We start from the raw sequence: 144179 nt of genomic DNA, 5'->3' as shown, positions 1-144179 counted from the left end.
AAGGCTGATTGCAGTTTGTATTTGGGTAGATCTGGTGAGTGTTGAATCTGTGTAATCTTGATTGTTCTTGATAATAGAAAGTGCAGCGAGCTCATACCGTTCTTGAGCTCAACGTGGATGTAGCTTATCCATAAAAGGATAAGTAAACCACGGTAAATCGTGGCTTGTTTGTGTGTCAGTCTGTTTTATTCTTGATTCATGGTGTGATTGATTTGTGTTGGTGTATAGATCAGTATTAGGCTTGTGTTCTAACAGTGGTATCAGAGCCATTTCTTGAAGTTGAAGTTTTTACGAAATTAGGGTTTTGCGAATTTGGGATTTTTTGCAAAATTAGGCTTTCGTAAAATTAGGGTTTTGAGAAATTGGGGGTTTTCGAATCAATAATTTTCTTTGAGTCTCCAATTGAGTCTAGTGAGTCAAATCTTGATCAAGTGTAAGGGTATCTCGGCTGGAAAACCAGTAACCGCCTTAAAAACTGCATAGCAGTAATTGGCAACCTCTGGTGTAACAACGTCACGTACACCTTAGACTTACCTTCTCTGACGTTGTTTCGATAGAAGAAGTTTTTACAAAATTAGGGTTTTGCGAATTTGGGTTTTTTTTTTTTGAAAAATTAGGGTTTCGGGAAATTGGGGTTTTTCGAATTAGTGATTCTTTTGAGTCTAGAATTGGTTCTAGGGAGTCAAATCTTGATAAAGTGTAAGGGTATCTCGGCTGGAAAACCAGTAAACGCCTTAAAAACTGCCTGGCAGTACTTGGCAACCTCTGGTGTAACAACGCCACGTACACCTCATACTTTCCTTCCCTGCCATTACAAGTAAAATGAGCACTACTCGTATGGAGATCTCCCAATACGATGGGAAGATCGATTTCGGGAGCTGGAAGAAGAAGATGAAGGCTCTTCTCTCACACAACAAGGTTGCAATCACACTGGAAAAGGATCTCAAGAAATGGTCAGAGGAGAAACTGGAGAAGAAGGAAGAAGTTGACGAAGAAGCTTATAATCTGATCGTGATGAATCTTTCNGAATTTATTGATGGTACGCTTCTGAATTGCTGCTTCGTAATAAAATATTGACGCATCATATGGATGGAATTCAATAATTGCAGAGATTTTATCTGAATGTTCGCCCAAAAAAGTGAATTTATATTGATATATTCTACCACAGTTACGGATGCTGATAAAACATTATTTAATTCATTTATGGGCGTTTAGATCATATAATGTTTTATTATAAAAGTATATTATATTAACGGAAAGAAAGATCATCTTGAAGATTATTAGAAATGTTTAGAAAATATGTTTGGTTGGTTCGAATAAATTGGTAAATAATATGTTTGGTTGGGAGGATAAATGGATGAGTATGTTATATAGATTACTAAATTACCCTCTTTTTTAAATATTAATATAATAATATTTATTATTATTATTTTTTGAATCATTCTTTTAACCCTCTACATTTGAAATTTTGCTAAAATACCCCAACCATATAAAACTTTAATTTGTAGCAAAATCACCCCCACCCACCTCAAGCCACTGCCGGCAGCCAGCCACTATCGCCGGCTACGGCTAACAGTCGACGGAATGGTGCATGATTGGCTGTATATGGCTTGTCGTGCACCTGCAAAGTCGGAAATGGCCATGGATAAAAAATCCATGGCCTTTTCACAGCCAAATCTATGATTATTTCATGGCCAAAGATGTGGTTATGAAACGGCCACAGATCTGGCAAATGAAAAGGCCGGATCGTTGGCCGTGAAATGTTATAGCCAAAGATCTAGCCTTTTCACGACCACATCTTTGGCTATGAAACGGCCATAGAAACGTTAGATTTGGTCAGAAAATGCCTTACCGTTGCACGATCAGCCAGATCTCGCCAGTCGTGCACCATTACGGTGACTGACGTCGGTGACTGACGGTGGTGAGTCACGGCCGGCGGTGGTCTTGGATGGTTGGGGGTATTTTGTTAATTTTTAAACTTTTTTTGTGGCTGGGGTGTTTTAGCTAATTTCTCAAATGTTGGGGGGGCTGGGTAATTGTTATTTGGTAGACATTTGAGGGCAATTGTGTCCAAAATGATTTTTAATTAAGGACAAAATGGAAAGAAAAATCATATTACCCCGATAATATTTTAATAACAGCCTCTAGTAAGGTAATAAAATTACCCTTCACATTACTAACAATAACCACTATTTGTAATAAAAGATTACCGTAATATTTTATTACTTGCAAACCAAACACAGGAATCTTGCAAAATAAACGAATATTACCCCCGATCCAAATGGCCACTTAATATAAAATTTGGATAATGTTTACATATTTAAATGTTATTGTAATTTTCTTTTTCCAAGTGACCAGAGATACTTTTATGTGGTGATGAGTTGTTGCACGAGATAAAAATTACATCATTAAGTATTGCTAATTAAAACAAAGTTTTGAGCTTAATACAAATCCCAGTTTAATGAAATTTTTATATCTAAATGTATATGCTATTACTAAGTACATTTCTTACTAAGAAAATGATATAATTTGAAAATTAACTGCAGTTATAGTAAGATTAGATCTATAATATATATGATAATAAGTGAATTGATTATGGAATCTTCTTAATAAGGTTAAAATAAGGAATATGATACATGTTATGTTTATACTATGATAAAGTTTTTTGTAGAACAAACACGTTATTTCACTTGTATATATATCTAATAAAATTAGATGCAAAAAGGAAGAGAATATAAATATATATGAAATTAATTTTTTTTGTTAGCATAAGATATTTAGATGCCGGTAAAACAGTAAAGAAATTCTCATAGCTTAGCATAACCCATCTATAAGAAATTATTTAAATACAATTACACATCGTTCGAATAAACTGGTGCTTGTTGTCAGTACCATATTTCTAAATATTATATGGCCTTAGACAGTGGTTCAAAGATAAATTAAAATATAAGAATAGACATAAAGAAAAATGTATGTTTAATTAAATATTATTTTTTTATTACATTGAATAAGCTGTGCGTTCAATTCCATTTTGAATGTATAAGTGCAGTGTGCATGATCTATCCATGGCTCTGCCTAAATTCATTCTCCTATGTTGATCTATTTAGATTCCTCTGTAGTTCTGGCAGAATTCTAAAATCATTTATATATAAAAAATATTTTAAACACATAAAGTTCTAGCTTGGAAACTTCCACAAATCTTTACAATAGAAAAAGNTAGAATGTATAAGAAAGTGTTTAGTCTAAGATAACCTAATCTACAAAGATATAAGCAAATGGTGCGGCAATGGGTATGAGCTAAAATATGAAAATTGCAAGTGAAACCTCTAAAAGATTATTTGAATGCTTTTTGCTTGGAAAGATATGAAATTTCAGAGTGTACTGTTTCATATTGTGCTTGGTTGAGTCTATATAGTAAAGTTTGAAAACATAGGTGTGTTTGTTTCTCTATTTTGAGTAGGATTTTTGAAATCCTACCCAAAATACATATTTGTTTCCCTATTCTGAAAATCCAATCCTATTCTATTCAACTATTTCAAACCCCCTAGGTTTATTAATTTAACTAAACACCCCTGACAAAAAAAAAGTTTAGAAATTGACAAAAACACCCCCACTCATCCACATTTGTCAGATTTCGACCACCACTACTGGAAGAAGGCCGAAATCTGACGTAATAGTGCACTACCAACTGGATCTGGTCGGTAGTGTACCGATCTAGCATTTTCCAGAAAAGGCCAGATCTACGGCCAAAGATCTGGCCGTTGACCATCTTTGACTAGATCTGGTCATCAACGATGACCAAGATATAGCCATCTTTGACAATCAACGATGACCATATCTTTGGCCGTCGTTGACTACTAGATTTGGCTAGAAAAGGGCATATTGGCTGACGACTGGTCAGATCTAGTCGGTCGTGTGCCATTATGCCAAATTTCGGCCACTTTTCGATGGTGGTGGCCAAAATCTAGGAAATGTAGGTGGGTGTGAGTGTTTTTGTCAATTTTTAAAATTTTTATTATAGGAGGTGTTTAGCTAAATGAACAAATTTAGAGGGTATTTTTGTTAATTTTCAAATCATACCTCGTAATAACAACTCAACTCAACTTTTTCAAAAATCCTACTCAAAATAATATAACAAACACACCCATAATTGTTGTGCAAAAAAAACGCACTTTAAAATCATAGAATTCGGTTGACTAGCTAACATTGCCATTAAAGAGGTACGTCAAATTTAGTCATTAGGAAATTTTGTATAAGAAAAGAAATTAAATGGTATCTAGAAAAATTGTTATAGGAAAATGATTTAATTAGTGGTTAGGACAATTATTATAGCAAAAACTAAAAAGATGTAAGGTGACATTAATTCACCACAGTAAATCATTTCAGTACATTCCGATTACATTGAAACCTATGCAATTATCAATCATTTACATAACTCAATCCCTTCATGAGAAAATAAAAAATTTTACAAGTAAAATACAAGAGAGAAGATAATATAAGAAGAATTATAAATTACAAAATCATCGATTAACAATATTATAATAAAAAAATGCACATCAAATTTAATCATTAAGACATATAATATAGACAAAGAAATTAATGGTATTTATGAAAATTTTATAGATAAATAATTTAGATGGTGGTTAGGTTAATTAATATGGAAAAAAAATAAAAAAATGTGAGGTAGGATCTATTCAATTTAATATATAAATGAAAGAAATAGACTAAAATACAGTGTAAAAACAAAAAAAAAATTATAATTAATATTAAAAAATGTAAATGCAACACAATTTAATAATTAAAGGCGAGGGTGTGATTCAAAACATAATAATTGATTGAAGTATAGTTGTCAAATGGGTTGTTTTGTCACATTTTCTATGGTCAATAGAAACTTAATTTATGTTGTGCATATTTTGTGCGTACGTTGTACTATTGTTGTGTTACTTTGAAAAATAATATTATTTAATATATGATATATTCAACCATATAATTTGATACTATATTGTTAATGTGGAAGCCTGAAATAGCATCAATTTGAGTAAAAGAATACGACGTCGTTTTAGGCATAATAACCAGGACAAATTTAGACCATAGGATGCACTCCAGAACTAATGGCCAGGATCAATCACTCAGTCAAACCATATATAAACTCACTTTCGTTCAGAATAGAGAGAGACACACATTTTAGGGTCTTCTGGGTTTGCATTTTTCTGTGTTAGGGTTGAGATTATTATTCCAGATTGTGGTGTAATAAGTTCGAGTGGTTAGGGAGATTAATCATTCAGGTGAGAGTGTTGTTCTCTCGGGTTAGGGATATTCAGAGGGTATCTTGTAAGGCTGATTGCAGTTTGTATTTGGGTAGATCTGGTGAGTGTTGAATCTGTGTAATCTTGATTGTTCTTGATAATAGAAAGTGCAGCGAGCTCATACCGTTCTTGAGCTCAACGTGGATGTAGCTTATCCATAAAAGGATAAGTAAACCACGGTAAATCGTGGCTTGTTTGTGTGTCAGTCTGTTTTATTCTTGATTCATGGTGTGATTGATTTGTGTTGGTGTATAGATCAGTATTAGGCTTGTGTTCTAACAGTGGTATCAGAGCCATTTCTTGAAGTTGAAGTTTTTACGAAATTAGGGTTTTGCGAATTTGGGATTTTTTGCAAAATTAGGCTTTCGTAAAATTAGGGTTTTGAGAAATTGGGGGTTTTCGAATCAATAATTTTCTTTGAGTCTCCAATTGAGTCTAGTGAGTCAAATCTTGATCAAGTGTAAGGGTATCTCGGCTGGAAAACCAGTAACCGCCTTAAAAACTGCATAGCAGTAATTGGCAACCTCTGGTGTAACAACGTCACGTACACCTTAGACTTACCTTCTCTGACGTTGTTTCGATAGAAGAAGTTTTTACAAAATTAGGGTTTTGCGAATTTGGGTTTTTTTTTTTTGAAAAATTAGGGTTTCGGGAAATTGGGGTTTTTCGAATTAGTGATTCTTTTGAGTCTAGAATTGGTTCTAGGGAGTCAAATCTTGATAAAGTGTAAGGGTATCTCGGCTGGAAAACCAGTAAACGCCTTAAAAACTGCCTGGCAGTACTTGGCAACCTCTGGTGTAACAACGCCACGTACACCTCATACTTTCCTTCCCTGCCATTACAAGTAAAATGAGCACTACTCGTATGGAGATCTCCCAATACGATGGGAAGATCGATTTCGGGAGCTGGAAGAAGAAGATGAAGGCTCTTCTCTCACACAACAAGGTTGCAATCACACTGGAAAAGGATCTCAAGAAATGGTCAGAGGAGAAACTGGAGAAGAAGGAAGAAGTTGACGAAGAAGCTTATAATCTGATCGTGATGAATCTTTCGGACAGTGTCCTTCGGAAGGTAGATGGATTCGAAACTCCTCTTAGTTTATGGGGTAAATTAGAATCTTTATATGCCTTACAGTCTGCACCGAATTTGGCTTTCTTAAAGGGAGCCTTATTCTCTTATAAGATGGATAATTCGAAATCCATTGAGGAAAATTTAGATGAATTTCTTAAGATGAATCTAATTTTGAAAGGCACAGACCAAGAACTAGGACAGACAATTGCCATGATATTATTAAATTCTTTAACTGAAGACTACCAAGTAGTCAAGAATGCCCTTCAATACTCCGGTACTGTACCCAATGTTGATTTGATAGTTGCTGGTCTTAAGGCTAGAGAATTAGAGCTTAAAACCCTTAAGAGGAACAATAGCACTCTGTTTGTGAAGGGTAGATTAGAACCTGGTCAGTCTAGTAAAGGATTTCAGCCAAATCAGAGGGGTAAGAACAAGAAGAAATGGAAGGGAAACAACAAAACCAAAACAAAAACCAGGAAATGTTACTACTGTAATAAGACAGGCCATCTAAAGAAAAACTGTTTTGACTGGAAGAAGAAACAGAAACTAGGTAATACAGAGAGCAACCTAGCCACCACTAGTAACCAAATGGATGAACCAGAAGTCCTAACAGTGTCAATAACTGACACTACAAAAGAATGGGTTTTAGATTCAGGTTGTACTTTCCATATGAGCCCTAATAGGAGTTGGTTCCAAGACTTCAAGGATTCTGATCATGAGACTGTGTACATGGGGAACAACCAAGCATGTAGGGTTAAGGGGATTGGCTGCATAACCCTTAGGTTAAGTGGGGGAAAACTAATAAGGTTGACCAAAGTCAGATATATACCTGACTTAAAAAGAAACCTCATATCATTAGGCACCCTAGATGAAACAGGCTGCTGCTATAAGGCAAACAGTGGGTGGTTGAATGTCTATAAAAATGAGAATCTTGTGTTGATAGGAGAAAAGAAAAATGGTCTCTATGTACTTTGTGGTAGTTTTTATTCTGATTGTAACAGCACAACTCTTGGGTCTCCGAATTTATTAGTAACTGAAAGCTGGCACTTAGGGGGCGTTTGGTTCAGGAATGTTAGATTACTGGGAATGTTAGATTACTGGGAAGATAGATTACTGGGAATCTTTAAAAAAATGTGTTTGGTTAGTTGGTGGGTATGTTATATGAATATGTTTGGTTATGAGGAATAAATTGGTGGGTATGTTATTTAAATTACTAAATTGTCTCCCTTTTAAATATTAATATATAAGATTATTTTTATTATTAATTTTTGAATAATTTCTTTTAACCCCCAATATTTCAGATTTAGCTAAAACACCCCCGCTTATATAAAACTTTAATTTATGACGAAATCACCCCCACCTCCTGCCGCCACCGCAAACCACCGTCGAAAATCTCCGAAAGCACCCGTGAGTACCTCACCGTGACAAATAGGCTCCGATATGGCCGTTTTTGGCCATATTGATGGCCGAAAACGGCCATATCAGGCCACATCTGGCCGTTAACGGCCAATTCCATCGATTTGGCCGAAAATGGCCAGAATAGATCTGGCCATTTCCGGCCAGATCTGGCCTGATATGGCCATTTTCGGCCATCAATATGGACGAAAACGGCCATAGCGAAGCCTCCCAGGGAATTTCGTTCCTTTTCAGGGACTCCGACGATTTTTCGGCGGCGGTCCGTGGTGGTTGGCCGCTGCCGACGGTGGTGGCTGGGTGGCAGTGGCGGTGGTGGCTAGGTGAGTGGTGGTCTGTAAATTATTTTAAATATAAGGGTATTATTGTCCAAAATTTTAATTAAACAAGGGTAAAATTGAAATAGGATATTAATGTAAATTTGTTTTAAAGTAGGGGTATTATTGTCCAAAATTTTTATTAATAAGGGATAAAATTGTAACAAAAAAAGATAACCTTGGTAATCTCAGAATACCTAAGAAAATGGAGGTAATCAGATTACCTCTGATATTACCAATAGTAACCACTATTGGTATTTAAAGATTACCGGTATCTTGTATTACTTGACAACTAAACATGGTAATCAAGTAATATAAGATGATATAACCCCAGTAATCCCACTTAACCCCCAACCAAACGCGCCCTTAAGGTTAGGCCATATGAGTCAGAAGGGGATGGATGTACTAAATAGGCTAGGACAGTTTGGGAAAGATACTGTCACTAGTTTAGAATTCTGTGAAAATTGTGTACTTGGTAAACATCACAGGAACATTTTTTCTAAGGGAGTTCACTTAGCAAACAACTGTTTGGATTATGTACATTCTGATTTATGGGGGCCAGAAAAGGTTAAATCTCATGGTGGAAACAGTTATTTCCTCTCAATAGTAGATGACTATAGCAGGAAGGTCTGGGTATTCTTACTTAGGTCAAAAGATCAAGCCCTAGAAAAGTTTAGAGACTAGAAAACCCTTGTTGAAAACCAGTCTGGCAGAAAGGTAAAAGCCCTTAGGACTGACAATGGGTTTGAGTTCTGTAATCTGGAGTTTGACAAGTTTTGTAGTGAATAGGGGATCTTGAGGCATAGGACAGTGAGAAATACCCCTCAGCAAAATGGGGTGGCTGAGAGGATGAATAGAACATTTCTAGACAAAGTCAGGTGCCTCTTGATCACTTCAAACCTTCCAAAAACATTCTGGGGAGAAGCACTCTCCACAGTTGCCTATTTAGTGAATAGGAGTCCCTCCACAGCAATAAGTCTAATCAGTCCAGAAGAAAGGTGGTCTCGAAGAAGACCAGAACTGGGGCATCTAAGAGTGTTTGGTTGTGCTGCATATGTTCACACAGTGGGGGGAAAACTGGAACTAAGATCAACTAGGTGTGTGTTCCTTGGATATCCTGAGGGCACAAAAGGATACAGGTTGTGGGACAGAGAGTCACCAGGGGTCAGGATCATAGTGAGCAGGGATGTTGTGTTTAATGAGGGAGTATTCCCATGTAAAGGCACTAACCCTGATAAAGGTACAACCGAAAGCACAAAAGAAGTTACCAGACAGACCAATACCACTCAGATTGAGGTGGAGCCCACAACCCATCAATTAAATCCACCTCAAACACAAGCACAAACTATCCAGTAGCCTGAAACTGAAATTGCATATGAGGAACCTGACCAAGCTGAAGATGAAGAAGCAGAAGAGTTCCTAGAACCACAACAAAATGAACTGACAAATTATCAACTGGCCAGAGACAGAACAAGAAGAGAGGTAAAACCACCCTCAAGGTACTCATACGCAGAACTAATTTACACTGCTCTGCTTGCAGGTTCTGAGGTGCTTAGGTCTGAACCTGATACATATCAAGAGGCCATGGAATCCAAGGATAGGGACAAATGGAGAACAACTATGGAAGAGGAAATGCAATCTTTAAAGGGAATGAAACTTGGACATTGGTTCCAAAACAGGTAATCAGAAGCTGACCCAATGTAAGTGGTTATTCAAACTTAAAGAGGGCATTTTCATAGCGACCACCTAGGTATAAAGCCAGACTGTGGCTAAGGGCTACACCCAAAGGGAGGGGATAGACTTCAATGAAGTTCTTCCCCTGTGGTAAAATACAAAAAAATTAGGTTGATGCTGTCTGTAGTTGCTTATCAAGACTTGGAACAAGAGCAATTGGATGTCACCACTGCATTCCTTCATGGAACACTAGAAGAAAAATCTATATGAGCCAACCTATGGGGTTTACTGACCCTAAGTTCCCTGAACATGCGTGCCTCCAAAAAGTCCCTATATGGGTTAAAACAGTCCATACGCAATGGTACAAAAGGTTTGACACATTTTATAATAGGTATAGGATTCAAAAGAAGTCAATATGACAGTTGTTTCTATTTTAAAATGGACAATAATCTGCCTATTTACTTACTATTATATGTTAATGATATGCTGTTGATCAGTAAGTCAAAACCCTGATTAGTGAATTGAGAAGAAGAAACTAAACACTGAATTTGGCATGAAAAACCTAGGAAATGCAAAGAAAATTCTAGGCATGGAAATAAATAGGGATAGAAAGAGATGTGAACTTAGACTACAACAACAATCTTACTTACTGACTAGTCACAAAGGTTGGCATGGCTGGTGCCAAACTTGTCTCAATGCCCTTAACCAGTCAGTTTATTCTCAGTAAGTCTAATGCCCCAAAACTGAGTCAGAACTGTGAAAATGGAGTCTGTTCTTATGCTATGTTGTGAGGTCACTGATGTATGCCATGATTAGTATTAGGCCAGACTTAGCCTTTGCCATTTCCATGTTAAGCAGGTATATGCCAACCCTGGTATGGAACATTGGACTACTTAAAAATGGATGCTAAATATAAACAGTATTGTTTGTGTTAGGCTTTAATGTAAAAGAAACACTGCACTTGATCTGGTTGGGTTGTAGATGCTGATTTTGTAGGTGATAAGAATACAGAAAATTCAACTACTCCATATTTTTTAACGGGTGGAAATTGATAAGTTGGAAATCACAGTTACAGCCTATTAGCACTGTCTTCAACAGAATCAGAGTACATTGCGAGTAACTGATGCGAGTAAAGAAGCCTTATGGCTAAAAGGAATTCTGACAGAAGTAAAACTAAGGTGGAAAGGTGACAGTGTGATTATAGTCAAGAGTGCGATCCACCTAAGCAAAAATCCAGTGTATCACGAAAGAATACACGTGATGTCCACTATCACTTCGTGAGGGATCAAGTTGCAAGTGGAATCATTGAACTTAAGAAGGTACCCACAAGAAGAGATCCAGAGATATGGGCACCAAGATTATCACTCCAGCCAAGTTCAAGCACTGCTTGAACTTGCTGTATATCAAGTAGTTGGAGTGATAAGAGCTATGACATAATGGTACCAGGCAAGCTGCACAAAAAGACTGTTTCCAGGGCTTCAAGGTGGAGATTGTATGTGGAAGCCTGAAACAGCGTCGTTTTGAGTAAAGGAATACGATGTCGTTTTAGGCATAATAACCGGGACAAATAGAGCGCAGGATGCACTCCAGAACTAACGGCCAGGATCAATCACTCAGTCAAACCATATATAAACTCACTTTCGTTCAGAATAGAGAGAGACACACATTTAGGGTTTTCTGGGTTTGCATTTTTTTGTGTTAGGGTTGAGATTATTATTCCAGATGTGGTGTAATCAGTTCGAGTGTGTTAGGGAGATTAATCATCAGGTGAGAGTGTTGTTCTCTCGGGTTAGGGATATTCAGAGGGTATCTTGTAAGGCTGATTGCAGTTTGTATTGGGTAGATCTGGTGGTGTGAATCTGTGTAATCTTGATTGTTCTTGATATAGAAAGTGCAGCAAGCTCATACCGTTTTGAGCTCAAGTGGATGTAGCTTATCCATAAAAGGATAAGTGAAACACGGTAAATTGTGCTGGTGGTGTTGTTTTATTCTTGATTCTTGGTGTGATTGATTTGTGTGGTGTATAGATCAGTATTAGGTTGCGTTCTAACATATATCAACTAACTTGATCTATTTGACACCACTAGATATATGTGATGGCGTAACAATGGTCTTTGTTGAAGTTTGTTGAACTTTATGAGACAAGAAGGTTCGATAGATTATGATTTTACCTTTTTATTACATATGTTGGTAACTATGTTGAAGAAGGCCTGTGTGATATGTGTCATTTGCTTATTCATGTTCAGCACCATTTCATTTGAATCATTAGATATTTGGTCTCTAAGCACAGTCAATGTTATAGAGTATGACTATGTATATGATAGCTAACCTATTTTTAAATTATTTTTAGAGAAACGGTGGTGTCATGAACAAATGGACTAGCCACCATGCAAGTTATAGGACCTAAGCACTGGTAGGCTAAGAAGAAGAGGAGATGATGATGATAATAACCCATGGCGCCAGAAAGACAAACTCCATTATGATATTCAAATCGTTAACCATTTTGCGGCTATACTTGCATAAATACTACTGATGTATGTATTGCGAGCTATAGGTTTATTGACTTGGTGACCTGTATCTGTTGCTGTGAGTACTACTATGTTCTGCTGGCAAAGGATCATGTTCACATGTATTGGTTTTTTTTTTTTAAAAAAAAAAAAAAACTAAATAATGGATGATGATGGTTTTGGAAACTTGATTCAAGGATTAGTTTGTAAAACTTGATTCAAAAGTGTATATACATAAGAAATATATTGTTGTTTGAATGCCTCCAAAGTTTTCACTTCTACTTTCTACTGTATATTTGATTGTTGAGAAAATGTTAGAAAAAATAAAATGATTTTGGTTGAGTGTATTGTGAATGATTGTTTCTTTGGTTTCTTCTATAGTCGGTAAAAGATGCAGATTATATGATTTTTTTTTCATTTCTACATGCATGCCTTACTTATAAGGTTTTACCAAAAGCTTTAATATGGTTAGTGTTATTTTTCATATTCATTTGTTGAGTGTGGAAGTGAAACTCTGATATCCCTGTTAGAGGAAGCGTATGTCTACTAACATACTGTCTTGATTAACCATGATTCAACCACATAAATAAGCAATAATCAGCACAATAAAGAACAAGAAAGATTTAACCGTGGTGTCGGGTGTTAACTAACCATTCGTCCCCGTGAACTTTCCACACAAGCTCAGCTCTGCACTATTAAGGAGATTGTACAACCATCAAGACATAATACACACACCTCACAATACATACAATAGAGTGAGATTAAAGAAATCTAACCCTAAGAGTATTTGACATGGTTAACATGATTTCACACATCTCTGTCATATGATGAAGTACTCTTTAATCTCTCCTAGGTCATAATCCCCATGACTAGATCCTAGAACCTAATCCCCATGATTAAATCTTGTGGTTGTGTGCTAACAAACTCACCTCTAGAGCTTCCGTCTTCCTCAGCTTGCCTCGAAGCTGGAGTTGGTATGTCTCATGAACTCCCTAAGCTGCTATCGTAACTCTGATGGGAATGCAAAATGTCTATTTACCCCCTTATGTTTAGTCTTTATACATATTTGTGCCTAATTGTACTGATTATTACTTTATTTTGATTAGGAAGCAAATGGAGGTGTTAATTGCAAAATGGAACTAAAGGTGAATTCGACAGTTTCGACACTGCTTCGTAATCTGGGTATAACTCTCTCTCCGAGCTCCGATTTAGATGATTCAAATGCTGGGAACCCTAAGAAATATACTCACAACTTTCATGTTTCGAGTTTGGAGAGATACTCGATTCATCAAGTGTAATCGGGCTTGAGTTGACGACACTGCACTGCCGACGTCTTGAGCAATTGCCTTGTCATGCAAATAATTGGGCAGTTTTTATTGGAAGGTTTGAAGACATGTGGCACGCAGTTACAGCTCTGATCACCACTTCCTATTTTATTTTAGGACTTTATCTTATTTTCAATTATTAGAATCAGATTAGGATTAATGTTATTTTAGGATATTAGAATATTTTTTTTAGGAGATTGAGTGGGATCAAATACTGAACTGGATTTTTGTTAAGAGATCAGATTAGGGTTTTTGAGGGGGACCACGCCTCTCTTTCTCTCTCTTGGGTGGATTTCTTTTTTCTTTGATATTCGTGATGGCCATGAGGGCTAAAAATTTTATAACTTGGTCGAAGGAAACGGAGGCCTTGGAATCAATAACGTGTGAGATCTAACCCGTTTATTTCAGTGTTCAATTTTATGCTTTGAGTATTGGAGTTCTATGCTTATTTTAATGATTGTTTCATTTAATTTCTAGGAGGCCTACTAGGTTATTTTTGTTGCAATCTACTGCTAAGTTAGATATCAAATCCGTATGTTTGATCCTCAACTTGTGAAGCAATTAGGGTTATTAATTTGCTGCGTCGGGAATTAGTAATCTAGAGGAACACTCGACTAAATTAAATACAACCGCTTGAGTTGTATTGTTTAGCTTCATCGATCTCTCTAATCTTAAGTCTGCCATTAGATTAAATCTATAGCGCTTGTCTAGGGTTGTTTAATGGTAAGATTAATTAAGATCGCTTGTTTCCTAATTTACAATTAAGGAGAGAAGGAAAATAGTTCCAACGGTGAATATTCAAAGTAAGAATTGATTACTTTTGCATCAATAATCAGTTGTAAGATCCGATGGTGGATGTTGACGGGACCAAGTTTGTTATATTAATTGATTTCGAATTGAATTGTTTTTGTTTTGTTTTTGGCTAAGATTGTTTTCTGGTTACTCAAAACCCCCAGCCTTATTCACATCATTGAATTCGGCTAGACACTCTTCGTGGGATCGACCCTTGCTACCCTATTTACAGTTAGTTAGGTTAGGAAGGTTTTTAATCTTGGTTGCCTACGATAGCACACCAAACTCCCCAGAGTTACATCTCAAAATTGCCTCTCAACTAGCCTACCTTTTAAACTTTGCTACCAATGAGCCTCCTTTGAAACTTCCTCCCACAAAGCTTGTTGGAAACTCTCTCTACATCGAGAGCTAGAATCTTCACTCATATGAAAACTCTTTTCTATAGGTTCTGAGTAGTAGCTTTCCTACTATAACTACCTTCTTATTGCACATAAAAGTATAAATACTTCCCTTCTTATCATTTTATTCCTATTCTATCACAACTTGATTGGAAATACAATCTTAATCAAATTAGAATGTAAATAGGAAATATTACACCAAATCTTCAACTCCTTAGGATTAGGATTTTGAGGAAACACTAATTCCTAACCCTATTCTTCAAGTATTTATGTTATGGTTTTGTTGTGCATCAATCATGGAGCACAGATATGCCATGTGTCAAGCTATTTAGTGTTGTGCGAAAAATCCAAAGAGGACAAATCCCAGTTTGGCATAAAGATATCTTTCTAGATTCAAGGCAAAGATCACGCCGCCTTCCTGATTTATTGAGTTTAATTATTTCAATTCATTGTGCAACAATCAAGGAAGGTAATTTCCCATTTTGGTAAAGAGATATCTGACGATATGGACTCCCGAATCAAAGTCAAAGATCAAGTTGTTTTCCTATTTTAAGGACTCATTGTTTATTTCCAATTCAAACATGTAATTGACCCTATATAAACCCTATTATAATCAGTTTTGGGGGACAACAAAACTAGGTGACAAAATACTCACTAGCATAACATTGTAAGCAAATCACTACTTAGCAAAAACAATGGAGGTAAGGTTTGCATTCAAGCATCCAAACCACTTTAAAAGCTATTTGGCTTGTGTTATCACTTTGTTTTCGTTACATTTGTTGATCCATCATCAAACCGTCGGGTTTAGTACAAACCCAACCCTACATAGATTCACCTCGAATGTTACATACTTCTCTTCGGTGCATGAAAGTAATTTCGAGAAAATCAAGAAAATAGAATGCTTGAAGAGGAGAAAGAAGAAATGTAGAAAATTTGGGTATTTTATTAACTGATTTTGAAGAGAATACAATTACAACTATATAGTTTCTTAAAATACAAAATGGTGTGCTTTACACAACTTTTTATTCTTTACAATTTAACCCAAACTAGGTTAACACAAACAGTCCTATAACTTTCTAATCTTGCAAATGTACCCCAAGATCCAGGTTAAATCATAGTCCAATATTCCCGCTTAAACTAAACATTTCTTCGGATCAGCAATTCCTGCTCTGACCAATATTCCCCTTTAAGCTAAACATCTCTATAGATCAGCATTTGGTGTTAAAATAATCACCAGAATGTCACTTCTTTAGACCCACATTATTACCACTTCTGCTGTAAGCAATAAATTATGCTCAACTCCACAATACTCAAACACCTTAATATATCAATACTACATCATTACCACTGCTGCTCCAAGTGTAATAAGAGACAAACACCTCTTTCAGACTTACACCAACATTACATTAATCAGTATTTAGTAATCCTACTACTAGCCATAAAGTTTGCATAACAATTCAAAAAATTGAACAACTTCACAACACTTCAAGATTTGCACAACTCCACAACACATTCACAATACATAACACTTAAAAATGGCAAACACATTTGCAATTATCACAAAAGCACAAACATACTCTCATTATACTCAGTTCAGTACCATACCAACATTCCTCCTACTATAGCCACACTAACAACATGTAATTGTCTTTAATTTCCTACACACAATACTTACAAACAACATGATCTATGATCAGATCAGATTACCATATCAGCATGCCATTACTCAGGAAGAACAGAAACAACATTTAACTTGTCCCTTAACATGACAAATCTATTTCCAGGAAGTGCCTTGGTGAGAATATCAACTGTTTGATACTCAAAAGCCACATATTGAAACACTTAAAGTCTTCCTGGTAACCAATTCTCTAACATAATGGACATCAATTTCTATATGCTTAGTTCTAGCATGGAATATAGGATTGGATGATAAGGCTCCAACACTCATGTTATCACACCAAATCATAGGGGTGTTATTCATCTCAATCCCAAGTTCTTCAAATAGATGTTGAATCCACACAAGTTCAGTGGCAGCTTGACTCAAGGATTTGTATTCTACTTCTATAGATGATAGAGAAACCACCTTCTGCTTCTTTGAACTCCATTGAACTAGATTTCTTCCAAGACAAACATAATACCCACTGGTTGACTTCCTATCATTCACATCACCTGCCCAATCTGAATCAGCATAGGCTTCAATAGAAAAATGTTCTTTTGTAAACAAGATCCCATGTTTAAGAGTCCCGTTAACATATCTTAGAACCCTTTTACATGCAGTCCAATGAGCTACAGTAGGAACTTGAAGAAATTGACTTAACTGTTTCACAGCAAAACTTAAATCTGGTTTGGACAGAGTGAGATACTCCAAACCTCCAATGATACTCCTATATAAAATTGGCTGATCAAACAAATCATCATTTTCTTTCCTTAGTTTAGCTCTAGTAGCCATAGGTGTTGTACAAGGATTGCAATCTGCCATATTGGCTTTTTATAGTAAGTCTTGAGCATATTTGGTTTGAGGCAATAACAAACTTGAGGAGTTCCTAGTCACCTCAAAACCAAGGAAGTATTGAACTTCTCCTAAGGTTTTTAGAGCAAATTGCCTGTTAAGATCTTTTACTACTTGTGATATAATCTGAGGACTATTTCCTATTAACAAGATATCATCTACATATACTAAAAGATACACCACTTGAGATCCTTGTTTGTAAAAAAACAAACTAACATCAGAAGTTNAAACTTAAAGAGGGCATTTTCATAGCTGACCCACCTAGGTATAAAGCCAGACTTGTGGCTAAGGGCTACACCCAAAGGGAGGGGATAGACTTCAATGAAGTCTTCTCCCCTGTGGTAAAATACAAAACAATTAGGTTGATGCTGTCTGTAGTTGCTTATCAAGACTTGGAACTAGAGCAATTGGATGTCACCACTGCATTCCTTCATGGAACACTAGAAGAAAAAATCTATATGAGCCAACCTATGGGGTTTACTGACCCTAAGTTCCCTGAACATGCGTGCCTCCCAAAAAAGTCCCTATATGGGTTAAAACAGTCCCATAGGCAATGGTACAAAAGGTTTGACACTTTTATAATAGGTATAGGATTCAAAAGAAGTCAATATGACAGTTGTTTCTATTTTAAAATGGACAATAATCTGCCTATTTACTTACTATTATATGTTAATGATATGCTGTTGATCAGTAAGTCAAAAACCCTGATTAGTGAATTGAAGAAGAAACTAAACACTGAATTTGGCATGAAAAACCTAGGAAATGCAAAGAAAATTCTAGGCATGGAAATAAATAGGGATAGAAAGAGATGTGAACTTAGACTACAACAACAATCTTACTTACTGAAGCTAGTCACAAAGTTTGGCATGGCTGGTGCCAAACTTGTCTCAATGCCCTTAACCAGTCAGTTTATTCTCAGTAAGTCCTAATGCCCCAAAACTGAGTCAGAACTGTTGAAAATGGAGTCTGTTCCTTATGCTAATGTTGTGAGGTCACTGATGTATGCCATGATTAGTATTAGGCCAGACTTAGCCTTTGCCATTTCCATGTTAAGCAGGTATATGTCCAACCCTGGTATGGAACATTGGACTACTCTAAAATGGATGCTAAAATATATAAACAGTATTGTTTGTGTTAGGCTTTAATACTGTAAAAGAAACACTGCACTTGATCTGGTTGGGTTTGTAGATGCTGATTTTGTAGGTGATAAGAATACCAGAAATTCAACTACTCCATATTTCTTTACACTGGGTGGAAATTGTATAAGTTGGAAATCACAGTTACAGCCTATTGTAGCACTGTCTTCAACAGAATCAGAGTACATTGCAGTAACTGATGCAGTTAAAGAAGCCTTATGGCTAAAAGGAATTCTGACAGAAGTAAAACTAATTGGTGGAAAGGTGACAGTGTATTCATATAGTCAGAGTGCGATCCACCTAAGCAAAAATCCAGTGTATCACGAAAGAACTAAACACGTGGATGTCCACTATCACTTCGTGAGGGATCAAGTTGCAAGTGGAATCATTGAACTTAAGAAGGTACCCACAGAAGAGAATCCAGCAGATATGGGCACCAAGATTATCACTCCAGCCAAGTTCAAGCACTGCTTGAACTTGCTGTATATCAAGTAGTCTGGAGTGATAAAGAGCTATGACATAATGGTACCAGGCAAGCTGCACAAAAAGACTGTTTCCAGTGCTTCCAAGGTGGAGATTGTTAATGTGGAAGCCTGAAACAGCGTCGTTTTGAGTAAAGGAATACGATGTCGTTTTAGGCATAATAACCGGGACAAATTTAGAGCGCAGGATGCACTCCAGAACTAACGGCCAGGATCAATCACTCAGTCAAACCATATATAAACTCACTTTCGTTCAGAATAGAGAGAGACACACATTTTAGGGTTTTCTGGGTTTGCATTTTTTTGTGTTAGGGTTGAGATTATTATTCCAGATTGTGGTGTAATCAGTTCGAGTGGTTAGGGAGATTAATCATTCAGGTGAGAGTGTTGTTCTCTCGGGTTAGGGATATTCAGAGGGTATCTTGTAAGGCTGATTGCAGTTTGTATTTGGGTAGATCTGGTGAGTGTTGAATCTGTGTAATCTTGATTGTTCTTGATAATAGAAAGTGCAGCAAGCTCATACCGTTCTTGAGCTCAACGTGGATGTAGCTTATCCATAAAAGGATAAGTGAACCACGGTAAATTGTGGCTTTTTGTGTGTCTGTTTATTCTTGATTTTGTGTGATTGATTTGTGTTGTGTAAGATCAGTATTAGGCTTGCGTTCTAACATATATCAACTAACTTGATCTATTTACACACTAGATTATGGATGGCGTAACTAATGGTCTTTGTTGAAGTTTGTTGAACAATTTAGAGACAAGAAGGTTCTTGATAGATTATGATTTTACTTTTTATATACATATGTTGGTAACTATGTTGAAGAAGGCCTTGTTGATATGTGTCATTTGCTTATTCATGTTCAGCACCCTATTTCATTTGAATCATTAGATATTTGGTCTCTAAGCACAGTAACATGTTATAGAGTATGACTATGTATATGATAGCTAACCTATTTTTAAATTATTTTTAGAGAAACGGTGGTTACATGAACAAATGGACTAGCCACCATGCAAGTTATAGGACCATAACACTGGTAGGCTAAGAAGAAGAGGAGATGATGATGATAATAACCCATGGCGCCAGAAAGACAACTCCATTATTATATTCAAATCGTCTAACCTATTTTGCGGCTATACTGCATACATACTACTGATGTATGTATTGCGAGCTATAGGTTTATTGACTTGGTGCCTGTATCTTGTTTGCTGAGTACTACTATGTTCTGCTGGCAAAGGATCATGTTCAACTGATATTGGTTTTTTTTTTTAAAAAAAAAAAAAACTAATAATGGTGATGATTGTTGTGAAACTTGATTCAAGGATTAGTTTGTAAAACTTGATTCAAAATGTATATACATAAGAAATATATTTGTTTTTGAATGCATCCAAAGTTTTCACTTCTACTTTTCTACTGTATATTTGATTGTTGAGAAAATGTTAGAAAAATAAAAATATTTGGTTTGAGTGTATTGTGAATGATTGTTTTCTTTGGTTTCTTCATATAGTCGGTAAAAGATGCAGATTATATGATTTTTTCTTCATTTCTACATGCATGCCTTACTTATAAGGTTTTACCAAAAGCTTTAAATGAGTTTATGTTGTTATTTTCATATATCATTTTGTTGAGTGGGAAGTGATAACTCTGATATCCCTGTTATGAGGAAGCGTATGTCTACTAACATACTTGCTTGATTAACCTGATTCAACACATACATAAAGCAATAAATCAGCACAATAAAGAACAAGAAAGATTTAACCGTGGTTCGGGTGTTAACTAACCATTCGTCCACGTGAACTTTCCACAAATGCTCAGCTCTGCACTATTAAGGAGATTGTACAACCACTCAAGAACATAATACACACATCCTCACAATACATACAATAGAGATGAGATTAAAGAAATCTAACCCTAAGAGTATTGACATGGTTATACATGATTTCCCTTACACTCTCTGTCATATGATAAGATACTCTTTAATCTCTCCTAGGTCATAATCCCCATGACTAGATCCTAGAACCTAATCCCCATGATTAAATCCCTTGTGTTTGTGTGCTAACAAATCACCTCTAGAGCTTCGTCTTCCGCATCTTGCCTTCGAAGCTGAGCTTGGTATGTCTCATGAACTCCCTAAGCTGCTATCGTAACTCTGATGGGAATGCAAAATGTCATATTTACCCCCTTAATGTTTAGTCTTTATACATATTTGTTGCCTAATTGTACTGTTATTACTTTATTTGATTAGGAAGCAAATGGAGGTGTTAATTGCAAAATGGAACTAATTAGGTGAATTCGGACAGTTTCGACACTGCTTCGTAATCTGGGTATAACTCTCTCATCCGAGCTCCGATTTAGATGATTCAAAATGCTGTGGAACCATAAGAAATTATCTACAACTTTCATGTTTCGAGTTTGGAGAGATACTCGTTCATCAGGTTGAATCGGGCTTGAAGTTGACGCACCTGCACTGCCGACGTCCTGGAGCATTCTGCCTTGTCATGCAAATCAATTGGGCAGTTTATTATTGGAAGGTTTGAAGACATGTGGCACGCAAGTTACAGCTCTGAATCACCACTTTCCTATTTATTTTAGGACTTTACTTATTTTCAATTAATTAGAATCAGATTAGGATTAATGTTATTTTAGGATATTAGAATATTTTTTTAGGAGATTGTGGATCAAATACTTGAACGGATTTTTGTTAAGAGGATCAGATTAGGGTTTTTGAGGGGGACCACGCCTCTCTTTCTCTCTCTTGGGTGGATTTTCTTTTTCCTTGAATATTCGTGATGGCCATGAGCGGCTAAACTTTATAACTTGGTCGAAGGAAACGGAGGCCTTGGAATCAATCTGTGAGATCTAACCCGTTTATTTCAGTGTTCAATTTTATGCTTTGAGTATTGGATGTTCTTCTATGCTTATTTTAATGATTGTTTCATTTATTTCTAGGAGGCCTACTAGTTATTATTTGTTGCAATCTACTGCTAAGTTAGATATCAAATCCTAATTGTTTGATCCCTCTAACTTGTGAAGCAATTGGGTTATTAATTTGCTGCGTCGGGAATTAGTAATCTTAAGAGGAACACTCGACTAAATTAAATACAACCGCTTGAGTTTGTATTGTTTAGCTTCATCGACTCTCTAATTCTTAAGTCTGCCATTAGATTAAATCTAGCGCTTGTCTAGGTTGTTTAATGGTAAGATTAATTAAGATCGCTTGTTTCCTAATTAATTACAATTAAGGAGAGATAGGAAAATAGTTCCAACGGTGAATATTCAAAGTAGAATTGATTTACTTTTGCATCAATAATCAGTTGTAAGATTCCGATGGTGGATGTTACGGAGACCAATTTTCGTTATATTAATTGATTTCGAATTGAATTGTTTTTGTTTTTGTTTTTGGCTAAGATTGTTTTCTGTTTTACTCAAAACCCCCCAGCCTTATTCACATCATTGAAAATTCGGCTAGACACCTCTTCGTGGGATCGACCCCTTGCTTACCCTATTTACAGTTAGTATTTAGGTTAGGAAGGTTTTTAATCTTGGTGCCTACGATAGCACACCAAACTCCCCAGAGTTACATCTCAAAATTGCCTCTCAACTAGCTCACCTTTTAAACTTTGCTACCAATGACCTCCTTTGAAACTTCCTCCCACAAAGCTTGTTGAAACTCTCTCTCACATCGAGAGCTAGAATCTTCACTCATATGAAAACTCTTTTCTATAGGTTCTTGAGTAGTAGCTTTCCTACTATAACATACCTTCTTATTGCACTAAAAGTATAAATTCACTTCCCTTCTTATCATTTATTCCTATTCTATCACAACTTGATATGGAAATACAATCTTAATCAAATTAGAAATGTAAAATAGGAAATATTACACCAATCTTCAACTCCTTAGGATTAGGATTTTGAGGCAAACCCTAATTCCTAACCCTATTTCTCAAGTATTTATGTTATGGTTTTGTTGTCTCAATCATGGAGCACAGATATGTGCCATGTGTCAAGCTATTAGTGTTGTGCGAAAAATCCAAAGAGACAAATCCCAGTTTGGCATAAGATATCTTTCTAGATTCAAGGCCAAAGATCACGCCGCCTTCCTGATTTATTGAGTTTAATTTATTTCCAATTCATTGTGCAACAAATCAAGGAAGGATAATTCCCATTTGGGTAAAGAGATATCTGACGATATGGACTCCGCTCAAAGTCAAAGATCAAGTTGTTTTCCTATTTTAAGGACTCATGTTTATTTCCAATTCAAACATGTAATTGACCCTATATAAACCCTATTATTCAGTTTTGGGGGACACAAACAGGTGACAAAATACTCACTAGCATAACATTGTAAGCAAATCCCTACTTAGCAAAAACAATGGAGGTAAGTTGCATTCAAGCATCCAAACCACTTTAAAAGCTATTTGGCTGTGTTTTATCACTTTGTTTTCGTTACATTTGTTGTCCATCATCAAACCGTCGGGTTTAGTACAAACCCAACCCTACATAGATTCACCTCGAATGTTACATACTTCTCTTCGGTGCATGAAATAATTTCGAGAAAATCAAGAAAATAGAATGCTTGAAGAGGAGAAAAAGAAATGTAGAAATTTGGGTATTTTATTAACTGATTTTGAAGGATACAATTACACTATTAGTTCTTAAAATACAAAATGGTGTGCTTTACACAACTTTTTATTCTTATCAATTACCCAAACTAGGTTAACACAAACAGTCCTATAACTTCAATCTTGCAATGTACCCCAAGATCCAGGTTAAATCATAGTCCAATATTCCCGCTTAAACTAAACATTTCTTCGGATCAGCAATTCCTGCTCTGACCAATATTCCCCTTTAAGCTAAACATCTCTATAGATCAGCATTTGTGTTAAAATAATCACCAGAATGTCACTTCTTTAGACCCACATTATTACCACTTCTGCTGTAAGCAATAAATTATGCTCAACTCCACAATACTCAAACACCTTAATATATCAATACTACATCATTACCACTGCTGCCAAGTGTAATAAGAGACAAACACCTCTTCAGACTTACACCACCATCTTAATCAGTATTTAGTAATCCTACTACTAGCCATAAAGTTTGCATAACATTCAAAAAATTGAACAACTTCACAACACTTCAGATGTTGCACACACCACAACACATTCACAATACATAACCCTTAAAAATGGCAAACACATTTGCAATTATCACAAAGCCAACATACTCTCATTATACTCAGTTCAGTACCATACCAACATTCCTCCTACTATAGCCACACTAACAACATGTAATTGTCTTTAATTTCCTACACACATACTTACAAACAACATGATCTATGATCAGATCAGATTACCATATCAGCATGCCATTACTCAGGAAGAACAGAAACAACATTTAACTTTCCCTTAACATGACAAATCTATTTCCAGGAAGTGCCTTGGTGAGAATATCAACTGTTTGATACTCAAAACCACATATGAAACACTTAAAGTCTTCCTGGTAACCAATTCTCTAACATAATGGACATCAATTTCTATATGCTAGTTCTAGCATGGAATATAGGATTGGATGATAAGGCTCCAACACTCATGTTATCACACCAAATCATAGGGTGTTATCATCCAATCCCAAGTTCTTCAAATAGATGTTGAATCCACACAAGTTCAGTGGCAGCTTGACTCAGATTTGTATTCTACTTCTATAGATGATAGAGAAACCACCTTCTGCTTCTTTACTCCATTGAACTAGATTTCTTCCAAGACAAACATAATACCCACTGGTTGACTTCCTATCATTCCCTCACCTGCCCAATCTGATCAGCATAGCTTCAATAGAAAAATGTTCTTTTGTAAACAAGACCCATGTTTAAGAGTCCCGTTAACATATCTTAGAACCCTTACATGCAGTCCAATGACTACAGTAGGAACTTGAAGAAATTGACTTAACTGTTTCACAGCAAAACTTAAATCTGGTTTGGACAGATGAGATACTCCAAACCTCCAATGATACTCCTATATAAAATTGGCTGATCAAACAAATCATCATTTCTTTCCTTAGTTTAGCTCTAGTAGCCATGGTGTTGTACAGGATTGCAATCTGCCATATTGGCTTTTATAGTAAGTCTTGAGCATATTTGGTTTGAGGCAATAACAACTGAGGAGTTCCTAGTCACCTCAAAACCAAGGAAGTATTGAACTTCTCCTAAGGTTTTTAGAGCAATTGCCTGTTAAGATCTTTCTACTTGTGATAATCTAGGACTATTTCCTATTAACAAGATATCATCTACATATACTAAAAATACACCACTTGAGATCCTTGTTTGTAAAAAACAAACTAACCCAGAAGTTGAATTCACAAACCCCAATTTAATAAAGCATTCTTCAGCTTATCAAACCAAGCTCTTGGAGTTTGTTTAAGACCATACAAGGCCTTATGCAGTTTACACAACGTTGTTTTGTTTTGGTTGAGAATATACTGAAAATCCTTCAGGAGATAGCATAAATACTTGTTCTGATAACTTTCCATTCAAGAAAGCATTAAAAACATCAATTTGTTGGATTTTCCAATTATGATGGACATCTAGAGATAACATGATTCTAATGGTTGTTGCCTTAATGATTGGTGAGAAAGTGTCAAAGTAATCTAGTCCTAGGGTCTGCTGAAACCCTTTTGCGACTAACCTAGCCTTATGCTTGAAAAGGGAACCATTTGAGTTTAACTTAGTTTTGGAAACCCATTTACTACCCATTACATTCATACCATCTTCATAAGGTACTAATTCCCAGGTGTTAGTATTCACTGAAGCTTGATATTCTGCTGTCATAGAAGCCTTCCATTCAGGTATATTCAAAGCTTTTGTAATAGTTTTGGGTTCTTGTAAAATCAACTGAGCAGACAAAAGTGCTTGTATTCTACAGTTAGAGAAAGCATGTTTTGATTTGGTAATCATAGGATGCACATTTGTAGCTGAGGTAGGAGCTAAAGATAAGCTAGAAGATTGTACCAAGGGAAGTACTACCTTCGACTGAATGCCAACAAAATCTTTTGTGCTATTTGATAACATAGATGATTCTGTAGTAGGTGAAGTATCATTATCAGAGGTAGGTTGTGTGGATGAATTGGGCAATTTGGCTTCAAAGAAGGATGAGTCTGATGAAGCTGAATTTGACGAATAGTGATGTGTTTTAGTAGCTGTGTATGAACCAGAACCTGAACTAGTAGAACTAGAGACTGAAGGATACTTTGGAATTTTCCAAGACTTATTTATTTCAGGAACCATAGAACTATCAGTTGTGACAGATCTGGAGAGGTTAAAGTAGAAAATCCAGACTTGAAAGGAAAGTCTTTCTCATTACACTTCACTTGTTTGACAATGTATAGCTTTCTAGAGGGTAACATACATTTATAACCTTTATGCACAAGACTGTGCCTAAGAAAAACACATTTCTCTATGTGATATGACAATTTGTGCTTTTGATAGGGTCTTATGTAGGGATAACAACTACATCCAAAAATTCTCAACTTAGAATAGTTTGGTTCTTGGTAAAACAATATGTGAAATGAAGAATCAAAGTCTACAGGTACTAAGTGTAGTCTCTTTAGCAGGTATGTGGCTGTACTAAAGGCTGCCCACCAAAATTTTAAAGGCATTCTAGCATAGGCTAAGAGAGATAATCCAAATTCTGTTATGGTTTTATGTTTCCTTTCTACCCTACCATTTTGTTGATGAAGATAAGGACAAGAGTGCCTAAATAGAATTTCATTATGCTAGAGATAAATGGTAAAGGACCAAAATTCTTCTCCCCAATTAGTTTGCAAACATTTAATTTTTGCTCCTACCTGTTTTTCTAAAAAGCAATGGAACTATGTAAAGGCACTATAAGCCTCAGATTTACGCTTTAGAGGGTATATCCAAGTGTATCTACTAAAGTCATCCATAAAGATAATATAATATCTATACCCTTCAGTTGATAAAAGAGGCGCTGGACCCCAAAGATCAGAGTGCACTAACTCAAGAGGAGCTTTAACTCTAGAATGAGAAGCAGAAAAACTACACTACTGCATCTTACCAAACTAACTCCAAATCAGCCTTATATTTGTTAACATTTACAAAACACCCAATTCACTCATGCATAAACTTTTTTCCTCGCTTTTTAAATTTTTCGGATGACATTGCCCTTGTTATTGTCATTATTTACAGAAATTTCATTATACCCAAAACTAGCCACCACCTTCGACTGCCGTTGTAGGCTGCCAAAAGTCGCCATAATGGCGTACGACCAAGGCCGTGCGCCGATGAGGCTTTTTCTGACCGTGGATTATAGATCTATGGTTAGAAAAGGCAAGATTTGGCTGTGAAACGGCCATGTCATTGGCTATGAAATGACTAGATCTGTGGCACTGCCGGCATCACAAACAGATCTGTGCCACTGCCGGCGTCACGACCAGATCTGTGACACTACCAGCGGTGGTGGCTGGTTGGCTACCAGTAGTGGCTTGGGGTGGGTAGGGGTATTTTTGTTAAGTTTAAAACGTTTTTGGTTGCTAGGGTGTTTTTGCTAAATCTGAAAAGTAGGGGGTTAAAAGAATTATTCAAAAAAATAATAATAAAAAATACTGTTATATTAATATTTAAAAAGGAAGGCAATTTAGTAATCTATATAACATACACACCTATTTATCCCCTCAACCAAACATATTAATTATTCACCAATTTATTCGAACCAACTAAACACATTTTCTAATTATTCCCAATAATCTTCAAAGTCATCTTTTATTATGTTAATATAATATCCCCTGTAATAAAACATTATATGATCTAAACGCTTAGGAGTTAACAATAACTTTCCCAATTGATTATTCTTTTGTTATAAATTTATAAAAGTAAATTGATATTTCAATGATCAACTTAGAATTTAAATGGACAGAGACTAACGTTAGGGGTGACGTTTTGTGTTTCCATAACCATTGGGGAGGTTTTCTTTCCTATAGATGGGGATCAAAAGAGAATTCGGCTATTAAATAAACTACCATATAAATGAGTATCAGCATGACATTATCTTAATTTTTCATTTATTGTCGATTCTTTCGAAAATAAATTTCATTATTCTTTGATTTGGTCCCTAATGAAATTCTTTGACTAGGTCCATGTTCATACTATAGTATATACAAAGTAAATTCAATCTAAAAAAAAAATTTCAATTGAACTGGATTTCCAATAGTCTGAAAAGTGAAGTTATTTAAAAGAAAAGAAATTTTTTTTTTTTTAGAAAGAAAATATATTATTTATAATAAAAAATAGTTAATATATTTGGATGAGTTCAATTTTATTGAATAATTTGTCGAAATATTTTGAATATATACATTGTATTATTCTTAGTGTAATATAATACTTCTCCCTTATATGTCCGGCGCAAATTAACTTGATAGATTTAAAGCATTAATTGATTCAGTTCTTTCCAATTTCAGATTATTCAAATCATGAACAAAACCAATTGGCACCACCTACATAATAACTAAAAAAAAAAAAAAAAAAAAAACATGGTTGAGATAAAATTTTCTAAATGGCTACTGATCTTATTTTCAATAATAAGCCTGCTTCTAGTTTGTGCTTATGACAAAGGTACTGCCCGTTACATATTTGATTATTATTCAAAAGGTTGCAAATCGTTTTCTAAATGGCTTCCACCAGTTGGTGAACCTTCGAGGATTTATATAGATGAAGTATTGGTTTCTCGTGTTGTGAATACGATTATTTTGAATGCCCCTCCTGTTCAATCCAACAACTCGAAAAGTGCATTTTTGTTCTTGACTCCTGGTCCATTGCCTTTTCAATTGCTTTGGGATAAGTTTTTCCACGTACGTACGTTTAGGGTTTTCTTTTTAAATGTTTTGTATACTAAATGAATTATACATTGCAGAAGTCTGCATTACGTCTATACATTCTTTTAAAATGTGGACATCATTTTTTAGCAGTACTAGATGATTTGCCACCGTTTTTAAATATTGAAAGACAAAAATTCAATCAAAATTTTTTATACCAAAAATTGTATATAATTGTCTCAATGTTTGTTTTCATCAATTTTCGCATGAAAATCCTGAGAGTACTCAATATCAGGATTATTCACTTTTCCTTTAAAACAAGTATAGATTTAGAAATGCTCACATGTTATCATATTCCTTGTTCCTATTGCTTCATCAAATTTATGATCATCTTGAGTTTATAATTTTATTAATTGGCAGGGTCACGACGGAATGTTCTCTGTTTATGTCCTTGCATCAAATGAAAGACCAGTGCCTGTGAGTCGTCGCTTTGTTAATCGGGAAATAAGGAGTGCCAAGGTATTTACGTTCTTCAACTCATTGTGGATTTAATACTCTTGTTTTTTTGTTATTCCTCTAATCCTTCTAACATGTTATCTTCGTCAAATTTATGATTCACTGATGTCGAAGAATAAGTAATATATATGTACTTTGTTTTAGGTTTTTATACTTAGAAGAGAAATTTAATAGAACCAATAAACTATTGATAAAGTATAATTTATATTTGATTTACTCATTTCGTTTTGTTTTGCTTTACCGTCTTATTATGGGCTTTTCAAATTTAATCTTTTCTACTTTGTATTTGTTTGAATAAAAGTTGAGTAATGCTACAGCCATCGAAGGTTGCACACCGAATTTGTGCACCAAATAACGTGACAAAATCCTGACCGTTGATTCATTATCAGTTAATATTAATCAACGGTTAGGATTTTGTCACGTCATTCGATGCGCAACCTTCGGTGGCTCTATCATTTTCGATAAAAGTTACCTCTACATTGAATAAAAAAAGCGATTGAAAAATTGTGCTTTCAAATTCAAGTTTTCGTGTGTTTAAACACTTCCATAAAAAAATCTTTAAGGTTAGATTTTTACGTAGATATGTGATGTTATTGTTCTAAATTAGTTTGCTCTCTCAAATGTGACAAATTTTGCCAACAAACTAACATGTCATTGAGTGCGTAATATTATGTGCAGGTGGTTTGGGAAGGAATTTCAATGGTTGATGCAGAGAGACGATTATTGGCAAATGCACTTCAAGACCCTCAAAACCAGAACTTTGTGTTACTCTCTGATAGTTGAGATAATATTTATTCATATTATTTATCTTTCTTCATTTTGACTTCATTTTCTCAATCATTTATTTTCATACTTGTGGGATTGCAGCTCTGTACCATTGCATAGTTTTGACCAATGTTCCGAAAACCGGACCGGACTATAACCCGTTCAAGGGTACGGTTTTTGGTTTGACCGGTTGGATCGATCAATTGAATCATTTTTTGTAAAAATTTTTTAGTCCTTGAATGTTTGAAATTCATCAAAAACACCCCTATAATACTCCCTTAAGGTTTGAAATCTGTCCAAAACATCCCTACCGTGTGGAGGGACTCGTGATGGTGGCGGCAGCGATGATCAACGGCCAATCGAGGTTTGGAATCATGGGGCTTTTGATGTATAGGTGTCGGCGAATCTGATGGTGGTGCTAGGGAGTTCCATCAGCGCCGGAACTCATCGGAATCAACAAAAGAAGTCCGACGGTTGTTGAACTTTAGGTGGATGGTGAGCGACGAAGGCTGGACGACAGCGACTGAAAATGGCTCGGTTTTGTCTTGGAGATGCCGTCAAGTCTAATGGTGGTGTTTTCTCCGTCAAATGATGCCGGAATCCGACAAATTTGAGCTATGATTGGATCGCGATTGGACCGCAATTCAGCACTATTCCGGCGGTCCAACCACGGTCCAATCCAGTTTGAATGCAATTAATGGTTTTTAAAGGATTCCGGATCGGATATGCCGCCGGTTACCAGTCGAACCGGTCCAACCGGACGGTTCGGTCCGGTTTTCAGAACATCGGACGCGTCAACTTTAGGTGGACGGCGAGCGACGAAGGCTGGACGACGGCGACTGAAAATGGCTTGATTTTGTCGTGGAGATGCCGTCAAGTCTAATCATGGTGTTTTCTCCGTCGAACGATGCCGGAATCCGACGGATTTGAGTTGCGATTGGATCGCGATTGGACCGCGATTCGGCACTATTCCGATGGTCCAACTGGGGTCCAATCCGATTTGAATGCAATTAACGGTTTTTAAAGGATTCCGGACCAACTATGCTGCCAGTTACCGGTCGAACCGATCCGACCAGACGGTCCGGTCCCATTTTCAAAACATTGGTTTTGACTATATTTACAATTACTTGATGTATGCAAATACTAGCTTCGTTGAAAGGTAAGTATAATTATATATATGCTACAAATATGTCCTTATATACGATCATGTTAATTAATTACTTTACTGAGTTTATTTTGCCTTTATGAAATGCATGGTCCTTCAGCTTTGAGGAGCCTGGTAGGTTTGGAAATGGAAGGTATTCACCACGCTTATTACCTGAAATTCAGAAGAAATATTTCAGAAAGGGATCACAGGTATGTATCTTGCAACTTGAGAGAATTGTGTATTCTTCTCTTGAATCATTTTCAAACTTGAATTTATATTAATTAGTATATAGTTTTAATATTAGTAATATTTAAATTCATGTATTTTAAATTACTATATTATATTTTCACTCTTTTCCCTCTTCATGCATCGCCTATGGTGAATTACAATCTTTACTATTCAAAATTCAGATATCATTGCAAGGTGATCATTTTATTTTAAATATATGGTCCGTTTCATGCAATTATTTGTTAATCTCTAAAGTAAGCCATAGACTGAATTAATTGTTTGACAAGAATGTTGTTGATTGTTAAAGCTAACTTCGGAGGCGAAATATTGCGTCTCTGATGAACAGTTCTTGCCAACTTTCCTCCATGTAAGCATTTTAATTTCTTCAATACTTTAATTTAATTAGTACCACAGCATTGATTTATGATAATTTCTATACCTTTTCGGATGGTTGATCCTGGTGGAATTGCAAATCGTTCCGTTACATATGTAGATTGGTCTGAGAATAAATGGCATCCCAAAACATACAAGTCTCAGGATGTTACTTACGAGCTTATTAAGAATACTACGGTATAAACTTTGGATGTTTGATTTCTTTCTTCTATTAATTATTATTATTATTATTTGATGTTGTTATTTTTAAATGCAGTTAATTAATCGAAGTGGGCACTTTAACAGTGATAAACAGGTAAACATTTTAAACAATCTGGTATTTAGTGACGGATGTAGGATTTTGTTTAAGTGGGGGTAAAAAAATAAAAATAAAACAAATTGTAGATTAGAAATAAAAAAATCGACCCCATATATATCAAAAACATGAGACATAGGTTAATATTACTATTTTAAATAGACGAAGATAATTTGGTCAAAGAGGAAAAAAAAAAAAAGTTATTTTGGTTTGGAATTATAAGTATATTGGTTATTTTGCTTATGTACACTATAGTCTGTATTCAATTATAAGGAAAAAAAAGAAAAAGTAAGTTTAAAATATTGTGAAGGTTTGAGAGAAAAAAGAAAAGTGGTGGTTATATGCATTGAGACTACTTCATGAAATAAAATAAAGGGTTTTTATTGTTAAGAATACAATTAGAAGGATATTAACAAAATTTTCTAGGGTCAGTGGGGGCATGAGCCCCTGCTGAGCTCTTAGTGCCTCCGTCCATGCTAGTGTTTTGAGTTAATAATTCAAGATTGAGACTGATTATTGGTTAATTTGCGAAGATAATTAATTAATCAATTTTCTTTTAACTATTTAAAAAGGAAGTGCAACTTCAACCTTGTCTATGGAATGGAAAGAGACGAGGATGTTACTTATTTGCAAGGAAGAACTCGTCCTCGAGTGCGGGTTTTCGGTGGATAAACCATTATGTCCTCCAAAGTAGCGAACACGTAACCCTTATCATCAATCTTGCTTGAAACTCGAAAATATCCATTCTTCTTTATCTTTCTTCCACCATTAGCTAAAAACATTGCCTTGTAAAATACGAACTAAGATAGTAAATACTGTAACGTTTTTGCCTTCGATAGTTGCTTCTTGCTTCATTTCAATTTCAACATACTCGACCTCTTGAACAAAAACTTCTTCTTCAACAATTTGCTTTGTTTTAGCTCCTAATTGTACCTTCTCGTTCAAATATTCGACTTTAACATGTTTGTCTTCAACTTGAATTTCTTGTTCTTCAACCATGGTTTCCACTTTGTTGATGTGAATTTTCATAACCGTTAAATCGCCGAGACATCAACACACGCCAACCAAAGATACTCGGTTGACTTCTAGGAGAACTGAGTAAGATAGATGCATGATTCTTGGGAACCAGCGTTAGCGACCCATGTTGCATGCGGTGGAGCTCAAACTAGTGATGAGCCTCCTAGTAGATGAGAGATAAACTAGACATTTTTAAAGTGGTTCGGCCGTGAGAACAAATAAAGCCTACATCCACTATTATTTTATTGTTTTGTGTGGTGTTGGTAACTTTTAACTTTTAGAATTTAAGCATAAGATACAAATAATTCTGTGAACCATTTGAGTGAAGTATGAGTGAGAGGGATAAATTTACCGTATAATAATTATGAATTCTTTTAGGAGGCGCTTGATTTCGACAATGTTTTATTACAAAAAAAATAGAATTACTAATGAAATAGATAACCTTGAAGATTAATAGGTATAAATTATTATAATGTTCGGTTCGTGTGGGTTGTATAATTAATTAATTAATAATTATATATATAATGTGTATGATTTAATAAATATGAAAAATACAAAATGAAGATGTAAGAAATGAAAATATTGAATGATAACTTATAGGAAGAAACGTGATTTTATTACAACTTCACAAATTAACATCCATTAATGTAGTTACTGTAGCAAAACACTGTTCATCACAGTTTGCTGTTACTATTTACACCTTGCAGCAGCCTACAGTTCATCTGTAGCCCTGTTCATTTCTTATTTAAATTAGGGGTTAGATAAATCTAGAAGGCTTTAATCTTGAAGAACTCTAGAATTGATTCTAGGTCGCGCTTGGTCAGCCTAGAGGGTGCACTTGGTCAACCGTGTTTGGTGGTCCCATGATCTAAGAGAGAAACTGGAACTTTTAGGTTATAATTATTTTAGAGATGTCTAATTTCTTAAGGAGATTAGGAAGTAGCAGTAGACGAGATGATAATAGTAGCAGTAACGCTATTAGAATTAATAGTCAACACCAACACATAAACAATAACCAAGAATTAATGAAATCTATTAATACTCAAGAGATTAATATAGCAAAAATCGATCAATACTTACATAACTGGAACATACCACCAATTAAGAAAGACACAGTATATAAAAAAGGTAGTTTTGAATTTTGTCAGATTACTCTATTAAAACAACAGAAGACACAATAATGATAACCGAAGAAAAGGTTGAAGAAATTCAACTTTTCTCCGAAGAAGCAATATATAAACACAGACAAAACAATTATAAATTTTTACACATAGGATTAGTACAAATAGCAGTAAAACCATTATTTAGATTAGGACAAAACATTCCAATAATAGTAATGTTAAGAGATGCAAAAAATTTAAACTTTAATAACTCTTTATTAGCAGTATTAAAGTCTAATTTAGAAAGTGGTCCAGTATATTTTGAGTGTTATCCAACCTTTACGGTAGGATTATATGATCCAACAATACTGTCTGCATTAACTATTAACTTAAAAGCTTCTAATCTTACTTATCAAGATAAAGCCCAACCAGTAGCATTAATATATAGGATTTATTACACAGTTATGAATACCACAATTAGTCCAAGAGCCATTAGAATGTCCCCACTAGGACACAATTATTATGAAAGCTGATAGAACAAAACATAAAACTTTTACACCGAAAAGATTAGCTTGGGATGAAATTATTAAACAAACAGATTGGAAATTAGAAAAATTATGCCCTCCAAAACCTTTACATGATCAAAATGAATATGAAATACAACAAATAATATAAGAACCAGATGGTACAATAAGATTAAAATTTAGAGAAACTCCTTTAGAATAAAATCAACCCATAATTACTAATAAAAATCATCACAACCCTAGGATTGAAGAAATTACTACACCTAGGCCCTCATCAGCACGTTCAACAAGTAAATTAGTAGGAGTAAATTACTCCCCTCCTATACCAAAACCAGCATATGAAAACACATAAAGTCCACCTAGTTCACCAACACAATCAGAAGTATTAGGAAATTATAGTCAAATTAACACAATAACTAAACCGTTTGAAATTAAAAAAGAATTATTAAAACAGGAATTCCTACAAAACTATAATAAAGAAAAAAGACAAATTTTCTTTACAACATTTAAACCAGAAGAACAAAATACCCTTAGATCTGAATTGTACAATACACAAGAAAAATTAAAACAAAATCTTTATTTCTTTAATTGGTTAGAAAATAGAAAATATTATCAAAATTTAAGTGAAAAGAAAACTATTTTTGTAACTACTAATACAACAAAAAATTGGCAAACATCAACAAATAAAACTATTAGATCTGTACATCCACCTTTAGAAGAAATTAAAATAGAACATCAACAAGCAGAAATAATAGCATCACCCTTTAAAAAAATTAATAAAATTGATGATAACAAAAAACAACCAACTTTAAGAGACATTAAAAATATTCAACATCAAAACAATTATTCTAATCAAATTCTCCACACTATTAGTCAACAAATGAATAGGATAGAAGATAATACTACACACGTAATCACAAAATTTTCAAAAACCCCCAGGAAGGAGATAATAGATATAGAAAATTCAACACCTCTTTATGTAAAAAAATATGTTAAACTATTTTTTGAACCCTTTGATATACCAAAAGAAGAAATAATAAAATTCAATAATCACAATACTATTCTAGAAAAAATTCGCAAAAAACTTAATGAATTAGCACCTTCAAAATCAAACATTAATGTTCTTGCAGAATCCGACTCTATAGAAGAATTAAATCAAAACTTTCAAAACTTATCTATTAATAAAATGAGAACTAATATGAAATATCCTAAAACTCAAAATTATTACCGAAGACCTTCCTTTCCCGATATACAATTCGAAGATGTAACTCAATTATCAAGATCTACCTATAATGGAACATGAATAGATGAATGGAATATAGATGGATTAGCTGAACACCAAATATTAAATGTGTTACAAGAAATGACAATGGTAGTATTAGCCCATAAAGTCCACGAAAACATTGATCACCAAATAGCAAAAATATTAGTTTCAGGATTCATAAGAATGCTAAAAATTTGGTGGGATAGTGATTTAATAAAAGCTCATCGAAAATTAATATTACATGTAGCAAAAAAATTAGAAAAATTAAAACATAAGGTACTAGTCAAATGGAGTGTGAACAAGAGAAGAAGATGCAGTCTCTACATTAATCTATGCAATAACTAAAAGGTTTGTAGGAGACCCAACAAGTTTTCAAAAGAGATCACAAGAAATATTATCAAGCTTAAGATGTCCAACCATGGTAGATTTCAGATGGTATAAGGATATGTTTTTACAAAAAGTATTCACAAGAACAGACTGTAGGAAACCCTATTAGAAAGAAAGGTTCCTAGACAGTCTACCTAGATTATCTAGTCAAACTGTTAAAAATGCATTATATAGAAAATATGATGGAAATATACCTTATGAAAAATTAACATATGGAGATTTAATTAGTTTTATTGACAATGAAGCTTTAATAATTTGCATTGATTTAAAATTAAAAGCTAAATTAAAAAATGAATTAAAACATAAGAAGACAGAATTAAGTAGATTTTGTAGTCAATATGGTTATGAAAAAATATTACCTCTCTATGTTAAGTACAAAAAAGATAAAAAAACAAAAACAATATAGAAAACCTTATTACAAAAAAGATTATAAATATGAACAAAAATCTTACGAAAAGCCTTATAAAAAGAAAAAATCTTCTAAAATATCTAAAAAACCTACCACATGTTGGAAATGTAAACAACAAGGTCATTATGCAACTAAGTGTCCTATGAAAAATCAAATTAAAAAAATTAGAAATAGATTCAGAATTAAAACAACAATTATTAAATATTATTCAAACAGACTTTGAAGAAGAATCTAGTTATAATACAGATATTGAAGATATGATTGATCCAATTCAAGAAAACTCTTCTGAAACAATGAGTGAGTCTTCACAAGATTCTGATGATTGTAATTGCATGAGGCCTTGCTATTGTGCAATGAAATCAATAAATATGATATCGACTTCTAGACCTAAGTCAATAAACGTTATCACTAAATCAAAAGAATTTTTATTAGATATTATTGAGAAAATTCAGGATGAAGATATTAAAAGAGAATATTTATCAAAACTTAAAGAATTAATTTTATCTAAAGAAAAACAAAAGGATGTAGATTCTTAAAATTTAAAAGACATACTAAAAAAATTTGACAAACCCACACAAGTTACTCTAAGTGACTTGCAAGAAGAAATCAATATTCTAAAAGATCAAGTTAAGGAATTACAAAAAGATAATTTTGAAATTAAGACAGATTTATTATGCTTAAAAGCCTCTAAAGAAACTATAGGACAACCATCAATCTCAAAATCAGAATTAAAAATTGCTGAAGAAACTGAAGAATCTTTTATTAATGAAATCTCTAGAATTCAATTTCAAAAACATCATGTTTATATTAGGATTAATATTAATCATGAATTAGATATTATTACACAAGCCTTAGTAGACACAGGAGCAGATCAAAATTGTATGAGAGAATGATTAATTCCAACAAAATATTATGAAAAAACAAAAGAAAGATTACATCGAGCTAATGGTCAATAATTAAACATTAATTATAAATTATCTACTGCTCATGTATGTATACAAAATTTTTGTATTAAAAATACTTTTATTCTATCAAAAGATTTAGATCAAGATGTTTGATAATCCTAGGATTATACTATTTTATTTATGCTTTTTAGCTGGATTTTGGATACTTCTTCTTAAATTTGTGCATGAATTGCAACTTAATTTCATATATTTTAAGTTTCAGGCCAAAATGTGCAGTTAGAGCAAATCTGAGCGAAATTGAGTTTCTAGACCCAGAATCAAGGGAATTTCAGGAATCGGGAAAATTCTGATTTGAATTGGAAGCACTATGAAGCTTGTTCCTATTGGGGATCATTAAGATTGAAGATTCAAGCAAAGAAGCAAGTGGAGGGCAGTTTTGTAATTTCAGAAAAGTTTGCCGCGGTGAAGTGTATTCTTTGCCACGACGAGAAAGTCTCAGGTCAGATAGTTCAATAAAATCCAACTCGATGTCGCGGCGAAGTTTATTCTTCGTCGTGACGAAAACTGGAATTTTTTAGTGTGTTAAAACTGTGCGTTTTAATTGTATTGGATGAGTCTGAGGGTTTTGGGGTCGACTATTTAAGAGCGACTTGTTCATTTTAAAGGGGGTTCGACACTGTTTGGAGGGGAGAAGAGAGAAATTGGAGATTTGAAGCCTTTGGGTTCATCAAATAGGGAAGATTTTATTCTTTTTCCGTTTTTCCAGCATGTTGAACTCTGTTTTTACAGTTTTTCTTATGATTTGCTTTATTTTGAGTATGAACTAACTCACTTTTGGGTTAAGGTTTTGATGTAATTGGGATTTTAATGTCTAATCTATAAATTGATGTTGCTTTCACATTATATTGCTTGGATTATGTATTTATTCTTGTTCTAATTGCAATTAATTATTGAGCATGATGAGATTGAGAAGTGATTCATGTATTGGCCTCTTAGAGTAAATACCATTGATTGATTGAACGCTAGAGATAGGTTCGGAGATCCATGAAATCAATTTCGGATTCCACTTAGCTTAATGGACTTGGAACTATTAACCTTCAATTTGTAGGGTGCGGAAGCTTAGTAGGGATAAGTAGCAGAATATAGCCTGAGAAGGTATACTCTGTAGATTAGGGTGTCTCCGATTTATAATCCTTGTATATGAACTTAGAAGCAACAAAAATTGTAGACTAAACCAGCAAATCCTAGTGAAGTCAAAACCCTAACCACTTTGTCTTGAATTGATATTTTCTTGAATCGATATTGCCTTCATTAGTTAGATTTTAAATTACGTTGCTGATTTTGTTTTAACTTTAGCTTAATTGTCTCCCGCAAATCCAACCATTTTACGTTTACTCTAACTTGATACAAATTAGGAAAATTAGTACTTGACACGCAATCCTCTTGGGAACGATACTTTACTCATCATTCTATTACTTGTTGCGACTAGTGCGCTTGCTACACATTTGCATGTTTACGAAAACAAGCATCAAGTTTTTGGCGCCGTTGTCAAGGATTGATTTTGTGTTAGTATTGAATTTTTCTGGTTTTAGCTAGATTGGAGTTTAATTTTAGATTTAATTGTTTTCTAGTTTAATTTTGTTGTTTCTTTTCTGTTCGCTTGTGATCTCACGCTTTCTTTCTGTCTGTGTAGTTTATGCGAAGAGCTAGACGTTATCTAGTGGTTCCTATTGATCTAAAGATTGAAAGAACCGCAAGAAGACTTAACAGAGAGAGAAGAGAACGAGAGGCGATAGTCATTGGGATGGCTTAAAACAGAACGTTGAGGGAATTCTCTATGCCCTTGGTTGATGGTAGTGATCCAAGTATAACTAGGCCACCGGTGCAAGCCAACAACTTTGAAATAAAGCCAGCAATCATCCAAATGATCCAACAGTTAGTACAATTTGGGGGAGATCCAAAGGAAGACCCAAATTCACACATTGCGAACTTCTTATAGATTTGCGACACATTTAAGGCAAATGGAGTGTCAGATGATGCATCAAGTTAAGACTGTTTCCATTCTCATTAAGAGATAAAGCAAAGGGATGGTTAATGGCACTGCCAGCAAGAACAATCACCACCTGAAATGAATGGGCACAAAGGTTCCTGACTAAATATTTCCCACCAACGAAATCTGCGAGGATAAGAAACGACATCACATCATTTCTGCAGGAAGAGAATGAGTCACTTTATGAAGCTTGGGAAAGATATAAGGAACTGCTAAGAAAGTGTCCACACCATGGTTTGCCGGTTTGGATGCAAGTCCAAACTTTCTATAATGGGTTGATGATAGATGTGCAAACAATGGTGGATGCAGCATCTGGAGGAGCATTGCAAAACAAGACACCTGAAGAAGCTTATGAGTTACTTGAAGTCCTGGCAAGTAACAACTATCAGAGACCCAATGAGAGAATGCATCCGAATAAGTCTATGGGTATTCATGAAGTTGATGCTTACATGGCCATTTTAGCCTAACTTACAGCACTTCAAAAGCAATTAGGAGGTATGTAGGTAAATTCTATTAAACACTTCAAATGACATGTGATTTTTGTGCAGGTAACCATGCGAGCAATGAATGCCAAGTGAGGAACACCTTTGCTTCAACTTCATCATCATTAGAACAAGTCAACTATTTGGCAGGGAATCATAGACAACAGAACAATCCTTTCTCCAACACATACAATCCTGGTTGGAGAAATCATCCAAATCTATCTTGGGGCAATCAGAATAATCAATGGAACCAAAGAAATGCGCCAAACAATCAAGTTGGGGTGAATCATCAACTAGTGGATCAAAGATTGTCGAAATTGGAGGATATGTTTAGGAAGTTCATGCAAGAGACCACAGGTTTCATGAGTGAGACGAGGGCAAATTTTAGAAACCAAGAGGCGTCCATTCAAAATTGGAAGTACAGATGGGTCAAATAGCCGAAAAGTTGAATGAGCGACCTCAAGGTTCTCTACCAAGTAACACGGTGACAAATCCACGTGAACAAGTAAATGCAATAACTTTAAGAAGTGGAACAGTCTTGGAAGAGGTTGAACAAAAAAGGAAGGATGAGAACCCACGAAGTAAAGCGAAGGAAGAATCCGATGAAGAAATCAAGGAAGAAGTCATGGTTGAAGAGAAGCCAACGAGTCCTAGAGAAGAAGAACCGAAGAGGGAAGAGAGGCCAAAGCAAAAGAAGGAAAAATTGCCATTTCTTGAGATACCACCAGAGTTGGCACATCATACCCGTCCTGTGCCTTTTCCTCAAAGGCTCAGAAAGCAAAATCAGGATAAGCAGTTCACAAAATTCCTTGATGTATTTAAAAAACTGCACATTAACATTCCTTTTGCAGATGTTGAGCTATGCCAAGTTCCTCAAGAAAATTATGGCAAACAAAAGAAAGTTGGAAGAGGAGGAAACAGTGATGCTTACAGAGGAGTGCAGTGCCATTCTGCAGAAGAAGCTACCACCAAAACTCAAAGATCCAGGGAGTTTCACTATCCCTTGTGTCATAGGAGATATTACATTTAATAAAATTTTGTGTGATCTGGGTGCAAGTATAAATCTAATGCCTTTTTCCATTTTTAGGAAACTAGGGATTGGTGAAGTGAAGCCTACAACCATATCCTTACAGCTTGCAAATAGATCCATCAAGCATCCAAAGGGCATTATTGAAGATGTACTGGTTAAGGTGGATAAATTCATTTTTCTAGCAGACTTTTTTGTGTTGGATATGGAAGAAGACAAGGAGATTCCTTTCATCTTGGGACGACCATTTCTTGCTACCAGAAGAGCCTTAATTGATGTACAAGAGGGGAAGTTGATCATGAGGGTACAAGAGGAAGAAGTGACATTCAATGTCCTTGAGACTATAAAAATTCCATTGAAGCAAGATTCATGTTTCAAAATTGACTCGGTGGATCAGTCGGCAATTAAAACTTCCAAGATTGATGATCCTAAATTGCCAATTAAGGGATGCATGGTCAAGTCAAGGCAAATCGAAGATGAAGGCCATAAACCAGAAGTTTACACAACATACCTAGATGGGCCACAATCGAGCAAATGTCTTCACAAGGGATGAACTTCTCAGTTCAAGAATGCTGATGGAAAGTTAAAAAATTGGAAAGTTGTCGATGAGAACGCTCGAACCCTAAAAGCAATGACCAAGGGATGGAAATGGCTGGTTAAGCTCTCAACAAAGACCTGATGTGACAAGAATCATCAACAATTGAAGCCTCAGTCCAGAGAAAATGTTTGGGAAGAGATGCATATGGATAGTTCGGATTGACGAAGGACTTGAGAAAGTCGAGCTTCCGATTATAAACAAGCGCTTCTTGGGAGGCAACACAAGCATTATGATTTTTAGTGTTTTTCATTTGTTTTTATGTTTAATTGACTTAGGAAATAGCTTAATTTCATTTTCCTTTTGTGTTTCAGGTGTCTGATCAAAAATTGGTGTAAAGCAAAATCTTCCCAAATTTCGCTACGGCGAGAAAAACACTTCGCCATGGCAATAAACTCATTGCCAGATTTGTATTTTGAGTTGTCAAACTTTCGTCGCGGCAATAAATTCTCAGTGATCAAAGTTCTAAAATTTTCTAGATTTCACCGCGGTGAGAAAAAACTTTGCCGCAGCATCGAGCAAAATCAAGAACTTCGTCGTGGCGAAGTCCAAATTCCATATAAACTCGCATCACTCTCCCATTTTTTTTTTTCACAAGCAAGCAAAAAGACTCCAAGAACTAAATACTTCCACCTTCAATCTGGATCGTTTCCAGTAAAAATTCTTCCCACTACTCCACTCCTTAACCCTCATAAACACTAAATCATCTCAATTTTTCAAGGATTGTGCAAGAATTTGTGGAAACCCTAGGTTGACTAAAATTTGGGGATCTTTCAATTTGGGCAAAAATTGGTGAATTCGAAGGTGAATCTGAGGTGGGCAAGGTACGAATTGGTGTATCTAGCTTTGATATTCAATCAATTTTAGTTTGCACTTGCTTTATATTTAAGAATTGATTGAAGTGCTTGAGTTTGAATTGGTGCGAATTGTGAGGTGAATTTGGGTTGAAAATTATGGAGTTTGAGTTGTGTGTGTTGAGGAAGTGTAGGTTTGGAATTTTGAAGTTGGTGGATTGCGTTTGGAAGATTGGTGATTTTGGGGTGTAAATGTCAATTTTGAAAACTTAGGGTGAAGTAAGGAAGTGATTTTGGGTTGTAGAAATTGTGCATTAGTGTTGAATTTTCGAATTGAATCGTTGAGTTTAGGGGTAGATTTTAGTGAACATGATTGAAAAATGAAATGCCACTCAAAGCTGTTCCTAAGGGTAAGGGCAAATAGGTCAATAATAGATTTGTGAATGAGAAGGCTAGGCAGCGTTACGAAGTAGCAATTCAAAGAAAAGACAAAGGTTTTATTGCCGAGACAAGATTGACCCCTGTCAATGCAAACCGTGGAGCGAAGGGAGAGGTTGGGACATCTTTCTGCGTGAACCGAAACATTTAGCCATAGAGGCAATTGTAAGAGAGTTTTATGCAAACTTCTCTGAGTGTGAGCCTGGGCATGTATATGTGAGGGGTATTAAGGTGCCGTTTAGTGCAAAAAACATTAATGAATTCTACCAAATTGATCCAATTGACCGTGATGAGTATGTAGAATTCAAGGCTAAGGAGATTAACTATGATGAGATTCTTAAGGTTATTGCAAAGCCGGACACCTCTTGGGAAATTTCGAAGAAGGGAAGAAGAAGCATAAAAGGGACTAATTTGATCCCTATGGCTAGAATTTGGCAATACTTTGTCTGTGCGAGGATGGTTCCAGAAACACACTACGGTTTAGTGGCTTTTGAGCGAGCACTCTTACTTTATGCCATTGCCACTGAAAAGAAGATGGATGTGGGGAATATCATAATAGAGAATATAAGGCATGTAGCCAAACAGGGAGAGCAAGCTTTGCCTTCTCACATCTCATCACTAAGATTTGCATTAAAGCTGGAGTCAAGAAGGCAGATGATAAACCACTTCTTGATCCTGCTCCAGTCCTAGACCAAGCCTATTATTTCAAGCTCCTAGAGCGTCCTACCAGTGGAGGAACCAGCTCTAGCTCGAAAAGACCAAGAACCACAACAACTGCCACAACACCTGTTTCAACATCCACGACAAGAAAGCCATTGCAACAAATCTTTGAAAAAGTGAACAGAATGGAACGACGTTAAGATTGGATGACAGGTCAAAGCCGAATCCTGTATGACATGCAATACAGCTGCTACACCAATCTAGGCATTGATGTATCAAATTTCCAATGGCAAGATTGGCAAGAGGAGGGAGAAGACGATGCCATGGAAGAAGATGATGATGTCGAAGAGGAAGAGGAAGATGACGAATGAAGCCTGAAACACTTTTATTTGTAGTTTCTGTTTTCATTTCTTTTTGTTTTGTAAATTGGAATCGAGTTTCTTTGTTAGATCGTTAATTGTTGTTGTTTGGATTTTCTGGTTTAGTTTGATAAGGTTAAGATTAGGTTGTAATTTTTTCGTATTAATCAGTGAAGATATCTAACATAGTGGGCACCATAGATTTTCATTTGTTTTACAGATGATGATGATGTGGAAGCCAAGGAACGGATGTCAAGATGTTGAACAAAAATCAGCCTTCACGGATTAATCAAAGGAGTATCTCGTACCCTTTACTTTTGTTTTTCTATTCCTGAGATGTGCATGATGTGACATTGGGGATAATGTCATTTTAAGTTTGTGGGCATGAAAATTTGAAAATTTTTGTGTTTAGTTTGTTTATGTGTTTCTTCTTATTTTAAGTTCTTTGATTGTTATTTGTTTAGTATGTGGTGTGTATTGTATTGTTGTTGCCAATGATGAATTGCATAAGTCTATGATGAGAATAGGATTGTTGAGATTTTATTTATGGAAAATGTTAAGTATTGCTTCAAGTTTAGGTTGGTTGATTAACTTTTCTTTTCTAGAGGTTTGTTGAGTGGTTCAACCACCATTTTCATTCTTTCAGCATGCTTAGAAACATTTTATGTGGTTAGGTGAAGTCTTGATAATGTTGGTGGACTCTAGAACCTAGTTGAGAAGTGCTTGAGGCGAAATTCAAGGAATAGACATTATTTAGGAAATGATTTAGGCATTTTTCGGAACGTTTGAGCCTTTCCAGCCGACCATGAATAAATTTTTTCCTAGTCACCCATTTGAGCCTTATGAGATTATCACTGCCTTTTTCTTCTTGTGCAACCAAAAATGTCCAAACCTTTCACCTAAACACGTTTCATACCCTTTAGGAGAATTCTGAACTTCGTGTATAACATAAAAGAGTTGAGAGGCGTGTGAAAAAGTGTTGAATTAAAAGGTTCATAAAAAAAATAAAAAAATAAAAAAAAACTATTTATATAATTGTCATTAAAATTGTTGATTTCCTTCTGCATTTCTAGCACAAAAATAAGAAATGCATAAGTTTGGGGGTTGTCAAAAAAAAAAAAAAAAAAAAAAAAAAGTACTGTTGAAGTTTATTTGGATAATGAAATGAATGGGGTGTGGATTTTGCTCTTTGTGTTTACATGAGAAAACGAAGCTCTTTTACTTTGTTTTTCCTATCCTTTCTTTCTTGCCACTCACCCAAGCCTAATGTTACAAGCCAACAAAGACCTTTTGATCTTTAGTGATGTCTAGTCCTCATTAGTGGAGAGTAGTTTGATACTTAGGCTTATGGAGTCTACCATTATTTGATAAACTTCACATTTCTACATAAAATAATTCGGGAAGTCGAAAAGTGGATTGAAGTGGGGATCACCTACTTAGGGGGCCGATAGAGAAAGATAGTCAATCAACTTATAACTTCTTGGAGTGTTAAGCATTTTCTCGTAATAATGTTTCAACAATTTTTGAGACTTGCATCAACTCTAGGCATATCTTTGTGTTTGATTTTGATTCTAATTTTTCCTTTATCATTTTCAATTTGTTGTTTTTTTTTTTCTGTTTGTTAGTTGTTCTTCTTTAGTCGAATCTTATGTCTGATGCTTGAGGACGAGCATACCTTAAGTTTGGGGGTATTTGATAATCCTAGGATTATACTGTTTTATCTATGTTTTTTAGCTGGATTATGGATACTTCTTCTTAAATTTGTGCTTGAATTGCAACTTAATTTCATATATTTTACGTTTCAGGCCAAAACATGCAGTCAGAACAAAACCGAGCAGAATTGAGTTTCTAGACCCAGAATCAAGCAAATTTCAAGAATCAGGAAAATTTTGATTTGAATTGGAAGCACTATGAAGCTTGTTCCTATTGGGGATCACTAAGATTGAAGATTCAAGCAAAGAAGCAAGTGGAGGGCAGTTTCATAATTTTAAAAAAGTTCAGAAAAGTTCGCCGCGGCGAGAAAGTCTCAGGTTAGATAGTTCAATAAAATCCAACTCGATGCCGCAGCGAAGTTTATTCTTCATTGCAGCGAAAACTGTAATTTTTCAGTTTGTTAAAACTGTGCATTTTAATTGTATTGGATGAGTCTGAGGGTTTTGGGGTCGACTATTTAAGAGCGACTTGTTCATTTTAAAAGGGGTTCGACACTATTTGGAGGGGAGAAGAGAGAAATTGGAGATTGGAAACCTTTGGGTTCATCAAATAGGGAAGATTTTATTCTTTTTCCGTTTTTCCAGCATGTTGAACTCTATTTTTACAGTTTTTCTTATGATTTGCGTTATTTTGAGTATGAACTAACTCACTTTTGGGTTAGGGTTTTGATGTAATTGGGATTTTAATGTCTAATCTATAAATTGATGTTGCTTTCACAGTATATTGCTTGGATTATGTATTTATTCTTGTTCTAATTGCAATTAATTGTTGAGCATGATGAGACTGAGAAATGATTCATGTATTAGCCTCTTAGAGTAAATACCATTGATTGATTAAACGCTAGAGATAGGTTCGGAGATCCATGAAATCAATTTAGGATTCCACTTAGCTTAATGGACTTGGAACTATTAACCTTCAATTTGTAGGGTGTGGAAGCTTAGTAGGGATAAGTAGCAGAATATAGCCTGAGAAGGTATACTCTGTAGATTAGGGTGTCTCCGATTTATAATCCTTGCATGTGAACTTAGAAGCAACAAAAATCGTAGACTAAACCAGCAAATCCTAGTGAAGTCAAAACCCTAATCGCTTTGTCTTGAATTGATATTTTCTTGAATTGATATTGCCTTCATTAGTTAGATTTTAAATTACGTTGTTGATTTTGTTTTAACTTCAGCTTTATTGTCTCCCGCAAATCCAACCATTTCACGTTTACTCCAACTTGATACAAATTAGGAAAATTAGTACTTGACACGCAATCCTTGTGGGAATGATACTTTACTCATCATTCTATTACTTGTTGCGACTAGTACACTTGCTACACATTTGCATGTTTACGAAAACAAGCATCAATGTTATATTAGGTACCCCCTTTATTACTCAAATTTACCCTTTTACAGTAAACAATAAAGGAATTACAAATAATATTTTAGGACAAGATGTAACATTTGAATTTGTTAATCCGCCATTATTAAAAGACATTAGTAATTTAAAAAATATTTCAATATCTAGGATAAATGCTATTACTAAACTAGAGAGTCTAGAAATTGTTCCTACAAGAGAATGGCTTGATACTAGAAAAATCTTGAATGCTTGCATTACAAAAACGTGTTTTAAACTTTTTGCATTAAAATTTAAAACTTTTCAAAATCATTTTTTCAATGAAATGCAAGAGTCAATTTTTTTTTACTATAATAGTCACTCTCATAATAACTTTCAGGACATAATTTTTTGAGAGAAAGTTAGGAAAATATGGGCACTCCCATCAAACCCCAAAATATTCCAAAATCAAAAGCATCATGTGCAATGCTACCACCTCAACAACCTATTACCCCGTAATCAAAGCCTTCAAAACCCAGTAAACAGAAAATCATTATTACCCAACCAAATCGGTTCACTCTTCTAGATGAAGAATCTGTTTCTTCATCACCGCCAAAAAATTACCAACAAGCCCTTACAATACCAACATCTTATTCACTTTCTCCATCAAAACCTATTAGCATTAATCCAACCTTTCAATACATTGAAAAAGAAACAACCCAATCAATTTGTATTATTGAACCCAAATTCTGGGGATAAACTTTTCAAGAAACCTTATCAAAAAGTTTCCCTCAAGATTTTTATTTTATTCCTGATGATCTATTAAAAACAAGAACCTTCTATGAATTTATTTTAGTTGATACTGATTCAATGGAAATTACCCATAATCCAGATAAAAATGATCCAAATAAAATTACTTTTTCAAAATGCAAAATCAAAAAAGTCTTGAGACCATAAGATTAGCGTATTGGCATTTATAGAAAACGCCCATTTTCTCAAACCTTTATTCCTCAAGAATTTTCATATAAAGATTATCAAAAAGTCTGGTTTCATGCTTTCTGTTTATCACATACAACACATTCTTGGTTTTTTATATTTGACAAAACTTGTCCCAAAACTTTTCCAAAACGATTTCAACAATGGTTCAATTTTTTCGGTTAAAATGAAAAAATTCTCCCACCTTCGATTTCGGAAGGATATCAATTATTCACCAAAGATTTCAATAATAGTGAAGAACCATTGCTAGCATTTTCCAACAATTTCTTAATTGCTTGGATAATGAGTTGGCAATTTTATATCACTGCACCTCCTCTTCCAAAATTCAGAGAGTTACAAAGAAAATTCTTTATTAAATGGTAGCCTAGCTTTTCCATCCAAAATGTTAGCCCACCATTTAATAAAGAATTTTCCACCCTCATTTATGTCAACCTCAACAACAATCAACATTTCTGACGTAAAATTCAAAACTTCTGGCTGAGTTGGCTTAATGCCAAACCCATCAAGATATGGACAAAATAATTATGGCATTGGATCTTCCTCATCTCAAAAAGTAGATTCGAACAATACCAAGTCACCAGTGATCAAGACGAAGATGACTAATTTGCGATGTTCCAAAATCAAATCAATTATGATTTCAATAAAGGACAATGACTTAGCACCAACTTTACCAGATGTTCAAAACTTTTGGCAGAATTCAAGATTTTCAAGATTCCTTTTATTTACTTTATCACATACCTTTTGCAGAAATCAAGACTTTCAAGATTCATTTATCAACAAAATCATTTTGTCAGTCAATATCAAGATAAGTCCTCAACAATTCAAGACATGTATCTAAGACAACTCATCAACTTATCAACTACTTTATCTTTGATTGTATATTGTAATAATGAAGACGGATTCAAATGTATTTGAAGGCCGCTCTTTTCTAGAATAAATATGTATCACTTAGAATGAAAAATAGAATGCAAAAATAGAGAGAAAACAAGAGTTCAAAAGTGAGAGAGCAAAATTTTAGTGTCCTTTGAAATTACTTTGTACAAAAGTCATCAAGCAATAACACATTTATTTCTTTATCAAATTTCTTCCTGTAAGTTATCATTCATTATTTGATTTCTTTTCAGTCTTTTACATTATTACAAATCTTTTACATTATTACATTTCTGTTCACATTTATTATTTCAAAAATCATTTACTATTCATTGTCAATATATATCTTTCATTGACTTTAAAAATACTTGATTTATATTACATCCCTCAAGATTTTAACAATCCTGCTTCATATGGTATCAGAGCTAACAAGAGTCATTAGAAGAGAGGAATTAGGAACTAAAAACTGCACAAATTAACATCCATTACCATAGTACTGTTCAAAATTACTGTTCACAGTCACTATTCATCACTGTTTACTGTTACTGTAGCATTTTACTGTTCATCCGTAGCCCTGTTTATTTCTTGATTGAATTAAGGGTTAGATAAATCTGGAAAGTTTTAATCTAGAAGAACTCAAGAATTGATTCTAGGTTGGGCTTGGTTAGCTTAGAGGCTGTGCTTGGTCAGTCTATAACCGTTGGTCAACCGTGTTAGGTGGTTCCAGAGGTGGTCCCGTATCTTAGAGGTCTCGTGATCTAGGAGAGAAACTGGAACTTTTAGGCTAGAATTATTTTAGAAATGTCTAATTTCTTAAGGAGATTAGGAAGTAGCAGTAGGCGAGATGATAGTAGTAGCAGTAACGCTATTAGAATTAACAATCAACACTAAAATATAAACAATAATCAAGAATTAATGAAATCTATTAACACTCAAGAAATTAATATGGCAAAAATCGATCAACACTTACATAACTAGAACATGCCACCAGTTAAAAAAGACACAATATATCAAATACGTAGTTTTGAATTTATGTCAGATTACTCTATTAAAACAACAGAAGACACAATAATGATAACCGAAGAAAGGGTTGAAGAAATTCAACTTCTTTTTGAAGAAGCAATACATAAACACAAACAAAACAATTATAAATTTTTACACATAGGATTAGTACAAGTAGCAGTAAAACCATTATTTAGATTATGACAAAACATTCCAATATTAGTAATGTTAAGAGATGCAAGAAATTTAAACTTCAATAACTCTTTATTAGCAGTATTAAATTCTAATTTAGAAAGTGGTCCAATTTATTTTGATTGTTATCCAAACTTCACCGTAAGATTATATGATCCAACAATACTGTCTGCATTAACAATTAACTTAAAAGCTTATGGGTGCGTTTGGTTCAATATTTCTACGCATATTCCCAATCCTTTCTCCAAATATTGTTTGGCACATTATTTGAGAGAAATATTAGTGTATTTTTTAATTACTTTTAGACCCCTTAAGTTTATTAATTTCATTAAATACCCCCAGAAAAAAATTTAAAAATTAGCAAAAACACCCCCACCCACCTATACTTGCCAGATTCCAGCAACCACCATCGGTGGTAGTCAGAATCTGTCACAACGGCTTACACCACGACCGAAAATGGTTGGTTATTCACCGATTTGGCCGTTAGCGACGACCAAAGAAATGGCCGTCGTTGACGGTCAATGATAGCCAAATCTTGGCTATCGCTTACCGACAACGACGGCCATATCTTTGGCCATTGCTAACGGCTAAAGATGGACCTTTGCGGCAGTTGACGGCCACATCTGGCCGTAGATCTAGTCTTTTCCGATCAGATCCGTGGTGGATCTGACCGAAAAAGGCCATATTGACGCGTTACGATACAAATCCGTCCGGTCTGTGTCGTAACGTAATTTTTCAGCCAGATTTCGACAGTGGTGGCTGCAATCTGGCACTGCGGGTGGTGGGGGTGTTTTTGTCATTTTACACAATTTTTATATACTGGGGTGTTTAATTAAATTAGCAAACCTAGGGGGTTTTTTAAAAATTTTTAAATTTTACCTCGTAATACTTCCCTATTCAACTACCCAGTATTATTCCTAAAATCCTATCCAAAATAATAAACCATTAAAAGCTTCTAATCTTACTTATCAAGATAAAGCTCAACTAGTAGCATTAATATATAGGATTTATTACAAAGTTATGAATACCACAATTAGTCCAAGAGCTATTAGGATGTCCCCACCAGGACATACAGTTATTATGAAAGTTGATAAAATAAAACATGAAACTTTTACACCGAAAAGATTAGCTTGGGATGAAATTATTAAACAAACAAATTGGAAATTAGAAAAATTATGCCCTCCAAAACCTTTACATGATCAGAATGAATCTGAAATACAACAAATAATACAAGCATTAGATGGTATAATAAGATTAAAATTTAAAGAAACTCCCTTAGAACATAATCAACCCATAATTACTAACAAAAATCATCACAACCCTAGGATTGAAGAAATTACTACACCTAGGCCTTCATCAGCAAGTTCAACAAGTAAATTAGTAGGAGTAAATTACTCTCCTCCTGTACCAAAACCTGCATATGAAAACACATCAAGTCCCTTTGAAATTAACAAAGAATTATTAAAACAAGAATTCCTACAAAACTATAATAAAGAAAAAAGACAAATTTTCTTTACAACATTTAAACCAGAAGAACAAAATACCCTTATATCTGAATGGTACAATACACAAGAAAAATTAAAACAAAATATTTATTTCTTTAATTGGTTAGAATATAGAAAATATTATCAAAATTTAAGTGAGAAGAAAACTATTTTTGTAACAACTAATATAACAATAATTTGGTAGACATCAACAAATAAAACTATTACATCTGTACATCCACGTTTAGAAGAAATTAAAATAGAACATCAACAAGCAGAAATAATAGCATCACCCTTTAAAAAAATTAATAAAATTGATGATGATAAAAAACAACCCACTTTAAGAAACATTAAAAATATTCAACATCAAAACAATTACTCCAATCAAATTCTCCACACTATTAGTCAACAAATAAATATGATAGAAGATAATACTACACACATAATCACAAAAATTTCAAAAGTCCTCGGGAAGGAGATAGTAGAAATATGAAATTCAACATCTAATTCAACACCTCTTTATTCACAAAAATATGTAAAACCATTTTTTGAACCCTTTGATATACCAAAAGAAGAAATTGTAAAATTTAATAATCACAGTACTATTTTAGACACTATTAGTAAAAAACTTAACGAATTAGCACCTTCAAAATCAAACATTAATGTCCTTACAAAACTAACCCCAAATAAAGAACAAAATTATAGGAAAAGAAAACGTTCTTATTACAATAATAAAAATAAACGAACAAAATGCTGGAAATGCAAAAAAGAAGGACATAATGCTCTCATATGTCCAACTAAAAAACAAAAACAACCTATTACCCCTCAATCATTAAGCATAATTCAAGGTAATTTTGATAAGGAATTCAATAATTCATTCGTCGAAAACTTTCTAGCTATTAAGAGTAAATCTCTACAAAATTGTGATAGTAGTGATCTGTGTAGGCCTTGCTATTGTGAAATGAAATCAATAAATATGATATCAACCTCTAGACCTAAGTCAATAAATGTTATCACTAAATCAAAAGAAATTCTATTAGATATAATTCAGGATGAAGATATTAAAAGAGAATATTTATTAAAACTTAAGGAATTAATTTTATCTGAAGAAAAAAAAAAAAAAAGATATAGATTCTTATAATTTAAAAGACATATTAAAAAGATTTGACAAACCCATACAAGTTACTCTAAGTGACTTGCAAGAAGAAATCAATATTCTAAAAAATCAAGTTAAAGAATTGCAAAAAGATAATTTTGAAATTAAGACAGATTTATTATGTTTAAAAACCTCTAAAGAAACTATAGGACAACCATCAACCTCAAAATTAGAATTACAAATTATTGAAGAAACCGAAGAATCATTTATTAATAAAATCTCTAGAATTCAATTTAAAAAATGGAATACATACACAATTTACATCACAACAGAAATTATAGAACAACAGACTTGTGTGTGTGTATGTATATATATGTATGTATGTATGTATGTATGTATGTATTCTAAAGAAACTATAGGACAACCATCAACCTCAAAATTAGAATTACAAATTATTGAAGAAACCGAAGAATCATTTATTAATAAAATCTCTAGAATTCAATTTAAAAAATGGAATACATACACAATTTACATCACAACAGAAATTAAGGACAACAGACTTGTGTGTGTGTATGTATATATATGTAGTATGATGTAGTATGTATGTATGTGTGTGGGTGTGTGTGTGTGTGTGTGTATCATACATAACATATATATATATATATATATATATATATTAACATATATATATCATATATATACTATAATTATATATTACATACATATATAGATATATATATATTATATATATATATGTATGTATAATATGTTATATATATGTATATATGTAGAATATATGTATACATAATACATATATATGTTACATATATACAATATATGTATATATAGTATATATATATATATATATAATATATTAAATTAATATTATATATTATATATATGTTATAATATATAGTATACAATATATGTATATATATGTATATATATATATATATATTTAATATATATATAGATATTATGATATATATGTATAATATGTATATATTATATAATATATATAATATACACACACAATATGTGATGTATATATATACACACCACACCACACACACACACACATATATATATATCTCTGTCATTACAATTTTACCCCTATTTAATTTAATTTTTGGACAATAATGTCCTTATATTTAAAACAAATTGCAGGCCACCTAGAATCACTGTCGCTCGTCAACCACCTTTACTAGCCATCATCGAAAGTCATCGGAAGTCGCCATCGTGTGCCAATATGGCCGTAGATCTAGCCATTAACAGCCAGATCCATGGCCGTGGATGTCGGAATATATCTGGCTGTTTTTGGCCAGATCCACGACCATATGGCCGTTTCTGGCCATTGATATGGTCGGAAACGTTCATATCGGCGCACGACCTTCCATATCCGGTTGGTCATGTGCCATTTTGGCAACTGTCGGATATGGCCAGTGGTGGTGGCTGGCAGTCGACAGTGGCTTGGGATTTTGTTACAATATAAAGTTTTATATAAGCTGGGGTGTTTTAGCAAAATTTCAAATGTAGGGAGTTAAATAAAATGATTCAAAATATAATAATAAAAACAATATATTTATTAATATTTAAAAAGGGGACAATTTACTAATTTATATAACATACCCACCAATTTATTCCTTCCAATCAAACACATTTTCCTAAACATTCCCAATAATCCATCTTTCCATTAATATAACATTCACAATAATACAACATTCCATAACCAAACACACCTTATGTCACCTTTCATATTACCTGAGTAATAAAATATTACCAGAATGTTTTATTACCTACTAAATCAAACAAGGTAATGATCGGATTAAAGATAAATTACCGAAGTAATCTTCTCAGGGCCTTAACCATATGCAGTCTAGAGTGATAGGTCTTCCCAAAAAACCAATGTTTTTAAACCCGACCCGAGCGTAACTCGGTTAAGGGGCCAGTTCCTCGGTTGGGCGGTTTGACCAGCGTGTTGGATTGATGATGTCAACATAAAACCCTAGTATGAAACTTAACAAATGTACCCCTAGGAAATTTCATCAGCCCCTACAGGTTTAAAATCCAGCAAACACAACCCTTACGTGTGACATTAAACTCCACTTCATAATCAAAATAGATCCATGATCAATCAATTAGCCAATCAATAAAATACATAACCAAATGCAATCATCATCAACTTGGGAACAATAGTGTGGCGAGATGATGGCTCGGGGAAGATGAAAAGGCATGTTCGTGCGCATTTGAGGAGGAACAAAGTGTCACGTAGTCGATCGGTGCAATAAGCAATTGAAGGTGGTCAGCAAGCAAACTCAAGCCGTGATGAAAGGGGTTTTGTGTGGAGAAGGAGGTGGTGCTGATGGTAGTGTCAGGAGGAGTGATTGTAGAAAGCAGCGGTCAAAAATAGGATTGAAGACAAGCAATCGTGAGAACCAGCAGGTGGACAACAATCGATGATCAACAATCTGTGGGTGTACTTGGCCTGACATGGTATGGGTTTTGTCGTGGAGGTGAAGATGATGCCAATGGTAGTGTTAAGTGGGTGCAAACAACAATGGAATCAACAAAAATGGCAAACAGAGACACCGACATAGTAGTAGGGATTTTAATTTTAGGGATGTTAGTAACCCGATTTAGCCACCAGGTCGATTGAACCGAAAGTTTGACATTGTTCTACTTGTTCAAATGCTGGTCAATACGTGATAATGGCTGAAACTGGGTTTAGTGTGTCCCCAGACTGGAGAAGGGCATGATCAACGATCAGACTGGTCGAATCGGTCGATCTAGTCCGGTCCGGTCTAGGTTTCAAAATATTGCAAAAAACTCCCTAAGGTATAAAAAATCCCCCTAAACCTCCCTTGAGGTATCAATTAATCTCAACTACCTCGCTTCCATTCCGTTTTCTAACGAGAAAATTGGACAGAAGAGGGCAAAATGTCTCTGATGCCCAAAGTAAACCAATAGTCATGTCACTTTTTTTAACTTTTAAAAAGAATTTGATTTTTGACCGTTGGAAGCTAACAGTCTTAAGAAAGATTGCAAGCTTTTCAAATTACTATATAAACAGCCAGTTATACAGAATTCATGCCAAAAATTTACACTACTTGCAGTCTATTTCTTCGTACAATTTTGTTTTCCCTATTATTGAAGAAGTGAAAAACTATCATTTCCAATAGTCCCTAAATAAGCAATGTCTACTTTAGAATTTCTTGTTAATGGTGGAGTTATAAAGTTTCGAAACAGAGTTTATAGGTGCGGAAGGAAGGCAAAAGTGTAACAAGACCTCTAATGATAACCCATTCAAGTTTTCTATTTTCTAACACCATAATCGAGTGTGCATGTACTGTTCATTTTGAATGCCAACTGAAGATGAAATATGTGGAGCGAATGTCCTAAATACAATTCAATCCGAGTTTGACATGCTGAAAGAAAATGTCAATGAGTTGGCGACATGTACTTTAAATTCACTGAGGAAAACATCCAAGAGTATTATACTTCTAAATATTATCTTCTGTTTAGAATTGAACATGTCATCCCAGTACAGTACGTAACTATATGTACTGTGAATTTATGTAACAAGTCGTCTATAGACAATTTATAGTTGTTGTAACAAGACCTCTAATGAGTCACACCAACTGCAATGCTAAACATTATTCATGCCAGTTAAGTGATAATCCTATTTTCCATTATGTTTTAGAGTAATACTAGCTTTACAAAGAGGCATATAAAAAGTCAAATCCAACCCTTGAAAGAAGGGAAAAAGAGAAAAAGAAAGAGGTAATCATGAATTTTAAGGGTTAGATTTGACTTTTTGTATACCTCTTTGTAAGGCTAATATTACTCTATGTTTTAACTAGATCTCTATACCCACAAGTAGACCCGTATCCGTCCAAAAGAATATTTGATGGATTGGCCACAAGGTTGGACCCGTTTTAATTTTATTCGTACCCAGCCTCACCCGTTTATTTTATGGGTGGGCCAAGATACCCGCAGATACCCGTAGCAATAAAAAAAAAAAAAAAAAAAATTACCGTAATTCTTAAATCTTATCACCATTTCTAATCCCCATCACCAGCCGCCAGCCACTTCTCACCCGACCATCAATCTTAATCTCCATCTTCTTTTTCAGTCTCATTCTCAACCTCCTCTTCCTTATCCTTTCTTAACTCTCTGTCAACATCCCAACTCTCTCTTTCTTCTCCACTATAAATAATTCTTTCACTTCTCCATCTGCTTGAAATAATCATCACCCGCCGCCAGCCATTGCCTGCCATTTTGGTTGATTTCTTGACGGACTTTTGCAAATCTTGACATGAAATTCTTCCTTTGCTTGCTGTAATCCTTTGTTCAGCACCAATCAACGAAATTTCTGTCTTAATCCGCCGTTTTCCTCCGCCTTGCAACCGCTAGCGCCACCGTCGTTTCTGGCCAAATTGGCCCAATTTCGGCAACGTTGGAGGACAGCACATTTGGGTGATAATTGTCATTAACTCCTTTAAATCTTCGTCAACTAATCTGCCTAGCAAACCTCTAACATTTATTTTGATTTTAGTATTTTCTTCGTTTTGTTTTGGAAGTTATAAATGTTTACTAAGTTTTTGTGTGTTTTAACTTTAATGAGAACTTTATAGCAATAAAATGGCGTTAAGTCTGGGCTGACCTCCAATTCATTGTAGGGAGTGAATGTCTACAGCTTTAATTTCTCAGGTTTCAACCTGAATCCAGCCTTGTTTTTGTGGCGTTTGTTCTTGTTTACTAACAAATGTTTACGTCATTTGACCACCGAAAAACAAATAACACAATCAATATGTCAATTCAAATGGTTCAAGATTCTATCCTGATCTGGAATTTTTATTTCAGTTTATATAAGCATGTCCGATAGTTAATGAAAAGAAAAATGATAGACATTTGAGTTTTTTTTTCCAAAGCTTATATTATCCACTTTCTCTTTGAGGGTAGGTAAGTCTTTTAGGGTAGGTAAGTGAACTGTTCCATTATTCAACTCAAATGTCAAATCTGGCTTTGTACTGTACTTTGCTATTCAAGTTTGTTGACTATTTCACACCCAGAGAAAAGATAATGGTTGATTCAGAAATCTGCTGGGCCTTCATTTGCTAATCCGTCTTTATATTTATTGAAATTAAAAAAATATATGTACATACATACCGAATAATAAATAATTCCAGGCTGGTTTTTTAAGTATGTATTTTACCTAACTCAACAATAACACGGTGAGGAAAGGCAGGTGTTCCAATCATGATGTTCAATTTTATTCTTGGGTTATTTATAAATTATGCATTTAATTTTTTTACATTATAGTATAAATGCAATGAATAAATTAATCTATCCCTTAAATTATAAAGATTGAATTAGAATTGGGTAGTAGTTTAAATTGATGAGAAATTGAGTTGGTTGTGAACTTTTGTGGTGAATTTAATTGAATTTTGAGTATTTGATTGGGGATGTAATTGTAAAATTGCAAAATTGCAAAATTTTTGGGGGTGTAATTGCAAGAATTGAAAACTAGAATGAAAAATGCAGGTACCTGCGAGTCCACCCCCACCCATACCCGCATAGGATAGGGTGTAGGTCCAATATTTTAGACCCATTTAGATTGACTTGTTTTGGATCTGTACCCGTTTGGACCCGACCCACCTGAGCGTTTTGATAGGTCTAGTTTTTACATGGATTTTTATAGGATTTAGGATACTTTTCATTCATTTTGGTTCAGATATGCTATCTTATGGATTGATTTTGTTTTGTAGATTTAAATAGCTGTTTTGAGCGTAAATAGCATAACTTGATCTGGACAACTCAGAGTGACTTGAATTTGGAAGCTACAAAAAGCTAAGAACTAGAGCTACAACTTTAGTCTTGAGGACTTGGTTTTATTATGCTGGGAAGATGGTGAAAAGGTAGCTAGGTGTTTCATGAAGAAGAAGAAGAGTTGACTGAAGGCAACGAGTCTTTTCCACGGCAAAGAAGAAACTCTGCCATGGCAAAGTGCTCTCTGAAATTTTGGGCACTTGAGCTTCGCCGACAGCACGGTTATGGCAAAATATAAAGTTGCATAAATTTTTGTTGACTTGGCATTTATTTGGCTAGGGCTTCGTGATTGTAAAAAAGGGAGTTCTTAGGGTTTTGAAAACCATCTTGGAAGCCATTACTGGAGAGCAAATCAACCAATTCGACTAGAGAAGATTTTTTGCTTCCTTTTTTGTTTTTGTTCAAGATTTTTCAGATTCTTTTATGTTTGTTAAATTATCTATCATGAAGTAATTTACTTTGCTAGCTACGACGTAGCCTATGTTATGAAGATACTTTTGTTTAAATTGAGTTATTTTGTGTTATTTTTCTTGACTGAGTATTTATTATTGTGCATAATGCTATTGAATGTTTGATGACCATTTGTGACATGTTGTTTATAGTGAGGCTGAGAAGTAATTATGAATTACGCCTCTTTGGATAAATATCATAGATTGAGCGAAAACTAGAGATAGAAAACGCAATTTATATGATCTAGGAAAGAATTGCATGAGCTTAATAGACCTAGACTCATAAAACTCAATTTCTTGGTTCGAAAGTTAATAGGAAAGGGTGGAGCAATATAACCTGAGAAGGAGTTCGAACAATTTAGGAGTTCGGTTGTCAATCAAGGTAATAGAATTAGAGTAAATAAGCTCATAAGTTGTATTGAAATAACTAGGTGAAATCGGATGCTCTAGTGTTGTTCTTTTGATTAATTCAATTCAAATTCTCAGTTTTTTTTAAGTTATTAGTTCCTTAAGGTTTGTTGTATTTAATTTATATTTTTAGCATTCAACCATTCAATATTTGTCCTTCAATTAATGTTAAACTAGACAATTCAGTGCTTAATAGGCACTTTCCTCGTGGGAGAGATACTTTATTTATCATTATATTTATTTCGCGATTAGGTGCGCTTGCTAAGTTTTTACGCAAAGTTAATGCTAGTTCAGCTGGTTTAGCCCCTATTGGCTCGACCCCTACTCATCATTGCACACCTCCGCACATCCTTCACAGCAAAATCAACAATTTGCTCTTGCTACATCATTGATTCTTATTGATCCAGTGTGGTATATGGACTTTGAAGCTACAGATCATGTCACTATAGACTTGCATCATCTGAATATCAGTAAGAAGTATAATGGAGTGGTTCAACTTCAGGTTGGAAGTGGTGAGTATCTCAATATCTCATATACTGCCATACTTTTATTCCTACCAACTTACACTCTAATGTTTTGCATCTCAAAACATTCTCTGTTTTTCCTAAAATCACAAAAAAATTACTAAGTATTTCTAAGTTTACCAAGATAACAGTTTATAGTAGAATTTGATGCTCACCACTATGTTGTCAAGGACAAGTCCACAGGAGCAAGTTACTGCAAGGGGATCTTAAATATGGCTTATATCAGCTGAATCTTTATCCATTTTGACCTCATCCATTCTTCACATGTCTTCCACTAGTGAAATGTCCTCTCAAATTGCTTGTGTCAACTCTGTCAACAATTCTGAACCAACTTTACTTGATCTGCAAAATAAGTCCAATTCTTGTAATGAGGTGGATTGTTTAGTTGAGTTAATAATTGCATCAAGCCTTTGTCTGTTAGTAATTCTGATGTTTTGAATAATGTAAGTCAATGTACCTCTTTTGTTAGAACCAATGTCAGTGGACCAACTGACTTACAATGTACTCCTTGCATGGCAATAAAACTAATGTTGTACATAACTTTGTTTGTTATAATTCTGATTTTTTGGGCAATGAAGTTAATGTACTTCTTTTGTTCGAAACAATATATTGAACCAATTGTTGATAATGACTTACAATGTCTCCTTGATAGAGACAATAAAATTGAAGTTGTTTCCAATCCTTTTCTGCTACTCCTGTTGTATCATTCACCACTAATCACTCACACACCATTGGTTTGCATTGTTTGACTACTATGCACATGCTACTGATTTTATATTTGGCACAACGATTAGGACATCCACACTCCAAAGTACACAATCAAATCTTAAAAATTTTATAGATTAAGTTTCCATCAAACTTAATACTTCTCTTACTCTAAGTTTACATTTTGTGATCTTGTCAATTAGGCAAATTACATCAAAACAACTTTCCAATTTCACATTCACATTCACATGCTAATGCTCCATTAGATTTATTTCATAGTGATGTTTGGGGTCCTACACCTTACACTTCTATTGAAGGTTTAAAATACTATGTTCAATTCTTAGTTGATTATGTAGTTTACATGGTTGTTTCCTCTCAAAAACCAGCTGAAGTAAGGTCATTTTTATTAATTTTCACCACCTTGCTGAAAGGCAATTCGGATGCAAGGTTAAGTGCTTGCAATCTGACCAAGGTGGGGAATACAAAGCCCTTCTTCCATATCTAGTTGAGCAAGGCATTCAAGTTAATACTCATGTTCTTATGGCATCAACAAAATGGTAGGAGTGATGGAGAACATAGACTATTGTAGAATCAGGACTTACATTGCTTGCTCATGCATCTATGCCTTTATCATATTGGTGGCTTGCTTTTGAAATAGTTGTTTATCTAATAAATAGAATGCCTAATGTCACACTTCATAATATCTCTCCCTATCAAACATTGTTCAATCAGACATTGTTCAATCAGGTTCCTGTCTATGAAGTTTGAAAGTCTTTGGCTGCTCTTGTTTTCCTTATCTTAGGAGTTTCAATAAACACAAGTTTGATTTCCATGCAACCAAGTGTACCTTTGTAGGTTATAGTTTAGTTCCAGAGATAAAAGTGTTTAACCTTATGGAAAAGTTGTAATCACTCCCAATGTTCAGTTCAATGAGTGTGAGCTTCCCTTGGCCACTGCAATTCAATCTCTTCCTCTCAACCTTAGCCTTCTACTCTAGACTCTTCCTTTTGTATTTGTCCACAATAATTTCTTGCCTTTAGCTACCACTAATTCTTCAGTTGCCACTAATCCCTTTACAATATCTTGCTCCATGGACAATTCCTCTTCGATAATGCAACTGATGGTAAGGTTCTCATAATCTTGTTTCTTCCATAATGTTTTCTCTTATGATACTAGTTTTCAAAGGCTTCTCCTACTTCAAACACTACACCTAAACCTTATTCTGGAAACATTTCTCCAAATATAAACCTTTCACCTAGTTTTTTGCCAGACCCTTCCAAACACCTACGTTTTTCTAAACTACCTGCCATAGTTACAACCACCACATTCCTCTATTCCACCTTGTCAACTTGTTGTTGATCTTACTTTTTCATAGTTCCTTGATAGTTCAGATGGTTCAAATCTTGACAAAACACATGCTACTGATGCTTCTTACATTGTTACAACACTAGTAAATGCTCATTCTATGGTCACAAGCTAAGTCCTCTACTCAGTTATAGCTTACCACTCATGCTTAGATGATGTGCATCTAGCCTACTTAATTGATGGGTTTAAAATTATGAACTAGAACCAACTTCAGTGTTTAAAGCACTCTAGTAGCAAATGGAAAGCTGCCATGCGTGTGAGTTTGATGCCCTTGTTAAAAATAATACTTGGACCCTTGTTCACTCATCTCCAAATATGAATATTGTTGGGACAAGTGGGTATTCAAACTAAGTTTATGTTGATGGATCTCTTTAGAAGTACAGGAAAGTTAGTTCCAAGGGTTTCCAACAAACCCCTGGTCTTGATTACTTTGAGACTTTTAGTCTAGTAATTAAACCCTCCACGATAAAATTATTCTGACACTTGCAGTAACAAAAGGGTGGGATGCGCAACAATTTGTGTTATAATGCATTCTTAAATGGAATGTTGACTGAAAATGTTAACATGAAGCAGCCCCTTGGTTTTGAACATAAGTCCTTACCAATGCTGTTTGCAAACTAACAAAGGCACTTTATGGGCTTAAGCAAGCTCCAAGAGCTTGGTTTGACAAATTGAAAGCTTCTCTTCAGCTCATAGGGTTCCAAAACTCAATATCAAACTCAAGTTTGTTCTCTTTTCTACAAGCTTTAGGCTCCACTTAGTACTTGTGTATGTCGATGACATACTGATTACTAGTTTAGATGGAATTTCATCACTAAACTTGAGAGATCTTAATGTGATTTTGCATTAGACTCTTGGATCACTTAAGTACTTTCTTGGACGGGAAGCAACAAGAACTATGGCTAGTCTTCACTTAAAGCAGTCCAAATATGCTAAGATCTTCTTATCCAAACTAAAAGGATGGAGCATATTCTTGTCCTACTTTCATGACTGTTGGGAGTCAAGTTAAGCTCCACTGATAGTGAACTGCTCCAGAATCCTGGCCTACTATGAGCACTTCAATATTTCACCCTTACCAGACCAGACATCAGTTTTGTGAACAAATTGAGTCAATTCCTACAGCCCTACTAAACTATTGGCAACATGCAAAAGGCTAAGGTACATAAAAGGAACCATGCATTATGGTCTACTTTTTAACACAGCAAATGCATTACTATAAAGTGTTATGTTGATGCTATTGGGGTGGAAATTTTGAAGATAAAAGGTCCACATGGTTATTTGTTTACTTAGGACCAATTTGATCCAATGGAGTTCTAGGAGACAAAAGGGAGTTGCTATTTCCTCATCAAGCTTAATACAGAGCCTTAGTTCATATGCAACAGAGGTAGCTTGGTTGGAGAGTATGTTCACTAAATTAGGATTGATTTTCACACTGTTCCAATCATTTGGTGTGATAATGTATAGGCTGGGGTTCTTGCATCCAATCTTGTGTTTCATGCCAAGACCAAACATATTGAAATTGATGCTCACTATATTAGAGAGCAAGTTTTAGCAAAGAAGGTAGTCATTCAACATGTTCCTTTTAAATTGCAGATAACTAATGTTCTTACTAAAGCATTGTCAGTTGCTCAGTTTGCTGAACTAAGAGCAAAGTTGAATGTTACTCAACTTGATGAATATGGTAACTAATTGCTACTTAATGCTTCATTCTTGCTTGTGATTTGTTCTGAACTTGGTACACTCTATGAAAATGTACTGATCTTCTTATTTATGGTAAGGTTGTACTGAAGTTGTTGATCACAATATGTGATTGTGTGCTAAAGATTGTTCTGAGTCGTAAGTTTTGAAATTGGTGTTGCAATTAGTCTATTTTTCTGATCATGTTTGATTCTCTTTCGATGAGCTGATGTAGCATAAAAACTGATATTGGTTTGTTGTTGAAGTTACTAACATTAGTTTGTTGCTGAAATTAAGAAAGTAATTTCAGAAGCTGGTTTAATACTGATTTGAAGCTGTTAGTAATTTCAGAAGCTGGTTTAATACTAATTTGAAGCTGTTCAAAAGCTGGTTTAATACTGATTTGAAGCAGTATTTGGTTGTAGTTGGTTCCTAGCTCTCTCAAATTGTTCTGAATTTCAAGAAAAAGATCGATGCTAATTCAATTGAAGAAGAAAGCTGATCAAATCCTATACAGCCTGGTTTGAGGGGGAATGTTGACCACAAAAGTCGAAGCAATCAAAGTGTAACTACTTTAGAGTTAGAGTTGGAGTTAGTGCTGTGCTTAAACCAATACGCTACCGTTTTGTTACTAACTGATTATGATTAAATTAGTTAATGATGCAGCTTAACATTGAGCTTTATAAGCAATGTAGTTACTCTGTTTTTCAATTAATGAAACAAGATTTAGTTTATCACTTTCTTCTTCTACTCAATTCTCTCTCTTTTTAGCTTGTGTTACTTTCCCTTACATACTAGACCATCGGTTACAACAAATAACTTTGAAATTAAGCCAACAATTATTCAGATGATCTAGCAATCAATTTAGTTTGGGGGAAATTCATTTGAGGATTTGATTTTACATATAGTAAGCTTTTTGGAGATTTGTGATACGTTTAAGCACAATGGAGTGACTGATGACGTAGTTCGATTGATTGAGACTTTTTCCATTCTCATTGAGAGATAAGGCAAAAGGCTGGCTTATGTCACTACCGACAAGGACAATCACCAAATGGGATGGATTGGATTAGAAATTCCTTGCAAAGTATTTTCCACTAGCAAACTCTACAAAGATGAGGAACGACATGTAACGCCCAACATGGAGGTACATGATTTAATTTATGTTTTTATAGCCTTTAGGTAATGTTTGTTAAAGTGATTTTAAGAGAATATGAAGAAAATGCCTTAAACTTGCATTAACGGTAAAATGGTCTTTTCACTCAAAATTAGTTGAAAAAGTGGGGAGTGAAAAAAGATAGAATTTCATAGAGAATACATTAAAAATGACGGCATTATGGTAATTGACTAAGGGACAGATGAAATTTTCAAGAAAGAGTAAGGACAAAATGGGAAAGTGTGTTTATAAACTAAAGTGTTGAGGGTTTGAAACCCTTATTTTCTTGATTCCACCGCCACACTCCTCCCCCATTTTCTCTCAAATTTTCATTCAATCCTCCAAGGATTTTGAGGGCTTTTGAGTGGTTTTTCATAGGGTTTTGATTTTAGGCTTCAAGAGGTAAGGATTCTTGCTCTTTATCTATGTTTTATTTGTGTAAAAGTTGAGTTCTTATGGAGTTTATGCTTAGGGTTAAGAGAAGATTTGAATCCAACAAGAGTAGAGAGCTTAGTAGAGACTACTCAANTAGAGTTAGAGTTGGAGTTAGTGCTGTGCTTAAACCAATACGCTGCCGTTTTGTTACTAACTGATTATGATTAAATTAGTTAATGATGCAGCTTAACATTGAGCTTTATAAGCAATGTAGTTACTCTGTTTTTCAATTAATGAAACAAGATTCAGTTTATCACTTTCTTCTTCTACTCAATTCTCTCTCTTTTTAGCTTGTGTTACTTTCCCTTACATACTAGACCATCGGTTACAACAAATAACTTTGAAATTAAGCCAACAATTATTCAGATGATCTAGCAATTGATTTAGTTTGGGGGAAATTCATTTGAGGATTTGATTTTACATGTAGCAAACTTTTTGGAGATTTGTGATATGTTTAAGCACAATGGAGTGACTGATGACGTAGTTCAATTGATTGAGACTTTTTCCATTCTCATTAAGAGATAAGGCAAAAGGCTGGCTTATGTCACTACCGACAGGGACAATCACCAAATGGGATGGATTGGATTAGAAATTCCTTGCAAAGGATTTTCCACTAGCAAACTCTACAAAGATGAGGAACAACATCACCTTTTTTTTGCTAAAACAACAACAAATCATTGTATGAAGCATGGGAGAGGTATAAAGAGTTGCTTAGAAAATGTCCAAATCATGGGTTACCCAATTTAGATGCAAGTTCAGACTTTCTACAATGGTTTATTTCCCAATACGCAAACCATGATCGATGCAGTAGGAGGAGGAGCATTAAACAACAAGATACCGGAAGATGCTTATGAATTACTTGAGGTGATAACAAGTAATAAATATTAAAGACCAAGTGATCGAGCAATGCCAAAAAGGAATATGGGTCTACACGAAGTCGATCCATTCACTACATTATATTCCCAAATAGCATCACCGCAAAAAAAATTAGGAGACATGAAGTTACCTTTATTCAATCACCTAATTTAACGTGTGAATTTTGTGCAAGAAACCACGCAAGTGTAGAGTGCCAAGTTGGAAACCAGTTCAAATCCTTAACAAGCGAGCAAGTGAATTATATGGTGAGCTCACAAAGACCTCAACACATACAATCCAGGGTGCAAAAGCCATCCCAATTTCTCTTGGAGTGATCAAGAAGCACTAAAGCCACAGATTACATACCAACCACAAGAGAGAATAGTTAAACCAGAAGATATGTTTGGAAAGTTCATGCAAGAGATGGCAAATTTCATGAATGAGACAAGGACCAACTTTAGGAATCAAGAAGCATCCATTCAGAATTTGGAGACTCGAGTGGGGCAATTAGCTTAGCAAGTTTCGGAGAGATCACAAGGTTCTTTACAAAATAAAACGGTGACTAATTCTAGAGAACACGTCAATGCTATAACATTGAGGAGCGATACAATGTTGGAGTAGTCATAGGAGGAGAAGGCAGCCATTACACCACGTTAGGATGAACCGGAAAGAGAAAAGACAAGAAGGCGCAAAACACAGAAATATCCATAAACTCCACCGACTCCTTCACCATACCACCCACCAAGTCCATTTCCTCAGAGATTGGGGAAACTAAATTAGGATAAGAAATTTTCTAAATTTTTAGATGTGTTTAAAAATTTGCAAATTAACATTCCTTTTGTAGATGCATTACAACAAATGTCAAGCTGCACAAAATTCTTGAAGGATATTCTATCAAACGAAAGGACATTGGAAGAGGACGAGATGATAATGCTTACGAATGAGTGTAGTGGCATACTTCAAGAATGGGGTCTACTCCAATTCAAATTCGGAGGACAATCTGGTCGACAATCGGTCAACCTAATGAGGGTAAATGTGTATGTTTTCAAACCTAGGCAAATATCTCTTTACCCCCCAAAGTTTAACTATAACATTTTAATTCCTTAATGAAACCCAAAAACTGGATGCATAATCTGGTTTACACGCTTGGGTTATATTGCAAAATATGAAAAGTTGGTAAATTTTTAACCCCCTAAGTTTGGAAAGTGACATTTTGGCCCAAATCTAAAAGACCAAAAAACACGTTTTTGAGAGCATTCACATGCACATGAATTTTCTAACCAAGAATCTTGCTTAATACAATTTAAGATAATTACAAGGCAAACTACCGAAACTTAGCTTTATTGAATTTTTCCAAATTCTTCAGCCAAGCTTTGTTTTTTCCCTCTCTAATATTTCTTTTAATGGTTTGAGAAGTTCCTTGTCATCTAAATCCACAATTAAACGCAAGTCATTAGTAATAATGCTTAAGGACTATAACGCCCACTTTGAGGTACGTAGGTTTGGTATGCTTATTTTTGTCTTGGTGTTGTTTGTTGGCCCTAAGTTAAATTGCTATGTTGTTATTGTTGATTGGTTGCCCTTGGGTAAGTTTGTAAGGTGTTAAAGTTGCTTGGATGCCCTGATTTTGATGAAGCCTTGGAGAATTATTGAAGTCTAGACTTCGCCGGCAATGTTCTGAAAACCGGACCGGGAGTCGACCCACCAAAATGGCCGGTTCTCAGTTTGCACAGTTGGACCGGTCCGACCGGTCGATCGGATGGGTGACGTCAGCAAAAACAAAAAAAAAAAACCTGGAAAATTTCAGATTTTGTATGTAACTAAAATCTAAAAACAATTAAACAAACCCTGCAAAAACATTAAAACCATCAAAGTTTGATAGTTAATGACTTGGAGGAGATCGCACGTGGCACGCAGACGGTAGAGCAACTAAATTGGAGGAGGGCCAAACTGAAAAAGAAAAAGCAAACTAGAGGAGGGCCAAGCTGAAGGAGATCGCATGCAGACAGCAGAGCAAACTCAACAAAGTAGCAACGCCGCAACTGAACCGCAAAAGCAAAAATAAAAATGGGTTTGAGTCGTTTGACACTTTGACTTTATTGTTTGCTTTTCATTAAAAATTAAAAATAGTTTTCAATTTGTTAGTGGACCGGATGGGAGGTTGGACTGGTTTTGGATGTTATACCGGTTGGACCGTCGGTTTGCTATAGTGAGACGGTCCAACCGCGGTCTAACACGGGCTAACTCAAAATCCCGGTTTTTTACCCTTTATAACCCGAAAATTTCACCGAAAGCCGGTTCGACCGCCCGGTTCGATCCGGGTTTCAGAACATTGTTCGCCGGGGCATAGAAGAAGCTTCGTCGCAGCAACGTATGCTCTGTATTTCTTCGCTGGGGCAAGAGTCGGTTGATTTTTCTTGTGAAGTTTCTAGAGAATTTTCTACAAGGTTGAAGTGACCATTCTACCCCTATTTAGCAGGAAAAGTGGGGAGTGAAATGTAAGAAAATTTCATGGAGAATATGTTGGAATGTGGGTGAATATGTAAAGAATTAAAGGACAAGGATGGAATTTTCAAGAAAGTGTAAGGGCAAAATGGGAAAGAATGCTTAGTTACATGAGATATTAAGGGTTCAAGCACACAAACCCTCTCATCTTTCTATCAATTTTCCAAGGTTGATTTGAGGGCTTTTGGTTGGATTTTTATAAGGATTTGATCCTAAGCATCAAGAGGTAAGATTTTTACTCTAGATATGAGATTAATTTATGTTAGTAAGGAATTCTTATGAAGTTTATGCTTAGGGTTTGAGAGCAAGAACTAGTCTAACAAAGATAAAAACTTTCTTGTGGAATTACTCAAGCCAAAGGTAAGTAAATCCAACTTAAGTTAAGATTTAAGCAACCAAATGATTTGATATGCATGTGTATGCTTATGAGCTTGAAATTGATTGTTGAGAATGCTGATGTTGATGAGTAGATGGCTTTTGATAAGTAGAATTGAGCCATGAGAAGTAGAGTTGATGTTGTGGTGACCAAGTGAAAGTTGGTTGCATTTAAAGAGAATTTGAATAGAATAGGTTGTTGCGATGGGGAACCCGTGAGTGCTAAGAAGAAGAAATTCTCACATACACGCCACCTTAATTGAGTGGCATAAGAAGAAGAAGAATTTGTACGGCCCGTAAGAGTGTATGTGGATGAGGGCTGTACCAAGAAGAATTTCCTACATGCACGCCACCTTAATTGAGTGGCCTAAGAAGAAGAAAGAATTTGTACAGTCCGCAAGAGTGCATGTAGATGAGGACTGTACTCACTCACACGGCTAAGGTTCCAAATCCATGCATCAACCGAGTCCGATCGGCACAGAAAAAGAATAAGAATAAGAAAGAATAAGAAAGAATGAGAAAAGAAAAGCAAGAAAAGAAACGAAGAGCTTGAGCAAGCAAGAAAAGAAACAGAATAAAAAAGAGAAGAAAGAAAAGAAATCGAATAAGAAATAGAAAAGAAGAAAGAAAATGCATGTCTATGCATTACAACATATGCATTTCATTCATGCATGTTACCATGATTTCCATTATGAATAGTGAGAATAAGAAAGAAAGAAAGAACAGAGGGAGAAAGTTAGAAAGAAAGAAATGAATTGTGAGAACTAGAAATAATGAAGAAAAGAGAAATAACAAAGGAAGAATGAAGAAGAAAAGAATAGAGTAAGGAAAGAACCAAAATATAAGTTGCGAGGATAAAGAAGTAGAGGATTTACTTACTGAGCATTTTTGTGCTCACCCCGTTGTTTTTCCATGTTTTGTAGGAAATAGGTGAGAAGCGGTTGGATGGGCGTCGACAAGCGGAGAGAAATGGCATTACTGTCCATCGTTGTAAAATTTTTTGTATATGTGGTTTTGCTATGTACAGAATATTATATGTTAAGTAAAGAAAAATTTTGGGCCCAACTACTTTTCATTTATTAAGTATGTATATTTTTCATAGTATATTTTCTAAATAAGAAGGTATTACAAGGACATATAAGTTTGTTATCATCACAATAAAAGTATGGTGACTCATTGAGTCAACAATCTCCCAGTTTTTTATGATGACAGACACATATGTACTTCAAGGATATTTATAAAATATGCAAATGAATATGTTTCCTTGACGTAGAGAAGGACTTGATTTTTAAGAAGAAATTGAAAGGGTTTGCTTTTAAAAAACCAAGTTTCCTCCCCTTGAATGTATGTACCATAAATAATCAAATGCCAATGCAATCCATGGCACATCCACACATATCACATATATACATATCTCAAATCATAGCTCATTGCTATGTCAATAATCAAATCATATGTATCTCAGTCATATCAAACATTCAATCTTCTAAATTTCTCCCCCATTGTCATTATCAAAAAGAGATAAGCAATGTAAGCATCAAAATGAACAAAGGATGAAGAGGAAAGGATATACCCAATAGAAAGTCCATAAGAGTAGATAAGCAAAGGAAACCCTTGAACATTCATACACAAGCCATAATTCATCAAAATAAGAGCTATAACGAGCACAATAGCCAGAAACTAAGCAGAATGAAGCATAACATGTCCAAATACATTATATAAAAAACAAACAAACGAGAGAAAAAATATGAGCATAGAGTGGCTGTTTGTGCTTATGTAGTGATGAAATAACCCTCCGAGAAACAATCAAAATCATGTCCATGTCCTGATTTTCTATTTTCCTCCAGAAATGGATCAACATCACAATCAGAATCATCCATAACAACGATAGATATGTCAAAAGTTCCATTCATACATTCATTAAACAACAAATCATCTGAGTCACAAACATGTGTTTTCATTCACTGAAAAAGGATTTAGTGAACCCCAAGAGGTTGGTCTGGCGATCAAGGAGGTTGACTTCTGTTATTGAGTTTCTGGGTTCAAACCTTGAGACCACCTACCACATTGTAACTTACCTGGTCCTTTTGGTTTATAGGATGTTCAATTGATCCCAAAGATTAGTTAAGATGTACGTAAGTTAGCCAAGACACCATGGTTACAAAATAATAATAAAAAAAGATTTTACGAGTCTTCACACTGATGAATGTGATTTTCTTTTTCATTGTTACTTGCTTTATTATTAGGTGTCTTATTGGGTTGACATTTAATTTCTGTGGTTGAACTAATATAGTACTTGCATTGAGATGAAAAGTTATTTCATAACAGCTCATATCATTAAAAGCATATAACATTTTCCTAAGTTCGATCTTAGGGTTTAGTACAACGTACTTTCCATCTCTCATCATAATTAAGATTGCAAGGGTGAGTCGCCGTCGTAGATCCTTGTTCCCTCAACAACTATTCTCTCTTTGACATAATGAGGTTTATGATTAGAAGCGAGAATAGGTTTTTTTTTAATTTTTTTTTTTTTTATGAATACATGTGTCTTATCTCATTTAATGTAGTTGTCCCATTTCTACTTCATTTTTATTATTTTTTAATTATTTAATGTCACAAATTACATTTTAGCCCTTCAAGTTAAACTTCTTCCCATTAGAAAACGACCTAGAAGAGAGTTAGTTAAGATTAATTGATACCTTAGGACACTCCAACCCAATGCCATTTTGGTGTAAAAAACACCAAAATGGCGTGAAAGATGACCTCCAACCCAGCACAAAGCATTACACTAATTTGGTGTCACGCCAAATTTGGTGTAGCACTGTTCATGCACACCAATTTAGCGTGACACTGTTCAAATACTATAATTTTTTTTTTTTTTTGTTATTTGTATTTATATTAATTTGATTATTATTTATATTAATATTTATAATAATAAATTCATAATAATTATATAATTCAAAAAATGATGAAAAAAAAAAAAAACTTTATTCAATGCAAATATTAAACTACAATAACTTAAAATAAAAATTAACACTAATTTAAAAACATTAAAATTAAAAGAAAATACAACATAAACTAGAATAACAATTTAGTATTCCGGTAGATTATAAAATATATTTTTTATAATCTATCGGAATACTATAAAATATATATATATTTTTTGGTGGCATTTTTTATTAGATGCAATATTTTTCTATATTAAATGTAATGTTTATTTGATTAAATAAATGCTTAAGTTTATTAAATTAGTATAATTTTCAAAGTAATTATGATTTAATAAAAATATCATTCCCAATATTTAATTTATATATATATAAATAATTAGTGAAATAGATTAATTGTTGATTATTAATAGAAAGAAAAAAAAATATTCTAAGGAATATTCTTTTTGGTGTAATGTTTGGTGCAATGGATTGGAGATGCAATAGTGTTTCACATCAAAAATCACACCAATAAAATGTGATTGCCTAACTTTGATAAAGCTTTTGAGATAGAATGTGATGCATCCGGGATTGGAATAGGAGCTGTTTTGATATAGGATTCCAAACCAATTGCTTATTTTAGTGAAAAGCTAAGTGGGGCAGCCTTGAATTATCCTACTTATGACAAGGAGCTTTATGCATTAGTGAGAACTCTTCAAACATGGCAGCATTACTTGTGGCCGAGGGAATTCATCATTCATTCCGATCATGAGAGCTTAAAGTTCTTGAAGACTCAAGGTAAGCTAAATAAAAGACATGCTAAGTGGTTGGAGTTCATAGAAACGTTTCCTTATGTAATCAAATACAAACATGGGAAGGAAAACGTTGTGGCTGATGCATTATCTAGGAGGTACGTATTACTTCATTGCAAACTAAATTACTTAGTTTTGAATTGCTTAAGGATTTGTATGCCAATGATTCTGATTTCAGTCAAGTATGGAATGCATGTGATAAGTGTGCGTTTGGTGATTTTTATAGGCATGAAGGATTTCTATTCAAGAAAGATAAATTATGTGTGCCTATTTGTTCTATTTGTGAGTTGCTTGTTAGGGAAAAAAAAGGGGAGGTTTGATGGGTCACTTTGGTGTTCTAAAGACTTTAGATATATTACGTGAGCATTTTTACTGGCCTAAGATAAAGCATGATGTGCAATCTGTTTGTGATAAGTGCATTACATGTAGGCAAGTAAAATCTAAAGTTAGACCGCATGGTTTGTATACCCCTTTACTTGTACCTAATCAACCTTGGATTGATATATCTATGGATTTTGTTTTAGGATTACCAAGGACTCAAAGTGGTAAGGATAGCATATTTGTTGTTGTTGATAGGTTTAGTAAAATGGATCATTTTATTGCATGTTCTAAAACAAACGACGCAACACATATTGCTGATTTGTTCTTTAAAGAAGTGGTTCGTTTGCATGGGTTGCCTACGACAATTGTTAATGATAGAGATGTTAAGTTCCTAAGTCATTTTTGGCGCACTTTATGGAATAAATTAGGAACCAAACTATTATTTTCTACTATTGTACATCCTCAAACGGATGGTCAAACTGAAGTAGTTAATAGGACACTCACTACTTTGTTGCGCGCTATCATTCAAAAGAACTTAAGGCAATGGGAGAAGTGTTTGCCACATATTGAGTTTGCATATAATAGGACTGTTCATTCTACTTCTTCATTTTCTCCTTTTGAAATTATTTATGGCTTTAATCCTTTATCACCTTTGGATATTTTACCTTTGCCTACTAATGAGCATGCTAGTCTTGATGGTAAGAAAAAGGCCGATTTTGTGAAGGATTTACATGCCAAAGTTCGGGCCAACATTGAAAGGAAGAATGAAAAATATGTTAAGCAAGCCAATAAGGGGCGTTTGAAGGTTGTCTTCCAACTTGGAGATTGGGTCTGGGTGCACATGCGTAAGGAGAGGTGGTTTCCCACACAAAGGAAATCAAAATTGCAGCCTCAAGGAGATGGACCTTTTCAAGTCTTGGAGCGGATCAATGATAATGCCTACAAGCTAGATTTGCCAAGAGACTATGGTAATGTTAGTGCAACTTTTAATGTTGCTAATTTATCTTTGTTTGATGTAGGAGATTCGAGGACGAATCCTTTCGAAGAGGAGGGGAATAATGGAGATCGAGGTGCTGACCAAGTTGATGTTCCTAAATATTCTCAAGATCCTTTGCAAGGAATTGGCGCTCCAATGACTAGGGCAAAGACAAAGAGGATGAAAGAGGCTTTGCAAGGCTTAATCATGGAAATGCAATACAAAGAGGCTGTACTAGAAGACTCTAAGACTAAATTCAAAGATTTCAAAGCTTCACCAAGGATGGCCTATTATCTTTTTATGCAAAGGGTAGATTTGGGAGATCAAGTTGGATGCAAGGATTAATTTAGGAATTAATTTTCGTTTATTTAATCTTGGGCTTTTTTTTTTATATATTTTAATTATCATTAGATTCTTTAGCCTTTTATTTATTTAAGGTTTATTTAGTCCCAATTCGCTTGTACTTAGGCCCAACTTGTTTTTCAATTAGCTAGGGTTTTCTTTTAGGGTTTGTTGCTTATAAAAAGGGGCAACCATGTTATTTTTGGGGGGACAGATTATTATCAATTGAAGTTTTTTTTAGAAAGCTATTTGCTTTGCTTTCTTGTGTTCTTGATTGAATACTTGAATCTCAACTTATCAAAAGGAGTGATCAACCTTTGTGGCGTCTCAAGATTAGGTTTTTAAGGACTTAGTTTCTTTAGGGTTCTAATTCGATCATCCTCAACACGTTCCTAGCAAAATAATTTGTTCTTATTCCATCAGAATAATTAATTTAACTCAATTAATTAACAGGGTTATGAGGGAAACTTCTCTGTATATGTACATGCCTCAATCGGCAGACCACGTCATGTGAGTCCTCACTTTGTTAATTGGGAAATACGCAGTGCCAAGGTGATTAATTTCATTATGCTTGTAGTAATTATTTTATTTATTTATACTTTAATTTTAACATAGTTTGTCAGTCATTCATAATTCTTGAATTGTCGTTGAAAAAAAAAATGTATTTTCTCTCATTTTTATTGTTCATTTTTCTTTTTCTTGGTGGATTGATTCATTAAATTTGCAGGTGGGTTGGGGAGATATTACAATGATGGATGCAGAGAGACGATTATTAGCAAACGCTCTCAAAGATCCTGAAAACAAGCACTTTGTTTTACTATGTGAAAGGTATATATAAGCAATCTGTAGATTTTCCGATTAATTATTTTGAGTTCTATCTTTTAATGTTAATTAATAGCAGGACGTACTTCCTAATTAAAGAATTATTATTATTATTATTATTATTATAGTTCTCTTGTCAGGATTGTCTTGATGCTTAGGCATTGAAAAGGAAGGACACTTTATGAGGTGAAAGGTCATGGGGAGATATCATTTGTGATCCATAGACTTATTATATCAGGATTATACTTAATCACTGATTGATTTTTATATATATTATATATAATCATCAGTTTCTCAATCTTAATGTGTTGTGCCATTGCAGCTCTGTGCCATTGCAGCTCTGTACCGTTGCGTAGTTTTGACTATATCCACAAATACCTCATGTATGCAAATATTAGCTTCATTGATTGGTAAGTCTAATTTTAAAATTTTGGAAGAGATAAATGTGCAGTACTAAGTACTCGTCGAAAATTAAACAAATTTACTTAACTATCAATAATTATTTAAGGTTGTTAATTTCTCTTACTATATACACTCTCCTTCAGCTTCGAGGATCCAGGTATCCATGGAAATGGTAGGTATCCAATACAACTTTTACCTGAAGTTGAGAAGAAACATTTCAGAAAAGGGGCGCAAGTATGTATCTCTTTTCCATGACCATTTATTATTATTATTTTTAATGTTGTTTATTCACTTCTATGTAGTTTAATTTGGGGAAAATTTTGGGTAGCATTTTTATTGTGATTTGGAATGTAAAATTCAATTTTAAAAAACAAACTGATGTTAGATTTTATGTGAAAAAGGGGTCCTTTTTTTTTAATTAAAGAACAGAAATTAACTCAGATTACAAACAAAAGAAATTTGCTTAGGTTTCATGTTTTAAAGACAAAAAGTTCTTAAAATCATAAACCTCTTCATTAATTTTCCGCAATCTCTTTTTCTGTAAGTACCAATACCACATGGGTTTTCTCTGTTGTTCCTTTTAAAAAGTTATTTTCAAATACGTTGCTCTTATGTTAAAATATTAAATTCATTTTTCTAAAACAAAACTATATATTAAAACATTTTAAAAAGTTTTTTTTATAAATATTTTATTGTTCATTTACTCCCCCTTCATTCACGGTCCCCCTTCATTCACGGCCATTGTGAATATAATGCATGCGGTGATGACTTTGGCTGACAATCTTTACTACTCAAAGTTCCGAGATTACTGCAAGGTATGCTTTGTTTCCTTAATTAATTGTAGATTGCAAACTTAGTATTTAAATCAATGAAGTTATATGTATTTATTATGAGATTTTTAAAAACTTGTGTTGATGGGAAAAAAACTTGTTAATTGTTACAGCTGAAGCTGTCATTTTGCATCCCTGATTAACATTACTTGCCAACATTATTTCATGTGAACGATTCCCTCAATACTTTGTGATAAATTTAGATATATATGTATTCTAATTAATAGTAATTTTTTTTATATTATATTTTTTCAGATGATGGATCCTGCTGGAATTGCAAATTGGTCATTAACACATGTTGATTGGTCAGCTAAAAAATATCATCCCAAAATATACAAGGCTGAAGATGTTACTTATGACCTTGTAAGGAAAATTGCGGTATAAACTTTTACTAACTCGGCTAATTATTTTATTTCATTTTAGGGTTATTTTATATTCGCTTCACAAGATTGTTTAGGGTGTGTTTGATAGAGTATTTTGAGTAATATTTTTAAAAAAGTTGAGTTGGATTGTTATTATGAGAATAAGATTTAAAAATTAACAAAACAACCCCTGTATTTGTTAATTTATCTAAACATCCCCTATAATAAAATATTAAAAATTAACAAAAACACCCCCACCCATCCATTAAATGTCGGCAACTGGCCATCACTGCCGGATGGTGGCCGAAAGTCGTCGGAATGGTGCACGACCGGTTGGATATGGTGGTCGTGCGTCGATCTGACCTTTTTCGGCCAAATCCATGATGGATCTGGTCAAAAAAGACCAAATCTATGGCCAAAGATCTGGTCGTTGATGGCCAGATCTGGCCACACCTGGTCGTCAACAACGGCCATATCATGGCCGTTGTTGATGACCAGATATGGCCAAAGATCTGGTCGTCAACAACTAGATCTATGGTCGTAGATTTGGCCTTTTCTGGCCAGATCCACCATTAGATCTGGCTGGAAAAGGCCAGATTGGCGCACGACCACCACATCCAGCCGGTCGTGCGCCATTCCGGTAGATTCCAACCACCTTCCGGCGGTGGTAGCCGGCTGTTGGAAATATGTGGGTGGGTAAAGGTGTTTTTGTCAATTTATAAAATTTTATTGTTGAGGGTGTTTCGTTAAATTAACAAACCTAAGGAGTTAAAAAATCTAAATATTTTGAATTGAATAGAATAAAATTGGATTTTGAGAATATTGAAACAAATATATATTTTAGGTAGGATTGGATATGATAGGATATGAATAGTGAAACAAACACATCCCAAATTAAACAATCTTGAAGGGGTATATGAAAACAAAGCCTCCTAATTTCTAATTGTATAAATACTTTGATCAATTTGTTATTTCTATCTGCAGTCAATTGATGAAAGTGTGCATGTAACAAGTGATAAAAAGTTAAAATCTATGAGTCTTATCTGGTTTTTATTCTAAAAAGTGACTAGAGTTAACTAATTAGTTAATTCTAATGATACTTTTTTTTTTCTTTTTTTTTTTATAGAAGGAAGTGCAAGTGCGGCCTTGTCTTTGGAACGGTGTCAAACGACCATGTTACTTATTTGCTCGGAAGTTCCACCGTGATGCTCTTGAGAAATTGCTAAACCTCATCCCTATTACATAATACTTATAGTGAAGTATTTTCAGGTTCAAATTCTTTAGAGGGATGTGTGGTTTTAATTGGTCTCTAATTGCTTTCAGAGTTAATAAGAATTTCCAGATTAGTGAGACTTGAAATATGGGAACTAAAATATTTACCAAATCCTAAGGAATTTAGCCCAATTGACCTTTATTTCAAGGGATTTTCTGCAAATTATCAACTCCCCATATTTCATGGTAGCTAAACATTCCCTTGAATATAAAAAAAATGTCTACTTATATTCTTTTACAACCAGTTATCACATTAGTGGAGGGTTATGTTTAATGTGTCATGTAGTTCTAATCATGTCGTTGTCGCCTCCTAACCCACCCTCGCAATGAGTCGTGCTGCCTATGCGCCCAACCTTTTTCGTTGCTTGTCACGATTACTGTGATTGCGCCTTCGCAACGGCTATTGTAGCTATAGAAATTTGCCAATGCCGTATAGTCCATGGAGGAAACTTAAACTGGTGTCACAGAGTTTGGATTGGTGTATACTCTACTACTCCTGTCCCTGGGAAATTACCTGGGGTTTATTTCCTGGGGTCGGGTAATACCCTTATAGACAAAAAAATGGATTTTGTTTTTCTTAGGCAATTGCTATTTGGACTGTTATAATGGGCTGACTTGTGGGCTGTTCAATTGGGTTTTATGTTTCAATAATATTACATCTACAACTTTTTTATACAAACTTTCTCTCATAAACTTATGTAATGAAAGAGGATTTAGTAAAAGTTTATTTTAAATTTTAAATCACTTAATCATCTTTTGCCGCATAAATTTGTAAGAGAAAATTTGTATATAAAGGTTGCTCTAGAGTTTACATTAGTTAATGTTAATTGGTTAGATCACAAATCCAACTCATTCATCTTAGCTTCTCGATCGAACAAAACAAGTCTTTTATACATCAGATCAAATTGATGATAGTTGATCTATTGTGTCACTTATACCTCCAAGAAACTATAATAGCAATGTTACATCATTGTTGGTTGGAAAGACCATATATGTGAAGGATTTTTAGAATGTATTTCCAAAAAGAGAATTGAGAGAACAAGTTGTCTTGAATTTGGAGAAATTCTATAAGTCTTCCTCTGAAGCTGATTGACTTATTACGTCATGCAAAATATTCCATGAGATCAACAAAAGTATATAAGTGAGTTTCTGTATGTGAGTGACCGGTTGATAAAATCAAGTATATTCCATATATAAGATACATCTTTCTGCGGTAGTTTGAACTTAATATTTTCACAAGGTTAGATGACCTTAAAGTTGGTTAGAATATGCTTATTTGGATAAGGAATACTAATTTAAGAGTTGTCATTTTCGCTATAACAAAGATAACTCGCTATCAAATTTGAGTAGTTAATTTGCCACAACGAATTTGGACTCGTTATAGCGAATATGAAAAATTGGCTCGTTTGCCATAGTAGACTTGATTTCACCGAGCAAAAGTATGTATATAGGTTTTATTTTTTATGATGAGTTGAAACGAAAAAGAAAGTTTAGGGACTAAGTAAAAGATCTTTTAGAGATATCTTTTAAGTATTATGTATAAATCTAATCTAAGACTATAAATAAGAGTCTTTAGTTGAAGAAAAAGTAAGATGATATTCGTAGCTATTCCTCAAACAAGGTAGCAAACATAAACATTATTTAATATATCATTTGTAATAAAAACTGTGTCCCTTATAGCAAAACAGTACATCAATCCTTGATTCTAGGTTTACTATAGCTGGATCAAACTTTGAACCTAAACCTTCTAAAACTGAGAGAATAAGCTCACCATTTAAAATTAAATGTCTTGCAGCAGCTAGAGAATTTGTAATATCCTTCATTTTTAAAATGTATTCACCAACACGAAGAAATCCTCTCTTAGTTCCATCTAGCTTATTTTGCCAACGCAAAATTGAGCTGTAGTGTTACAGCGAATCAGATATCCAAACATAGATTCAGGTAAAAATGATAAAAACCAATTTATAATGATTTGATCAACCTTCTGCCAAATTAAAAACTCATTAGCAGAGCTATCTGCTATTTGCTATTTCGCCTGCAATCAAAGGAGAAGGAGGACACTGTTTAGCACCTGTTATATGCTCCTCAAATCCATATGTTCTTGCCCTGGACAAAGCCAAGGATCTCCATAATTAGGAGATTTAATTCTAATCGCTTTAACTTGTAAATATGTGTACTTGTACATAAAGTGAACGCCTAATGAAATATTATTGTACCTTTTCATTCATTCTTGTGTAAACTTTATAATAATTACACTATTAAAATTTTCTCCTCAAGCACTATATTTTGCCACAATTTGTTAATTCAGATAACTAATATAATCATTAAAATTGACTTAATGTCTATATCACAATTACTTGCAACTTGCAAGAACATTAAAATTGACTAAATGTCTATATCACAATTTCTTGCAAGAACTTGATACTTGGGATCTCGTCTCAAGATGATCAATTTATTATCAATCCAATAATTTAAAAGTGATGGAGATCTTTTCCAAACTAATTAAAATAGGTAACCTTTTTATTTTATTTTAGGTATGGTAATTGGCCACCCCTTGTAATAACTCGAATTTAAGACCCGTGCGACGCTTTTAATCATACACTACTCCATCCATCCAGCCACAAATGGGTGGTTAAGGTATCTCTTTTTGATATGACATGCAATCGAATATTATGAGTACCAAAGCGGTGGGACGCTTTTTTAATCATACACTCCTCTATCCATATCTATTTAGCAAGTAGCAATAAATATGGATAGGGTTGGCAACTTCTGGAATTATTGGTGCTTCATCTTTATTATTGTATTATGGAAAGGATTCCATCCTTGAAAACTACTGATAAAGATATTAAGGATAGTTGTACGTTCGTTTATTTATTTATTTATTATCTGTTTTGTTTTTTATTGGTTCTTTTGAGGGCGACAGTAGTTTTAGGTTCTATGTAACCTCACTCAAATATAATTAAGTTTATTTGCCCCCACAAAATTCTTCCCCGTGTCCGATTTGTTTTTTCTACGTTTGTTTATTTATTTATTATCTTTTTTTTTTTTTTTTTTTTAATTGGTTCTTTTGAGGGCGACAGCAGTTTTAGGTTCTATATAACCTCAGTCAAATATAATCAGAAAATTAATTAAGTTTATTTGTACCCATAAAGTTCTTCCCCGCATCCATTTTTTTTTCCTTTTTCCGTTAAGTACACCCAATTTGAAATTTGAAAGTTTGCTTTATAAAAGCCTTATAATGTCTAAAATTAAATAGCTCAAGATCCATATATGATACTATTTTTATGTTTAATGATTGCATATGGAGTAATAGCTTTCACTAACGGCATGATTAATTTTTAATTTTATAATTTTAGAGTAAGATTTACTTTTACTCAAAGTGGACGCCTAAAATATGGGATTGCAACATGCGGTAAACTAAAATTTGTTAAGGCTAAGTTGGATTATATTTAAGACGTCTATTAATGCATGATAAAGTTATATTGAATTTCAACCATTGAAAGTATTTTGATCCACTGGTTTAAAAATAATGTTATTAGTTGTGTTAAAAAAAATGAAGCTAGAAAATCTGCTTCACATATAAACCAAGTCATCTAGACTGATATGGTGTAATATGATTAAATGATTACAATTTATAAAGAAATTTATAGATAAATAAAATGATTTTAGATATTGAAACAATTATATTCAAATTTTCAAAGAATATGATAATGGAAGTTCTTGATTTTCATTGAACAATTGGTTATCCATATATACAACAGAAGACCTGTAATTTAGACAATCAACAGATGTATAACAAATTTGAGAGTGTGCCAACTATACAAAATTTATCCCTTGATCCTTGGCTTGATTTTGTTCTTGATTATTGGAGGAAATAATTTCATGATTGTAGCTATTTAAATTATTTCCTTTAACAATATGCATTAGTTTTCTATGAATTATCTTATATATAGAATTCGTATAACAATACTCATACATAGACAATTAAAAGGAAATATTTTATTTATAAAAGAAAGAAAGTAAAACGTGTATAAATATTTTTAAATAGAGAGATATTTAGCATATATAGAAAAGGAAGCAATAAACCATGTGAGATGCATCTAAAATTAAAAAAGTCCAACCTCATCGAACAAAAAAGTCAAAGGAGCATGAGCACTATAACCACGCAAACCTTCCATGTTGTCTCAAAAATTTTTATAGCATTTTTTGTTTTACTACGTTAATTACATGTTACGCTATTTCCAGCTTGACTTGAATGAGAATAAAATCTCCTTGTAAGATGATTTGATTTTCATTTTCTAATACATTAATATATATATATATATATATGTGTGTGTGTGTGTGTGTGTGTGTGTGTGTGTGTTATTTAAAGTGAAGCCTTATACGCTGCCGTTTCAGTTATAACGCATCTTGCAATTCTGGCCATTGATCTCCAAGCAATCCAACGGCTGAAATTCACCCGCTGGTCAACGATATATAAGCTAAAGGTTTCCCCAAATTTTACTCTCTCTCGCTCGATAGAAGTCTGTTTTGCTCTGTTAGGGTTCCATTTTTTGGAGTGCTTTTATCTATATAAATCTGTGGCTTAATCCACCCATTTGAGTTGCGGTTCTTTGTGGGTAGAGAATCAGGTTAGAATTCTTGTTAGGATTATTTGATTTACGGTATAGGAGAGAAGCTATTGTGATTCTTGTAAGTAAGAGAGGGAGTGTGATTGTGTAATCTGTAATCGTTGGAGTGAGTAATAATAGTGCAGCGAGCCTCCATATTATGGAGCTCAATGTGGACGTAGCTTGCTCAATCTTGAACAAGTGAACCACGGTAAAGATCACGTGTTCTTCCTTGTTTTCTGTTTTCGTTTGATCTTGGTTTGGTTGTGTGTAATCTTGATTGGTTAGGTGACTTGATTTTACAATAGTGGTATTAGAGCTGAGTTAGGGTTCCTTGAATTTTATATTCTAGGGTTTTCGTGATTTGGGAAATTTTCTAGGGTTTCCGAAAATTTGGGGCTTTTTTTTCTTCAATCAAGTAGTTCCAAGAGTCCTAGGGTTCCAAATACAACAAGAATTTCTAAAAATCTCAGATTTTTGAGTCCATAATCATAATCTTGATTACTTAGGGTTTACTGTCAAACTCAAATTATGAGTATTACGCGCATGGAAATCTCCCAATATGATGGGAAGATTGATTTCAACACCTGGGAAAAGAAGATGAAGGCCCTCTCACTACAAGAAACTGGCATTCTGCATCTAGCAAAATTAGACGTAGAAAGTCAAATTTAGACGCTAAAAGACGCTAAGCCATTTTTAGCGTCTAAATTTGGTTGTCGCCCCCTTAGTTGCAGTAGGCTGGTCGCAGATTCATAGCGCGTCTATATTGTGGTTTAGACGCAAAAAGTTTTTTTTTTTTGCGACTAGCAAAATAGTCGGTAAATGCTGGTCAAATTAGTCCCCCAACTTAGACGCTAAAAGTTCAAGGGTAATTTGGTAAAATTGTATAGCGACTAATCAATTAGTTGCAAAATGTCAGTTTTAGTGTCTAATAATTTGTCGCGAATCCCACACAAATTAGACGCCAAAGGTGTAAGGGTAATTTTGTAAAAGGCTTTTGCAACTATTTTGTTAGTCGATGAATGTATCTATTAGTGACCAAAATTTAGTGGCTAATTGTAACTCTTTTAGACGCTGAATGTAGAATCCAAACGATTTTCGCGACTATTTTATTAGTGGCCAAATGTATCTGTTGGTGACCAAAATTTAGTAGTTAATTATAGTAATTTTAGATGCTGAATGTGGAATCCAATAGATTTTCGCGTCTATTTTATTAGTGGTCGAATGTATCTTTTGATGACCAAAATTTAGCAGTTAATTATAGTCATTTTAGACGCTGAATGTGGTATCCAATTATGATAAATTACTGCTTGCTACTACAAAATTAGTTGCAGAATGTGTTTTTTTTTTTTTTGAGAAAATAATTACTGGCAAAAGCATTTTGTATTGACTTAGTTTATACATTCAACATCAACAAAATAATCCATCACAATACAAAAATCTAAACACTAACATCAAATATCATATTTTCATATATATATATATAGTCCATACAATTGTTTATCTTATTTTCTTGTTGTTGGACTATGCGCCTTAACTCTGCTTCTGCTCCTTCAAGTAAGATGAGCTGCTCCTTCAAGCATTATTGCACGAATGTATCATTTTTTCCTACCATCAATTCAATGCATAATCAATAAGTCAAGCAAGAAACTAAATTATTACAAATAAATTATAATTATTCTGGGGTATACAATATGTGACAAAAACTTATGAAATGGCAATAGAAAAGAAAGACTACTCCTCAAAGTTCACAGAACGTACTGCAGCACCAAACCAAAATCAAATTGATGGAGTAGAAAAGCAAATATCTCACAGATTAACAATCTAAACTTCAATTCCCTAGTTTAAAATTTTAAACTAAGTTAAATTTCTTCTTTCATTCAGCCAAATGTGTTTTTGTAGAATACAACCTTATTCATAAAGGCTATAAATGTTTGAAATCTGATGGAAAAATAGTCATCTCACCTATGCCAATAATCTTGGTTTTAATTCAAGGTCTGATTTTGGTCCCAATTTCTGTACTTTTGATTATTCTTCTGATACATTGCATACATCATCTTTACTATTCACCATTGTTCAGCATGCTGTCCCTCGGTTTCAACTCTTCCTATTGTCACCTCATTAAATTCAATCCCTTCAAATTCAGCCTACCTAAGTTAAATTTCTACATAAGTTTACCAATATCATAACTTTACCAGTGTTTGCAGTGTAATTTTAGTTAACCAATATCATAAATTTCTACATAAATGTATGAGAGGTAAAAAGATAGCAATGAACTAAAAAAAATAGTGTCAAAAAACTCAGAACTAACCTTTATGTGAGCTGAGGCCTTGTTAGTTGTTGTGAAGACCCCAGAAGATTCAACAATATACTCAGCCCCATAATTGCCCCAAGGGATCTCAACCGGGTCCCTAGGTAGAGAGTTAAACGTTAGACCTTAAGTAGAATCAATTACTTATGTTTCCTGAGATGGGTGATGGAGTTAATTTACAATCCATAGAGTTAAACGTTAGACCTTAAGTAGAACCCATAATAACTCCTAACTGTTATGGATATATATGCACACATATTTAATCAACATAGGTTTGAGGCATGAAGATTCATGGAAATCTTTATTGATTTCTCTAGTTAATTCCTAATTTGCAGAGTGCTTGGTTAATAAGAAAGTGAGGAAAAAAAAAGTTAAGAAAAAACAAGAAAGAGTTAAAATATATGAAGGGAATATCTTGGAGAAAATGATTGGGGATGTATTAATGATTAGTAGAATGCCTAATAATCCAAGATAGAATCTCATATTTGTAATTTGTAATCTACACAAATTCATTGAAGCATCTATCACATTAAACAATTGCTCTGTCCATCACATTACATAAGATCTTATCCCACAATAAGGTGGGAATTGCACTGGAAAATGCTAACACCAAATGGCCTGAAGAAAAGCTAAAGAAGAAGGCAGAGGTTGACGAAGAAGTGTAAATCTGATCATCATGAACCTGTCTGACACCATGCTGCGGAAGGTGGATGGCGTGGAATCTCCAATTCCTCTCTAGGGTAAACTCGAATCTTTATATGCTCTTAAGTCTGCTCCTAATTTAGCTTTCTTAAAAGGTGCATTGTTTTCATATAAAATGGACTTAGCAAAATCTTTAGATGAAAACTTGGATGAATTCCTAAAGATGACCCTAATCCTAAAAGGTACTGACCAAGAACTAGGAGATTCCAGCCTTGCCATGATTCTGTTGAATTCCCTACCAGAAGAGTACCTAGTTGTAAAGAATGCCATACAGTATAGTGGAACTGTACCTAGTGTGGATTTGATAGTTTCTGGGCTAAAATCTAGGGAATTAGAATTGAAAATTCAAAAACGAAATGGTAGTAATCTATTTGTAAAAGGGAGATTTGATACTGGACAATCTGGTAAAGAAACTGGAAAGAACCCTCAGAGACACGTAGGCTATAAAAACAGAAGACTGGTAAATGGAATGGGAAACCTAAGGGTGAATCTAGGAAGTGTTTCTTTTGTAACAAAACAGGGCACCTTAAGAAGAATTGTTACGAATGGATTAGGAAAAGCAAACAGGCTAGTACTGAAACCAACCTAGCTAGCACTAGCAGTAACATTGAGATCTCGGAAGCCCTTACCATTTCCAACACTGATAGAGGTAATGAGTGGGTGCTAGACTCTGGCTGTAGCTTTCATATGAGTCCAAATAGAAATTGGTTCCAAAGCCTTAAAACTGGGGAACAGGAAACTGTATTTATGGGAAATAATCATTCCTGTGAAGTGCAAGGCATAGGTGACATAACCATTAGGCTGAATAATAGCAAGGTGGTCCTGCTCACTAGGATTAGATACATACATGAGCTTAAGTGTAACCTGATCTCACTTGGAACCTTAGATAAATCTGGCTGTTCGTATAAACACAAAATGGTTGCCTGGAAGTGTACAAAAATGGAAATTTATTGATAAAGGGTGTTAAAAGGAATGGCCTTTATATCTTGTGTAGTCAATACTATCTTGGTGTGTTTAATACTGCTATGTTGTCCACTAATGTATCTTCTGCAGAGAAATGGCATTTGAGATTGGGCCACATAGGCCAAAATAGCATGAATGCATTGAAAAAGTAGGGTTATTTTGGTAATGACTCTCTTTCAGATTTAAGTTTTTGTGAAATATGTGTTCTTGGGAAACAGCATAGGATGAGTTTCCACAAAGGAACTCATCTTGCTGCAAAGTGTTTGGACTATATGCACGCTGACCTTTGGGGTCTTGAAAAGGTCAAGTCACATGGAGGGAACACATACTTTCTCTCCATTGTAGACGATTACAATAGGAAGGTATGGGTATATCTTCTCAAGATTAAGGATGAAGCCTTGGCTAAGTTCAAAGGCTGGAAAATCATGGTTGAAACCCAATTAGACAGAAAAGTCAAGGCCCTTAGGACTGATAATGGGCTAAAGTTCTATAACCTAGAGTTTGACACTTACTATAGCAATCAGGGGGTATTAAGGCATAGGACTGTCAGGGGAACCCCACAATAGAATGGGGTTGCAGAAAGAATGAACAAAACACTTTTAGAAAGGGTTAGATGCCTCTTATTTACTGCTGGTTTGCCCAAAACTTTCTAGGGAGAAGCCCTAACCACTACAGCTCACCTAATTAATAGGGATCCCTCAAGTTCGATAGGATTTAAATGGCTTGAAGAGAGATGCTCAGGGAGGAGACCAAACCTTAGTTACCTAAGGGTGTTTGGGTGCGCAGCTTATGCACACACTAGAGATGGGAAATTAGAGCCTAGGTCCCTTAAATGTGTTTTTCTAGGGTATCAAGAAGGGACCAAAGGCTATAGGTTGTGGGAAAGTGATGCCCCAAGGGTTAGGATTATAATCAATCGAGATGTAGTCTTTAATGAGTTCATGTTTCCTTGCAAGGTTTCAAATGAAAATGCAGGTATGCCAAGAAGTGATCCTGAAATGCCTAATCAAACTAAGAGATCTCAGTTTGAGGTGGAGCCAGTAAATATAACAGAGCAACCTAAACAACCAGAAGCTTCTGAACCTCAAAACCCTACACTACCTAACAATGAGGACCAAGATGAAGAAGAGGAATTTCTTGAAAACTTTGATGAAGCCCAAAATGATAACCTGGCATAATACCAACTAGCAAGAGACAGAGTTAGAAGGGAGATAAGGCCCCCAAACAAGTTCAGCTATGCAGATCTAATATATATAGCCTTGGTGGCTGGTGTAGAGACACAAAGGTCAGAACCTGAAACCTATTAAGAAGTCATCAGCTCCAAAGACAGAGACAAATCGCTAGAAGCCATGAAGGAGGAAATGAGGTCTTTAAAGCTGAACAGAACCTGGTCCTTGGTCCCAAAACCCACTGACCAGAAACTAGTAGACTGTTAATGGCTTTACAAGTTAAAGGAAGGTATAACAAGTTCAGACCCTCCAAGATTCAAAGCCAGACTTGTGCCTAAGGGCTTCACACAGAGGACAAGCATTGACTTTACTGAAATCTTCTCACTAGTAGTTAAGTTTAAGACTATTAGGCTAATGCTATCAATTGTGGCTCACTATGACTTAGAATTGGAACAATTGGATGTTAAAATAGCATTTTCGCATGGTGAATTAAAAGAAAAGATATATATGTGCCAGCCCATCGGGTTTAAGGATAGGCACCTACCTGAACATGTTTGCCTATTGCATAAGTCCCTTTATGGCCTTAAACAATCCCCTAGGCAGTGGTACAAGAGATTTGACTCATTCATAGTAGGAGTTGGGTTTACTAGAAGCGAATATGATAACTGTTTCTATTTTGCATGTATAAATAACATGCCTATATACCTACTGTTGTACGTAGATGACATGCTACTAATATGCAAATCTAAGTCACTTATAGATGAACTAAAATCAAAACTAAGTGCTGAGTTTGATATGAAAGACTTAGGGTGTGCAAAAAGAATTTTGGGGATGATAATTGATAGAAACAGAGAATTAAACAGGCTGAGACTTCACCAACTACCATACCTACAAAAAATAACTTCTAGGTTTGGAATGACTGAATCTAAACCTATTAACATACCCCTAGCAGGTCACTTTATATTGAGTAAATTACAGTGCCCCAAAACTGATGCTAAAAGGCTGAAAATGGAAAATATCCCCTACTCAAGTGCCATAGGATCTGTCATGTACTCCATGATAAGCACAAGACCTGATCTTTCGTTTGCAATATCATTACTGAGAAGGTTTATGTCAAATCCTGGAATAGAACATTGGGTTACATTAAAATGGCTGCTTAGATACATTAATAGCACAATGCATGTTGGATTAGACTTTTGCAAAAGAAATTCTACACTTGATCTTGTTGGGTATGTAGACTCTGATTTTGCAAGTGATCGAGACTCAAGGAAGTCCACCACTACCTACTACTTCACTTTAGGTGGAAACTGCATCAGTTGGAAGTCACAATTACAACCACTGGTTGCACTGTCCACAATAGAAGCTGAGTACGTGGCAGTGACTAATGCATTCAAGGAGGCTATATGGTTGCAAGGGATCTTGAAATAAGCAAGTTTAATGGATGGACTTGTGACTGTGTATATTGACAGTCAAAGTGTCATTCACCTAAGTAAAAACCCTGTATATCATGAGAGGACGAAACACGTGGATGTAAAGTATCACTTTGTCCGAGATCAAATCACAAAAGGAAACTTGAATCTGCTGAAAATACCAACTGAAGAAAACCCAGCTGATATGGGAACAAAAGTGGTAACTCCTGCAAAGTTCAAGCATTGCTTGAACCTACTGCACATCAACTGATCGTGTATAGAGCTGAGAAGGAGTATGTGAGAAGCTCGCTGCACAAACCTATTGCCGTCTAGAAAAGAATAAGGCTTCAAGGTGGAGATTGTTAGTTAAAGTGAATCCTTATACGTTGCCGTTTCAGTTATAATGCATCTTGCAATTCTAGCCATTGATCTCCAGGCAATCCAACTGCTGAAATTCACCCACTGGTCAACGATATATAAGCTAAAGGTTTCCCCAAATTTTACTCTCTCCCTCTCGCTCGATAGAAGTCTGTTTTGCTCTGTTAGGGTTCCATTTTTTTAGAGTGTTTTTGTCTGTGTAAATCTATGGCTTAATCCACCCATTTGAGTTGCGGTTCTTTGTGGGTAGAGAATCAGGTTAGAATTCTTGTTGGGATTATTTGATTTACAGTATAGGAGAAAAGCTATTGTGATTCTTGTAAGTAAGAGAGGGAGTGTGATTGTGTAATCTGTAATCGTTGGAGTGAGTAATAATAGTGTCACGAGCCTCCATATTCTGGAGCTCAATGTGGACGTAGCTTGTTCAATCTTGAACAAGTGAACCACGGTCAAGATCGTCTGTTCTTTCCTGTTTTCTATTTTCATTTGATCTTGGTTTGGTTGTGTGTAATCTTGATTGGTTAGGTGACTTGATTTTACAATAGTACTAATAACTAATAATAGTATTAATTAATACAGGACGGTTAGGATAAAAGTCCTCTTCAACAATCTCATAGAAACTTGTTCATTCAAGATTAAGAAATTTGTTGATGATTTTAATAATATAATCACGCTTAAGATTAACAAATTATTCATCCCTTTTTGCTGCATATTGTTAATGTTTGGCTCAAGCATGTAAAAAAGGCTAAAATAATCACATGATGAATAAAAAAACTAAAATAATCTCAGCTTTTTATCCTAACTTGATTCTTTCCAAAAACACAACACAAAAAACATTTCAAAATGGATAATAATACGATTAGCACTAGTACTAAAATTTATGTGAAGTATACCATAGTACTTTGTTTCTAATGCATAAGATTTTTAGATCCCTGCGTAATCTCAGTTTTTTATATTGTTTAAGTGTCTAATTAGTTTAGAAACTTATGTCCCATTTTAATTGTATTCACGAACCTGTATCTTTATTTTGATTCTCCCTACGTATAAGTATACTAATTTTTCCAACGCACACACCAATGGAAGTAAATGAATGTCAAATCCATAAAGACCTTGTCATAAAAAGGTATGGACAAAAAAAGGTCAAGGTCTTTATGTAGGCCAGATTCACTTTAATTAAGAGATTGTTAACATTGACCATAATTATTATCAAATTGTACATGGGAAGATTCAATGAAGCGAACATCTTACATTAAGACCTAATTTATTTAGACTGCTAGTTATTGTTGGCAAATAAAGGTCTTGGTCGATCTTTTTCTTTAACAAAGACTTGATACCGTGGTTGATGCGCTTCAAATTTAATTAGACATAATAGCGTTAATGAAGTCAATACTATCGGATAAATTAATACTCGTGACTCGTTAAGAAGTCAGATATTTAGATTCGAGTCGAGGGATGCATTTTAAATCATCCCATTATAGGAGTTGGGTAAAAGATATATTCGAACCTCTCCTTTACAAAGAGACAATACATTATGATCGTAGTCCTTTGAACCCTACTCAGTGATTTGGATAGAGGATATTTCAATAAAAATGTGTAGCCCAAACATTTAAAGGATGAAGTCTTTATGTGAGACAGAAGTGTTGTTACCTAAAATTTTCTACGTATAAAATAAAAATTCTAATAACAAGGACAAAGTTAGAGTCTTAATAATGAATTTGGCCAATTATATCATAGAAACACTTGACTTTATTAGGTTCATAAGTTAGGTGCATCGACAACAAAAACCAAGTCAAGTCTTTTGTGAGACAAAATTTTCATAATAACTCCCCAAGAATGTGGATTTTATCATCGTAACTAGTCTTAAATGATTTGGCCTACATGAAGACGCAAGTCATAACCTTTAATTTTATCATTTAAAAATGATTCATATAAGTATGCATATTTAGTTATAAAAAAAGCAATTATTTTTGACTTATTATTTAAAGTTCTAAAGTTGTGCCTTTTACCTCATATCCAAGTTAGCCTATAAGTTATAGGATTGTGATTCTTCTGATTTGGAGTTCTAATCTTAATAGAAATATAAAAATGTTATCAAAAGCAGGCAATTATTTCTTTCTTCACTAAAATATACTATAATTTGTTTCATTCATTTGTGTATATGCAGAACTTGAGTAATGTTTGAAGAGCAATGCTATGTTTACAAGTGAGTCATACAAACAGACAAAAAACAAAAGACAAAATACTCATTTTACATAAATTTTGTGTAATTTTTGTCTGTTTGTATGACTCAGTTGAAAGTAAAATATTATTGATGTTTGAATATAGAGCATAGCTATCTCAAGGAAAGTAGAGGCCTAAGGGGAAAATTCTAATGTAGGCTTTCTCATGCTTAATAAAATAATTCCTTCAAATTTTATTTGCAAATTTATATAATATATTAGCATTTTAATATTAAGAGAATAATATCCATTAAATTTTGATTACAACTGTAGGTAAAAAAATATATGTCAGTTTTTTATATTTTAAATATTTTAAATATTTTTATTTTGATGTTAATATGTATATATATGTGAAAAATTTAAGTATAGATGCTCTGAAATTTTTAACATTCACACTTGAAAAGGATTATATTAATCCTTGTGCTTAGTATTGAAAGGATATTATGAAGAAAAAACTAAAAAGAAGAAAATGTAATTGTTTTCTACTATTATTCTTCATTGAAGAGACTGAAATGTCATAATTTTACAATGGAAAGAGTTTAAACAAAATTTAATTTACATTTAATTAGAAAATAATCTTGAGTGATAACATTCAACGAGGAAACAATATTTAGAGGACACAAGTCAAAAACTACAGTTTGGGGACAATTAATGGACAGATAAATCCATTAAATTTAATTGGAAAAAAAACGTACAAAGGTTACATACATATGAAAATAGGTTTATTTAAAAATAATAATATAAAAAAACCTATTTTAAAAGTATGATCCAGTTAAATTTTGCCACCTGTACATTTAATTAAAAAAATAAAAAACTAATAACTTAAAAAGAAGTTGTGAATGGTCCCCACTAGGTTGCATGTGATGTGCCTCTTCAACAGGTGTTTCTGCCATTGCTGGCCTTGTCGACACCTAAAGTGGCCGACGTTGGCCTAGGCCGGTCCCACCTAAATTAGGGTCTTTTTTAAAAGATAACAATCTGATCTTTTTAATACCGTATAACATAACTTGATTTGTCTTAGTGATTTATCTATCTCAAAGTAACCAAAATTTTTATTCTTTTGAACTATTTATTCTTTTCTATATATGTTTGTTATGTCTTAAAAATCACGCTTATGTCAGCCTAATAAATGTGCTATCAAGCCCATATCTCCTCAAGGATATTCATACCAACCATATCTCATTTCAAGATATGAATGGACGAGAGCCTTCCATGTGTCAAGGCAACTTACAAAACACTCATTATATTAAGTGTTTAGACGTATAAATTGACACTCCTCTTCCCGAAGAGGGGGGCTGGACATATAAGAGCTAACCAAAGATAAGAGTTCAATTCTTTCTCTCTGTAAACACTATATTTCTTCATCTTTGTATGTTTTATGGGCAAAATCATATAAATAGTCAGAGATCAATAAAATAACAGTGGATGTAGGAGTCGCTTGTTGCATCCGAACCACTATAAAAACCCCTCTTACCAATCTTTTATTTATATTTTCTGCAACATAAATAATCTCAGCTCTATATTCAAATTTCATGGATCCATTCACGTGTGTCTCTTGAGTCAGCTCAGCGTTTCCCACGTACGAGTCGTTGGCGTCCAAAATCAAGCGTCAACAATTTGGTGGCCCATGCAGGTTCGATTCTCAAGCCTATGTCCAAGTTCCCTGATGGCGTACTCAGATCTCAAACCTGCATCAGAATTCTCCAATCGCGTGGTCAGATCGCACGCGTCAGAGTTCTCCGATCGCGTGGCCAGATCGTAGATCGCACGCGTTAGAATTCTCCGATCGCATGGCCAGATCGCAGATCGCACGCATCAGAGTTCTCCGATCGAGTGGCCAGATCGCAGATCGCACGCCCATGCCGTCCTGATCCTCGGCTTCAGATCGCTGATCTTTAGTTTCAAATCGCGTGTTCAGATCGCTGATCACACGCTGAGATCGTTGATCTCTTGTGCTCTTGGGTAGAACTCGTTATGATCTCTCAGGTCGAGCTCGTTATGACCTTTTCAGGTCGAGCTCGTTTTGACCTCTAAGATTGAGGTCGTTTTGCTCATTGAGCTCGTTTTGACCTCTCAGGTCGAGGTCGTTTTGCTCATTGAGCTCGTTTTGACCTCTAAGATTGAGGTCGTTTTGTTCATTGAGGTCGTTTTGACCTCTCAGGTCGAGGTCGTTTTGACCTCTCAAGTTGAGGTCGTTTTGCTCATTGAGCTCGTTTTGACCTCTCAGGTTGAGGTCATTTTGACCTTTTAGGTCGAGGTCGTTTTGCTCATTGAGCTCATTTTGAACTCTCAAGTTGAGGTCGTTTTGCTCATTGAGCTCGTTTTGACCTCTCAGGTTGAGCTCGTTTTGCTCATTCAGGTTGTTTTGACCTCTCAAGTAGAGGTTATTTTGCTCATTGAGCTCGCTTTAACCTTTAGGTCGAGGTCGTTTTGACCTCTCAGATTGAGCTCGTTTTGCTCATTTAGGTCATTTTGACCTCTCAGGTCGATGTCGTTTTGCTCTCAAGTTGAGCTCGTTTAGCTCAGATTGAGCTCGTTTTGCTCTCAAGTTGAGCTCGTTTTGCTCAGATTGAGCTTGTTTTGACCTTTCAGGTCGTGCTCCTAACAGATTTCAGGTCGTGCTCCTAACAGATTTCAGGTCGTGCTCCTAACAGATTTCAGGTCGAGCTCCTAACAGATCGCGATCAGCTCCTAGCTCTCAGCACTCGATCGCGCCAAGAATAGTCTGAGCTCTTCAGTTCGAGACTGCAGCCATTTAGATCAAAGACTTTAGTTTCTGAAGCGCAATTACGCACTCCAAAAACTGGGGGGCTTCTGTTATGCCTCAAAAGTCACACTTATGTCAACCTAATAAATGTGTTGCCAAGCCCATATCTCCTCAAGGATATTCATACCAACCATATCTCATTTCAAGATATGAATGGACGAGAGCCTTCTATGTGTCAAGGCAACTTGCAAAACACTCATTACATTGAGTGTTTAGACGTATAAATTGGCACTCCTCTTCCCGAAGAGGGGGGTTGGGCATATGAGAGCTAACCATAGATAAGAGCTCAATTCTTTCTCTCTGTAAACACTGTATTTCTTCATCTTTATATGCCTTACGGGCAAAATCATAGAAATAGTCAGAGATCAATAAAATAACAGTGAATGTAGGAGTCGTTTGTTGCATCCGAACCACTATAAAAACCCCTCTTGTCAATATTTTATTTATGTTTTCTTCTAGTGCGTTTAATATCATTGTGCTCGTGTATTCGAGTCATCCAAACTATAAAAACATCTTATTTTGCTCATGTATCAACTGCAGCTAACTTAGTTTTTTTTATGTTTTTTTTTTTACTTGTTGAGGGGTACTTCTGAAACAACGAGCCAGTGATGTTTCCTACAGGACACTTCTTGACTTATTCAGACAAAATGGAAGGGTTGAACGAGCTTTCAGGGACTATATTGTCTAAAATCTATACACCAATACAATAATTTAATTGTTTTTATTCATATATGCTTATATTATAATAAAAATTATATAATCTTTACCAATTTATAATTGCCTTCAAGTTGCTGAGAAACCTTAAAATAGAGGGAATAGCAACCGCAAGTCACTGAAAAGTTTTTTTCCTCTCAAGTTTCTTAATCTTCTCTCTGCCCTTAAAAGTTATGGGGGGCTACATCGATTTGTAGACCCTCTTAATTTCTAATTCTACCGGCGCTTGAAAACTTAATTAAAGTACATGATAGTGTTATTGACTTTGCTTTGAAATGTGCTATAAAAAAGAAGAATCCACCGAGAGAGGAAAAGGTAGAAATTGGGAGAAACAATCAAAAATGTCAAAACTACCAACTGCCAATAGTATTGATGAGATCAACAAGCCTGCAAATATACTCACAACGCAAAGGGCAGTTATAATTTCCTTGTTCGTGACGGTGGGATTTTCGTGCTTGCTTCTTTATCATTCGGCCCATCCTTTCGAGTTCTTGCCTAGCTATGAAGATCTTATATCGCCATTAATGAAATCACAGGTCTGTATATATATCCTCTCTGTGTTGTGATTTTCGGGTATTATGCATGAACTTAAAGCTTCTTTAAATTTTATTTCATGAATGAAATAGTTATATACACAGACAATTTTGTGACGCCATGGGGTACAGAATTAATATAAACATGTTTGTTCTGGAATGATTACATTTCTAATGTAAAGGGATTTGCAAAAGTTTAATTCAAAACGATGAACGTTTGAGTATTAAGAATTTTAACTTCTTTTTTCTTATATTTATCTTATCTTTTATTTCCTAATGCCTAAGGTCAACATAACCATTGGAGATTAATTGAAAAGGAGAAGAAATGGAAAGAAACTTGGGGAAGGAAGAAAGTGTTATTCAATATAGTTTCGTGACAAACGTTTCTAAAATATCATAAGGAAAACCGAAGTTTTAAATCAGTAATTTAATTAAAAGATAAAGCGGAAGTTTTGGATAATAATTTATTGGTCCACGAAATCCTAGACCTACCTCGTGTTTTTACAATAGCTTACGGAGAGCCTTTAATATAGTTTTGACATTGTAGCCAGAGTACATTATCATCTTTTAGACTAATTATATTAAGTCACTTCACTAGTTAGAAAATATTCTTAGATTTTTTTCTTTTCCAGCAGGCAAGTCCTTTTGATTCTAAACTAGAAACGTTCTAGCAAAGCTGCAATGAAAGACAAGACAGTGATCATAACACCATGAGTCATGCATGGGCGGAGCCTAATTCTATATTTGATATATTTTTAAGAGTTTTCGTACTGGAAATGGAACGCGTAAATTTTTAGATAATTTAGTGGTAGTATCGTTGGATGAAAAGGCGCATGCTCGTTGCAAATTGATTCATACTCATTGCTATGCTCTCAACACTTCTGGCTTTGATTTTTCTGGTACTGAAGCTTTTTCATGACCTCAAACTACTTAGAGATGATGTGATCAGAATTCGCCTTTTGTCTACTATCCTTCAGATGGGCTACAACTTTGTATTTACGGTTATGCCCTGCCACATTTTTTTTTTTTTTTTTCATCATTTTACAGTCTAATATATATCATCAATTTAGTTTTTTTTTTTTTTTTTTTCCATTAAAAAACTAATGATATGAAAAAAAAAAAAAAAAAAAAAAAAAAAAAGAGGATAGAAAGATCTATGAGAAAGTTTAACGAGAAAATTATGTGATGAAATTGTAAACCAAAAAAGGTTTGCTTGATATTAACTAAATTAGAGGGATACGTGAAGGGTGCCAGCTCTTTATTTTATTTGGTCTTTAGTTATCTGGTCTGATGATAATTTAGTTGATCTTCCTAGTTTAAGCATTAAAATAAAGAAGAGTAAAAATTGGAGAAGAAAAACCTCGTAGTTTAATTTGTTGACATTATGAAATGTGTGCATATGGCTAGTTAAAGATTGTTGAAGATTAGAGAAGAAGTTAAGAACTTGATTAAGTTATTTAATTTAATTTAATGTTAGTCATACCGAAGTTAATAAGTTTAGTATTAAGACTATGCTTGTATAGATATCTACCCAAGACATTTATTTAACCTACAAATGAGGCATTTAGTCCGCCTTATTGTTTGCTATGACTTTTGATTGAGATTTGTCATGCTGAAGTATTTTGTTTGCTTTGTATAACTCTTGATAAAAATTTACTTCTATAAATTGATTTGGTGATCATATAATGTTAATATCATTTACTTTATTTTATGTTATTTCTGTTTTTACTCTTTCATGCTACATACATTTCTTTGTATGAGAACTTAATTTGTACTTTGTATTTTTATTTATTTATTAAGACTTAAAGTTTTTTTATTTATAAAGAATATACGAAATGCTTGTATATTTTATTATTTGTTGCACGTGAGTTGTTTGGATTTTTAAATGCATCAGTTTAATTTTTCATTTCTTCTTTTTTCCTTTATGTTAAACAAATCCAACTAGTTAAGGCTTCATAGCGGAACATATTGAATATATAAAGCTAATTCCTTTTTATACGCCGTCACATCGATCTTAGTTTTACTTTAACAATACGTATATATCGTTTCTCTTGATAATTTCAATGCATACAAGTTGGCATCACATGGCATTATTTTCTTGCAATACACATTATAAAACTCACTTTAATGTTAATTGTTGTCCTCTTAAATCTTTTGTGTGACAGTGTATATAAATTAATTGTTAACATGGTCCGTTATGATAGTGGGGGCTGGTGACCCCACTCGTTTTTTTTTTTCTTCATAAATCTACTTATGTTTTTTTTTTTTTTTTTGGTTACCACGTTGTATACGTTCTTATATGATTATATCTAACCCCATTCATTAACTTTTTTCCTATTTTATATTATTTCATTTGCTCCCTCTAAATAAATTCCTCATCCGTCCTTAATTAATAGTTTTTGTTTGCACACACAGGATGCTGACATTGTGTGGCTTCAATCCATTCCACATTTTACCCAGATGCAGATTTTCAAATTGCATGCGATAACTTCAAAGGCAACCCATCCGATTTACGCAATTCACCAAATGGAGGATTTAACTATGTTAAAACAAACTATAAAACGATTGAATTTTACAAGTTTTGGTACTCTTCTAGATTAACATATCCAGGCTTACATGACCAAGATGTCCTTAACAAAATCAAATTTAATTCACGCATTTCCGAGACTGGAATCACAATTAAATTTCTGACACAGCATATTTTGGTGGATTTTGTGAGCTTAGTAAAGATTTTAACCTTGTTTCCCACCGTGCATGCAATTGTTGTTTTGGTTTAGCGAGCAAAGTTCAAGATCTTAATCTTGTTCTTGAGGATTGGAAAAGTTTTATGCAGTTGCCTCCGAGTGAGAAAGCAGAAAAGAAAAAATTCTTGGAGAGTACCCAAGAATGCAGGTATATATATATATAATATTTTTTGTCAACTCATTGATATCCCCATTATCCCATTGTCATTATAATCTATTTCATAATATATATTTATATATATATATAATATATTATTGTCAACTCATTATATCCTACTTATCCCTTGTCTTAATATCTTATTTCATATTTATTTATTTTTTTTTTTTATTTAACTTATGATAATTATTATTAGTTTATTTTGAAATTATTTCATATATATAGCATAATATTAATTTTTGGACAGGCGTCTAACACTTATTCGATAAAAGAAACACTTGGTTTCATTATTATAAGTAAGATTGTTCATATAATATATAATATATAATTCGTATACAAGGAATTTGTAATATTATTCAAATTTGTTATATTTTATGCGAAGTCTGTGTAACTGTCGAGAGTTTTAAGGTTTTTAAGTTATAAATTTGTTGTTATACTGTGAAACATATATTTATGTGTTTTTTTTTAAACAGTCTCAAGCCTTCCATCCTCCTCCTGCTCCGAAGATTAATGGTTCAGAAGGCAATAACAATGACCTCATAATTTTAAGTTCTTTTGGCCTCTTGGATCAATCAACAATAAAATTAAGTGTATATTATTATCAGTACTTTTTTTCTATTTGTCAATTTAAAGAACCAAGTGTAAATGTTTAGTTATTACTATTTCGAAGCACCAAAGTTTTGTATTCCTGATTTTTAAATAAATTGATAGTGTTCTGTTCAATGTTTGCTTCATATATATGCCTATAGCAAAAACACCTTGGAACTGCCAATCGTTGGCCGAAAATCCTTTATTATGTAACTTTTTTTTTTTTTTTTTTTAATAAATATGTTTACGTTATCTAGTTGTAATTAAAAAAAAAAAAAATGTGAATAATCTTAAAAGTTGGTTTATGTATAAGAAGGAATCTCATAATTTAGTATCTGTTTTTAAGTCTTTTTGAGTTATTTTTTCTTTCAATTTTTAAATGTCAAATTCAAAACTCTTATATTTTTTTCAGAAATTTCACCATCTTAATTTTATTAAATAATTTTACTTGTTCAAATTAAATTAAAAATTTTAAAAAATGAAGTAATAATAATATCATTAACTTACAAAATTTTTCAATCAGTTTATAATGAATAGTTTGTATAATCCATTAGTATATGTAACATCAATCTTTTTATATTTTCTTTTTACTTTTACGAGAAAAACTTTTAAAGTTATGTATTTAAATCAAACAGTAACATGAGCTTACAAGGATTTTTAATTTCCAACAAAATAACCAATAGTTTTTTATAATAAATTTTATACTTCTATTTTATAAATTAATCGAAGAGTAATATATATATACCAACATTGTTTGCAATTTTGCATACGGCATCTTTAATTACTTGTTGCCTAATATGTAAATAAATAACATAATCAAGTATGGTTAAGCATTTTAAAATATATGTCACTATTTATTTTCTATTTTAACGTTATGTCAAACACTATATATTAGAGAATCTTACAACATAATTTGGTTATTGTAAACAATTCCCACTAAAACAATTGTTTCATGTGATGTCTCATTCCCAAATCCAAATACGTAATGTCTATTTCATGTGACCACATAATTCGAACAATAATACTAATCTTACAAACACAAATACAAAGAGATTATACAATTGATGTGAGTTCACTTGTCCCATCGTCAATGAATATTAATTTTTTATTCTAATTTTCTATTTCTTCTTTCCTTTCCTTATTTACTTTATTATTTCAATTTTCAATTTTTCCAGTCTTCTTCTCCACCGCTGACTTCTCTTTCGCACTCTTCTCCATACGCTCTTTCGCGCTCTTCTCTCTGTCAACTCTTCTCCATCTCCATCGCTCTCTTCATCCATCGTTCTTCTCTTCATCCATCGCTCTCTTCATCTCCATCGTTGTCTTCTCTTTCGCGCTCTTCTCCATCTCGCTCTTTCGAGCTCTTCTCCATTGCTTTGTTCCTTGTCAGCTCTTCTCCATCTCCATCGCTCTCTTCATCTCCATTGCTCTTCGCCATCGCTCTATTCTCTTATCAGCTCTTCTTCTCCATCGCTCCCTTCTCCTGTCGACAAACGAAACCAGAACCCTAACCACCAAAATCGTAGAGTGTTCGACCTTGTCGTTTGAAAGCGTCTAAAATCTGACGGATGAACCGAAAGAGAGAAGTGAACAGAGTGACCGCGTGGATTCTCCGAAATTCCGCCGTTATCTCCGCTGTGACCTTCGCCATTGTCAATTGAGGTGCAGATTTTTGGAATCGTTTTTGTGCACACATGGTTAATTGAGGTGCAGTGACTGTTAATTAACTTATTCCCTTTCTAATTGTTGCAGGGGAATTCTATTAGAAATTGTCAAGGTAATGCTGCAAATACCAATTGGAAAATGGTTCTAGGAAAATTTGTGTAAGAAATCCATCACGTGGGTGAGTCTTTTACCTTTTTCATTTTTGTCTATAATGATTTCTGCTGGTATAGATTTCGACTAATTATTTGTAATTGACAAATAAAATGTAATTTGTAGGTTGCAGAAGTCTCAGTTTCATCATGGGAATGATGCAAAAGAAAATATGGGTTTCATAATAACCACAAAGCCGTCTGAAGCTTTTGACAAGCAACATAGGGCTCTGTCTTAAAAACAAGGTGATGAGTAACAAACCTTTTTTGGGCAGAGTCGACACTAATTGATAAAAAGGTTTGTTAGGACCACACAATTATGGCTTTAACAAGCTTCAATTATTGTCCAGTACTATTACTTCGTCTCTGGCCTCACTCTACCTGTAGCTCAGAATTAAACCCACAATTCTCAGTGTTGGATGCATTGTTTAATTAATATTATTATTTTTTAATTGAATTAATGAATCATATTTATAACATAGAATTATTTGTTTTTTTGCATTTATTTAGGGTAATCTGTTTACATCATAGTACCATTTTTGACCCAGTTCTCTACTTTTGAAAGGCCTTGGAAATCTGGATTCTTTTGCTTCTGCGTGTCAAGAAATGAAGGAGAAATTTCTTTGAAATCAATGAAAGCAAAGTTTGGAATTGCTCTTAATGCACTGGATAGGTAATGCTTTGTTTGCATTTTTTTCTAAGCCTTCTTAAAAGTCTGATTCTAAGTCAATAATTCACTAGCTAGCTCTCAAAGCAAACAAAAAAATCATGTCATTCTTTCTTCGGTTCTCTCTTAGCTATTGAATACCTATACTTGTCTACACAAACTTCAGTTTCATGATGTTCTCTCCCTTTACAGCCTCCTCCTACTGTCCCTTCTGAAGTTTTAAATAAAGGAAAAGTTATAGCTGATGCTTATAGACGTGCAGACGAAGAGGAAAGCAAAAATTTGGACCCAGAAATTAAAGAGTTGGAGTCAATACTACAAATTTATGTGCAAATTTTGGTGACAATTTGAGTCTCCATCATCTTTTGTGAGAGATTGATACATGGAAGGGTTAAGTTTTGCAGTATATTGAGTCTTATCATGGTATGAATGAATATGAACTCAACTGGAAACATTTGACCATCAACTAAATTTAATAGGCTAACATTGCCTCTTTATAACCATTAGATTGGTGCAGTTATTGAGGTGTTATTTTAATTCACTTAACTCTTATGGTAAGCTCATCTTTAATCACTTTTTATCAAGAGAAGTAAAAATATTTAATTTGTATAAATACCTTATCAATCCAAATTCAAAAGTTACTCAGATATAACTCCTAATCAATTGTTTCCATGGTGATTTCTGTCAGCTTCCAATTCCATCAATCCATAAGAAGTCCATTTGGTAATTTAATAACTAGGAAAACAAATAAAGGGGACTTGCCTAAAGTTAACACTATTATCAGGGTGCAATATCATATCAAGAGAAGTCAATATTTCTCTTGTTATTCAAATATAAAGCACACAACGATGAGAACTGTCAATATTCTCTTGTTATTCATAATATAAAGCACACAACAATGAGAACTTCAAGTTTTGTCACATTTCCTGCAATTCCATTTTCTATATTTCAACTTTTCAAGGCATTGACTAACAATGATACGATTGTCATGCCAAAATAAATCACCAACTTGCACCAAGAAAAAAAAGCTCAGATAACAAACATGATAATGAACATAGAACAACATTTATTGTGTTGATACACAAGGACAGCCACAGCTGGTATAAATAGTACCCATACAAGCATAATAAAATCAAAGAAAAAGAAAAAAACTGAACAGCAGAATAGAGGATACCATTTGCAATAACATAGATAGTAGATCCCGACAAGCATACGGCAAACATATCAAGCTAGTTGCCACCTCACTGAAATACACACACTACCTGGAAAATGGTAAAACAAACAAAATTTTCCATCATTTTATCTTTTATGAAGGCGTCATGCTGCTGAAGATGTGCTTCAAACCGTGGCATGCTGCAGGTAACCTCCCCATACTCATTGAACATACCTACTTAAAAAAGATAAATAAGTAAACAGTAAACCACACACCACTTCCCAAAAAGTTTAATAATCACTCATGAACACTAAATAAACGAAACTTCTATCGCATGAAGAACTAATTCATTAATAATACACACAAGTTTAATCTCACCTTTGGACAAAAGCGTACATCCAGAGTCTCAAGCATGCTACATTGCGATATGGCAATTTCGACCGCTTCTTCATTGATGTTAAAAGACTAATAGAGGCCCCAATTGCAATACAAGATTAAGAAACAGTGTCAAATGGTAACAGTATCATGCAATTCATTAAGATGCCATGAAAAAAAAAATTAAGAGCACCGACTAAGAATAATGAATGCAATGAATGAATCTTAATAATGACTGAAATAAGGTTGAAGTAAAAATAATGCACATAAGTATATAAGTATGACACTGATAGTAAGATAATGGAGAACAAAACAGAGCACTTTCCCCGAACAATTAGAATCAAAGTCAACATAAATTCAATTGAAAGAGAACTTGGGATCCGTATTGAGAGACTCACACTTTTCCGACAAAGGTAGCAACGGAATTTCAGGGAATCCACGGCGATCACTCTGTTCACTTCTCTCTTTTGGTTCCTCCGTAAGATTTTATAAGCTTTGAAACAATAGGGCTGGACCCTCTATAATTTCAGTGGTTAGGGTTAGGGTTAGGGTTTGGTTTGTCGACGGGGAGAAGGGCGCGATGGAGATGGAGAAGAGTTGATAAGAGAACTGGAGAAGTGCGCGAAAGAGAAGATAGTGATGGAGAAGAAGATTGAAAAAATTTAAAATTGAAACAACAAAGTAATAAAAGAAATAGAGAAGAAGAAATAGAAAATTAGAATAAAAAAAATTAATATTCATTGATGACATGGCAAGTGATGACGTGTCAAATGATATGGCATTGCCATGTCATCTGTCATGTCACTTTGTATAACCCTTTTTGTATTTGTGTTTGTAAGACTAGTATTATTGTAATCAGAATATATATTCAATCAATAATATTATAATTATAAAGATTACCATACAAAGTGAAGTGACAAAAAATGAATAGAAGAGTGAAACAAAAAGTCAAACTCATTATATTCACTATTCTATCCATTTTTTGTTACATCACTTTATATGAAAACGCTTGTAAGTGAGCTTTACTTATATTCAATTGTTTATATCAATTCACATTCTGCTCATAAATAGAAATCTGACAGTGCACGTAAGAGTCCACAAATCCGGTAAGTTATGCCCACACAAACTAAAAGACAACACAAATGGAGCATTTAAACATATTGAACACAAATGGAGCATTTAAACAGATTGAAAAATGAACAAGTCTTGGAGACATCACATGATGTGTCCAATTCCAACCATTCAATTTTATGCCACTTTGCTCCCCTTTTTCAATATCATGTCTTTGGCAATTTATATCATTATTTTGATTTTATCTACGTGAAAAATTCACTTTTCGACTCTCAAAGTTAGAGTTTGTNTTTAATATCATTGTGCTCGTGTATTCGAGTCATCCAAACTATAAAAACATCTTATTTTGCTCATGTATCAACTGCAGCTAACTTAGTTTTTTTTATGTTTTTTTTTTTACATTTTTGAGGGGTACTTCTGAAACAACGAGCCAGTGATGTTTCCTACATGGACACTTCTTGACTTATTCAGACAAAATGGAAGGGTTGAACGAGCTTTCAGGGACTATATTGTCTATAAATCTATACACCAATACAATAATTTAATTGTTTGTTTTTATTCATATATGCTTATATTATAAATAAAAAAATTATATAACCTTTTACCAATTTATATATATTGCCTTCAAGTTGCTGAGAAACCTTAAAATAGAGGGAATAGCAACCGCAAGTCACTGAAAAGTTTTTTTCCTTCTCAAGTTTCTTAATCTTCTCTCTGCCCTTAAAAGTTATGGGGGGCTACATCGATTTGTAGACCCTCTATAATTTCTAATTCTACCGGCGGCTTGAAAACTTAATTAAAGTACATGATAGTGTTATTGACTTTGCTTTGAAATGTGCTATAAAAGAAGAGAAGAATCCACCGAGAGAGGAAAAAGGTAGAAATTTAGGAGAAAACAATCAAAATAATGTCAAAACTACCAACTGCCAATAGTATTGATGAGATCAACAAGCCTGCAAATATACTCACAACGCAAAGGGCAGTTATAATTTCCTTGTTCGTGACGGTGGGATTTTCGTGCTTGCTTCTTTATCATTCGGCACATCCTTTCGAGTTCTTGCCTAGCTATGAAGATCTTATATCGCCATTAATGAAATCACAGGTCTGTATATATATCCTCTCTGTGTTGTGATTTTCTGGTTTATTATGCATGAACTTAAAGCTTCTTTAAATTGTTATTTCATGAATGAAAATATGTTATATACACAGACAAAGTTTTGTGATTCGCATGGGGTTACAGAATTTTAATATAAACATGTTTGTTCTTGGAATGATTACATTTCTAATGTAAAGGGATTTGCAAAAGTTTAATTCAAAACAGATGAACGTTTGAGTATATTAAGAATTTTAACTTTCTGTTCTTATATTTATCTTATCTTTTATTTCCTAATGCCTAAGGTCAACATAACCATTGGAGATTAATTGAAAAGGAGAAAGAAATGGAAAGAAACTTGGGGAAGGAAGAAAGTGTTATTCAATATAGTTTCGTGACAAACGTTTCTAAAATATCATAAGGAAAACCGAAGTTTAATAAATCAGTAATTTAATTAAAAGATAAAGCGGAAGTTTTGGATAATAAATATTTATTGGTCCACATGAAATCCTAGACCTACACCGTTGTTTTTACAATAGCTTACGGAGAGCCTTTAATATAGTTTTGACATTGTAGCCAGAGTAACATTAATCATCTTTTTGACTAATTATATTAAGTCACCTTCACTAGTTAAGAAAATATTATTAGATTTTTTTTTTTTCTTTTCCAGCAGGCAAGTCCTTTTGATTCTAAACTAGAAACAATTCTAGCAAAAGCTGCAATGAAAGACAAGACAGTGATCATAACAACCATGAATCATGCATGGGCGGAGCCTAATTCTATATTTGATATATTTTTGAAGAGTTTTCGTACTGGAAATGGAACGCGTAAATTTTTAGATAATTTAGTGGTAGTATCGTTGGATGAAAAGGCGCATGCTCGTTGCAAATTGATTCATACTCATTGCTATGCTCTCAACACTTCTGGCTTTGATTTTTCTGGTACTGAAGCTTATTTTATGACCTCAAACTACTTAGAGATGATGTGGATCAGAATTCGCCTTTTGTCTACTATCCTTCAGATGGGCTACAACTTTGTATTTACGGTATATGCCCTGCCACAAATTTTTTTTTTTTAATTTTTCATCATTTTATAGTCTAATATATATCATCAATTTAGTTTTTTTTTTTTTTTTTCCCCATTAAAAAACTAATGATATGAAAAAAAAAAAAAAGGACAACTAGAGGATAGAAAGATTTATGATGAAAGTTTAACGAGAAGAATTATCTGATGAAATTGTAAACCAAAAAAGGTTTGCTTGATATTAACTAAATTAGAGGGATATGTGAAGGGTGCCAGCTCTTTATTTTATTTGGTCTGATGAATAATTTAGTTGATCTTCCTAGTTTAAGCATTAAAATAAAGAAGAGTAAAAATTGGAGAAGAAAAACCTCGTAGTTTAATTTGTTGACATTATGAAATGTGTGCGTATGGCTAGTTAAAGATTGTTGAAGATTAGAGAAGAAGTTAAAAACTTGGATTAAGAGATATTTAATTTAATTTAATGTTTAGTCATACCGAAGTTAATAAGCTTAGTATTAAGACATATGCTTGTAATACGATCTACCCAAGACATTTATTTAACCTACAAATGAGGCATTTAGTCCGCCTTATTGTTATGCTATGACTTTTGATTGAGATTTGGTCATGCTGAAGTAATTTGTTTGACTTAGTATAACTCTTGATAAAAATTTACTTCTATAAATTGATTTGGTGATCATATAATGTATAATATCATTTACTTTAATTTTATGTTATTTCTGTTTTTAACTCTTTCATGCTACATACATTTCTTTGTATGAGAACTTAATTTGTACTTTGTATTTTTTATTTATTTATTAAGACTTAAAGTTTTTTTATTTATAAAGAAATATACGAAAATGCTTGTATATTTATTTATTTGTTGCACGTGAGTTGTTTGGATTTTTAAATGCATCAGTTTAATTTTTCATTTTCTTCTTTTCCTTTTATGTTAAACAAATCCAACTAGTTAAGGCTTCATAGCAGAACATATTGAATATATAAAGCTAATTCCTTTTTATACGCCGTCACATCGATCTTAGTTTTACTTTAACAATACGTATAATATACTGTTTCTCTTGATAATTTCAATGCATACAAGTTGGCATCACATGGCATTATTTTCTTGCAATACACATTATAAAACTCTACTTTAATGTTAATTATTGTCCTCTTAAATCTTTTTGTGTGACAGTTGTATATAAAATTAATTGTTAACATGGTCCAGTTATGATAGTGGGGGCTGGTGACCCCACTCGATTTTTTTTTAATAAAAAAAACAAATAAAATTTTTTTTTTTTTTTTGGTTACCACGTTGTATTTGTGTTAACGTTCTTATATGATTATATCTAACCCCATTCATTAACTTTTTTCCTATTTTATATTATTTCATTTGCTCCCTCTAAATTAAATTCCTCATTCCGTCCTTAATTAATAGTTTTTGTTTGCACTACACAGGATGCTGACATTGTGTGGCTTCAAGATCCATTTCCACATTTTTACCCAGATGCAGATTTTCAAATTGCATGCGATAACTTCAAAGGCAACCCATCCGATTTACGCAATTCACCAAATGGAGGATTTAACTATGTTAAAACAAACTATAAAACGATTGAATTTTACAAGTTTTGGTACTCTTCTAGATTAACATATCCAGGCTTACATGACCAAGATGTCCTTAACAAAATCAAATTTAATTCACGCATTTCCGAGACTGGAATCACAATTAAATTTCTCGACACAGCATATTTTGGTGGATTTTGTGAGCTTAGTAAAGATTTTAACCTTGTTTCCACCGTGCATGCAAATTGTTGTTTTGGTTTAGAGAGCAAAGTTCAAGATCTTAATCTTGTTCTTGAGGATTGGAAAAGTTTTATGCAGTTGCCTCCGAGTGAGAAAGCAGAAAAAAAAAATTCTTGGAGAGTGCCCAAGAATTGCAGGTATACATACATATATATTTTATTGTCAACTCATTGATATCCTACATTATCCCATTGTCTATTAATATGTTATTTCATATTTATTTATTTTCTTTTTTTTTATTTAACTTATGATAATTATTATTAGTTTATTTTGAAATTATTTCATATATATAGCATAATATTAATTTTTGGACAGGCATCTAACACTTATTCGATAAAAGAAACACTTGGTTTCATTATTATAAGTAGAGATTGTTGCATATATATATAATTTCGTATACAAGGAATTTGTAATATTATTCTAATATTTGTTATATTTTATGCGAAGTCTGTGTAACTTGTCGAGAGTTTTAAGGTTTTTAAGCTATAAATTTGTTGTTGATACTGTGAAACATATAGTACGATGTGTTTTTTTTTAAACAGTCTCAAAGCCTTCCATCCTCCCTCCTTTCCTCTCCTGCTCCGAAGGAAACTTTAGATTCAGGAGATTCTCAAAGTTGTTTGAGTTAACCATATAGATTCTATTCCGACTTAGAAAACTGAAGAGGAAGATTGCATCTCATCTGAATCAGTTAAGAGATAGCATTTATCCTTCTGTTACATTTATTCATTCAAACGTGTAAAGCTCTATATATTCAATAAGATCTTCTCATCTGGTATCAATTGAACCAGACTTTCAATATCTTTGACTTGGTATCAGAGCCTCATTTGGCTAACACCATTCTTGATCCTAATGGCTTCCGCTACCTTCTCTTTTCCCAATATCACTCCCTTAGTTTCTGTCAGATTAGATGGATCCAATTATCTTAATTGGACCACTCAGTTCACCCCACTCCTAAGAAGCCATGATTTACTTGGCATTGTGGATGGCTCTGAGCTGTGTCCTCCAAAGTTTGCCACTGATTCTGAAGGCAAAACGACCTCAGAAATCACCACTGATTATATGGTATGGTAGAAAAAGGACCAATTTATTTTGGCATGGATCAATGCCACTCTCACCGAGAAGGTCTTATCTACTGTCTGTCTATGGGCAAAATACCTCTCGATAGGTCTGGACCACTCTAGCAAACAGGTTTGCACCTAATTCTAGATCTCGAATCTCTCATCTTAAGAGACAATTGCAGACACTTAATCAAGGAGCTAAGTCGTGTACTGACTATCTCCTTAGTGCCAAAAATTGGTTTGACCAACTTGCAACTGTGGGAAAAACTGTTGATGATAAGGACCTGATATCTTATGTTGTTGGTGGTCTTAATCCTGCTTATCACCCATTCATTACCCCCCTTAATTTTGCAACCCGAGACTCATCCATCACCTTTGATGATTTTCAAACTGAGTTGCTGAATTATGAACAACTACTTGAGTTCCAACACAAATCTATCCCACCAGATACCCACAATGTTGCCTTTTTCAGTCATAAATCTAAGCCACCCTATAACAATCACAAACCAAAGCCTTTTTCTGCCAACAAACCTACTGGACCACACTCCTCAAACACCTCAAACTTCTCTGCTCATCCACCCAATAACCCCAACTTCTCTATTCCACCAACAGGAAAAGGACCAACCACCTCAAACAACACCTTCTTCTCTCACTCCAAACCTCCCTGTCAGATTTGTGGGAAAACAAATCATCAAGCTTTGGACTGTTACCACCGGATGGACTTTTCTTACCAAGGAAGACATCCACCTGCACAATTGGCTGCGATGGCTGCTCATACACATGTTACTCATGAGGAAGATCAGCCTTGGTTCCTTGACAGTGGTGCCAACACTCATGTCACCTCAGCCCTTAACAATCTCACCTTGAATCAGCAACCATATCAAGGTCCAACCCAAGTCATAGTTGGCAATGGGGGAGGTTTGCTTATCAATCACACCGGTTCTCCCATTATGAAAACTAATAATAGTTCTTTGCTTTTGTCAAATGTTTTACACTGTCCTCGAGCTTCATCTAACCTCTTATCCATTCAACAGCTTTGTCAAGATAACAATTGCTATTTTATACTCACTGCTACCTCTTTTGTTGTGAAGGAACTGCAGACCAACAAGATACTCCTCCAAGGTCCGAGTAGAGTAGGACTCTACCCAGTTTATTTTCAGCCCTTCAATTCCAATAAGAGGCAGCACAACTCGGCCTCAAATTCTTCCTCTACAGCTTTCCTAGGTGTCATAGCCCCTGCTACCACTTGGCATGCCCGATTGGGTCATCCATTAGAATCAGTTCTTAGCCACCTCACTCATGATGCTCTCATCTTTATATCAGGCTCATAAAAACTGAAGCACATTTGTGAATTTTGTCAACTGGCTAAAAGCCATAAACTTCCATTTCCCCTCTCTGAACATCACTCTAGTCACCCTTTAGAATTAATTCATTCTGATGTATGGACTTCTCCGGTATTGTCACTCAGTGGCTGTAAATACTATGTGGTTTTTATTGATGATTATTCTCGGTTTTCTTGGTTGTTTCCTCTTAAACAAAAATCGGATGTGGCTGTGTGTTTCTTTAAGTTTAAGTGTTTAGTTGAAAATCTATTCTCCTCTAAAGTCAAGCAACTTCAAACCGATAATGGAGGAGAATATCTATCCAATTCTTTCAAAAAATTCTTACAAGAACAAGGAATCCTACACAGACAAACATGCCCCTATACATCTGAACAAAATGGCATCTCAGAGAGGAAACATCGCCATTTAATTGAAATAGCTCTAGCTCTCTTAGCACAATCTCACTTACCATCCACACATTGGGTTGATGCCTTCCTCACAGCTACTTACCTTATAAACCGAATGCCCACACCTGTCCTTGGCCATCAATCCCCTTACTCACTTCTGTTTCAGACCAAACCAGATTACACTTTACTAAAGACTTTTGGATGTGCTTGTTTTCCCTTACTTCTACCATACTCTACACACAAGCTCTCCTATAGAAGCAAAAAATGCATTTTCATTGGTTATGCAACTAACCAAAAAGGCTACAGATGTTTGGATATTCAAACTGGTCATATTTATATCTCTCGACATGTAGTCTTTGATGAAAATACATTTCCTGCTGCTCAAGCCTCTTCCAACTCCAAATCAGATGCTCCTCCACCAAAAAATACCATTCCTCATCTCTCCATTCCAAACTTCACTGTTGCTGCTCGACCCTTAGAAGATATCTCATTGGACTCTGCTGCTGCCATCACAACCCTCCTCTCCCTCTAGTTCAATTAATTCTTCTTTTCACTCACCTTTTGATGAAGCTTTTGCAGATTTCTCTCCTACTAATAACTCAGCTCCAGATTCTAGTTCACCTGCCTCTCATAACTCCCCCTCGAGACAAATAATCACCAGGTCTCACACCAACTCCCTCAAGCCAAAACAATTTCTTGATTACAAGCTTTACTACTCCACTAGATACCCAATCTGAGCTCTATCTTCAGTTCTACTTCCTTCTGAACCAAAAACCTACAAACAAGCTACCAAGGATCCCAATTGGCAGGCAGCCATGCAACTTGAGTTCAATGCTCTCATTGATAACAACACTTGGACCTTATGTCCTAGACCTTCTAATAAACACATCATTCGAAATAAATGGGTGTTTAAACTCAAACAAAAGGCTGATGGCACCATTGAAAGGTACAAAGCAAGGCTTGTAGCCAAAGGGTTTGATCAAGAGCATGGTGTGGACTTTCATGAGTCTTTTAGTCTAGTTATAAAGCTTGCCACCATTCGATTGGTGCTTGCCTTGGCTGTTCATCATGGCTGGATCATATAACAACTAGACATTTCCAATGCATTTTTGCATAGACACCTTAAGGAAGAAATCTATATGGAGCAACCTAAAGGGTTTGAACATAGTGACTTTCCATCCCATGTTTGCAGACTCCACAAGTCCCTTTATGGCCTAAAACAGGCACCAAGGGCTTGGTTCAGGCGCCTCTCTCAAAGTCTCTTAGAGCTTGGTTTTACAGGATCAAATGTTGACACCTCCTTATTTTATCTACATCGATCCTCTATTACTATGCTCATTTTAATTTATGTTGATGATATTTTGGTGGTGAGTAACTCTTCTGATGCAGTAGCTGATCTCTTTCAGCACCTCAGCCAAGACTTTGCAATAAAAAATCTAGGCGCTCTCTCATTCTTTCTTGGCATTCAAGTCTGCTGCACTGCCGATAATATGCATCTCCATCAAGGCAAATACATCTTGGACCTCCTACATGAAACAAAAATGATTGGTGCTAAGCCTGCTTCTACACCTTGCACCTTAGGTGGGAAAATGTCCAAGAACGATGAGGAATCACTATCTGATCCAGCTGCCTATAGACACATTGTGGGAGCACTTCAGTATTGCACTTTAACCTGACCAGACATTGCTTATAGTGTGAACCAATTATGTCAGTTTCTTCACTGTCCAACTTCTGTTCACCTTACAGCAACTAAGAGAGTCCTTCGATACTTAAAAGGCATTCTTGAACATGGTCTCTACTTCAGCAAAGGTTCTCTTGCTTTACATGGTTTCTGTGATTCCGATTGGGCTGGAAGCCCAAATGATCGCAAGTCTACTACTGGATATTGCATATTTCTTGACCCTTGTTTAATTTCTTGGATGGCAAAGAAGCAACCAGTCATTGCCCGCTCAAGCACTAAGGCAGAATATAGGTCCATGGCTCTCACAGTCACTGAACTCTACTGGATCTGCATGCTATTCAGAGAACTTGGCTTTCCTTTACACTCTCCTCCATGCCTATGGATTGATAATATTGGTGCACTCTCCCTGTCTTCTAATCCTGTCTTCCATGCTAGAACAAAACATATAGAGGTCGACTATTACTTTATACGGGAGAAAATATTCAACTGGGACATACTTGCAAGATACATCTCTACTACATCACAGTCATCTGATATCTTCACCAAAGGTTTATCCACTACCAGGTTTTGCATGCTCCGAGACAAGCTCATGGTCCGTCCACTCACCATCAGCTTGCAGGGGGCAATTAACCATATAGATTCTTTTCCGAGTCAGATAATTGAAGAGGAAGATTGCATCTCATCTGAATCAGCTAAGAGATAGCATTTATCCTTCTGTTACATGTAGTCTTATCTTTTTGTATATTTGAAATTCATTCAAACGTGTAAAGCTCTATATATTCAATAAGATCTTCTCATCTGGTATCAATTGAACTAGACTTTCAATATCTTTGACTGTTTGCGGCTTTTATGATAGTTTTGCCTGTTGTGTTCCTGATCAAGATGGTTAATCAAGAGCCACTGTCAAATCTAAATGAGGGTGTTTCAAAGACTAGAATCTCACTGGAAGAAGGTTTTGTTAATCAAAATGCTACTTTACCATGTGCTGTGGAATATTATGCATGTAATATAATGCAGAATTTAATCACTTACTTCCAATCATATTGTTGAAGTGTTGTAGAAAGTCAAACGTGGAATGCAATGAACACAAGATATAGATATTTAGTGAGAGATGTCTTCTAGCCTATGCCTCCAGAGTTTTGCGTTGTGTGATATCTCTTTGATGGAGAAGATAATATCCTTATAAATGGCTAGGCTAGGGACCAAGATAACTCCTATCAACCGTCTTTCACCTCTCATCAAGGATCAAGAGAGGTCGTTAAATAACTCATTTAAACCACCTTAAATTACATAATTGTGGCATGTGGCCACATCAAGTCTTACATGTGCCGGTAGCCTATAGTTAGTTAGAGCCTCTAGAGGATTTGGTAGAGGGATTGTATTGTCCTTGGAGAAAGCAGGTTGTGAGGTTAGTGAATGATCAGGTGAAGCAGGCCTATTTCATGCCTCATGCTCAGGCATTAGCAGATATGCCTTGTTTTGTTCCGTCAATAATAAACAAGAAGTAGGATGCTTTATGATAAATCAACCACCAATTAAATTTTTTTAATCTTTGAGTAGTAATTATAAATTTTCCAGTTTCAGAATACAACTCCGGGTCAAAGAAGGATTAAAGAGCTGCTGTTCAAAGTTTGAACCGTATTCCCACAATCCAAGTTTTTCCCAATTTCGCTTCCTTTAAATATATCCTGCTGCAATCAGAAAAATATATTAGAAAGAGGTGTGGCGCAATCAGTTAAGCGATATCTGTCTTAAACTTAAATAGGTATCTTCCCATCTAGTACTTCTTTTCTAGGAACTGTTTGAAAGTGGAAGCATAGGAGCTAGCAGAGTGCAGAGCAGGGAACTGTCTGTTGCGGGCTATCATTCGTATCTTAATTGGCAGTTCGCCAAAACCTACTCCTAACAAGTTGTTGGCTCGTGAAATCTCTCCCAGACGCAATTCAAGGTGTTATATATATTAATACAGACTTCAGTTTGGTTCCATGCCCAATGGCTCTTGAAAGAAGAAGTAAATCATTGAAGCAAAGGGCAAAAAGTAAAAGCAAAGTTCATACGTCTATAGAATCTCTTCCGAAAGAGGTGATGTCTGCGGTTCTTGCTCTTGTTGCCTCAAAGTCCATAACCGATCTTATTAATGCCAAGTTGAGTTGTAAATATCTTCTTCAAATATCAGAAGATGATTTCATCTTTGAGAAGGCATCCGTAGACAAGTTTAGCATATTTCCATGGCGGAATATGAGAAACAAGTCTCCAAGTTCTTAAAACGTTGCGAAGAGAGTGGAAACCCAGAATGGTTATACATATTAGGTTTGTATGAATATTTCAGTATGTCCAAAACTAGTCAGGGATTGAATTATTTGAAGAGAGCTGCTGATAAAGGACACGTTGAGTCCAGTTATGTATATAGTATCATCCTCATATGTTTTCGAGGTGAGCTAAAGCAACTTGGCTTAAAGCTTTTAGCTTCTTTGAAGTGGTTCAGAACAAGAGAGTCAAGGATGAAAATAAGAGAGAATTTTCGGTGGATGTGGACTCGTAATATGATAACAATCAATACTGAACCAGAAGATTTCAATTCCAGGAGCTGCGACTATTTAAAAAATTGGAGCGGAGGAAGATGGGAAGGAGAGGACGCTGCTGCTCCTTGTTGCCACTCATGTTTTTGTCATCGCGAAGTTAAGTTCTTTTCAGAATTGATTTGGAGTCATTATTTGTTCAAACAGTAGTAGATTATTAGTTTTTATTGTTATTATTATTAGGCTAATCAAATTGATTTTTTTTAGTTACTGATTTTCATATTTTTAATTGACGAGTAATAAATTCCAATTTTTATTTTCGCATATGGATCATATAAATTTTATACTACAACAACAAAAATAAAATAAAATAAAATGTTGTCACAGATGCCCATTTAACAAAATCATGGTAATTATATATTTATTGTTTGTTTTATCTTTCGTAATTTAGAGTTTGATGTTAATGAGATTTTTTTGGGAATAAAAATTAAGATTTTACATAAAAATGTTATTCAAGATTTATATACAAGAATTTATAAGTCCAGTACAATATCATTTCTCTTTAATACTAATTAATCAATTATTTATTAATTAATTAAACAAACAAACCCAATTCCCAAATTATTTGAAAAAGAGAGAGAGAGAGGGAGAGGGAGCCAGGGTGTTAACTTGATTCACTTGAGCAGATCAACTAATTCAGTTTCCAATTAATTACTGAAATCCCATAAAACTCCTTAATTATTCTTAAAACTACAATAATGCCACTTAACAAGCCAGTGCTCTATAAAACTTAATTGCTGCATGGTAATTATTTAAAAAACCAGTCCCAAATTCAATCACTTTCCACCAAATAGCTCTTTAAGTTCAATAATTTCAAATTTTTATGCCAATTATTTAATTCTATAGCTCTTAAATGTGTTGATTTATAGTCATGGTTTTTTCTTTCAATCTTTTTTTAATCAAATTAAGAAATTTTAATACATACAAAATTGCTTTGGTAATTTAGTCCTCAATGAATTATGTTAAATGCAGACGAAGTGAAATACCCACCAAGGTTTTAAAACCCGACCGGGGGGGTGACCCGTTCAGGCGACCGAGTCACGGGTTAAGCGGCAGTTTACCAATGATTTAACACATTTAAAATCTAGCAAACACAGCCTTAATAAATACCATCAAACCCTATAAGTTTGAAATCTAGCAAACACAACCCTGGCCAAATGCAAATCGGCAATCGATTAGGAGAGCGACGACGACACACCAGGGAAGGTAGGTCAGGTGATGGGGAGGACGAATTGGTAGTTGGCAAGTTGAGGCATCGTCAAAAAATGGCAGATCGGTGGTGGAAGTCAAAGGTTGTAGTGGCTTTTTTTGGCGAGATGACTGTGGTTCTTCGTGAACGACGGCAAGGGAGCTTGGGAGAAGGTGGATCGGTGGCTAAGGAGGCCTCTCGATGCCGGAGAAGGCCGATCGACGTCGGGAAATGGAAGAAAAATTGTTGGACGACGAACGCGGGAGATGAAGTGTCACGGCCTCGGAGAAAGTTAAAAGGTGGTTTTTGATAGCAAGGGAAGGTGTCACCGAAAAAGGGAGGTCATCGTCAATTTGCATTTGGCCAGAGGGTGTGTTTGTTGGATTTCAAACCTTTAGGGACTGATTTGTACTAATCAGGGGTGTGTTTGCAAGATTTCAAACTTGAAACAGTTAAAAGTGTAACCCAACCGGAAGGAGGCCCTGGGTCCTAGTTCAATCGGTTAAATGCGCCGAGCCGATCCGGGTTTTCAAACCATGATATACATACTTTCTTTAGTTCATATTTCAGTAAAGGACAATTTTTTTTGCTAAACTCTATGCATTAGAAGTTCGCAAAAAGTTATCTTTTAACAAACTGTTTCTTCCAGGAATTTTAAATTCGGATTTTAAGAAAATCATAAACGTCCGAAATAGAGAAACACTATTACCATCAGTTTGATTGTTTGATGATCCAATAATTGTGATTGTTTCCATGACATGATCCCATTTAGGTACTGAATTTCCTGATTCAGAAGCCAGAGTAATCCAATTTACAAGCAACAAAAATATGCCAGAGGAAAAGCTTCTTGGTGGACTTCTGAGTTCAGGATTCAATTAAACTTCTTGCTGAAGCAGATACAAATCCTTCTTATTCCGCAAATTTTCAACCCACAACCCTTCCAGCTTCCTCCTCTCCAAGCTAAGAGCTTACGAACATCTCCACCGACGCTGCGGACCACGTACGGAATCCTAAAAAAAACCCTGGAGCACCTTGTTTCGGGAAATTTTTCAAGCCCCTCAGGCTGTAACTATGTCGTTTGGATTTCTTACAGTGGCTTGGGAAACAGAATAATGACCATAACTCCAGCTTTTCTTTGTGCTTTTGTTACAGACACGGTTTTACTAATCGACCAACAGCCCGAAATGGCTCATCTCTTCTGTGAGTCTTTTCCAGATACATCCTGGTTACTGCCTGCCGATTTTCCCTTCAAGAATGAATTCGAAACAGTTTTTCACCACCTGGGGAGGTATCTTTTCCACCCTTCAAATCAAGTTTGGGGACTAATTAGAAGGATTGCAAAGGCTGAAGAAGCATTCAAATAAGAGTATTTAGAACTCTAACAACTCCACATCAAGCTGTTATAGATCAAGTTTTGGCCTGCACTTTGAAGGAGAACCTGCTGCCGGAAGTAGACTTCGCAAAATCTATATCTCCATCTCCAGCTAAAGACCTGAAGAAATCAAAAGCTGTAGTTATAACATCCTTATATCCGGAGTACTTTGAGAATATAAGCAACATGTATTCGATTCACCCAACTGTGAGTGGTGAAGTGATTGAGGTTTATCAGCCAAGCCATGAAGAGCATCAAAACATTGAGAATAATTTTCACAACATGAAGGCATGGGCTGAGATGAATCTGCTGAGTATGTGTGATGTTATGGTGACTAGTGCTTGGTCGACTTTTGGATATGTGGCTCAAGGTCTTGCAGGTTTAAAGCCATGGATTTTGCACAATATTGAGAACAGAAAAGCCCCAGATCCTTTTTGTTCTCGAGTCGTGTCGATGGAGCCTTGTTTACATTCTCCTCCGGTTTATGATTGCAAGGTGAAGACCAGGGTGAATTATGGATCTCTTCTTCCTCATGTGAGGCACTGCAAGGATATGCACCAGGGGATTTAAGTTGTATAATCATCGTGAATGACAAAATAGTTTACGATACAGTGAAGTATCACGTCACTCGTACAACAAACCAATGGATTCATGTCTTAGGGATGTTCAGTTGATTTAGTGTATGAAGCAACTTGATAACCTCATTTAATTGTAGACTTTTCCCATACATAGATACGATTTTATGTCTCCATTGTTGTAACTTGAGCAGTTCCTCAAACACATTTGTATATTCTGCTCAGCACATGCTGGGGAATAGTTTAATACAAGATTCAAAATCCCTTTTCAAGAAATTAAAAATAATTTGATGTTTTTAAAAATAATTGAGATTATAAGAAATTCTTAAACAAGCAGTAATAAGTTCATTTTCATTGTTTTTAATTTTTAGGCTTAGATCAGGATCATATTATTGATGAAAAACTCCCATTTAAATGCATTTTTCAGAATTCCCCTCCAGGCAGTAACGAAATACAGAAGTCTAAAATGGAGTTTAGTTAAAACAATAACAATAGACACTAAAAACTTGAATTATCACTGCCTGCAAGAAATTGCTGTAAACAGTTCATACATTGGTTAGCTTCCAGGAATCCAGAGAAATTACAGAATTTAGATGGGAATACAGCCTGAACAGGACCGCCTCCCCAAGGGTGAGGAAGAATCAAAGCACTGCTATTAGAGCAAAAATGCTCTAGTGGCAAAGGTACCGGCAGGTTTGACATAGAAGCCGTAAGCCAAGTAAAATCAAGAAGCATTCAGTTGATCTAGCTTACGTTTCGCCACTTCAAGATGTTCTGCACAACATTCAAGAGTTAAAAGGAAAATAATACTGTATTAGAGTTGTTTAGCGAGGTGGGTAGGCAAGAGTGCTTACTCTGCTCAGATGCTGTTGCTTTCTCAATAGTTGTACGAAAATATATGTTTGCATTTTTCTGATAGACAGTCTGTAGTCAAGAAGAAAAATGTTTATGCTTTTGTTTTAAGAACTATTAAACTTCTTGTACTCAAACAGCAGGGGCTGTTCAATAAACAACCAATTAAAAAATAAGAAAATGCAAACTTCAGTCTGACATAAGCTCATCAATGTTGGTTAACTAAGTTCACATAAGCCTATGCTAGCTAGTTATCAAGGACACCACATTGTTAACACAAATTCTAACGCAATTGTTAAAACCAATGGATTGAAGCACTTTCGAGTGATTGTTAATACATCTAACATATATCATTTTCGATAAGAATAACTAAAATAGTTCACTTTTTGCTTATATATTGTAAGAAACTGAAACAAAGCACATCTACCCCAGTAAAGCTACGAAGTACAAAGGGACTCTGCTCCACTTCTTTGAAAGCTATGTTAACAATTTCATATCATGCACATTATGGAACAACTACAAACAAGAAAGTGACTTAGATCCCAGTAACTGAAAAGCTGCAACTCGCCAACATTACTACCATCCAGAGCATAAGCCATTAAATAGCTTAAAGAGAATAGAACATAGACTCGCTTTCTTTTGCAACTAAACAGTAGCAAATCAAAAGACATTTTCCAATCTCCTTAAATATAAAACAGCTACTAAGTAGAAATTTCTTCCATATCACCAAGTTCTCATAATCGATCAATTTTTTTTTTTTTTTTGAAAAATAAAGCCATCTTTTCTCCTACACAACTCTTGCCCAAGGAAAACCCACCTGAAAGAAGGCTGGGAGTTGAACAAAACAGAATAATGTAATTCATTGCAGTACACTAAACGATTAATTATCACTGAAGTTATAGTTGAGAAGGGAAGATGTAGTGATTTCTTAGAAAACGTTCTATATTTCATATAACTTCATAGTTCATACCCCTTATTACATATTTAAGACTTGGTTCAAATTAGAGACGCCAGTGGCAACACTTGATTCATCAACTATCAGATTCATCAACACTTGAAGATAAAAAATTTGAATATAGTTTTTCAGCTGTTATACTCATAAATACAGGGCATTAGCTCAATTTAAGTGTAATTTGGAATCCTTGAAGATTTAATTAAGCCCCTGCTTAAACAATAGTTTCAGGAAACTGATTAACAAAAAAAAACCCAAAATATTAATCACAAGTATGAACTAAGATTCTGCGTACCCGAGATGATGGAAGACTATTAAGCTCTGCAATGGAAACCTCGTGGCTTTTTACCTGAAACGTTTGCAAAAGAAAATAAACCTTACATATAATTTGTACAAGCAAATAGAAAGTATAGAAGGAGAGAAAGAGATATACTTCTTTGAGTAGATGGAAGGAATTGGAGGTGGAGCAGAATGACCCATCTGCCATGTCTTCTTTTTCGCCTCAATTAAGACTTTACTAGTTAAACTCTGCCCTTAATATAACACTAATAAAAAAGAGAATTAAAAAAAAAAAAAAAAATTAAAAATGAATACCTACACGCTAAATTTCGGCGAGTTCCTCCCTCAAACAGCAACTCCTCTCTTCCTCGCTTTAGCCAATTGTCCGGCGGTCTGCACTTAATTGGTGCCTGTTGCCTTGTGGGCTTTTAAGCCCACAAAAAATCATGTTAGCCTTTGTTTAAGTGATCTCGAATTCTCGATACATCGAACGGTCGGCTAATTCGATAAATATTTATTAATTAATGGAATAATACAACTCACCCAAACGCTTATACTAAATGTCACCTTTCAAATGATATATTCACATATCATTTAATATGTCGTCATTTTATTTATGTGTCCATACCGCTTATGGTGAGATATTATTTGGATGTGAAATTTGGGATGATTAATATTATAAATTTTAACAGTTTGTTAACGGCATTATTTTTTTTTTTTAATTTCAAAATCCTCAAGAAATATTTGTTATTATGTCAAATATCTAGAGTGTGTTTGGTACAGGGAATGTTATATTAATAGGGAGATGGATTACTGAAAATGTTTAGAGAATTGTGTTTGGTTGGTTGGAATAGATTAGTGGATATATTATATAAATTATTAAATTTCTCTCCTTTTTAAATATTAATATATTATTATTTTTTTATCCCCCTCCATTTCAAATTTAGCTAAAACATCCTAATAACAAAAAAAGTTTAAAACTTAAGAAAATCACCCTCACCCACCCCAAGCCACTGTCGTCTGTCGACCACCACTGTTAATAGTGGTGACAGTAGAGATCTGGCCTTGAGAGGCTAGATCATGGGCCATGAAAGGCCAGATCTAGCTGTTTTCGGCCATAAATCACAGATCCATGATCGAAAACGACCTTAATGACGCATAGCCGATTAGATCCAACTAAGTCATGCGCCATTCTGTCGCCACTAGTAGTGGTGGCCAGATCCGACCACCACCCTTGGGTACTTTTTTAAATTCCAAGGTTATTTATGTCTTAAAAACTTTGTATATAAGGATAAAATAGTCAATAGTGTTTTGTAATTGTTTTTAAAATAAGGGCATTATTGTCCTAAATTTTATTAATAAATGGGTAAAATTGTAACAAAAATAAGATTATCAAGTAATCTTAAAATACCCAAGAAAACAGAGGTAATCAGATTACCTCCTATATTGTCAATAGTAATTACTATTAGTTTTGAAAGATTATCGAAATCTTATATTACAGCTGTGAAATGCCAGATATTTGGTCATGAAACGACGGCCACATCATGGGCCATGAAAGGCCAGATCTAGTTGTTTTTTTACCATAAATCACAGATCCATGGCCAGAAACGGTCTTAGCGGCGCACATCCAACTATATCCGACCGATCGTGCTCCATTCCGTCGTCGCCGACAATGGTGGCCAGATTTAGCAACCACCCGTGGGTAATTTTTTTTTAAATTCCAGGGGTATTTATGTCTTAAAAATTTTGTATATGAGGATAAAATAGTCAATTAGTATTTTTGTAAATTGTTTTTAAAACAAGGGCATTATTGTCCTAAACTTTATTAATAAATGGATAAAATTGTAACAAAAATAAGATTACCAAATAATTTTAAAATACCCAAGAAAACGAAGGTAATCAGATTACCTCTTATATTGTCAATAGTAACTATTATTGGTTTTGAAATATTATCAAAATTTTATATTACTCGACAATCAAACGTGATAATCAAAAAATATAAGATGACATTACCTTAGTAATCTCATATTACTCCCAACCAAACACACCCTTAAATTAATGATAAAACACTGTAATTAAAAAATAAATAATTATGATATTTAAGACATGAGATAGTTATTTATTTATTTTTTTAACAACTTATTCACAAATATATTTGAATAAAGAGAAATTGAATTTTATCGAATTTGACTTTTTGTAACAAACATAAAAATTAAATTACTCAAAGTAGGATTATTTCAGATACAAAAATACGCATATATTCTTATGAGAATGTTAAATCAAATCAAAGTAATAGTGCACGGAATTAGTGTATTGAAAGAGCCAATAAATAGTCGAAATCTAGCGATTAGAAACATCTTTAAAGCGAGTAAGACAACATTGGTTTCAACCACCAAATCATTTAAAGATCATTATTTCGATATTTGAGAATAAAATTATGTACAGATAATAATTTTAAGTAGAATTTTTAAGGGACAACAATATCCCATAGAATCAAGAAAAAAAAAGGGATTCACATGCTCGTCTGAAAAAACTTTATAAAGTCGCAAATATTTGATTTTAAAATCACTTCTTACATGGGAAATTAAAATCCAATTTCAAAACAAGAACACTTATCTCATGATTATAATTATCATGATAGGCGTTTTTTTTTTTCCTTCTCGGAAAAATTCCCTCGTTGATAATGAAATCGAATTTCTACTTCATTCCATCGCTATTCATGAGTCAAGCTAATTGTTGAAGGTGAAGTCAGAAACGGCGTCGCACAACTAATCTGTATGCGCCGTATTTGCCTTGCTCCTTCCAACCATGGATTTTTTGAATTGATCTGAAGGCTGTCTTGAAGCCACCTGGATTATAGCAGTATAAAACATCCTCTACATTTGAAGTCAATAAAAAAAAAAAAAAACTACAATTGAATATTCTCTTCAATATTTTTCAGATTTGTATCGATAGAGCATTTTTTTCTTGTTTTCTTCTGTGTAATTTGTCCTTACAGCAGTAAGATTTAGTCTTTTGTGAGGGTTGGGTTTACTCTCGGTGCAAGGGTTTAAGTAGAGTTCCTTAGGGCAGATTTTGCAGGTGTAAAGAAGAAAGTGTTTTAGTGGGAAAAGAGTGAGGATATTAGAGTGTGTGTGTGTGTGTGTGTAATCTGTAAAAGGTTCTGATTAGTGCAGAAAGCTCCTCAATTGTGGAGTTCAACGTGGATGTAGCTTATCCAAATCTGGATAAGTGAACCACGATAAATCGTGTTCTTCTTGGTTGATTGTTCTTGGGTGTGTTGTCATTGTTCTTGATTTTGTGTTGAGTTGAAATGGTAATGGTTTGAATCTTATCAATGGTATCAGAGCCAACAATCTAGGGTGTGGTGATCTCAGGTCTGTTCTGAATTAAGAACTCGTCGAATTTTTGGGGCTTTCACGATCCGTAAGGTCTTTAGAGTTCTAGAGTTCTAAATCTAAGTTGAGTTATCAATTTTGCGATTTTGGTAATTTTTCTTGAAATCTAGGGTTTATCGAATTTGGGGGTTTTCTTGACGTTAGTTCTTGAGGTCCTAGATAGATTAGAGTCCATATCAGGGTTCAATTATGACAAATTAAATTAGCTTCGAGTTCTAGGGTTTCTTCGATTGGGATTCTTTTTTATATCAATATCAAGAAACTGGTATGACTACAACACGCATGGAGATCACCCAGTATGATGGGAAGAATCGATTTCAACAGTTGGAAGAAGAAGATGAAGGCGTTACTATCACACAACAAGTTGCCATTGCACTAGAAAGGATGCAACGAAGTGGCCAGAAGAAAAATTAAAGAAAAAACAAAGGCGAGTTTGATGAGGCGTACACTCATCATCATGAATCTCCAGACAAAGTCTTGAAGAACGTAGATGGCATGGAGACTCCACTAACTTTATGGGTAAACTCAATTCATTAACTCTTTACAATCTGCTCCAAATTAGCTTTCTTAAGGGTGCTTTATTGCTTATAAAATGGATAGCTCTAACTCTATAGAAGATAATTTGGGAATTCTTGAAAATGACTTAATTTTAAAGGGATAGATCAAGAGTAGGAGATACAAGTTTAGCCATGATACTTCTTAATTCCTCAACAGAAGAGTACCAGGTTGTTTAAAAATGCTTTACAAATACAGGCACTGTACCAGTCTGATTTAATCATTGCGGATGTTAAGGCTAGGGAGTAGAATTAAAGTTCAGAAAATGAGTGGGAAATAACTTGTTGTAAGGGTAGAGTAGAATTGGCCAATCAGGAAACTAACACACGTGTCACAAGTTTAAAGAATAAGAAGAAAGGAAAAGGATTGTCAAGAATAAAGGGGAAACTAGGAAGTGTTTTTATTGCAATAAAACTGGACATTTAAAAAGAATTGCTTTGAGTGGATTAAAAACAGAAAACAATCAAACACTGAAAGTAATGTAGCTTCCATAGTGACAGTATCAATGAATCTAAGTGCTCACAGTGTCTAGGTCAGACCAGGTTCAGGAGTGGGTTCTAGACTTAGGGTGCTCTTTTCCATGAGTTGAAAGAAAGTGGTTTCAAGACTTGAAAAGGATGAACATGAAACAGTGTTATGGGCAATAACAATGCATGCAAAGTTCGAGGAATAGGGAGTGTAACCTAAGATTGAATAATGGGAAATGATAATGTTGACTAGGTTAGATACATCCCTGAGCTAAAAAGAACTTAATCTATCTAGGAACACTAGATGAATCAGGATGATGTTATAAAGCAGAAAATGAATGGATAATGTGTATAGAGATAACAGCATAGTGCTAAAGGGTTTGAAAAAGAATGGGTTGTATATACTGGTGGGAACACTATTCTGATAAATCCAATACTGCTCTGTTTCTTCTAACTCTAATGTGACAGAAAAATGACATTTAAGAATGGGGCATATGAGCCAAAAGGGGATGACCATTCTCTCACAATAGGGATTGTTTGGTAAGGACATTATCTCTAACTTGATTTCTGTGAAACCTGTGTGTTGGGTAAGCAACAAGTTGAGTTTCTCAAAGGTATAATTTGCCACTCATTCTTTAGATTATTTGCATGCTGATTTGTGGGGGCCATAACAGTTTAGTCTCATGGGGGAATAGTCATTTTCTCAATTGTGTGATGATTAGTAGGAAGGTTTGGGTTTACCTACTTAGGTCCAAAGATGAGGCTTCTTAGGTTCAAAAACTGGAAAAACTTTAGTGGAAATCAAGCTGATAGGAAGTTAAAGCCCTTAGGACTGATAATGGTTTGGAATTCGTAACGCAGAATTCGACAAAATATGTAGTGAACAGGGAATCCTTAGACATAAGACAGTAGAAAAACTCTCAGCAAAATGTTGTTGCTGAGAGGATGAATAGAACCTTGCTTGAAAAAGTTAGATGCCTTGTTACTTCAGGTTACCAAAATCATTTTGGGAGCAGCTTTAACCACAGCTGCATACTTAGTGAATAGAAGCACTTTCACTGCCATAAAAGTAATAGTCCCAGAAGAAAATTGTCAGGAAGAAAGCCTAGCCTAAACCATTTGAGAGTTTTTGGGTGTGCTGCATATGCACATGACGATGAGTGAGAAATTAGGCCTAGGTCCTTAAGTGTGTATTCTAGGATACCAAGAGGGGACTAAGGGCTATAGACTATGGAATAGAGATTCACCAGGGGTAAAAATCATAATTAGCAGGGATTTTGTGTTTAATGAAACTGTTCCCTTGTAAATTCACTAACCAAAATGCATGTATCTCTATGATAATGAAATAAGTCTGGTCAAACTGGAGTTACACTAATTGAGGTGGAGTAAACTCCACAGCAGTCTGATATCCTTGGCATGACCAAGAAACTGAAACTAAACCTGAAGTGATCAACCTTAAGACCTGTCCCAAGTGTAGAGGCTGAAGAACCAATTCATGATGCTAGCACAGTTCCAGTTGGCAAGGGACAGAACAGGAGGAGATCAGAGCCCTACCAGAACCCCTATGCAGACCTGATGTATTGCCCTAGTGGCAAGGACTCAAGTTCAGAGGTTGAAAAACACTTATGAGGCTGCTATGAGATCAAGGACAAAGATGAATGGGTGATTGTAATAGAGGAAGAAATGCAGTCATAAAGGTAAATGGGACATGGTCCTTGGTCCTAACCGAAAGACTATACCTGTGGAATGCAAATGGTTGTACAAGCTCAAGAGGTATGTCCCTACTGAAACCTCCCAAATATAAGGGTCATTTAGTGCTAAGGGGTATACACAAGGGAGAGTATAGATTTTAATGAGATTTTCTCACCTCTTGTTAAGTTCAAAACAATTAGGATAATGCTCTCTCTTAGTAGCTCATTATGATCTGAATTAGAACAAACTAGAGTAAAACTGCATTTTACATGGGGAGTTAGAGGAAAGATCTTTATGACACCAGCCTATGGATTCTAGATAAAAATTGCCAATCATGTTTGTATGTTGCATAAATCCCTTTACGCCTTAAGCAATCACCTAGGCAATGGTAAAAAGGTTTGATACATTTATTGAGCATTGGGTTAGGAGCGAATATGATAGCTATTTTATTTTGCCTCCACTGATGATATGCATATACTGCTATTATATGTTGATGGACATGCTCCTAATTAGTAAATCTGAATCAAGATAAGATCTGAAACTGAATTGAACTCGAATTGATATGAAGAACTTAGGATCTGCTAAGAAATTCTTGGAATGTTCATGAAAGAAATGAAAAATCATGAGCTAAGAGTCCATCAGCTATCATATTACAAAAACTGGTCACTAGTTTGGTATGTCAAAATCAAACCTACAATTTGCCACTTGCAGTCATTTTATCTTGAGTAAACTACAATGCCCTAAATATGATACTAAAATGATTAAGATGGAGAATATCCCCTACTCTAATGCAATAGGGTCTGTAAGTATGCCATGATTAACACTAGACCAGATTTGTCTTTTGCAATTTCCTTAGTAGATTTAGTCTAATCCTGACTATGATGATTGGATTGCATTAAAGTGGTTCCTTAGGTATGTCAATGGTTCTTACATATTGGTTTAAACTATGTAAAGGGATAAATCACTTGATCTTGTGGGATTTGTAGACTCTGACTTTGCGGACAATTGGTAATTGGTTGAATCTTTCACTAAGAGCTTCGAACATCTCCACCGACGCTGCGGACCACGTACGGAATCCTAAAAAAAACCGGAGCACCTTGTTTCGGGAAATTTTCAAGCCCTCAGGCTGTAACTATGTCGTTTGGATTCTTACAGTGGCTTGGAAACAGATAATGACCATCTCCAGCTTTTCTTTGGCTCTTGTTACAGACACGGTTTTACTTACGACCAACAGCCCGAAATGGCTATCTCTTCTGTGAGTCTTTTCCATACACTGGTTACTGCCTGCCGATTTTCCCTTCAAGAATGAATTCGAAACAGTTTTCAACACCTGGGGAGGTATCTTTTCCACCCTAAATCAAGTTTGGGGATAATTAAAGGATTGCAAAGGCTGAAGAAGCATTCAAATAAGAGTATTTAGAACTCTAACAACTCCACATCAAGCTGTTATAGATCAAGTTTTGGCCTGCACTTGAAGGAGAACCTGCTGCCGGAAGTAGACTTCGCAAATCTATATCTCCATCTCCAGCTAAAGACCTGAAGAAATCAAAAGCTGTAGTTATAACATCCTTATATCCGGAGTACTTTGAGAATATAAGCAACATGTATTGATTCACCAACTGTGAGTGGTGAAGTGATTGAGGTTTATCAGCCAAGCCTGAAGAGCATCAAAACATTGAGAATAATTTTCACAACATGAAGGCATGGGCTGAGATGAATGCTGAGTATGTGTATGTTTTGGTGACTAGTGCTTGGTCGACTTTTGGTATGTGGCTCAAGGTCTTGCAGGTTTAAAGCCATGGATTTTGCACAATATTGAGAACAGAAAAGCCCCAGATCCTTTTTGTTCTCGAGTCGTGTCGATGGAGCTTGTTTACTTCTCTCCGGTTTATGATTGCCAGGTGAAGACCAGGGTGATTATGGATCTTCTTCCTCATGTGAGGCACTGCAAGGATATGCACAGGGGATTAAGTTGTATAATCATCGTGAATGACAAAAAGTTTACGATACAGTGAAGTATCAAGTCACACTCTACAACAAACCAATGGATTCATGTCTTAGGATGTTCAGTTGATTAGTGTATGAAGCAACTTGATAACCTCATTTAATTGTAGACTTTTCCCATAATAATAACTTTATGTCTCCATTGTTGTAACTTGAGCAGTTCTCAAACACATTGTATTATTCTGCTCAGACATGCTGGGGAATAGTTTAATACAAGATAAATCTCCTTTTCAAGAAATTAAAAATAATTTGATGTTTTTAAAAATAATTGAGATTATAAGAAATTCTTAAACAAGCAGTAATAAGTTCATTTTCATTGTTTTAATTTAGGCTTAGACAGGATCATATATTGATGAAAACTCCCATTAATGCATTTTTCAGAATTCCCCCAGGCAGTAACGAAATACAGAAGTCTAAAATGGAGTTTAGTTAAAACATAACAATAGACACTAAAACTTGAATTATCACTGCCTGCAAGAAATTGCTGTAAAAGTTCAACATTGGTTAGTTCCAGGAATCCAGAGAAATACGAATTTAGGGGATACAGCCTGAACAGGACCCCTCCCAAGGGTGAGGAGAATCAAGCACTGCTATTAGAGCAAAAATGTCTAGTCTCAAAGGTACCGGCAGGTTTGACATAGAAGCCGTATAGCCAAGTAAAATCAAGAAGCATTCAGTTGATCTAGCTTACGTTCACCCTTCAAGATGTTCTGCACAACATTCAAGAGTTAAAAGGAAAAAAATACTATTAGAGTTGTTTAGCGAGGTGGGTAGGCAAGAGTGCTTACTCTGCTCAGATGCTGTTGCTTTCTAATAGTTGTACGAAAATAATGTTTGCTTTTTTGATAGACAGTCTGTAGTAAGAAGAAAATGTTTATGCTTTTGTTTTAAGAACTATTAAACTCTTGTACTCAAACAGCAGGGGCTGTTCAATAAACAACCAATTAAAAAATAGAAAATGCAAATTCAGGCTGACATAGCTATCAATGTTGGTTAACTAAGTTCACATAAGCCTATGCTAGCTAGTTATCAAGGACACCACATTGTTAACACAAATTCTAACGCAATTGTTAAAACCAATGGATTGAAGCATTTGAGTGATTTTAATACATCTAACATATATCATTTTCGATAAGAATAACTAAAATAGTTCACTTTTTGCTTATATATTGTAAGAAACTGAAACAAACACATCTACCCCAGTAAAGCTACGAAGTACAAAGGGACTGCTCCAATCTTTGAAAGCTATGTAACAATTTCATATCATGCACATTATGGAACAACTACAAACAAGAAAGACTTAGATCCCAGTAACTGAAAAGCTGCAACTCGCCAACTTACTACCATCCAGAGCATAAGCCATTAAATAGCTTAAAGAGAAAAGAACATAGACTCGCTTTCTTTTGCAAAAAACAGTGCAAATCAAAAGACATTTTCCAATCTCCTTAAATATAAAACAGCTACTAAGTAGAAATTTCTTCCCTATCAACAAGTCTCATAATCGATCAATTTTTTTTTTTTTTGAAAAATAAAGCCATCTTTTCTCCTACACAACTCCTGCCCAAGGAAAACCCCTGAAAAGGGCTGGAGTTGAACAAAACAGAATAAGTAATTCATTGCAGTACACTAAACGATTAATTATCACTGAAGTTATAGTTGAGAAGGGAAGATGTAGTGATTTCTTAGAAAACGTTCTATATTTCATAACTTCATAGTTCATACCCTTATTACATATTTAAGACTTGGTTCAAATTAGAGACGCGCCAGTGGCACAACACTTGAAGATAAAAAATTGAATATAGTTTTTCAGCTTTTAACTCATAAATACAAGGCATTAGCTCAATTTAGTGTAATTTGGAATCCTGAAGATTTAATTAAGCCCCTGCTTAAACAATAGTTTCAAGAAACTGATTAAAAAAAAAAAAACCCAAAATATTAATCACAAGTATGAACTAGATTCTGCGTACCCGAGATGATGGAAGACTATTAAGCTCTGCAATGGAACCTCGTGGCTTTTTACCGAAATGTTGCAAAAGAAAATAAACCTTACATATAATTTGTACAAGCAAATAGAAAGTTAGAAGGAGGAGAAGAGATACTTCTTTGAGTAGATGGAAGGAATGGAGGTGGAGGAGATGACCCATCTGCATGTCTTCTTTTTCGCCAATAAGACTTTACTAGTTAAACTCTGCCTTAATATAACACTAATAAAAAAGAATGAAATAATTTCAAATTTTTATGCCAATTATTTAATTCTATAGCTCTTAAATGTGTTGATTTATAGTCATGGTTTTTTTCTTTCAATCTTTTTTTAATCAAATTAAGAAATTTTAATACATACAAAATTGCTTTGGTAATTTAGTCCTCAATGAATTCTGCTAAATGCAGACGAAGTGAAATACCCACCAAGGTTTTAAAACCCGACCCGGGGGGTGACCCGTTCAGGTGACCGGGTCACGGGTTAACCGGTTTAACCGGTAGTTTACTAATGATTTAACACATTTAAAATCAAGCAAACACACCCCTGATAAATACCATTAGATCCTATAAGTTTGAAATCTAGCAAACACAACCCCTAGCCAAATTCAAATTAGCAATAGATTAGGAGAGCGACGAAGACACGCCAAGGAGGGTAGGTCGGGTGATGGGGAGGACAAATCGACAGTTGGCAAGTTGAGGCATCGCCGAAAAATGGTAGATCGGTGGTGGAAGTCAAAGGTTGCAGTGGCTTTTTTTGGCGAGATGATTGTGGTTCTTCATGAACGACGGTAAGGGAGCTTGGCAGAAGGTAGATCGGTGGCTAAGGAGGCCTCTCGATGCCGGAGAAGGCCGATCGACGTCGGGAAATGGAAGAAAAATTGCTAGACGACGAACCATCTCCCAGTGATGGCGGGAGATGAAGCGTCATGGCCCCGGAGAAAGTCAGAAGGTGGTTTTCGACAGCAAGGGAAGGTGTTGATGAAAGAGGGAGGTCATCGTCGATTTGCATTTGGCCAGAGGGTGTGTTTGTTGGATTCAAACCTTCAGGGACTGATTTGTACTAATCAGGGGTGCGTTTGCAAGATTTCAAACTTAAAATAGTTGAAAGTGTAACCCGACCCGAAGGAGGCCCTGGGTCCCGGTTCAATTGGTTAAACCCGCCGAGCCGGTCCGGGTTTTAAAACCATGATACCCATACTTTCTTTAGTTCAGATTTCAGTAAAGGACAATTTTTTTGGTAAACTCTATGCATTAGAAGTTCGCAAAAAGTTATCTTTTAACAAACTGTTTCTTCCAGGAATTTTAAGTTCGGATTTTAAGAAAATCATAAACGTCCGAAATAGAGAAACACTATTACCATCAGTTTGATTGTTTCATGATCCAATAATTGTGATTGTTCCCATGACATGATCCCATTTAGGTACTGAATTTCCTGATTCAGAAGCCAGAGTAATCCAATTTACAAGCAACAAAAATATGCCAGAGGAAAAGCTTCTTGGTGGACTTCTGAGTTCAGGATTCAATTAAACTTCTTGCTGAAGCAGATACAAATCCTTCTTATTCCGCAAATTTTCAACCCACAACCCTTCCAGCTTCCTCCTCTCCAAGCTAAGAGCTTACGAACATCTCCACCGACGCTGCGGACCGCGTACGGAATCCTAAAAAAACCCTGGAGCACCTGTTTCGGAAAATTTTTCAAGCCCTCAGGCTGTAACTATGTCGTTTGGATTTCTTACAGTGGCTTAGGAAACAGAATATGACCGTAACTCCAGCTTTTCTTTGTGCTCTTGTTACAGACACGGTTTTACTAATCGACCAACAGCCCGAAATGGCTTATCTCTTCTGTGAGTCTTCCATTACATCCTGGTACTCTGCTCCGATTTTCCCTTCAAGAGAATTCGAAACAGTTTTTCACCACCTGGGGAGGTATCTTTTCCACCCTTCAATCAAGTTTGGGGACTAATTAGAAGGATTGCAAAGGCTGAAGAAGCATCATCAATAGAGTATTTAGAACTCTAACAACTCCACATCAAGCTGTTATAGATCAAGTTTGGCCTGCATTTGAAGGAGAACCTGCTGCCGAAGTAGACTTCGCAAAATCTATATCTCCATCTCCAGCTAAAGACCTGAAGAAATCAAAAGCTGTAGTTATAACATCCTATATCCGGAGTACTTTGAGAATATAAGCAACATGTATTGGATTCACCCAGCTGAGTGGTGAAGTGATTGAGGTTTATCAGCCAGCCATGAAGAGCATCAAACATTGAGAATAATTTGCACAACATGAAGGCATGGGCTGAGATGAATCTGCTGAGTATGTGTGATGTTATGGTGACTAGTGCTTGGTCGACTTTTGGGTATGTGGCTCAAGGTCTTGCAGGTTTAAAGCCATGGATTTTGCACAATATTGAGAACAGAAAGCCCCAGATCCTTTTTGTTCTCGAGTCGTGTGGATGGAGCCTTGTTTACATTCTCCTCCGGTTTTGATTGCAGGTGAAGACCAGGTGGATTATGGATCTCTTCTTCCTCATGTGAGGCACTGCAAGGATATGCACCAGGGGATTTAAGTTGTATAATCATCGTGAATGACAAAATAGTTTACGATACAGTGAAGTATCACGTCACTCTACAACAAACCAATGGTTCATGTCTTAGGGATGTTCAGTTGATTTAGTGTTGAAGCAACTTGATAACCTCATTTAATTGTAGACTTTTCCCATAAATAAATACAATTTGTCTCCATTGTTGTAACTTGAGCAGTTCCTCAAACACATTTGTATATTCTGCTCAGGACATGCTGGGGAATAGTTTAATACAAGATTGAAAATCCCTTTTCAAGAAATTAAAAATAATTTATGTTTTTAAATATAATTGAGATTATAGAAATTCTTAAACAACAGTAATAGTTCATTTTCATTGTTTTTATTTTTAGGCTTAGATCAGGATCAATTATTGATGAAAACTCCCATTCAATGCATTTTTCAGAATTCCCCACCAGGCGATACCGAAATACAGAAGTCTAAAATGGAGTTTAGTTAAAACAATAACAATAACACTAAAAACTTGAATTATCACTGCCTGCAAGAAATTGCTGTAAATAGTTCACACATTGGTTAGCTTCCAGGCCAGGAATCCAGAGAAATTACAGAATTTAGATGGGAATACAGCCTGAACAGGACCCTCCTCCCCAAGGGTGAGGAAGAATCAAAGCACTGCTATTAAGCAAAAATGCTCTAGTTGGCAAAGGTACCGGCAGGTTTGACATAGAAGCCGTAAGCCAAGTAAAATCAAGAAGCATTCAGTTGACTAGCTTACGTTCCGCCACTTCAAGATGTTCTGCCCAACATTCAAGAGTTAAAAGGAAATAATACTGTATAGAGTTGTTTAGCGAGGTGGGTAGGCAGAGTGCTTACTCTGCTCAGATGCTGTTGCTTTCTGATAGTTGTACGAAAATAAATGTTTGCATTCTTCTGATAGACAGTCGTAGTGAAGAAGAAAAATGTTTATGCTTTTGTTTTAAGAACTATTAAACCTCTTGTACTCAAACAGCAGGGGCTGTTCAATAAACAACCATTTAAAAATAAGAAAATGCAAACTTCAGTCTGACGTAAGCTCATCAATGTTGGTTACTAAGTTCACATAAGCCATGCTAGCTAGTTATCAAGGACACCACATTGTTAACACAAATTCTACGCAATTGTTAAAACCAATGGATTGAAGCACTTTCGAGTGATTGTTAATACATCTAACATATACATTTTCGATAAGAATAACTAAAATAGTTCACTTTTTGCTTATATATTGTAAGAAACTGAACCAAATCACATCTACCCCAGTAAGCTACGAAGTACACAGGGACACTGCTCCACTTCTTTGAAAGCTATGTTAACAATTTCATATCATCACATTATGGAACAACTACAAACAAGAAATTGACTTAGATCCAGTAACTGAAAAGCTGCAACCGCCAACATTACTACCATCCAGAGCATAAGCCATTAAATAGCTTAAAAGAATAGAACATAGACTCGCTTTCTTTTGCAACTAAACAGTAGCAAATCAAAAGACATTTTCCAATCTCCTTAAATATAAACAGCTACTAAGTAGAAATTTCTTCCATATCACAAGTACTCATAATCGATCAATCTTTTTTTTTTTTTCTTTTTTTTCTTTTTTTTTTTTTTTTTTTTTGGAAAAATAAAGCCATCTTTTCTCCTACCACAACTCTTGCCCAAGGAAAACCCACCTGAAAGAAGGCTGGAGTTGAACAAAACAGAATAATGTAATTCATTGCAGTACACTAAACGTAATTATCACTGAAGTTATAGTTGAGAAGGGAAGGGATGATTTCTTAGAAAACGTTCTATATTTCATATAACTTCAGTTCATACCCCTTATTACATATTTAAGACTTGGTTCAAATTAAGACGCCAGTGGCAACACTTGAAGATAAAAAATTGAATATAGTTTTTCAGCTGTTATACTCATAAATACAGGGCATTAGCTCAATTTAAGTGTAATTTGGAATCCTTGAAGATTTAATTAAGCCCCTGCTTAAACAATAGTTTCAGAAACTGATTAACAAAAAAAAAAAAAAAAAAACCCAAAATATTAATCACAAGTATGAACTGAATTCTCGTACCCGAGTGATGGAAGACTATTAAGCTCTGCAATGGAAACCTCGTGGCTTTTTACCTGAAACGTTTGCAAAAGAAAATAAACCTTACATATAATTTGTACAGCAAATAGAAAGTATAGAAGGAGAGAAAGATATACTTCTTTAGTAGATGGAAGGAATTGGAGGTGAGCAGAATGACCCATCTCCATTTCTTCTTTTTCGCCTCAATTAAGACTTTACTAGTTAAACTCTGCCTTAATATAACACTAATAAAAAAAGAATTAAAAAAAAAAAAAAAATTAAAATGAATACCACACGCTAAATTTCGGCGAGTTCCCTCCTCAAACAGCAACTCCTCTCTTCCTCGCTTTAGCCAATTGTCCGGCGGTCTGCACTTAATTGTGCCGTTGCCTTGTGGGCTTTTAAGCCCACAAAATCATGTTAGCCTTTGTTTAAGTGATCTCGAATTCTCGATACATCGAACGGTCGGCTAATTCGATAAATATTTATTATTAATGGAATAATACAACTCACCCAAACGCTTATACTAAATGTCACCTTTCAAATGATATTCACATTCATTTATATGTCGTCATTTTATTTATGTCCATACCGCTTAGGTGAGATATTATTGGATGTGAATTTGGATGATTAATATTATAAATTTTACAGTTTGTTAACGGCATTATTTTTTTTTTTAATTTCAAAATCCTCAAGAAATATTTGTTATTAGTCAAATATCTAGAGTGTGTTTGGTACAGGGAATGTTATATTAAGGGAGATGGATTACTGAAAATGTTTAGAGAATTGTGTTTGTTGGTTGGAATAATTAGTGGATATATTATAAATTATTAATTTCTCTCCTTTTTAAATATTAATATATTTATTTTTTTTATCCCCCTCCATCAAATTTAGCTAAAACATCCTAATAACAAAAAAAGTTTAAACTTAAGAAAATCACCCTCACCCACCCAAGCCACTGTCGCTGTGGACCACCACTGTTATAGTGGTGACAGAAAATCTGGCCTTGAGAGGCTAGATATGGCCATGAAAGGCCAGATCTACTGTTTTCGGCCATAAATCACAGATCCATGATCGAAAACGACCTTAATCGCATAGCCGATTAGATCCAACTAAGTCATGCGCCATTCTGTCGCCACTAGTAGTGGTGGCCAGATCCACCACCACCCTTGGTACTTTTTTAAATTCCAAGGTATTTATGTCTTAAAATTTGTATATAAGGATAAAATAGTCAATAGTGTTTTGTAATTGTTTAAAATAAGGGCATTATTGTCCTAAATTTTATATAAATGGGTAAAATTGTAACAAAAATAGATTACAAGTAATCTTAAAATACCCAAGAAAACAGAGGTAATCAGATTACCTCCTATATTGTCAATAGTAATTACTATTATGTTGTTAAGATTATCGAAATCTTATATTACAGCTGTGAAATGCCAGATATTGGGTCATGAAACGACGGCCACATCATGGGCCATGAAAGGCCAGATCTAGTTGTTTTTTTACCATAAATCACAATCCATGGCCAGAAACGGTCTTAGCGGCGCACATCCAACTAATCCGACCGATCGTGCTCCATTCCGTCGTCGCCGCAATGGTGGCCAGATTTAGCAACCACCCTGGGTAATTTTTTTTTAAATTCCAGGGGTATTTATGTCTTAAAAATTTTGTATATGAGGATAAAATAGTCAATTAGTATTTTTGTAATTGTTTTTAAAACAAGGGCATTATTGTCCTAAACTTTATTAATAAATGGATAAAATTGTAACAAAAATAAGATTACCAAAATATTTTAAATACCCAGAAAACGAAGGTAATCAGATCCCTCTTATATTGTCAATAGAACTATTATTGGTTTTGAAATATTATCAAATTTTATATTACTCGACAATCAAACGTGATAATCAAAAATATAAGTAGACATTACCTTAGTATCTCATATTACTCCCAACCAAACACACCCTTAAATTATGATAAAACACTGTAATTAAAAATAAATAATTATGATATTTAAGACATGAGATAGTTATTATTTTTTTTTTACGACTTATTCACAAATATATTTAATGAGAAATTGAATTTTATCGAATTTGACTGTTTGTAACAAACATATTTAATTACTCAAAGTAGGATTATCATTTACAAAATACACATATTCTTATGAGAATGTTAAATCCAATCAAAGTAATTGCACGAATTAGTTGTATTGAAAGAGCCAATAAATAGTCGAAATCTAGCGATTAGAAACATCTTTAAAGCGAGTAAGACAACATTGGTTTCAACCACCAAATCATTAAAGATCATTATTTCGATATTTGAGAATAAATTATGTACAGATAATAATTTTAAGTAGAATTTTAAGGACAACAATATCCCAGAGATCAAGAAAAAAAGGATTCACATGCTCGTCCGAAAAAACTTTATAAAGTCTCAAGTATTTGATTTAAAATCACTTCTTACATGGGAATTAAAATCCAATTTCAAAACAAGAACACTTCTCATGATTATAATATCATGATAGGCGTTTTTTTTTCCTTCTCGGAAAAATTCCCTCGTTGATAATGAAATCGAATTTCTACTTCATTCCATCGCTATTCATGATCTCATCTTTTTGGGAAGAATTAAACAAGTTGTTTGCGGACAAAAGAAACCGTTTTTCATCACTTGGGTAGATATCTATTTCACCTTTCGAATTGAGTACGGGGATGGATTACAAATTATAATCAAGCTCACAATGCGAGACTGATGAGAGCATCGGCATCAAAATCAGAACGTAGGATTACCAGCCCCATTTCATCAGTTATGGATCAAGTTTTATTCCGCACTAGGAATGCAAAATTGTTGCCAAATTAGACGGAAAAATCCGGATCTTCCATCTCCAGGTACAAATTAAACCTGAATATTCAAAAAGCCGTAGTTATAACATCCTTTGTACTCCATGTATTTTCGGAATATAAGGGAAATGTATCGAACCACAACTGTGAGTGGTGAAGTGGTTGAGGTTTATTGCCGATCCATGAAAGAGAGCAAAAAACTCTAGTAATTTGCACAACATGAAGGCATGGGCTGAGATGACTATTTTTGATACAGTGATGTTTCTGTGACAAGTTCTTGGTCAACTTTTGGGTATGTGGCTTAGGGCTTATGGGGTTTGAGCCATGGATTTTGTACAAGCTTGAGTGCCTCTGATCCTCCTTGTTCTAGAGCCATGTCAATAGAGCCTTGTTTCATTACTTTGAATCTTCCATTACATGACTGCAAGCCAAAGAGTAATGGAGATTCTGGTTCTCTTCCTCCTTATTTCGACATTAATATTAGCTTATTGTAAGGTAACATGGTAACCATCTCAATCATCATTTATCGGGACTATTCAAATTTGTTCCGTGGCTTGGGCAAGGGCATTCAATCCATGTTTCAATTCTTAGCATGTCATGCTTTCCTAAACCTACAGCTTGGAAGATTGCTCTTCCTGTTTTATTCTTGCTCATCTTCATTTATCATGATAAACCCACCTTCAATCCACTCATCCATGAGACACTTTTTCATTCAATTGGTTGACTGACTTCATAAATTGTTGCTCAAATTGCTAACCTTTGTTTCATTTGGTCTCCTCCACACGAAATTTCTCTCAACCCGCCATATTGCCGGACCACAAACTCTTTGGACGACTTCTGTCATCAAACTTTGATGAAAAATTTTGCTTCAGCCGATACCAATCTGTCTCATATCGAAAATCTTCGCCCCATAAGCCTTCTTCCTATCTTATCTTGAAGCTCCGAAGCTACGAAGTGCTTCATAAATGTTGCGGACCAAATACATAATCATACAAAAAAAGCCATGAAACAAACTCTATGCGATAAAATCGATAGTTCTAGCTAGTGCCAATATGTTGTCTAGCTAGCTTTTTGTGGCTTGGGAAACAAAATTCTCACCATGACTTTAACCTTTCTTTATGCTCTTATAACAAACCAGGTTATGCTGATTAACCCAGAAACTGAAATGGAAGACCTTTTCTGTGAGCCATTTCTAGAGACCACATGGATATTGTCAAATGACTTCCTGTTAAGGAAGGAGTGGGAGAGTTTTAGACAGAATTCTACTCATAGTTTTGGCAACATGCTAAAGATTAACTCCATCAATGCTTCCATGGATTCGCTTCCATCGTATCTACTTTTTATCTAGCTCATGATTATGATGATAATGATGAGTTTTCTGTGACAAAATACCTTGGTTGATAATGAGAGCAAATCTCTACTTTCTTCTGTCCCTATTCCTCGTGCCATCTTTTTAGGACGAATTAAACAAGCTATTTCCTAACAAATGAACTGTTTTTCATCACCTGGAGAGGTATCTTTTCCACCCTACAAATCAAGTTCAGGGAATAATTAAAAATTATCATAAAACTCACCTGGCCAAGGCTAATGAGAGAAAGAGTCGTAAAACCAGAAACAACTCCCTTTCAATTTGTCATGAATCAAGTATTGGCCTATACTCCGAATGAGAAACTGCTGCCTGAAGTGGATTTGACAAAATCGGTATCTTCATCTCCAGTTAAAAACCTGAATATATCAAAAGCTGTATTTATAACATCTTTACACTCTTAAGTACTTTCAAAATATGAGCAACATGTACAAAACACACCCAACTGTGAGTGGTGAAGTGATTGAAGTTTATCAACCAAGCCAAGAAGAGCATCAAATGACATACAGTAATTTGCACAACATAAAGACATGTGCTAAAATGAATCTCCTAAGTATGTGTGATGTTTTGGTGACTAGCTCTTGGTCCACTTTTGGGAATGTAGCTCAAGGTTTGGTGGGATTGAAACCATGGATTTTGTATGAGATTGGGGACAAAATGCCTCAGGTATACCTTGTTCTCAGGTCCGATCCATGGAGCATGATAACTACATCACATGATAATTGCAACGCAAAGACTAAGGGAAATCCTGGTTTTCTTCTTCCTCATTTGCAGCATTGTGAGGACACACCTTCAGGGGTTAAGCTGTTTTATAGTCAATAGAAAAAGGCTATAACAATGGTGTATCTCAATACAAGAAAAAAAATCAATGAATTCATTTGAAGTAGAAGAAATTCGAGAATGTCACAAAGACACCATAGATTGGTTTATTGCACGGATAACATCATTGTATTGTAAACTGTCCAGTTAATAGGAAGCTATTTAGCATTTTACTTTCTTCACTTTAGTAAGCTGAGCTTTTCATCTAACCAAGTCAAAAGCATATAATTTTCTGTTCAAGATTATGCAAAACTATCAGCGTTGCAAGCTTGGTAGAATTATAGGCAGGTTCAACATAGAAGTCATATGCAGAATAAATAATGAAGAAGCATTCAGTTGTTCTAGCTTTTGTTTAGCAAGATCAAGATGTTCTGCACAACATTCAACAATTAAAATGAAAACAATTGTTAGCAAAGAGGATAGGCAAGATGCAGTTGCTTTCTGAATAGTTGTATAGAAATACATGTTTGCACTCTTCTGATAGACGACCAAGAAGAAATCTGATTATGCTTTTGATTTGTGACGTATTTCAACCTTTTTATCACTAACTACCCCAAAAGCATGGCAACCAACAACTGTTTTAAGCTATTATATGCTTAAATACAAAATTGAACACATGACCCATGTCTAATTTGTTAAACTTGCTGAAAAGTATACATTTCAAAACAAAGAAAAAAGTTGACCTCTATTTAGTTTATAACACATCGAAGAATAAGCAAATGGAAGATAAAGAGTTTTATATCTAGCTGATGTGTGTTAGAAAGTAGAGAGAAAAATGAAGAAATGTTTGGCATTTGTAATAAAGGGCATTTGAGTCTCTAAAACTGTTTGAGGATCATAGAGTGCAAAGGTTTTTAAAAAGGCCATTTAATTTACTTTCCTTAAAATATAACTGATCAACACATGTCACATCAGAGGAACACAGCAAATCTAACCATAATGTTATTTTATATATTAATTTTTTGTATAAAATTACTCATTCCACCCTGTCCCATTATTCTCGATGCTAGATCATAGAATACTATCTAATTGCAACAAAAATTACTATTAATTATCACAGAACATGGATTGAATGTTCTGATGTGTCAACTCCATTTTTGCAAGCATACACTAAAGAAACTGATATAACTCTTAATGAGTGTATCCACCAAGTATTGACATTAGAAAATTGATTCACTTTCCAAATATTATGAAGATTGTCAATCAAGTATAACCTGATTCTTCCTTCAACATTGGAACATATCTCTAGAGAACCAAATAATAGGTTCTCTGATTATCCACACAATACTATTACATATTATATAAATCCTTCTTTGATAAATAAAGAAGCAATGAAATTTTCAAAGATGACACTACAAAAGTATATGGAAGTATTCAATAAGAAAAGAAATGAAATGAAATCTGAACCCATCAGCTAAAATCTAGGAACTCTGTTCTATGAATTTTAAAAAAGAACTTGACAAGTATGGGGGGAAGCTAAAATAATCCAAGAAGATAAAACTCAATTCAGGTTTCAACTCCAAAATTGAGTACTTTCTTTAAAAGCTATATTGTTTTTCCTCCCTAATGAACAACTAAAGCAAAAAATTAGACCTCAGTAACTGAAAATAAGCAACTTGCCAACGTTTCTACCATCTTGAGCTTAAGTCAGTTAATCCCTAAGTGAGAATAGATTTGATTGTGTTGTAACTATATAGTAGGTGTTAAAACAAGAGACTATTCGAAAAAGTAAAACAAGAAATTCTAAGTTTCTAATCGAGCAACAGTCACAACAATTATCAATGGAAATGAAAATAAGCATAAAGAAAATTAAAGAACACAGGATTTATAGTGGTTCGGTAATCAATTTGATTACCTACATCCACTTTTCAGAACAGTAAGGAAAATGCACTATAAAGGATAATCTTATAGAGTTTTTGCTTCCCAGTATATAATAAGAAACCCTAGGATAAAACCCCTCTGCTAATCACCCGAAAAATCACTTTTTGCCCCACCTCTCATACAACAAAAATACACAACAGATTAGAGAATATATACACAAGAAAAGAAAGAGAACAGATGTGTAATAATCAAAGATGCCAAATCTCACCAATCTGTTAGATGCATCTTGCGATCTCCAAGGCTTCACCTCAATCTTCATTGTAACATATTTTCTCTCTTTGTTAACCAAGAGAGAAAAATCGGGAAAGAAATGACCCAAAATGTGATTAGCTCTAAAAGGAGAAAAGACATGCCCCTTAACAATTCTTTAAATACCCTCTAACCACATGTATTAGCATTGACTCCACATAAACACAAATTAGGTGCCACATCATCACAAATCTCCACCTTGACATTTGATTTCCTTATTCCCTACTGCCCTGGGAAATTTTTTCACTTTACTCAATATGGAGCAGGCCCTTGAAGAGCCTTAGTTTATCCAAAGTAACAACTTTGGTAAACATGTCTGCTGGATTCTCTTTTCCAGGAAATTTCTCTACCTTGATAACTTTCTCTTTAGTCATGTTTATGATGAAGTGCAACCTCACATCAATGTGTTTCAATCTCTCATGGAAAGCTTGGTTTTTGCATAGAAAAATAACATTTTGGCTATCACTTTTGATTGGAATCTGTGTCTGAATGAACGCCAGTTCACTAAGCATTCTCTTGAGCCAAATTGCTTCATTTGCAGCTTTTGTAATTATAACATACTTAGCTTCTATAGTTGATAAAGTCACAATAGCCTACAAATTTGCTTTCCAACAAACCAGATTACTTCATAAAGAAAACACAAAGTCAGTCATTGACTTCCTATTATCAAGATTCCTAGCATAATCAGCATCAACACACCCCATAATAAAGTTCATTAGATCTTGCCCCTTATTGTACACAATCCTAGTTGAGATTATTTCCCTAACATATCTTAAAATCCATTTCACTACTTCCCAGTGAATTTTTCCAGGATTACTCATAAATCTACTCACATAGCTTACTGCAAAAGCTAAATCAGGTCTTGTACAAACCATTAAGTACATTAAACTGTCTATTGCATTTGCATAAAAGATATTGGCCATTTCCCTTTTTTCATCTTCTAAACTAGGACATTGATTCAAACTTAGTTTAATATGTTGTCCCATTGGTGTCTTGATAGGTTTACAATCAAGTATATTAAATCTCTTAATAACTTTTTCAGCATACTCCCTTTGGGATAGTACTATACTCCCTGTTTTCCTATCTCTTTCAATGTTCATGCCTAAAATCTTCTTAGCCTGCCCCAAGTCTTTCATTTCAAACTGCCTAATCATTTTAATCTTAAATCTAGCAACTTCAGAAGCATCCCTACATGCCAACAACATATTATCAACATAAAGAGCTAAGTAAAGATAACAATCACCATACAAACATTTGAAGTAAAGACAACCATCAAAATTGCTTCNTTCTTTAAAAGCTATATTGTTTTTCCTCCCTAATGAACAACTAAAGCAAAAAATTAGACCTCAATAACTAAAAATAAGCAACTTGCCAACCTTTCTACCATCTTGAGCTTAAGTCAGTTAATCCCTAAGTGAGAATAGATTTGATTGTGTTGTAACTATATAGTAGGTGTTAAAACAAGAGACTATTCGAAAAAGTAAAACAAGAAATTCTAAGTTTCTAATCGAGCAACAGTCACAACAATTATCAATGGAAATGAAAATAAGCATAAAGAAAATTAAAGAACACAGGATTTATAGTGGTTCGGTAATCAATTTGATTACCTACATCCACTTTTCAGAACAGTAAGGAAAATGCACTA

At 34.6% G+C, this 144179-nt stretch overlaps 4 protein-coding genes, 1 long non-coding RNA gene, 2 other non-coding genes and 3 pseudogenes across 11 annotated transcripts; 5 read left to right on the top strand and 5 right to left on the bottom strand.

Moving 5' to 3' along the window:
• Nucleotides 1–16622: 16622 nt before the first annotated feature.
• Nucleotides 16623–17282, bottom strand: LOC116137858 (secreted RxLR effector protein 161-like). Its single transcript, XM_031423554.1, has one exon. It carries the CDS (start codon nt 17280–17282, stop codon nt 16623–16625), a length of 660 nt encoding a protein of 219 aa, XP_031279414.1.
• Nucleotides 17283–28471: 11189 nt separating this feature from the next.
• LOC116137857 lies at nt 28472–76871 on the top strand (annotated as a pseudogene).
• On the bottom strand, nt 39885–39991 carry LOC116137875. The gene has a single exon (XR_004129239.1). It is a non-coding gene; the product is annotated as a small nucleolar RNA R71 (small nucleolar RNA).
• Nucleotides 65952–66059, bottom strand: LOC116137876. Its single transcript, XR_004129240.1, has one exon. It is a non-coding gene; the product is annotated as a small nucleolar RNA R71 (small nucleolar RNA).
• Nucleotides 76872–84184: 7313 nt separating the features above from the next.
• On the bottom strand, nt 84185–85581 carry LOC116137873. Its single transcript, XR_004129237.1, has 2 exons — nt 85043–85581; nt 84185–84339 (listed from the first exon to the last, which is right to left on the bottom strand). It is a non-coding gene; the product is annotated as an uncharacterized LOC116137873 (long non-coding RNA).
• A 3303-nt stretch (nt 85582–88884) lies between these two features.
• Nucleotides 88885–89304, top strand: LOC116137856 (secreted RxLR effector protein 161-like). Its single transcript, XM_031423553.1, has one exon. It carries the CDS (start codon nt 88885–88887, stop codon nt 89302–89304), a length of 420 nt encoding a protein of 139 aa, XP_031279413.1.
• A 7302-nt stretch (nt 89305–96606) lies between these two features.
• On the top strand, nt 96607–99308 carry LOC116137855 (annotated as a pseudogene).
• A 5929-nt stretch (nt 99309–105237) lies between these two features.
• LOC116137854 (uncharacterized protein At4g15970-like) lies at nt 105238–108978 on the top strand. Its single transcript, XM_031423551.1, has 4 exons — nt 105238–105567; nt 106229–106603; nt 108037–108518; nt 108924–108978. The coding sequence occupies exons 1-4, from the start codon at nt 105373–105375 to the stop codon at nt 108976–108978; spliced, it is 1107 nt and encodes a 368-aa protein (XP_031279411.1). The 5' UTR covers nt 105238–105372.
• Nucleotides 108979–116588: 7610 nt separating this feature from the next.
• On the top strand, nt 116589–118571 carry LOC116137853 (annotated as a pseudogene).
• Nucleotides 118572–119044: 473 nt separating this feature from the next.
• On the bottom strand, nt 119045–121093 carry LOC116137868. 5 transcript variants are annotated; one of them, XM_031423570.1, is made up of 5 exons: nt 120966–121093; nt 120805–120860; nt 120667–120720; nt 119422–119491; nt 119045–119341 (listed from the first exon to the last, which is right to left on the bottom strand). In XM_031423570.1, exons 2-5 carry the CDS (start codon nt 120856–120858, stop codon nt 119292–119294), a joined length of 228 nt encoding a protein of 75 aa, XP_031279430.1. In that variant the 5' UTR covers nt 120859–120860; nt 120966–121093; the 3' UTR covers nt 119045–119291. The 5 variants fall into 5 exon arrangements, with proteins under 5 accessions (XP_031279430.1, XP_031279431.1, XP_031279428.1 ...); XM_031423571.1 differs by having other exon boundaries at nt 120805–120863; nt 120970–121074; XM_031423568.1 differs by having other exon boundaries at nt 120805–120872; nt 120966–121070.
• Nucleotides 121094–144179: the final 23086 nt, after the last annotated feature.

Source organism: Pistacia vera, unplaced genomic scaffold (genome assembly GCF_008641045.1).
Source record: "Pistacia vera cultivar Batoury unplaced genomic scaffold, PisVer_v2 Contig336, whole genome shotgun sequence".
NCBI lineage: Eukaryota > Viridiplantae > Streptophyta > Magnoliopsida > Sapindales > Anacardiaceae > Pistacia > Pistacia vera.
Note: the sequence above shows the minus strand (reverse complement) of the source record. Positions and strands in the feature narration are given on the sequence as shown.

Coding starts and splice junctions, on each gene's coding strand:
- LOC116137858 (XM_031423554.1), bottom strand. CDS start 17,282: ATGGCAGATTGCAATCCTTGTACAACACCTATGGCTACTAGAGCTAAA.
- LOC116137856 (XM_031423553.1), top strand. CDS start 88,885: ATGGAAAATATCCCCTACTCAAGTGCCATAGGATCTGTCATGTACTCC.
- LOC116137854 (XM_031423551.1), top strand. CDS start 105,373: ATGTCAAAACTACCAACTGCCAATAGTATTGATGAGATCAACAAGCCT. Junction 106,604..108,036: donor GCTACAACTTTGTATTTACG/GTATATGCCCTG, acceptor TGCACTACACAG/GATGCTGACATTGTGTGGCT. Junction 108,519..108,923: donor AGAGTGCCCAAGAATTGCAG/GTATACATACAT, acceptor TTTTTTAAACAG/TCTCAAAGCCTTCCATCCTC.
- LOC116137868 (XM_031423570.1), bottom strand. CDS start 120,858: ATGGCAGATGGGTCATTCTGCTCCACCTCCAATTCCTTCCATCTACTC. Junction 120,721..120,804: donor CCTTCCATCTACTCAAAGAA/GTATATCTCTTT, acceptor CAAACGTTTCAG/GTAAAAAGCCACGAGGTTTC. Junction 119,342..119,421: donor AGCAACAGCATCTGAGCAGA/GTAAGCACTCTT, acceptor AATGTTGTGCAG/AACATCTTGAAGTGGCGAAA.